At 36.1% G+C, this 144,179-nt stretch overlaps 1 protein-coding gene across 2 annotated transcripts; it reads left to right on the plus strand.

Moving 5' to 3' along the window:
- Window positions 1-2,840: 2,840 nt before the first annotated feature.
- Window positions 2,841-76,551, plus strand: LOC149564604 (Acyl-CoA N-acyltransferases (NAT) superfamily protein). 2 transcript variants are annotated; one of them, XM_089818152.1, is made up of 6 exons: window positions 2,842-3,191; window positions 3,436-3,507; window positions 72,134-72,221; window positions 75,091-75,223; window positions 75,436-75,474; window positions 76,110-76,551. In XM_089818152.1, the coding sequence occupies exons 1-6, from the start codon at window positions 3,008-3,010 to the stop codon at window positions 76,188-76,190; spliced, it is 597 nt and encodes a 198-aa protein (XP_089674278.1). In that variant the 5' UTR covers window positions 2,842-3,007; the 3' UTR covers window positions 76,191-76,551. The 2 variants fall into 2 exon arrangements, with proteins under 2 accessions (XP_089674279.1, XP_089674278.1); XM_089818153.1 differs by lacking the exon at window positions 3,436-3,507 and having other exon boundaries at window positions 2,841-3,191.
- Window positions 76,552-144,179: the final 67,628 nt, after the last annotated feature.

A 144,179-nucleotide genomic window follows, 5' to 3' on the forward strand; every position in this document is an offset into this window, starting at 1 on the left:
AGTAAGCTTTAGGTGGTTTATGGATTTTCATTAATCTTTCATGTTGCAAATTCTAACAATTTTTTGCAGGATCTCTACATTGAGGACTTGGCTATATCCTTTTTATTTACTATGATGTTTTCTTACTTTAGCTTGCATATTCACGTAGTGTCATATTTGAGCTAAAGTGGGGGATAAATGTATCATCTTAAAATGGAAGAACTTCCATCTTGGTAGGTTTAACACCCTCTTTTAGTACATTTATCATGATATATCTACATTTAGGATGCATTCCACACTTGATTCCTTCGTTCTAGGTGAAATTAGGGTTAGGATCTCGAAGCTTCTCCTTAATTTCCCTCCTCTATGGCTCTATTTTCTAGGTAGGACTTATGAATAGGTCCTCCTAGCCTTCATCATATTCATTATAGGATTTTGTGCCTATTATTGGCATTCAATTCTATTCTGATATCATTTTTAGGTTTTCAAGTATCCTTAGGACTTTCTGTTTTCTACTCTAGTTGGGTTTTAACCCCTAGGTCAACCCCAACCTAGGGCAGGGTCGAGGTTGAGGTCAAGGTCATCCTTGAACTTCTTTGGGATTTTATCCCCCTTTTTAGATTTTGGTCCCAAAGGGTCCCAAAATCAATGTCAGGCTTTCAGATTTGGATGTAGAAGGGGTTTAATTTGAGATTCATTTAATTATTTTCCCTCCTTAGTTGTTTATTATGATTGGACCATAATTCGAGGTAAAATTTGAATTATGGGTCCTCACATTACTTTAGGAGTCTGACCTTGAAGCTTCTTTATAAAGACTCTCATTTGCATCTATCTACAACTAGGAGACAACTAGAAGAGAACTAGAAGGACAACTAGAATCAAGAGATGATGCTATGAAGATGCAAGATTGCAAGAGAATGATATAGAAGATCAAACTATTGTGGATATCAAGCATTTTGACACCATTGTGAACATCTATTTGGAGCAAGAGAGATCCAATCTTCCTCGATTTGCCATTATCGTTATTCAAGCATTCAAAGATACAGTCATGGGGTAGCAATTACAAATTATGATTTTGGTACTTTAGCCTTGGGGGCTTGGTGTGCTTTCTTATCTTATTCAAGTTTGTGTATTGCTTTCTCTCTCTCTCTCTCTCTCTCTCTCTCTCACACACACACACACACACACACACACACACAATGTATATACATGTGTGTGTATACACACACACACACACACACACACACACACACACACACACACACACACACATATATGTGTATATATGTATAGATATAATGTATGTGTGTGTGTGTGTGTATTTATGCCAGGGTTTCAATCTGGTAGATTAGATCTTGGTATTACACGTTCAATACACGCACACAAATTCTATTATATCTAGCTATTTGTGAAGGTGGAAATCACCAAAATGAGGGTTTGACTAAGGACTATATAACCACCCCAAAAAACCCATTTTTAGATATATGCAGGTGCATTTTTGAAGATTGGAATACAAATTTGGATACCCTTTTCGACAAACTTTTGAGATTTGCGAACAAAATTTTCATTGGAGCAGTACAGGTCAAGGTTGACTTTTCAGGGCACAAGTGTGCCTCCGGGTGAGATTGTGCCCTGCCGATTGGGTCAAGGTCGACTTGCCTTCAGAAGGATAAATTTTTTCTAGTTTTTCTCTGTCTTGACATTTCTAATCTAGAATAGGTTGCAAATTTTCTAAAAATCACGTATAGGCATCATAAATGATGTATTTCTAGATTGGTGTTATTTTGAGGTATGCATCTTATCTTGTTTAATTTCAAACATTTCTATTACTTATTCCATATAAACTCTAAAGCAATAAATGAATGGTGGTGAATATTATAAGCATTGTTAAAGATCCATTTCTACCCTATTCAGTTATATTGTATTGTATGGGTTGGAAAATCTCCAAGGTTTAATCCTTTGACTAGGATTAGGGTTATAGTTAAGCTTGGGGTTAGCATTGTCAATAAGATTTAGTATAAGATTAATGATTAAGTTAAAGGATTACTTAATGGTTACTACTATGGTTAGGGTTGAGATTTTCATTAGGGCTAGGGTTACGCTTTCGTGAGACTTAGCAATATGGTTAGTTTATGGTCAAAGTTATGGTCTTTATTATTGTTAGAGTTATGATAATGGTGTATGTCTATGTCATGATTAAGCTTTGTGTTATGTCTAAAATTTGGGTTATGAGTTGGTGTAGGACTATGATAATGGCTCTTGGCAATAGATTATGATTATGATTAAATAGTCTTCCAATTTATCTTATTATTTGTACAAATATATACAACATTATATACCAATTTTTTAAAATCTCCAATTCATCTTCAATGTCTCATTAGCATACCTATTCCACCATAAGATGGATTGCTAATTTTATTGTCCAAGTTTAAGACATGCAAGATGATTTAAAATTACCAAATATAAATGAGCCAAAAAAGAAGAATAAGGATAAAAGGCTAAAAATATATATTTTAATTTGGTGATGCAATAATAAATGAAAAAATGGCAGTAAAAACAAATAAAAGATGAAATCTAGATTAAAAGTTTTACACGATTTAAAAAAAAGACAAGTATATAAACTCAATTTTTTGAATGAAATTTACTTGTAAGCAAGCAAAACTTCTACAAATAGTCTATCATCTAAATTAATGTGAATTTTAAATTTTAAAAATATTAAAATTATGAAGTTTTTATAAAAAACCTATTTAGTGGGAAAAAACCAAGACCATATCTTTATTTTATTTTTTTGATTGTTTTCCAAATTTTAATTGTATTATTTTTAATATAAGGGAGGGACTATTTATCAGAAAGAAAGAAAGAAAAAGTTCTTTCACTACGAAATGTCCCATTCGTTATTCGCGTAAAATTCCCGCTACCCACTGCGAACTAGGTCCCCAGACCGTGGGAAAACCATTCGACGGGCTTGAAAATAATTGATTAACCGTTGTTCCTTCAATTACCGTCTGCAGGTAGATTTGTCCATGAAATGAAGATGAAGCAAGTTACCATACTAGGCAAGAAGGTTGTATTGGTACCTTATATGCAGCAGCATGTTCCTACATATCATGAGTGGATGAAGGACCCTGCTCTCCTACAAGCTACTGGATCAGAAGCCCTCACACTTGAAGAAGAATATGCAATGCAAGAAACATGGGTTAAAGACCCAAAAAGTAAGTGATGAGTTTCTTTCCATAGTTATTATGCAGTTTGTTTGTTATGGAATTTGTGCCAATTGGATGCCTTTGTTAATGGGATTTTAAATGTTTTATTTAAACTGAATTTGTGCCAATTGGTATTTTTGTTTATGTAATTCTTACTGTTATGGGATTTCAGTGATGGGTGCTTTCTAATTGAATTTGTGCCAGTTGGACTGCTGGTTGATGAAATTTTTTAGTGTTGAGTGTCTATCTGCAGAATGCACTTTTATTGTGTTGGATAATCAAAGGATAACGGGAGAGTTCAGCCATGGAGAACCTCATGTTGAAGGTTCTCTCTCTCTCTCTCACTCTCACACACACACACACACACACACATTCATGATAGTCATAGTTTTTCTTTCAATTTAAGAAAGTAAGATTATCTTTTGGTTTGATACACCTTGGATCGGGTTAAGGGCAGCTTTTAAGGCAGTGGAAGGTATACTGGACTGGATAATGTAGAATTGTAGCTACAAACATGGGTCATGCTTGAATGCACCCCATAACCATATGATTTGTATGTGTCATGCTAGAATGCACTTCGAAATCATCAGATTCACAAACATGCCGATGCTTTACTGTACTCCAGAATCAGGGCAACGTGCCTTGCCCCCTATCTGTTAGAGTTGTAGGTTGAGCTTGGTGAGGAAAGTTTGAACTTGGGTCAATCTCTTTGTTATTGTGAGTAAGTTAAGCTAGCCGAGCAACTTCCTACATTAGTCTTGCTATGAGGTTTATGCAAAACTTTCCAGATCTTTACAACAGCTACAAAAACTTAACAAAAATAAACATGAATAGCGTGTGTATTAAAACACAATGATTTACGTGGAGAAAACCCTTTCATGAGAAACTCCACTCCAAAAGCCACCCAGTATATTATTGAGAAATTAACAACAGATTAGGGTATATTGCAGAGCAAGCTTCTGATGGGAGTATCACCATTGGAGATGCAAAGGCAACTCAATGCTTTTATACTCTTAGAATACATCTCAATACAAAGCCGTTATAAAATGACCCCACAAAATAGGGTTACCTTTTAGGGGAATCAAAGAACACAAAATATCTATTAGTGACCTAATGGTGAATGGTCAATATTTACAATGCTAAATTATACATAAAATGTGGCTTTTGAGGGTGCTGTACGTACACCCCCTTTGAGATGCACACCCCTAGACCCACAAAGTGGGTACCCCCACTTTTAATCCTCCACGCTCATTTATCAACGATAACTTTTTTTTATGGGTAATAGGCTGAAGCCAAGGTTAGTTATGATTATTTATTGTAATTAATTATTATTATTTGTTAAGCTCGAGTAGAACCAAACCCAGGACCTCCCTAAGAAGAGGCTCACAATTTACCATTGTGTTGTAGGCTTTTGTCTAGCAATAACCTTTTGTTATTACAAGGTAGAGACACAAATTTCTTGATGGTTATTATAATTATATCATTATTTCCTTTTTGTAAAATAAAAGGTTTTAGGTAACTATATAATACAATGATTACAAGGGAAGTTACAAAGAAGTCAACCAGCCAAGGCCGGAACAAGAGGAGAAACAACAATATAGCAGGAAAGTAGAAGGAACGAGCCATCTGCTTAAGCCAGATATAAAGATAACGTTTTTGGAGATTAACTCCTATAATCATTGACTTCATTTTGAGATCTTTTGATGTGCTCTAGTTCAGGGGAAGAGAAGCTTTCATTAATTTTATCAATGCGAAAAATGTTTGCGCGGTTGGAAGGCAGTGCTGATAATAAGCATAGACTCCTCACAAATCTCTCATTTAGTAATTCCATTTTCCTTCTCAGTAGAGTTGTTGGTGGCTATACCTAGGCCAAAGGCCTATTTGAGCTGAGTTACTAGAAGATATGGCAACCCCACATTCTTGAACACTGCGAAGGTTACCCTTAGAAGTTCCATTGAACAAGAGGAAATCTCCATGGCCCATTACAGGAGTAGATCTGTTTTGAAGAGATTCTTTTCGTTTTGACTTTGGAAGAATGCATAGCAGAAGCTCAAAGAAGAGCTTGGAGTTTATAAGCAATAAGCCAAGGAGGAAGTCCATGGTCTCTTAATATTACTTTATCATGAGCCTTGCAAATACCCCAAAATATCTAATGTGGGAGTAGAAGGGAAGAAGTAAGAGGCCAACAATTTTCATTTGAATAGTCTGGATTTGTTCGTGGAATTCCAAAGCCTCGTTGAAGGAGGTGTTGGGAGGTTGGTGCCTCCGTCCCCTCTAGGTAAAGGTACTATTCAGCATAGATTGATGGATTTGTGACATGTGCTTAACCGCCTCCCATGGATCCTTGTCTCTAGCTGTTGTGACGTTCATTGACAGCTCGAGCTTTTGGTGTAATGGCAATAGTGATTCCAACAAGTGGTATTAGAGTGTTGGGTTACGGGTTCAAATCCCTCGAGTTATGCTGAGGGGGGTATTGTTGGGAGGTTGGTGCCTTCGTCCCCTCTAGGTGAAGGTGTTTAGCATAGAGTGGTGGATTTGTGACAGGTGCTTAACCGCCTCCCATGGATCCTTGTCTCTAGCTATTGTGACGTTCATTGACAACTCAAGCTTTTGGTGTAATGGCAACAGTGATTCCAATAGGAGGTTGGAGCATTAACATCAGTAGATAAGATAAGGTAAGATAATTTTATTAATGTCTAACAAGGGACTAGAATGAGGGTCTAAGGGACTGCCAAAACACAACAAGAGAAGCCAACCAACAACGGGAATACCAAATAGTGCCCAGGAAAATTAAAACAAAGCACAAACAAGAGATGAAGGTCGCCGCCAACAACAAGCTAGATACACCATGCTGTGGAGAAGAAATTCCAAACTAAAGGATACAACCTAGGGTGAGAGGCAACCTCATGTTGTCTTTGAGAGCCATTGGAAGTGGAGAGTTGCTATTGTGTGTGAATTTTGCGAGGTCTCATAGACCTGATGTGCATAGAGGTATGGAGACGAAGCGCTCGCTTGGTCCCTCGAGTGGGAGAGACCACCTAGTAGGAGGTGGTGAGCTGATTTGTGGCTTGTCTCGAGGGAGACTGAATCTGTAAGGTGTGGTCTCAAAGCCTTGTGGTCACTTGAAGCTAAAAGGGCTAGGCACCACTTATTAGTGTACTCGAAGAAGGATGAGAGAGATCGACATCCTCTGAATAGACAAGAGAACCTCCCTCTGATCTCATAGTAAAGGAGCAACAATATATAGAGTGCATCTCTGTCTCAGGTCCCACATGTCACAAAGCTAACACATTTGATCCTTCCTATCTATTTGGTGATTTGTCTGAATACGAAGTTGATGAGAGGCCACCTTGAAAGAGCCTAAGGAAATGCAAAGTGCGTGTGTCCAATGCTAAGAGAGGTATGAAGGTCGCACAATGACTCCATCCTATACATCAAGAAATCGCTATGTAGAATGCCATCCACAGTAGTAGCCCCCCTGAGGGGTCGACCCAAGTCATAAAGATATATTGCTTGCAAATGTCCATCCTGATGTGCCCTTTTAACTCTTGACAAAAAGGGAGGAGATGAGTGGGTGCATCCAAGGAGTACTAGAAAGGAGTAAGGTGGTCCATCTTGATCTCCATAGACTTCAACAAAGTAGAAACCTGGGCATACCAACACTGGGCCCGACTAGTGGAGTTAGCACCCACAATCACCTTTGAGGAGCGATAGACCAAGAGTATTTGTGCTGCCTCAGCTGAATTTGCAAGCACTGAAGACAGTGGAGGAACTGACCAGGTCAAAGACAACTCTAAGTCTGAGATGATGTGCCCTAGACTCGACCATAATAAAATTGTGAGTAGTCTGGTAACACTTGATGATAAGTTTGAGAAGGGTTTGGACCCTTTCCATCGAAGCCCAATCTAACTCCAAAAGAGAAGGCCCTTAGACCACGAAACCACAAAGCACGGTTGACCTAATCAAAGTGTCCAAGAGAGCCATCTTGGACGTGGTGTCTTGGAAATGATATTGGAAGCAAGGGTTGCATGGCAGGTCTCATACTGAAACAAGGACCAAAGAACTTGACCCCCAGATTTGTGTAGAAAGAAGACATCTTAACCTCTAAGGCTTGGAAAAAAAGTGGAGATGAGAGGTCTTCAGGCAATTGAAGATTATCACCTGAGTCTTGCCTGAATTAACCGCTAGTTACTGCAAGTCACAGAAAGAAGCTAGATCATCAAGTAATCGTTGAAGACTCTTCGAGGAGGAGGCTAAGAGAACCACATTGTCTACAAAAAAGCATAAGGAAGATTAAGGTTTGGTGTAAGAGGCAACTGTCATCTTGGGGCGAGTTCTTCCGAAGGAAAGCCTCTAGCTCATCAATATATATGTCAAATAAGGTAGGGGGGAGGGTACAACCCTACTTCACCCCAATGGTGCTTTGTATGGAATCCAAAAATCCCTGTTGAGTCCCGAATTTTCCCACCACACTCTCATACAATCTCATGACAGTTGTTAAAAGAATCTCAGAGATCCCCATGTCTCTAAGTCTCTGAAATAAGGTCGCTCAAGGAACAAAATCAAATACTTTGTGAAAATCCATGAAGCAATAATAGTCCTTTGCATTGCAATGCTTAGCCTCCTCAATGATAGCCCATAGAGTTAGAATGTGGACCATAGTTTTAAAAAGTCTGCCCTAAAATCAACCTACCCCCTCACCCTAAGATGGAGTTAGTCAAGCTTCTTGGAAAGAATAGTGTTGCAATAGTGTGCAACACTATAACATATTGTTTGTAAAATGTACGCTTGACCATAATGCTCCTGTAGTTGTTGGTGTCTAAGGCTGACCCGACCTTGTGAATTGGATGAATGATATGTTGCGACCAAGAACGGGGGAAACCTTACACACCACCTTGTTGAAGAGCACTACAAGGGAGGGGCCCTAAACTGTACTGCCAAGCTTGAAAAGTTCCACTTGGAACCCTTCTTCATCCACAACTCTTTTGTTCTTCATGGATTTGACAACCTCACTGATGTTGGAGAAGGTGAACAAATGACAATGCGAAGGGGGGGTGAGGAGGATGCGGGGTTGGTCTAGAATATCATAAAGGGGGGATGTGTGCAAGGCCAGGGAGCTAGGATCCAACGTGGAAGGGTGGGAAGTCAGGGAGAAAGGGTATTGCAAAAGGACTTGGGGGACTGCAAAAGCGAGGTGTGAAGGGATCTACACTAGATTATGATGAACGACTGCTTTTTATGGCCGAGAAAGTGACAAAAGTAGAGACATTTTCCTAAAGAAGCTTCTAGACTTCATAGACAAAGTGACAATGTATAAAGTGGTGGGTCCTATTTTCGTTGTCCTAACAACAGAGAAGGTGCCGGTTGGGTCCGATGAAACCTCTTTGCATGTGGTTATGGTTTTTGTTTAGAAGACAGAGAAAGAAATGAATCTTAGGGATAGCCCCTCTATGTCCCCTCTATGCTAAATATACCTCCACATATTTGAAATAGGAAAACTCCTTTGCAATTTGTAGTCTTTGTGAAGAATATAATTGTGATTATCTTGTAAGCTTTCCCAAATGAGAGCACTCTCAACATAAAGACTGAGTGGGATTTTATTGATCATGAATTGGGAAAAAGTACAGTATGCTTTTCTTTATAAAATTCAAGTGGTGGTTCATATGAGCCCAATCTTTGATTTCATTGAAGCTTTTGAAGTTTGGAGGAGAAATGGAAGCAGACAAGATATTCTATTTGTTGAGGAAACTTGGTGCTTAAATTATCCCATGATTTTGTCTTCTTAAAAATTAATATTATTGCCATTGCTGGAAAATCAAGAAATGTGTGGAGAGATATGAGGGAGGGTGGCTTCCAAATTCCTCCAGATTTGGAATTTCTTACTTGTAGAGGCAGCAACCAATTAGTATTTTTAAACTTGGCAATTGTAATTTTGGGCAAGGAAAGAAGACCATCATTTGTCCTTGAAGATGAACATGTACCAAAGGAGTTTGGCTGCTAAAGTTGTTCAATACTCCTGAATGCGCCAAAAACCAATACCTATTTCTTCTTACTTCTGATTAGTTTATCCCATTTAACAAGATGAAATTTCCTCTGTCACTTTTTCCCCCTTCCCACGTAAGTCTATGGAGGAGTTGTTCATCTTTTCATCATGATACTTTTTGCAGCAATAATGATGCTCATCAGATATATGGTCTAGGCAACCAAAAATTAGTTAATAAGCAGGAGACAGTGTTGATGTTTTGTCCAAAAAATAGTGATAAACAACAATAAATAAATTAGAATAAAGATGCACTAATGACACAAGAGTTTATCCTGGGAAAACCCTTCCACTTGAAGAGAAAAACCCAGCCACACCAAAAAAAATCTCTTTTATTGATCATAAAATATTTGAGTACAATGCTTTCACTTGATACAATACACAAGGTAATCATGTATATATATAGATTTGAAGACCCTTCATTTCACAATTGAAGGTCTTTTCCATTTTCATAAACACTTCTCTTCATATTTCCAAACACATGCCTCTTTGCATGACATGTCTTTACATATTATATCATCTCAAATATTATCATAAATATCTTCTTTAGCTGAAGATGACCATACCGGTCATATTTCTATTTCATAAAATCAAAGATAAAGATCTCCATTGCAGCTACAATTTTCTACACTCCCTCTTAGCAAGAGAGAGATCTTTAGTATGGAAGGCACACATAGCTGCAACCAAAGATTGCAATCACATGAAACATGTTATCTTAGGATAACATAATTTACCACAGTTACTTCATAAGCACATAAAATTAAAGTCATGGAGTCACTCACATGACCTCCACCATGCCTACTCGAAGAGGGTGGTCCACCATACCTACTTGCAAAGGGTGGAATGAGGGCTTTCACCTCATACTTCTCCCTGAGAAGAATGCATTTTCACCATGCCTCATCGAAGAGGGTGGATCCGCCATACCTACTCGCAATGGGTGGAACAAGGAATTTCACCTTGAACTTCTCCCACATAAAACTCATTATCAAGGGAGTGCACCTTGAGCTTTATAGAGAAAAGCTCATTAACAATGGATTGCACCTCAAACTTCTCTCACAGAGAAGAACTCATTAACATGGGTTTGCACCTTGAACTTCTCTCACAGAGAAGAACTTATTAACAAGGGATTGCATCTCAAACTTCTTTCACAATGAAGAACTCATTAACAATGTGTATAGGAATGATTGAGATTCTCTCTCAACAAAGGCTCCCTCTCAGCAAGGACAACTTTTATCACTACAATAAAATAGCTGATGTAACCTCCCTTTGATGCTGAAATATCTCTCTTTGAATATGTATTGTGAAAGCAACATTCTCATCTCATTGCTTCTTGTTGCATCCTGCAACCAAGAGAGATAAAATCAACCTATCATGAAAAGATGTAGAGATTAATGCTAAAACGTATACACTAATCCCAGATATAGAACAAAAGTCCATGGTCTATAGAATACTTTCTTTGTAGTTTAATCTTCTCAAACATGTTCACAAATATGGATCAATAACTAGAATTCATATGCTTATATACCAACACTAGAAGTAATGCATACAATATACTGCACAACTGCTACAAGAAAATATGATAGTAAAAAAATACTATAGATTTTCATGAAGACCCATTAAAGATGACAGAAAGGCTCTAGCCAATGATTACTCAACAAAAATAGTTCCACCCAATTTAAAAGTTTCCTATTAGTTACAGATGACAAATCACAAATATAGAAAATTAACTTAAGCATCTCATAACAAATGAATTCCAAAAACATGCAAGCTTCTTAAGATTAGATTAAATGATAGAAAATACGTAGCTTGTTAAGCGTGCTCATCTTTCGTTACAACTTCTTGACTTTAAGGTAAATAGAACCAAAAAAAATGCAAGAATGAATGCTAGAGCAAGTTTTTCCCTTGATCTAATCACTCTCTTGCAGAAATTGTCATCGCGAAAATAGAAGCCAAGAGAACTTCTACTATTGCAGGTATTCATTATACTTGAATTAATCTTGAACAATCTCCAAAACTTTGCAAGTTCTCGATATGTTTCAGATCAAATATCTTCAGCCTTTGCTTTCACCAAGACCTTCCTATGTCCAAGGCCATCTGAGCGTTTATCTTGAGGGCACCCAGTGCCACATCTTGTAAAGCGGTGGTCTACAACTAATTACAAATAACTGTCATCAAAGGGTCTGACCACATCGTTGGTTAACAGATTGTTCTCCTCAAATACTTTTTTTACTGCCCAAATCACGAAAAACAAATGTTCCCAATAGTTGGGAAGTTAGGTTACACTGCTGAAACTTCCCTCTGATTTGTAAGGTACAGCTCCCTTTTAGTGAATGATAAGCAATGAATATGTTTATGTGTCCTATCTAACAAGGGTATGCTCTTAACCGGAGAGCAGAAGAGGTGATAACTAAGTCTTCCATAGCCATAAATTACTCAGGCATAAATAGCTCTGCAACTGAATTTTACTCCACTCACAACTGTGAATGAGCTGAACTTCAACTTCCTTTCTTCCTATTTCTACATGCAACTAATAACACTTTACATGAATAACTTACATTTGCTCTTAAGAATGCAAAAGAGCGATGAAAGTAAAGGTAACAAAACCGTAGTAGCTCTCAGATTACTTACTGATTATCAAATTCTAAAAAAGCTTCTACTCTGCTAAAGTCTAACAATCACCTAGTTCGATTAATATTCCATCCATCACATGTAAGAAGAAAATTACAACTAACAAACAAAAAATTCTGATAAGATTCTCGAGACTCACTTAGTTGTCTTAGTAACAGGGGGAGAATGCACACCAAAAATTTGCCAATCCTTTCTATTAGATTTCAAAGTAGTACATATAGGCCCTTTAACTTCCGACCATTGTAGAATTATTTCTTTGAGAAGCAAAAAGAGAGGAGAGGGATACTTGTCATTTTCCGATAGAGCAACGAGTACAAAAGATTAGGAAGTGGAAGCGTCAACATTCCCTTTGCTGGTTTTCTTGGCGTTTTCTTGGCATTTTCTTGGCTTTCATAGCTACCAAGATAGCCGCTAGGCCATTGCCGTTGGGAACTAGCACGTTATCTAAACAGATCATCCAGTATCCATGGTATCCTGCCAATTTTTCGAGTCCATTGGATCGTGCTTGCATCTTCTCTGAAGCCTTAGCCAACATCCCATCCAAGGTAGTTAACTTGTGGAGTCCGGACAAGGTAGTTAACTTGTGGAGTCCGGAAACTCTGAAAAGGAAGGATGTACTACTTCATCAATGAAATCTTGGCATGAGGTCTTCACCTGTTCAATGTCAACGACCTCTCTGCTCTTGCTTGTATGAGACTCTGTATGTAGACCACAGAGGTATTTGTAGACCGTTTCCTCCTCCTTTTTCATGGTCTCATACACTTTCCTTTTTGAATTCAAGGGATTGCATCCAATATGTCAAGTATTCTTGGCCTGTCTTTAGTATCCCCACATTGACAACATTCTCAACCTTTAAACTTATGACCTCTTCTAGTAAGGACATGTATCCCTTGTATTTATTGGCATCTACTTTCAATGCTTCGAGGTTAGTAAAGATAGCCTCCCTTAGCTTCAAAGCTTCTTTACAAAGGTTGCTGAGCTTCTCAATTATTGGCAATCCCCTTACTTTCATGTCCTCGACCCATCCTTGCCCAATATGCCCAAAGTGTCTCTCTTCTTGCAACCTGGTGATTAGGGCCTTGTTCTTCTCCAATGATGGGTCGGATGTTTTGGGGGCAGAAGAATCTGCTGGTAGAATGAAGAGTGGTGCTAACAATTGGCCAATGTACTCGGATAGTTCTTGATTGGATATCTTCAAACGGGCCTTCGACAACTTTAGCTCTTCAAACTCTTCCTCCACCTATTGGTTAGTGAATTTCTACATCCCCATCGTGGTGTCATGCCTTAGAGGCCCAACGTCATAAGTTTGGACATTAAAATCTATTGGAGAGAGGCCTGCTATGTCTCCTTCACTCTGAGCCTGGTCTATCTCCATCACCACGTTCCTAGTGTTAACATCCCTGCCTAAGGCAACCAAGGTATGAGCCTTCTTGGTTTTTTGAATAGGGGGAGGGGGATTAACCACTTGAGCAATCAAGTTCTTGGGAGGGGCACTCTCCTCTGCTCTTCTCCTCTTCCTCTCCAGAGTATTCTCCAACCATGACTCAATAGTCAGGACGTTGAGTGAGGACTGGAGGGAGTCCGCATCAAAAAGTTTCCTTGCCACTGGAGGAGTATGCTTCTGTTTTGAAGAAAAAGGAAACACAACTATTTTAGAAGAAGTATCAATAACAGAAGGAGCGTTGCCTTGGTCTTGTGGTGTCTCTTGCGGTTGTGAGTCTCCATCAAGCCCGTCATAGGGCTGGTTCCTGTCAGACGCATCCAAATTGATCACCTCTACGTTCACATCCTTCTCTTTATCTTTCTCTGTGATGTAGAGGGCACAACAAAAGTGTGCTTTATGGGCCTTTCACAAAATTTCGAAGTTGTAGAACCAACTCTTCTCCAACACTCCTCAACCCTTCCTATGTTCATAGACCTAAGAGGCCTAATTAGGCTTGGATTACAAAGAAAGTACCAAGGAATGGGTACATAGAATCAATCCAAAACTTCAAATAAATTATTCCACTCAATGCTTAGGTAGGGATTCACATTTATAATCTTTTCCAACCATTCAAATAAATGCAAGAATGTTGCAACTTTTAAGAATAATTTCTCAACGAGGGCAGAATTTAAAACCCTTAACCAGTCATTTATAAATTTTACAAATGAAATAACTAAATCAATTCCTTTTGTGATATTTAGTAACAGTGAATTACCAACATTTTCTCCAAGTTATTTCCAAATCCAAAAAATGGAAATAAAACCTTTTGCAATTTCCTCAAAACTGTTCATATTATGACAGAATCTGACTAGTCTTGACCAAAACGGCCATAACTTGTTTCAAACGTAATGAAAATCATCCAAACCAAAACCAAATCAAAGATAACTCATATACCTTTCTGAAAATATAAGTTTCAGGTCTATATCATTCAAAATGAGTTCACATCAACCAAAACATCAGATAAATTGCAGGAAAAAATAACTAGAAAACTGAATATACATCAAAATAAGTTTTCTTCCATTCCAAATCCTTCCTCCAACTTTTTCAACTTACAATTTCGTATTTTGGAGACCAAATATATATAATTTGGAAGCACATTAAACTTTCCAACCAACCTAAAACTACCCATTAACATCTTTAAACCAACTTTTAAAAAGTTGTTACCAAGTTGTAAAAGTTGTCATTACAATTTTGGCAACTTTGAACAACTTTTACAATAATTATCCAAATGACTTCAAACTTTCCATAAACCCTTAAAATATGATAGATATGACTTTTAAGACTCCAATTAATCTATTTCCACTCTATTTCGATACATTTGAGTGGTTTTATCACACTTGACATTTTTCAGGACCTTGTAAGTTACTATGCTTTTAATGGCTTTTATAGCCTTACAAAATAGTTTGAATGAACACCAAATGGTATTTAGGTCCTTACATAATATTGAAACCATATTAAAAACAATGTAAAATATGAATTTATCCATGAGATGTCCAATGAATAGGGGCTCCTGCACCATACTCCCCAACTTTGAAATTTTTCCAAGTCCTCTTGGAAATGGGGTTTCAAAGATCTCTTCATCCTCACTTTTTGTCGTTCAATCCTTTTTCTTGAGAATATGAACCTGTTAAGAACAAATTTATGTCCTCTCCAATCTGATTTCTTCATCACCTGCATTGAAATGAGAATGGAAAAAAATTCGATTAGTATCAAAATCAATCACAAAATTTGCATTTTTCTTCTCAAATCTTCCCTTTTACCATCATTCTCATCATAAATCTGATCACTCTCTAGTATTTGGCCATTATTATCCTTTATTTCTGAAAATACGTCAACATAATCATTTTCAGCAATGTCTATCTTCATGGAATCTTCAATTGGTTCAACTTTCTTATTAAATTCAATCAACTCTTCCTCTTTTGTTTCTTCTATCTGTGTTTCTCTTTGTTCTTCCTTAAGTTCATTCTCTTTTTCCACATCTTTTTCAACTCCTTGAACTTCTAAAAAACAAAATTTTTCATCTCCTTCACCATTTTCAATTCGCTGCTCTAGGATTTTAAGAAGTGCCTCCAACTTCTTTGTATTCTCCTTTACTTCTTTTTTCAATCTTTCTATCTCGTCTTGTTTTTTCTTTTTTTCTTCGTTCTTTTGTGAATCCTTATCCTGAAAATTACCATGCATCAATTTCATAAGTAAATCCATTTTCAATCAAGTCTCTTTTATCTTTCTTCTTCTTGTCTTTGATACCTCTTTTTAGGCCTTTCTCCTCTTTTCTATTTGGCCTAGTCTCTCGGTATCTAGGTTCTCTCTTCAACCTGCAAAAGACAAACAAACAACCACAAAATAACTTTTGCCAAAATCTTATGGGTTTTGATACCACTTGATGCATAGGGCACAACAAAAGTGTGCTTTATAGGCCTTCCACAAAATTTCAAAGTTGTAGAACCAACCCTACTCCAACACTCCTTAACCCTTACTATGTTCATAGACCTAATAGGTCTAATTGGGCTTGGATTACAAAGAAAGTACCAAAGAATGGGTACATAGAATCAATCCAAAACTTCAAATATATTATTCCACTCAATGCTCAGGTAGGGATTCACATTTATAATCTTTTCCAACCATTCAAATAAATGCAAGAATGTTGCAACTTTTAAGAATAATTTCTCAACTAGGGCAGAATTTAAAACCCTTAATCGTTCATTTATAAATTTTACAAATGAAATAACTAAATCAATTCCTTTTGTGATATTCAATAACAGTGAATTATCAACATTTTCTCCAAGTTATATCCAAATCCAAAAAAGAAAATAAAAGCTATTGCAATTTCCTCAAAGCTGTTCATATTATGACAGAATCTGACCAGTCTTCACCAAAACGGCCATAACTTGTTTCAAACGTAATGAAAACCATCCAAACCAATACCAAATCAAAGATAACTCATATACCTTTATGAAAATACAAGTTTAGGTCTGTATCATTCAAAATGAGCTTGCATCAACCAAAACATTAGATAAATTGCAAGAAAAAATAACCAAAAAACTGAAATATACAACATCAAAAAAAGTTAAAAACTGAAATAGACAACATCAAAAAAAGTTTTCTTCCATTCCAAATCCTTCCTCCAACTTCTCCAATTTACAATTTTGTGTTTTGGAGACCAGATATATATAAGTTGGAAGCACATTAAACTCTCCAACCAACCTAAAACTACCCATTACCATCATTAAACCAACTTTTAAAAAGTTGTTACTAAATTTTAAAAGTTGTCATTACAATTTTGGCAACTTTTGAACAACTTTTACAATTATTATTATCCAAATGACTTCAAACTTTCTATAAACCCTTAAAATATGATAAATATGACTTTAAGATTCCAATTTATCTATTTCCACTCTATTTTGATGCATTTGACTGGTTTTATCACACTTGACATTTTTCAGGGCCTTGTAAGTCAGTATGCTTTTAATGGCTTTTATAGCCTTACAAAATAATTTGAATGAGCTCCAAATGGTATTTAGGTCCTTACATAACAATGAAACCATATTAAAAACAATGTAAAATATGAATTTATCGATGAGACGTCCAATGAATAGGTGCTCCTGCACCACTCCGCCTCCTCTATTGACTTGATGTTTAGAGCGGAGCCACCTCCACAAGTAGGCTGGATCGGAATGTGTTCCTCTGGAGGTTGGTCTCCTCCGCCAGTAGTTTGTGTGGGGATTGATGAGATGGATGTGGTAACGGTAGTGCTCATAGCAGTAGCGGGGGAAGCCTGAATTGGATTGGAGGCCGAAGGTGAGGTATGTGTTCTTTTCCTTCTTGCCTTGGTCTGTTCCACCCATTTTTCTATCCTCTTCATGATGCTAGTCAATCATCAATTCTTCCAGACTCTAAGCAATAGGTCCCAAAGGTGGTGTGGAATCAACAAGAGTGCCCTTAATCTCCTTTAGATATGTGGATAGTTGCATATGTAGACCATCATCCTCGATACCGTCCAATTCAATATTCACATTTTACAACTTGAGCTGTTGTATAGTTAGTCTTCAGCAAAACCTCTCTACTCTCAATTTCATCAGCACAACCCGCCCAATAGTCTTCTATCATGGGGACATGCCTGAAGCTTGAACCCAATTGTAAATGATCGTTGATATAGTTCACTGGGTCGAATTTTAACTTAATTATCTCGCAGGAGTCCAACTTGCATCTCTTGTTGAATGCCTTCAACATATTTTTCATGTTGGAACACGAAGCACAAGACTAAGCACCTACTGTGATGGGGAAAAGGATACCCACCTTTTGTGCATCTGCACACAGAGGCAGAGTTCTATTAGGATCATTCTATCATTCAGGTACCTTGGCAACTTCCATGGGAATTCGTCAAATCTAGCTATCTTGATATATGTAAATGTAGGGAATTGTATGAAAAATTGCTTGAGTTTTTATTGCATTCAAGTCTATCGGATTCAAGGACATGAAGAATTGCCTCTTGAGTCTTTGCTATCTACAACCATCCAGACAATTGCTCGCTCAGAATTTGAGACCAATCCACATATTCTCCTTCTGCACATACTACTTGCACCATATAATAGTTGTGTTCTACGAAGTTTAGCACATCCTCATCTCGCACCTATGTAGGAGCACCAAAATGTCAATGATTTCCCTTTTCAAATTCGTGACAAAGAGCATTCTTGGTAGCTTGCTCTGGCTGTTCTTGGGTGCTTGGAACCATGTAGCTAGTAGGTCACCCCTCTTGATCGTCTTCTTCTCATTGCAGCTTGCCGCCAAGCACCAAAAATTCATCTCATTGAACTCGTCTCTGGCAAGCAGGCAAAAACAATTCTGTATGGTGTTTTGGTCAATGGTAAGCAACACTTCGTTGTTTTACATTTTGATCTTCTGCTGTCGGGATCGTAGTGAGCTATTCACTCTAGGATCAGCTTGGGGGCTTGAACAATCATTGGGAAACCCGCTGCTTCCACTAAGTTACTCTCCTTCAACTTCTGAGTGATGGGGTGAATGGGGTTAGACTGCAACCTTCTGTGCAGATCACCCAAATCATAGAACTTGAGTTGGGTGTCACTAATATTCTTCCACTTAGAATCAATCCCGTTTAAATTGTCATATCCAAAAAACTTCATTGCCATGGCTGGGATCTTATATTAGGCTTTGAGGAATCTACTTCGCTGCAGAAATCAAAAATGCCCATTTGGAAGCTATGATGAAAACCTTCATGAAATCTGCTCTTATGGATTTGTTGTGTGATCTTAAGCTTTGGATACGCGCCACATGAATGAAGGGTGTCACATTTAATTAGAAATGGCCTTCTTTTGTTAACGACCGAATTTGAAATAAATGTCCAGTTGTTAATTGCTGGAAATGACGTCAGCATGTCCCATCGCCTTTACTTTATTTCTCGAAAGATCAGATTTTCCATTAATTTTCATTTTAAAACTTGGAGCCATGACCTTTCCTGATTCTCACATTTATAACCAGGGTCGGATGATCCTTTCATTAATGGGAAATCTGGGCATGTGCTTTAAATGCCTGTTAAGGGAACTATTTAGCTTTGGCGTAGGCCTTTTCCAACTTTCCGCAAGCTCCAACTTCAACGCTTTTCTTCACTATGGAGATGCAAAGGGGCAACTTCTCCTCCAAGTAGCATGTTTGAGGAATCTTCGGGGGAATAGTCCCAGTCTTTTGTCTTGGCTTCACTAAAGGTACTATATTGCTCTTATTTGCGGAGTAGAAATCACCTTACTATTTTCCCAACTGGAGTAGTATCACAGATGAGGAAACTCTGAAATCGGGACCACTTGTGAAATTTGGCGGACTTGGACTAGTTTCTCATAGGGAGAACATCCTATGACTTGCTCACTTAGACAAGTAAGCTACTAGATATTACCTATGCACATTAGCTTTCGAGGAAACCGGCATAAGACAATTAGAGGAGAAGCCTGAGAAGGGAAAACCCAAAATCGCGCACAACCAAGAGAAGAGCCTGATGAGAAACAACTTGACTCAAGTGTCGAGTTTGGACTTAGACTTGAGTGTTTAAGATACTATAATATGGAAGAGGATAAGGGACCATAATGATCCGACACACATATACAAACAATAAGATGCCATTACTAAGGAGATTTTGTGAAATGCCAAGGGGTGACAGTTATGAGCTTTTACAATGCTACAACGATTAGACTCAAAATGAACTCCCTTGAACCATCGTAGTTAAAATGGTGCTGAGTCATTTATAACAATGCCAAGTCATCATACATGAGCCAATTTGTCATACCATCTGTAATACACCTTTAATCATGATGTATAGATGTAATTCATGCCACATGAACATGAAAGAAGGCATGCAAACAATAACAGCAATGAATCCCAACATCTACTAAACTCGAGTGTCTCTAGTATATAGAAAAACGTGGCCTTCTTTCCCAACATCATGTTCAATGCCATATTTAGAGTTTGATTTGAAGAAGACATGAGTACAGGAATCATATAGTGATCAAAATCTAGAACTCATGATACACAGACATATTACAGACCCAATCACTGATGATTACTGCATAACTGTTCAATGGTAATCATTCTTTTATTTTCTTCATTGAATTGACACTTCAATACGACACATGGAAGACAAAGAGCTCGCTGTTACAGACCACTGACGATAAATGAAGAAACAACCATACAACTCAACACGACCTCCACGATAAGAAACAAGTGATAGAAAATGATGCCATGTCATTGAAGATTGAGCAGTTACAAAAGAGACCAGAGGAGAGAATGAAAGAGAGAACAGTTGCCAGCCAGATAAACTCCCGACATGCTTGACCGCATCATAAGTGTCAGAAATTAGCTATATATGGCCATACTCAATTCCATTGAGGACCATCTTAACAAAGTTCCTGGAGCTGTCCTCGCCAACATAGGTGACGCAAGACCATCATCTACTTGAACTGTGACCTTGGTAATGACATCGTGTACACAACATGGGACCTTGTATTCTCAAATTACTGATTTCCACAATTGACGATGCAGTCTTGGGGCTCCATGAAGTCCAAAAGTGTCAAAATGGTTCAATTCATGAGTGCCCTTTCATTGATTCACACCCAACAATGCTCAAACATCAATATGAAAGATAAGGGGCCCAATCTTGCAAAATTCTTTGTGAGAAACTACACATAAATCTAAGAAGTTTAAAGATCTTTGCAAACTTGTAAATACCCTGAGCGCATATTTGAGTGTGAAAGAAGGTTCTAAAGTTGGAAAATCTTTCGTATGTGTCCAAATGTGCTCATAGTGCTAACCCTGCCCAAGAAAAACACTTTGTGGGATGTGCTCGTATACGCAACACTTCGTGGGATGCCCTCATATGCACCTAGAGCACATTTCCAAGCATGTTGGAGAAATGTTACAAAGTTGTAAAAGTCTGCCACATTAATGATAACAAGAATATCCAAATAATATAGAATGATACAAAATAACTCTTATGATGAAGAACCCATAAAACTGCCGCACATGATCCAGAAGTATTCTCATTGCAACAAGAGAATTTTATCACCGAGCATAGCTGATAAACTCAGAGAAAACTGATGTGATATATGAACGAAGGAGCTCTCTCGAAGCTTCCAAAAGAACATAATAAGAATAATGAATCTCTCGCATAGCTATCATAATCAATAACAATCACGATTGGCATTATACGCTCTCCTTTATTGCTGTTATCAAACCTGGTTCTGATACCATGTTGATATTTTGTCTAGAAAATAGTGATAAACAACAATAAGAAAATCAGAATAAAGATGCACAACCGACACAAGAGTTTATCCTGGGAAAACCCTTCCACTTGAAGGGAAAAAACTCAGCTACACCAGAAAAATATCCCTTTTATTGATCATAAAATATTCAAGTACAATGCTTTCACTTGATACAGTTAACAAGGCAATCATGTACATATATAGATTTGAAAGAGCCTTCATTTCACAACCGAAGGTCTTTTCAATTTCCAAAAACAAATCTCTTCATATTTTCAGATGCATGCCTCTTTGCATGACACGTCTCTACATATAATATTATCTTGAATATTATCATAAATATTTTCTTCAGCTGAGATGATTGTAACGGTCATATTTCTACTTTATAAAATTAGAGATGAAGATCTCTATTGCAGCTACAATCTTCAATAGGCAGGAGGGGTGAGCCAAAAACTAAACCAACTGTTATTTTTAACCTTCATTTTGCAGATATATTTTTCTGTGTGGAATGTCATGGGTTTGGAGAAAAAAGGAGGAATCTCCAAGTAGACTTTTTTTGTTCACGATTAACATTATATTATTTAACCACGAATTTGAGAAGTCTCAGCAGCCTCTTGAAGGGCTTAATGAGAGAAATAGATGGAAGACTTTTGGCTAATAATCTTGCTGCCTGTGGCTTTATGATACACAAAAAGGATAGAGGCTAACTATTTAGGAGTTTGAGTAGTGTTGATCAAATAAATGATATAAATTATAATCAAGAAAGTGGACACGATTTAATTTGTTCCCCCTAGGCAGTAGGGTTTTCTTCAAGTTTCTTTTTCTGTTTTTTTCTACTCCACCCATCTGCCCAAATGATCAATAATGCTGATGTTTTAGAAAGGGGAAGGGGCCATCCTTGTCTTCAACCACAAGACAAATGAAAAAAATGAGTGGGGCTACCATTAGCAAGAGGAGTGATAATAGGGGCTGTTAATGCAAACTTTAATCATTTGATATTGTTAGGATTGTCATCTAGCTTCAACAAAGTGAGATAAACAGTTTTTGATTCAGCTTGTCAAAAGCATCAGCCATGTCAAGCTTGATGGCCCAAATTTTCTTGTTGGCCATTTTACAAGTGTGTATGCATTTTTGGCTCCATCTGTCTACCTAAAAACTCAATAGTGATGATGTATTAGAAAGGGAGGACCTCCCTTGTCTTCAATGAGGAGACAAACACAAAAATTGAGTGGGGCTGCTATTGACAGGAGGAGTTATCCAGGATTGTCAATGCTAGCTTTGAACAAATCAATTAATGAAATTTTTTAATAATGTCCATGAGGCCAAAGTAGCCTATGGGATCCCCTAAGTAGCACACACCCAAGAGCAGGGTGCCAAGTTCTTAGGCACTTAGTAACCTTTTCTTTAGATCTCTTCTTCGACAATGTATTTTGATCCATCTGATACTGTCAGGGTTGACTTCTAACTATACAAAGTGAGATAAAAAAAATTGTGGTTCAATCTGTCAAAAGCATTACCCATGTCTAACTTGATTGCCATAATTATCTTGTTGGTCATCCTATTAGAGCTTATGGCTTCTTGGGTTAGAACAATCCCTTCAGGCTTCAACAATATGCCCATGTGGTGCATGAGCATTTGGGTCAACAAGCAATTTTACATTACCAAATATAGTGGCAACTTTTGTGTCAGTATTTCTGTAATTTTGGCATGTTTGTTTCGTGGTAGCTTCTATCAACTTGCTTTCTTAGAGGGTGCCACAAGAATGGATCAAGTTCATTATACATTTTAGCCTACTTGTAGCTATGCTATAGGCCATCTTCAATTTGTTTCAGGCTTGAACCAAGCTGCTACAAGACATTATTTGACGGTTATGGCAGCTACAAATATGTGACAGGGACTGCATTTGTGTTACAGGATCTTTATTTAGACTGAAAGAGGAATGTGTGTTTTAAAATATCTTTTCTGTGGCAATAGGCCATGAGAGATGACTTAATTTATAAAAGATTGCTTTGAATATTAACGAAGTCAAGTTTTGGTTGGTATACTGTAGGATAATTGATTATTATTGCTTTATGCAATGTAATTTGTATAAAAGATATATTGGAAACTCCTAAATTGCTAGTTGTTGTCTTTGCTAGACAAAAGGGATTTTTGTTTCTCCGATTCATTGCTGTGATCACAATTGCTTTAGCAATTTAATAGTTTTGTAGAGATCTTCAGAGATTTGTGGTAGAGTTTACTACATGCGGCAGATGATTTTGAAGGTCATGGTTTTATTCCTTCTGTTTTGGTGGCTGATCTTTCTTATTCCTTCCATGCTGATTGATTTTTCTGTGTCCATGACATGTTTTCTATTTTGTAGGTTGTTCATTACAATCTTTCCTTTGCTAATTGATTTTCTCTTCATTACATCGAGCTATTGGCTATTCACTTAACATGGCAGCATTTCCTTTGTTGTGAGACATTTTGCCTTGCCAAATCAAAGCTTTGGCTTTACTGTTGGAATTTAGGTGCCATCAACCGTGTAATTAATTATTAATAATGTAGTTTGTAATTTGCATACAAGGGATGGAGGGATTCACCAATACTGGTAATTAATATATTACTGCTATGATAAATATGTTTTAGTAGCCTGGGCAATTGTCTATTTACTGGCAGGGAGTTTCTATGTTGCTTTAACTGGCTATGCATCACGGTAATAGTCAAATGGTAAAGTTGAACTATCTATGCATCCACCTTGGAAATTGATTAATTTGGGATTTTATGACAGCTATGCCACCTGTCATAAGATTCTATGATGACTATGATAGTATATAGGATCTAATCTTTGCCATTTTGGTCTCTAGGTGCCCATGCCTGAAAGATGCCTTATGATAGCTGTAAGAACATATGTAAAAGGTCACAATGAACTGCAAACAAGGTGGGAGGCGCTGGGTATTCAATTTTGGATGGCATTATTTGTGGTTGTATTTGCTGAAGATTGTACCTGCGATAGAGATCTTTATCTCTGATTTTGTTATATATTGAAATTGAGAAAATACCTCTGTATTTCTGTTTTCAGTTGGAGAAGATATTTATGATAATTCTTGAGATAATATTATATGTAGAGACATGTCATGCGAAGAGTTATGCATTTGGAAACATGAAGAGTCTTGTATTTGGAAATTGAAGAGACCTTCAGGGGTAATATGAAGAGTCTCTCATTTCAATTTATATATGTGATTGCTTAGTGTATTGAAAAAGATCATGAAGCAGAAAGCATTGTACTTGAACATTTATTATATCAATAAAAGAGATATTTTTCTGGTGTGGCTAAGTTTTTTCCCAGGATAAACTTGTGCCTTATGTGCCTATTTTGTTTCTCTTTTTGTTTATTGCTGTTTATCATTATTTATGGGCAAAACAACAACAATATTGATGCCATTCTTTGTTTTTGTATCATTTTCCTTTTTAATAGGTGGTTTGTGTTGTCGGTAAAATTATAAAACAGCCGATGGGTAGATTAGCATAAGGTTCTTTAGAATGGTATATGTACAATTTTGGATCATTGTAATCATTATGGGAAGCACTATGTAATCTCTTCGGCATATATGCGAATAATAAAATGAGTACTGCTTTGTTACATGTTCTTGTCTATTGTCTATATGCATTAAACTAGGAAGAGTTAAACTCAGAGGCTAAGTACCTACTTAAGTACGCGGTTCCACCGTACTCTAGTACCTTGGATGACCTACATGCAGACACCTACGCGGGACAAAATTTTGGAGGAGAACACTCAACAGACACAGGTAGCGGAGCTAGTACAGGATGTGGAACTGTCACATAGCGCTATTGAGTATATGGCGGAAGTAGTAGAAAAGGCTGTGGGGCTACAACAGGAACACCTAGTGGCGTCAGAAGCGGTGGAAACATTCTTTGCTGATATAGCCGCTCTAGCGACTCGGGCTCCTCAGGTGGTGGCATTTGCGGAGGCGCAAGCTTTAGACTCAGTGGTGAAGGAGCTGGAGGGAGTGGTATCTTTTATGAGATCAGGATGCCCGACGGCCTTCAGAGTGTGCTTTGAGGAAAGAGGTTGGCCAAGTGTGGAAAATAAAGAAATGTGTTAGGATTGGGCTGCCACGGGGAGTCCGGACTTGGGGAGCCGGATAGAGACATTGACTCAGGAGATTGTGCAGATATAGACGGAGGCATATTACACCCTTCAAAGGAGCCAGGCAGATCAGGCAGTAGTTGAGAGGGCTCAGAAGGAGTCAGTTGCCAAGTTTCGCCTTCTGGGAGTAGCCATTGTGTATTACAATAATAGATAAGACGTCTATTATTAGTTAATGGTTATCTTGTAAATATCTTTAGCTTTAGTTTGCTTTCATTTTTTGCTTTCTCTGGAATAGAATGTTTCTATTCTTTACGATCGTTTCCTAAGGAAACATCGTCTCTTCCTTTTGTATAAATTGACCTTTTGGTCTCTGTTATTAATAAGCAAGTATTTACCAATTACCTTGTAATATGGTATCAGAGCTAAATACTTAAATTTTTTCGGAAAAATTTATAATTTCTTCTTGAAATTATTTGTTTAAATTTTTCCAAAATTATTTCAGCTAATTTCTCCAAAACCCACCTAGGGTTTTTCTGCTTGGAGAAATTCCCGAATTACGGGTCTGCAAATCGCGTGGAAATCGTGGCCATTTTTTGAAGACTCGCGTTTTTGGGGTGAAAATCTGCATGTTTCTGTATCAAATCTTCATGCTCTTAGCCGTCTCAGTCTGTCATCGTGCTCTAGGAAGCAGATTCGACCATTTTTCATCAAGAAATCTGAAGTTTTTTCAAGCTTTTTTCAGCTAGGGCCGTTTTTTTCGAAACCCTAATTTTTGGGGTCGATTTTTTTTGTTTTGTTTCCAAATTCTTGGTGGGTTTTTCGAGAGCTCAACTGGGTTGTCCGTTTTTTCTGGGTGCCTCGATTTTTGTGCCTCGATTTTCGAGCCAGCGGATTCAGAAAACGACAGCAGATTCCTTCTAGGTTTTTCGAGCTCTCTTTTGGGTCATTCTCTGATTCTTTCGGGTCTTCCGTATTTTTGCCTCGAAGAACGTGCCTTCACAGATTTTCACAGTTTTTCATTGAAAAACGTGCCATGGCATCTCTGACAAATATTCTGCTCGAGCATAATTCTAAATTCAATGGTCGCAATTATGGAACCTGGAAGCAGCGCATCATCGCAATCTTCGAATATCGAAACACCGATCAACTTGTTCTGGGTGTTAAGCAGCGTCCGACTTCTCCGGGTCCTGATCAAGATACATGGGATCTGAACAATCGAGAGGCAGTAATGCTTCTCAAACTCTCCGTAGCTGATGACCAGCTTTCTCAGATTCCATGCGGCAAGACAGCGGCCGAAATCTGGACACATCTAAAAGGTCTTCATGAGACTTCCGACAAGAGCAGAGCCTTCTTTTTGAAAAACACTCTGTTTTCTATTGTCATGGATGAGCGCACCTCGCTCTAGGCACACCTGAATCGGATTCAGGAAATTCGTGATCAGTTACTTGCCATCGGTCACAAGATGGAGGAAGAGGATATTGTGGTAATCACTCTTCGGAGTTTACCAAATTCCTATGAGCATTTTATCGAGACTCTCAACATCACATCTATTGGTGTTGATCTAAAGTTCACTGATCTCTGCACCCTGCTACTTCAGCAAGATCGGTGGAAACAACAGTTCGGTAGCAGCTCCAGTTCCACCTCCACTGAGCAAGCCTTTGCTGCAAAATCCTTTTAGAAGGATAAGGGCAAGTTTCAGCAACCATCTCAGCAGAAGTCTTCTGCTCCAGCATCCGATGGTACCAAAAAGAAGAACATTCAATGCAACTATTGCCACAAGTATGGTCACATGAAGGTTGCATGTCGGAAACGCTTAGCTGCCCAGTCTAAGCAATCAGGTTCGCAACCCAAAGCGAACAGTGCAGAGCACACTGAGCAGGTGGAATCTGCCTTTTATGCCTTCATGGCTAAAAGACCCGTAGATCATGTACAGTCATCTACCTGGTACATTGATTCAGGTGCCTCTCGACATTTCACTCACCGCAGAGACTGGTTTACTGACTACCAGCCTTATTCAGATTCTGTTATCTTTGGTGGTGGAGAAGAGTACACGGTTGTTGGTAAAGGCAACATTCAAATGCAGTCTGTTGGGAGGAATCTCATATTCCTTGATGTGTACTATGTTCCAGGGATGGAACTAAATCTACTCTCGGTCAGTCAGTTGCTGCGACATTCTCCACACTTGGCAGTCACCTTCAGTTCACATCAATGAACCATCACTGATCGAGCAACTAAGTCTACTATTGCAGTTGGTCTTGAGGATCATGGTCTTTTCAGACTTACTGATTCTGGTGATTCTCAGGACTTAGCTATGGCTGCTCGGCGATCTTCCATCAGCACACTTTGGCATCAGCGATATGGGCACTTAAATGTGCATTATCTCTCACAACTTGCTCGGGATGAGCTTGTTCTTGGTTTGCCAGAGATTCAAACCCAACACCTTGGAGTTTGTGACGCATGTCAGGCTGGGAAGCAACATCGCACACCTTTCCCCAGTGGCGATTCTTGGCGAGCTTCTCAAGTACTTCAGCTTGTTCATGCTGATATCTGCGGCCCTATGGCCACTCCTTCTGTTCTTGGGTACAGGTATTTTCTGTTGTTTGTAGATGATTTCAGTAGAAAAATGTGGGTGTATTTCCTTAAAAAGAAATCCGATGCATTTATTGTATTTCAGAAGTTTAAACCCTTAGTTGAAAAAGAGTCTGGGAAATCTATTATTACTCTTAGATCAGACAATGGGGGGGAATTTTGTTCTAATGTTTTCTCCAGCTTCTTGGATACACATGGCATCCAACGCCAGTTCACCACACCCCACACGCCACAACAGAACAGTGTAGTTGAACGTCGGAACAGGAAAATCACCGAGATGGCTCGTTCCATGCTCGAACACAGACATGTTCCGAAGCGTTTTTGGGCAGAAGCAGTTAACACTGCAGTTTATCTGTTGAACCGGTCACCCACAGTGGCGGTCAAAGGTAAAACTCCAGAAGAGGCCTAGTCAGGTCGCAAGCCTAGAATCAGTCACCTGAAGGTTTTTGGCTCTCTTGCTTTTGTTTGGATCCCTGATGCTTCACGCACCAAGTTGGATGCCAAGAGTCAGAAACTGATGCTTGCTGGATATAGCAGTCTTCACAAAGCCTACCGCCTTATTGATGTTGAGACATCTCGTCTCATATACAGCCGCAATGTAGTCTTTGATGAGCAGCGAGGACCATTCATGCCTGTTTCTCCTGTTCCTGATCCAGCAGACCAGCCTATGCAGGTTCATGATTTGGGAGTTCGGCTTCCATTAGGTCCACCTGATGGGAGGGCTCCAGTAGCTCCTACAGCTCCAGTCCTGCTAGTGATACCTGTACAGCCACCTTCGGCTTCTCCTGCAAGATCACCTCGTTTTGAAGATGCTTCACCTGAGTTTGATCCAGATTCTTCTGATCAGGATCCTGCTGATCAAGCATCTCCTAGTACTACTGTTGGTCATTCTCCTCTCCGGCCTAAGTGGTGGGCTAAGACACTTGCTGATCTTCATGATGATGAGCTCATTGATGGGAGAACTACTCGGAAAAAGAGCAAAACTATAGATTCTGTTAACTTTGCTCTTATGGCCAACATTCACAGTGTGTTTGAACCTCAAACATATTCCGAGGCTAAAGGAATTCCAGAGTGGGAACAGGCCATGCAATCTGAACACCAGAGCCTATTGAAGAACAACACTTGGGTCCTTTCTGATCTTCCCCCAGGGAAGAAACCCACTAGCTGCAAATGGGTCTACAAAATCAAATACAAATCAGATGGTACTTTGGATAAGTACAAAGCTCGTTTAGTGGCAAAGGGCTTTTCTCAGTGTCAGGGCATTGATTATGAGGAGACCTTTGCTCCTACTGCAAAGATGAGCACCATCAGATTAGTCCTAGCCATGGCAGCGCAGTTTGGCTGGAAGGTCCATTAGATGGACGTAAAGAGTGCTTTCCTGAATGGTGATCTCCATGAAGAGGTCTACATGACGCAGCCTCCTGGTTTCAAGGTTGCTGGTAAAGACCATCAGGTTCTCAGATTGGTAAAAGCTCTCTATGGTTTGAAGCAGGCCCCTCGGGTATGGTACATCAAGATTGATACGTACCTCAGTGATCAAGGCTTCAAGAGGAGTTCTTCAGACTCAAATCTGTACATCAAGACTACTGACAGTGACATCATCCTTCTGGTTATCTATGTGGATGATCTGATCATCACTGGCAGTTCGGCATCTTTGATTCAGGGAATCAAACAACACTTATGCTAGTCTTTTGATATGACTGACCTTGGGCTCATGCATTATTGCTTAGGTGTTGAAGTTTGGCAACAGTCTTCTGGTATATTCATCTCTTAGTCCAAATATGCCAGAGCCTTGTTAGACAAATTCGGAATGCAGGATTGCAAACCTGCATCTACACCTATGGAGAAAGGTCTCAAGTTATCAGCCAAGTCTGATTCTCCTTCCGTTGATGATACTACGTATAGGCAACTAGTAGGCAGCCTCATCTACCTATCTGCTACTAGGCCTGATATCAGCTTCGCAGTCAGCTATATTTCACGCTTTATGATAGCTCCTAAGGCTGATCATTGGATGGCAGCAAAGCGTGTGCTTCGTTATGTGAAGGGCACTTCTGATTATGGACTTCTGTATTCTTGGAGTTCTAATCCTAAACTCAGTGGGTTCACAGATTCAGATTGGGCAGGCTCTGTTGATGATAAAAAGTCAACATCTGGATATGTGTTCAGTTTGGGATCCGGTGCAGTCACATGGACCAGCAAGAAGCAGCAGGCAGTTTCTCTCTCTTCTGCAGAGGCTGAATACAGAGGGACTGTTAAGGCAGGATGTGAAGCTATCTGGCTTCTTCGGATGCTTAGGGATATGCAGATGTCACCAGCAGAACCGACTACTCTGTTTGTTGATAACGAAGGCGTTATCAAGTTAGCACGGAATCCAGTCTTCCATGAACGAACCAAGCATGTGGATGTTCATTGTCATTACATACGACAGTTGGTTGAAGACGGGACTATAGATCTGCAGTATGTTCCTACCTCAGATCAGACTGCAGACATTCTCACCAAACCTCTTGGTCCTGATAAGTTTGTCAAATTCAGAGGACAGCTTGGTGTGTTAGATAGATTAACCATTAAGGGAGGGTATTACAATAATAGATAAGATGTCTATTATTAGTTAATGGTTATCTTGTAAATATCTTTAGCTTTAGTTTGCTTTCGTTTTTTGCTTTCTCTGGAATAGAATGTTTCTATTCTTTACGATCGTTTCCTAAGGAAACATCGTCTCTTCCTTTTGTATAAATTGACCTTTCGGTCTCTGTTATTAATAAGCAAGTATTTACCAATTACCTTGTAATATTGTGAACATTATGTTGAGAGAATCCGTGATAAAGTTTTGTTGTTAACACATATGGGTGTAGCCATTGTATTTATCATGATGACGTGAAAATCTAGAATAATATCACCTTTGCTAAGAGGGAGTTTTAATGTTTGTAGTTGTAGGAGATATTATTCTTACTTGTGATGGACTTGTTGTCTTCATTATTGATTCTTAGTTTAGAATTACTAATCACAATTATCTTTAATTGGTTTCTTGTTTAAGTTCAATCACTTGTTCTCTTTATTGTTCCACTTTAGCCTGTTGTGGAACCTAGTTGACTCATCACTACCAGCTCAAATGCCTTTGTGATTCATCTCACGGTCAATATATGTAAGGCTTTTTATGCTTTTAAGGTGAATTGTCTATTCTTATAATTGTCACCACTCACGTATTGTAAGTCAATGAGTGATTGTCACATAGCATTTATCTTAGGTGAATGTGTTGTGTATGAGTTTCTCTTCATGTTTGTGTACATCATTGGAGGAATTGTAACGTCTCTTTTAATGTATCAACTACCAACTCATTTATGGTAATGGTAAAGATTCTTCATTTGTGAGCTCCTTAGATTGATCCTATGTCTAGTTGGCTCATGATTTTTGAGTAGAGATGTTTTTTGGCATTAGAAAAATAGGATTGCGACTTCAACAGAGAAAAAGGTCAGTATATTGTTGTGACAATGATTGAATTTCTAGGTAAGGCTGACCGTATTACCAAAGAGAACCAACACATCTTAAGAAGCCAAAAAGATAGTGCCTGCATGGTTGAACATTATGAAATGATGATGTATAACAACAAAGTCATATCCTACATTATCAAATATTGCACAAATACTAACTTCATTGGCTTTACTTTCGATCAATACTAGACCATCATAGACCTATCTCCTCCATTTTTCCTTTGAGCTTTCATCAGATCTTGTCATCCATATTCCATCATCATCCATTCAAATATATCGTTAGACTCGGTAGCACCTTATCTAGTCATCTTTTATCCTCATCAAATCAATCTCAAATCAAATCAGTCAAACCTTGATCAAGACCCCATCATAATCTTTAGGTTGAAAGATTGTCCGTATTATCAAAGATCCCCATCTTTGAATCAAAATCCTAGTTAAATTTATTGCTTAAGAACACTATTCGTCTCAAGTGGTTGGTTTAATCAGTTTTATCCTATTTTGCTAGAGAAGTTTGCCTATCTCAAGTAAGAGAACAATAGTATCCACATCAAATCCTTTTGTGCCTTCATAGGATCTTGTCTCACCAAGGTTGTCCTAAGCCCCCATCAAATCAATCAATCCCAAAAATCAAATCCAATTGAATTAAGTTAATATCAATCCAATCTTAATTAGAATCAAACATTAACCCAACCAATCACATCAAGTCAAACATCTTTGAGGTCCTACCCTTACATCAAAAATCCAAATATATTTCTCCTAGTCCTAAGTTCTTTTGACTCCTTCATCCAGCATCAAATCCTATTATCAAAATCAAGCATTGACCAATACATTCCTAGAAATCATCTTTCATCTTCCAAAGGTCATATTTGTATGGTCGTCACTTGTTCACAAGCCAAAAACAAAAGGTCCTCTCAATCAAACAGCAACAAGAACGAGAATCCTTTTGCAAAACATTCTTTGGAGGAACTAAAGTTCCCACTATGGATATTACCAGTGATTCCAAAGAGGTGAAATTTTTTAATCAACCTGATATATCCTCTTGTGTAAATGATTTCTAGAAGGATTGTAACAATCTAGTGATGCTTGAGAAAGCTACCCGATAGAACAAAGTTGAAATCTTCATGAACCTTGTCAAAGATGGAGTTACGATACCTTCTAATTTTGACGACTTCTTGCTTTACAACAATGTCACAAAGGTTCAAATCTCTACCAATACTGCCACAACATATCAAGTGATTACTACATCATCCTAGGACAGGGGAAAGTCTACTTCTAATGGACATTCTACATTGCAACCAACATTAAAATTACAACCCATGCAAACAATTGAATTGACACCCAAAACTATCCAAAAGATTCTTAGTGTCATCCCAAATTTGACCTCACATTGTAGTACTCATTCTACAACTGTAACATCTACTGACCTGGATGCAAGTGTTTTAAACATCGCTTAAACTTCATTTACACTATCCACATATCAATATTCATCACACTTTACAATTCCATGGGCTGTCTTGAAGACATTCATTCCATCCTCATTTCAAGCATATCACTAAAATCCTCCACATACATCATGACTTACATCATTTGGACTTGCATCATCACAACTTGGTGGGGGACAAGATTTCTGACCTACCGTCACTCAACAAAATGATCCTAATTGAGCTCAACAAGTCAATGAGCTCAAGAGCCTAGTTTATAACATGCAAAATGGGGGGAAGGGATTCTCTTTTGATGAAATATGTCCCTACTCATTTGATAAATTGATCAACATGCAACCATTCCCCCCAAACTTTGAATTTCAAAACTTGAAAAGTACAAAGCGGAAACTTGTCCAGTCCAACATCTCAAGGAATTTTATGTTGTATGTCAAGAGGTCTCCTATAACGAGAATTATCTTTAGAGACTTTTCACTAGAAGTCTTGGAGGCTCTACCCTTGTTGGTTTATGAATCTACCTCATGGATTAATATCTACGTTCTTCAATAATGTAGAGAAGTCCCATGCACAATATTCTTACAACATTGAACATCAAGCATCCCTAAGTGATTTGTGGAACACAAAGCAGAGGAATGGTGAAACTTTTGCAAATTTCTTACAAAGGTGGAGACATCTTGCTAATAGAATGCCATGGAAGATACCCAAACAACATCTAATTGGCATCTTTACAATAAACCTTCTCAAATGTCATTCCAAATGAAAATGGCTTCCCTAGATACTTTTGAATTTGTTGTAAAGAAAGGAAAGAACATTGAGGATGGTCTCTTGCATCAAGGCACCATTAAACATTACACATCCTCATCAAATGACAAACCAATGTCTTGAACTAAGAATAAAAATGTTGTTAATTATGGTGTGGCTGACACCAAACATGTCCAAAATGTGTAAGCGTCTAACAATCAAAGCTATCAAACAACAACAACAACAAACAACAAAATCAGAATAATTAGTAAAAAATAATAAAAAACAACTACTATCTCGACAACAACAAAATTACAATTCGTGCAACAATCTCTTCCCTCAACGTAATAACAAGAACAACAACACGAACAATTGCTAACGTCGACAATACACTTCACTCGTAGAACCTTGCATTGTCATCTTCCATCGCTTTGTTGATCAAGAAATGATGGAGCTTTAAAATACTAGACCTCATGATGACAATCAACCTAACCCTAACAGGTATAAGGACAATGAATATTGTGACTATCATCGCATCAAAGGTCATTATACCAAGAAGTGAATGAAATTGAAGAACTTGTCCAAGATCTTATTGACAATGGAAGGACTAGGGTTGAAGGACAAATCCTAATATCATCAAATGCTCAATTGAAGATCTATAACACATCCTTTCCTAAGCATGATCAAAACAATGCCTTGTCATCAAAGATTGTGTTGTTTGATTATACCACCACCATCTTAGTTTGTGATGGCATGTGTAGAAGTTTTGAAGAGAATGACTTTTGTAGATGATTGTTTTGTGGTTGCATTGAAGAATCTGATAACCATGTGAATACTCTCACCCTTAAGGGTCCGTTTGGTTGTTGGAATTAAATAATGTTGGAACTGCCAAATTCTGGTATTTGACAATTCTGGAAGTTCTAAATCCGGAATATGGATTTTGGAATATGGCGGGAACCGTTTGGTTGGTCTGGAATTCATAATGAGTAGATTTATTTTCTATGTTTGGATCCATATTTATGGAATTGGAATACCACTTGAATAATGGCTATAAATTCTATTTGCTGATTTCTCTCCTTTGTCTGGTTCGCTCCTCTATATAGTTCTGGCCTCCTATTGGATGTGCCCTCTACCAATAGTTATATGCTTCTACAAATATGTTGCTATAAACCTAATACAAATGAACCTGTGATTGCCTCCAAATAGTAATGGACTTTGGAATAGGCTTCAAATTATCAACTAATGCCCAGGATTAGAAATCTCAACATTGATTGTACAACACTACAAATAGAATCCTGGAGAATATAAACCTGGAATTGTTTAATAGTAATGATGACCCTAATAATGAGTTTGCCACTGTTATATATATGTATGCCAATGTTGTGGTTTGCAGAAAATGCACAAATTGGTTTCTAGATTCGATTGTGTATGTTTTTTTGTCATCAACGTTTCGGATCACACTTTATGATCCATCATGATGATGAGAGAGAAGTATATGAAAAGAAAGAAATGTATGCAAACTAGCCTCTCCAAAGAGAAATAAAAAGGCCAGAGGAGAAAAAGAAACACGAGGAAAAGAAAGAAGCAAGAAAAAGGGTAAAAACTAAAAAGAAAGAAAATAAATAAACACACAATAAAGTGCAATTAAATGAAAAAAGGCAAAACGAACCCATAACCAAACACTAGAAAACCTACCCAAAGACAACCCAAAAAATGTTGAATAAAGGGGGAGAAAACGAATTAGAAAAATGATAATAGACAAGTTAAAAAAGAAAGAAAGAAAACCCATAAATATAAAAACAATTGATACATATATGCGTAATTAATACATACATCAGGGTAATACATATACCTAAAAAATAATATTATCCATCATTAATTAACTAGTTAAATATTAAAATAAAATATATTGTTGGTGTAAATAAGTGTTTACTATTTACACTTTACTTAAGTTTACTTAGGATAATGCATATTCATATTAGTTGTCATTTAGACACCTAGGAGTTTGCATATTCATATAAGTTGTCATGTTGAAAACACAGTAGTTTGCACTCCAATTGAGCACATGTTGTCTACTACATTTCTTTATGAGATACACCTTTACATTCTTATCCTCTCATTGTTGCACGTACATTCATGCACAATGGAAGATAATCCACTCTTGATGGACATGTGCTTAGTTATGCTTATCTCTTGTATGACTCCTAGACATATCAGTTGCTTTTATATACAAGACACTTTTATGATGTATTCATTGAATTATCTGATCAATCCATTCTCATTTGATCATATCTTGTTTCTCTTGTGTTATCTCTTGAGCTTCTAGATCTTGGCATTTTATTCTTGCCTTAGTAAATTTCTTACGTGGTATTAGAGCTATACCAAATTCTTACATATATAATGCAGATGAAAACTATATATATATATAGTTTTGCAGACAATAGAACAAAGCTAAAAAATAAAGAAAAGCAAGCCAAGAAGAAAGTATACCTAGTGCTTAAATATAAGAGCTAAGTGTACCTAGACCAAAAAACAAAGATCCATAAACAATCTAACAAGAAGAACAATAATAAGAACTAATCAACTACAACTTAATAAATAAAAGAAAAACTAAACAAGAAACTAAAAAAGAAAAGTAAGGTTTGAGTTCGGTGGGTGGGAGGGTGTGTGGTGGGAAGAGTTTGAATTCAGGCACTAGGGTCATAGACAATTTTGGGGATGGAGAAGCAGACCTAACAATGAAGACGATGTGGATGATGAGGATGTTGGGTGGGTGCCTTGCTAGTTCTGCGGGCCTGGGTTTGTTGGATTGTTCCTTACTTGCGGTTTGCACCCTTCTGATGGAGAACGCATATCTAACGTTGGCGTCTCTTGCTGCGTTGGTGTGTGGGCCCTTTCCTACTCTTTGGGCTCGAGAGTCTCTGGAGATGGTGGAGTGGGCGATGGAGGCAGGGAGTGGATGGATGATGATCTAGTTGGTGGGGGACTTGTTGGTGCCGACTCTCCCTTGGCTCAATTCAGTTTTGGGTTTGGAGGTCAATGGGGCCCTAGAAGCTTGTCTGGGGCTGTCCCTCTTGTGATGCCTACATTTTCTCTTCTTCTATGGTGGGAGGTCTAGTTTGCTTGGCACTGGGAGTCTTCTTGATTTCATCAGGATTTGTCCTGTTGACAGAGACGAAGGCATCTTAGGTAGGAAGGAGATGTCCCCCATTTGGCCCTTCGTAGTGCCCCCTTTTGCTGTTTTGGGGGAAGCTTTGTTGTGCCCCCTTCTGCTCTGAGGTTTGTTTGTTTGCTGGGTGATCTGATTCTGGGAGCTCTGCGGTGGTCTCATGATGGACTGTTATGGGTTTGATCATACAACCATTTCTTCAAGCTTAGTCTCCTATTTTGGTATGATTTGCCTCCCCTTTTTTGGGAAGTCTAAGATCAGCTTTGCTGATTAGAAACCCCCCTATTTTGGATGGGCTTTTTGCTATCACTTTGAGGGGATCTGGTGCTATTTTGATGTTATGACTCCTATGATCCTTAACTATTCTTTCTTTTTCATTGTTATGAGAATGGGAAGGCATTTTTTTCAGTTTCAAAAGCGTGGTCTTTTGGTTCTTTTCTAGGTGGATGCTGGAAATTTTCAAGGGCCCTCATTGGTTCCTTGCTGTTTTTGGTTAAGTGGATATGATCATGGGGGGGGTGGGGTTTCCCTCCTACTAGAACCCATGGCTTTTCTGTTTCCATCATTAGATGGACTTTGCATTCCTTTCTGTCTCCTCCCCCTGAGTCTTCTATAGAGACGAAGCTCCATATGCCTTGGGGTGGTTTCAAAAGTGGTTTCTTTTGGGTTTTCCTTCCTTTCCATTTTCCTATTGAGGACTCTTTCTATTGAGGTGGAAGGGTGCTTTGTTGGGAAGATTAGTTTGAAGAACCTTCTCTTCTGATGGGTTTAGCTGGCTCAAGAACGCGTACTTTCAGATGGCTGATCAAGATGTTCTCAAAGAGTACTACTTTATTTTGGGGCTGGGGGTATTCCCCCCCTCCACCCCATGATTTGTTGGACCATTTAGGGTCTTGTTTTTACCCTTTTGGGCTTTTGTGCGCAACCTATGTTCTATTCTTTCCATCTTTCTGCTGCTGTCTTTCTGTTTGCCTATGGCTGGCTTTTGTCTGCTGTTATGTTGACTATCTTTTTGCAGCATTCCATCTACTTTGGGTTTCAAATCCCTGTCAAAATCTGCTTGTAATGGGTTTCAAGGCCCCATCAAAACCTATTATCCCTTGATCAAAAACTAAAAAGGAAAACAATAAACATTGAATAAAGAGAGGGGAAACAAAAAACATAAAGACACTCAAAAAATGAAAAAAGGAAAAAATGATGGACCCAAAAATGTAAGATCAAAAAATGAACATCCTATATGATCAAACTAAATTATATATATATAAAATTGATTAGGTATTTTCATATAAGAAAATTGACATACACATTTTATTTGATTGTGTGTGTGTATACATATGCACACACACAATCAAATAAAATGTGTATGTAAATTTTCTTATATGAAAATACCACACACACAATCAAATAAAATGTGTATGCCAATTTTCTTATATGAAAATAACACACACACAATCAAATAAAATGTGTATGTCAATTTTCTTATATGAAAATACATTATCAAATATGAATGTCCTATATATATATATATATATATATATATAATACAATCAAATAAAAAAAAAAAAAAAAATACCACACATAATCAAATAAAATGTCAATATGAAAATACCACACACACAGTCAAATAAAATGTGTATGCCAATTTTCTTATATACATAGTACATACACACGCGCGCACACACAATCAAATAAAATATGTATGCCAATTTTTTTATATGAAAATACATAATCAAATATGAATGTCCTATATATATACATACATACATACATATATATATATATATATATATATATATATATATATATATACATACATACATATACATCTATATATGTGTGTGTGTGTGTGTATATATATAATCAAATGTGCATGTCAATTTTCTTATATGAAAATACATAATCAAATATGAATGTCCTATATATATACATACATACATACATATATATATGTATGTATGTATATGTATAGGACATATGTATGTATATATATGTATATACAGGACATATATGTATATATATATATATATGTCCTGTATATACATATATATATATATATGTCCTGTATATACATATATATATATATATATATATATATGTCCTGTATATACATATATATACATACATATGTCCTATACATATACATACATACATATATATATGTACATGTATGTATGTATGTATATCTATATATACATACATACATACATACATAGATATATACATACATACATACATGTACATATATATATATGTATATACATACATACATACATATATATATATATATATATATATATATATATATATATATATACATGTACACATATACATACATACATACATATATAAAATCAAATAAAATGTGTGTGACCAAATAAAGTATGCATGTCAATTACTTATCTTTTTGAGTTAAGAGATCATATAAGAGACCGCATTTTGATTGTGAAGGATATGCATGACTTGTGAAAGGCAAATATGATGTGCAGATGCAAAATATGCATTTAGAGATTGTATTGATGTAGAGATATTGTCAGAGCTTCATCGGAATTGTTCAAGCATAGTTGATGCTACCAGTCAGTTTGATAAAGGATAGTAAGTCCAATTTTGTTCTATAATTTGATCAGAGGACCTGCTTGAGGGTCAGATCTATTTTGTACATGAGCAATGAGCTCTAAGCGAGTGCATTCCTAACTCTTTGTACCTATGCCTTTAACAAGGCACTTATTACCGTAGTAGTGAGATTATTGTTGTTACTATCCCTACCGGGATTTTTTCCTTAACCAGGTTTTCCTGGAAAACAAATTATAGTGTTACGAGTTCTTTGATTATCTTTGTGTTGTGTTTCAGTTTACCTTTTATATGCTTTATATGGTATTTGTGCAATCAGTTTGAAGTTAATAACAAAGAAAGAATACTGATTCACGCTCCCCTCTTAGTATTCTTCAATCCTAACAATCAGTATCAAAGCTTTGTGCCTCATAAGAACTTCAACAGCTTCAGGAGAATCCTAAGGGGAACTAGTAGCATTTAAAAGAAGCTCTTGATTGCACTTGAGGACATTGACAAGAATAGAACATTGAGTTGAAGGAAAAGCTTAAGGAAGCTGACAATTTTATCAAACCACTCAGAGATCAGTTGAACTAATCAAGATATAAGAGGAAAAAGCTCACTGGTCAGATGAAATTTGATGGGAGTAATATTATTGAGGTTGACAAATAATCATCAGAACAACTTGAGAAGGTAATGTACAAAAAAGAGGACTTGCAAAATGAGATGGAGATCATTGGTCATAGGTTGACTAAGGAATTGAATGAGGCAAGAAATTCAAGAAAAACTTGAGAATGCCTGAAAGGAGAAATCAGATGAATGTCACAAATTGAACACTCAGATCGGTTAGATGCAACTTGATCTAGATGAAACAAAGCACAATGAGCGAGAACTTGAGAAAGTGATTGAAGTCTTAAGGAATAACTTAGCCAAAGCAAAACAATTCAACGATAGATTCAAATTGAGTATTGAAAATCTTGATGAGCAGCTGGAAAGGGGAAGACTAGTTGGAGATAAGCAAGGATTAGCTTATGAATAAGGAGAATGTTCTAAGGTAGCTGAAGCTAGAGTATATCAGATTGAGAAAGCCAAAGAGATACCTACAAATCATACTAATGAGCAGAAATTCAATGGAAAATGTTCTACATGCAACAAACTTTGTCATAGGGCAAAGGATGTCGGAGCAATTCGAATGTTACACCTTTTACTGGATACTGTTTCATATGCTGGCAATATGGTCACAGATCTATAGAATGCAGATTTAGAGCTAGACTGGAGATTAGACCTACTGCTGATGAAGGAAATCCTACATGTTACAAATGTAACAACTTTGGACTCATTGCAAGGACCTGCACGTTGAGGACTAATCTGAATGATCAAAGGTATATAAATCAAAATATTGTTTGTTGCAAATGCAGTAATTATGGACATATTGCTAAGAATTGCAGATATAGAGAAAATGGAAAAGTGATGAATGATTTAATTAAGAGTCATAATGCAAACAATGATGACAAAGAAAAAAAAATTGATGTAAGTGAAGTTAAGGATGAAATGAAGATGACTTGGGTTAGGAGAGAGCAAATTGACTCTACTGGACAGATCACATCAGCCCATGGTGTGAATTATTCATCGACAACCTGATTAGGTCAAAGACTTATTGAGGATAATATATAGTAGAGAATCTAAAGACCCCTAGAAATGACATCATTTCTTGATGCAATATTGAGTATAGTTGGAGATTGAACCTGCAATGATACATCTTGGTTTGTAGACAAAGTTATTGAGATATGGATGATTGTAGATGATTTATCGATTTATTTGTTTTATCAGCATTTTGGCAGTTAGATTATGAATGTCATTTAATGATCGAATGGATAAAAAGTGGATTGCAAGTTGTAATGACCAACCTTCCTAGCCTTAACTTCTAGTAAATCATTGAACAATCAGTTATTTTACTTATTCACATGTGAGGAGGTAGCTGTTATTATAGATTAACTGAATTCTAGTAAAATGCCTTTACTAATAGAAGGAAAGAAAGATGACTAACTAATTTAAACACTGGATTATTGCTTCCATAGTTTGCAGACTTGCACTCGGAGAGTACTCGGCAAGCCCAAAATTTTCAACTCGGAAAAAACTCGGCATATACTCGACAAAAACTTGGGGAAAACTCGGCAACTCAAAAAGTACTAAAATTTAAAATCTCTTAAAGAAACATATATTTTCTTTGTAGAATACAATTACAAAATGTAATAAATTAGTAATTGACATTTCAATAGAGAAAATGTGTAGTTTTATAGCACTAAAATGATGTGAAAAATGCATCTAGTCCAATGTTTTCCTTGCATCAACATTTTTACCTACAATTTTTTGCATCTATAAATACGTGAGAGTTAAACTTGAGAGTACTCACCTAGCAAAAAAACTTGGGAGTACTCGGCAACTTTGAGAGTACTCGGAGAGTTTGCAAACTATGATTGCTTCTATATAACTGAAAGAAATAAATACATCAGCAATCTAAATATTTACATAATCCAACTGAACTTGAAGAACATGATAGGATATAAGGTACTCGCTAACCAAAATAAGATAAGAATGCAGATCCATTCTGTCTTGAGCAAGTCTTGGCATTTGGTGCGAAGGAGAAGCATTGTTAGAGGCTTAACCTCCCAACTATGGACCTAATATATTCCCCTCTCACTCTCAACTAAGAATGGCCCTACCTTGCATGGGATAAGGCACAGGAACACCATCTTGTCCTGCCACTAAGCATCTTGGTGTTAAGAGTGTCAACTATACAGCTGGGTAGGCTGTGGATTCCTTCCATTAACCTATCCATCTGATTGCAAGCTATCTTGACCTCTAGTGATCACAACAACATCATTTGCCACTAATCCTACTCTGGCCAAGGATTTACATAGACACTATGTGCCCAATCACCCACCGCTCAACTTGACAACAAGACTATACCCTTACTTGCCACAAACTAACTTGGTTATAGATTAAATTCTTTTTTTTTCTTTTAATGCTTATTGTATCACTGATTCATCTTTCTTATTTGTAGGAGATATTCCACAATCCATGGTTTTCAGCCTACATCTCTCATCTCGACCATGCTTAGTCATCCTGGATGATCCTAGGTGTGGTTGTCCACTGTTCATGAATAGTTCAGACTATCTTTACATCTCTGCCCAAATAGGGTATTGTATGGATGCTAAGATAATTTCATAGCTAACAAGAAATTTATCTCAACTCTGTAATGGTACTTCTCTTGTCTTAGAGGCATATAGTGTCACACCTTTGTACAAGAGCATACAGCTTGTGGCTATGTTTAGAGTTCTGGAAAGATGTATTTACAATAAGATCAAGAAAGCATATATAAACTATTGATTTTGGTACAGGCTGAGAATTCTTCTGGCTGAATTTGACATTATAACATATACAATCATGCCATATTTACATCAAGCCGATAATGCTCAAGGATTAGACATTAATAACATATACAATCTGGCCTTATTATCATCAGGCTGGAAATGCTTAAGAAATTATGTAATGAAAACGCTAAGGAAGAAAGAGATACAAGGTACAACTTGGCAATTTGAAATGCAAACTATAAGCGATCAGCTTCGAAATTCGTATAACATTTTTAGACCTCCAATGTGTTTCTTTAAAATATAATGCCATGAATTTTGCTCGTGTCTATACCAAGAACCAAGGGATTGAATGCAAATTTATGCAGCTCTGCTGAAGGTAATGAATGCTGCTGCTGGATCAATGATGGGCATATATGAAAGAATATATCTTATTAGGCTGAGATTCCTAGCCATATTGTTGTCCAAATTACATTCTTGGTGACATGAAAAGGCGACGGCAATTACAATCTTGTATTAAGTTGCAAGGGTCGAAAAATAATAATGAAAGAGATGTAGCCTATAGATCCCATCATAAATTTAATTTGTCACAAGATGGAAATAATAATAAAGTCCTTCCCATGCTCTATAATATTCATACCTATATTAGTCATGTATGTTTGCACATGTTATATACACGTATATATATATATATATATATATATATATATATATATATATATATATATATATATATATATATATATACATATATATATATATATATACACGTATATGTATATATATATATGTATATATGTATATATATACGTATACATTATATTTCAAATATTCATATTTTTAGGTATACATTATATTTTTAATATACATATACATACATATACGTTATATTTGAATATTCATATACATACATATACATGTATGTAACATGTACAAATGTACGTAAATACCATGGGTATCATTATAATAAATCATGTCTAAGTAACAAGAAGGGTTGTAGAGTCTTCCAATACACAATCAAGGTAATGATTGTGTTTAGTTCACTTTAATGTTCAAGTGATTATTTATATATCTTATTAAGCTTGACAACCTAGTCAGCTCATGGTGGACACTTGGTATACCCTTGTTGCCTAGTGTTATTTTTGTGAGGATCGTTGCAAATGTAATTGCACTGCCATGGTTTTGGTAAGTGTTTTTTAAATGCAACTTCCTCTCACATTTATATTGAGCATAGGACAAAAATAGACATGTCCTTTCATGGGACATGTCTATTCGATAATTAGATACTTAATATTAATCATAATATATTAGTTTATTATTTTATATATGCATACATATATATATACAATATATAAAATTATTATATTAATTTCTCTCAAATATAATAATAAACTTACATATATAAATTATATCTAATATATGAACACATATATAAATGATAAAGGCATCCGAATTGACTAAAGCTTTAACACTCCCTCTTAGTCAAGAAGGATAAATACATTTTGATAATCAAAGGTAAAGGACGATCAATATTTTGAATAACCCAAAGATGATTAATAAGGTGACATCTAAGCTTTAGTTATTAAAATACCTAGTATGCTCTTAGTTTTACGCACTTTCCCATGACCAAGGTGGTTTAGGCTCATACTTGATGGCTCAATGGTAGGTTGGTGCCCTCAAGTCTTATTCCCTCTCTAGCAATGCTTCCCCTCCCCCTTTGTCATGCTTTTGCAAGAAGAAATTTATCATGGTAAAAACATATTGACTTAAAAGAAAACTCTAGTCATGGTAGCTAATAACCAATTTGATGATTCATTTCCAAGTCTTATAATAACATAACAACCAACCAACACCTTCTATTTCCTATGAACATAACAAATAACCAATATTCCCATTCATAAGAAATGAAAAATGAGTAACTCATTCGACCAACCATTTCGGGTTAGCTTGAAATGTCAACGATTAGATAATTTTTCAAAATCATAAAATAGGGAATGTAACATACCCTCCCCCTTGTGTTTCATCGTCCTCGATGAATATTGCAATTAAATTCACAAGAAACATCCATATCAAAAGAATAGCTGTCATACAATCTCAAATAGCATAATGTCACAATGTCTCAAAATTACAATATAATACTATCAACCAAAGTTTATGCTCTTGCAAAAAGGTGGAGAAATTTCTGGAAGATCTCATCATAACCTTCCCAGGTAGCATTCTCTTCAACATATTGGTTCCATTGGACCTTGCACCTGATGACATCTCAATTTTGCAAGCGAAGCTTGCGCATCTCAAGTATTCTGAGTGGTTCCATTTCCAACACCCTTGCATCTCGTACCGAGAAGAGATTCCAGTCAGTAACATGTTCATGGCTAGCTATATACTTCTTCAGATAAGATAAGTGAAACACATTATGCATCTGAGCAAGGGCTGGAGGTAGGGCAATTGTGTAGGCTATAGGATTTATGACTTCCAACACTTCAAAGGGTCCCACATATCTTGGGGCTGACTTGACATTTATACCAAACTTGATAGTTCTTTTCTGGGGTTTTACTTTTAGGAGAACTTTTTCTCCCACTATAAATTCTCTAGGAGTCATTTTAGCATCTACATAACTTTCTATTGATCATTTGCGTTGTTTAACCTCTGGCATATTTAAACCACCGGTTCTTCCATCTCTAATAGCATCGTAGGACCAATGATGATCCGATCCTCGATCCTGTTCCAACTAATAGGGCTTCTACACTTACGTCCATATAGAGCCTCAAATGGTGCCATCTTAATCGTAGACTGATAAGAGTTGTAAGAAAATTCTACCAAGGGAAGATACATCTCCCATCGATGTGGCATACAGTATACTTATAATAGATCTTCTAGTACGTGGTTTACCCTTTCTATCTGGTCATCGGTTTCTGGATGGTAGGGCTAAACTAATATTCAGTCTTGTTCCTAGGTACAAAACAAGGTTTCCAAAATCTAGATGTTATCCTAGCATCTCTATCTGATATAATCTTTTTCTGGGACTCCATGAAGTCTGCAAGAATTCTAACCATCTTCTTTGGAGAGCGTTAAGATTGGGATGAGAAAATATGTACCTCAATATGTGATGATCTAATCTGAGTTCAAATGGTTTCCCAATCAGGTATTGTATCCACATCTGTATAGCGTGAATAATGGCTGCCAATTCTAAGTAACAAGGTGCATAATTCTGCTCATAGTTCTTTAACTTCCTAGATTCGTATGCAATGAAGTGGTCCTCTTGCATTAGAACACCCCCAATCCTTCTCCCGACGGATCAGTAATAACTGCAAAGTGACCCTCAGGATCTGGTACTTTGAGTATTGGTGCAGTAGTTAGCTTTTCTTGTAAATATTCAAATGTTGCTTGATATTTTTCCGACCAGACAAACTTCCTTCCCTTTTGTTGTAGGGTAGTGATGTGATGGGCTATTCGAGAGAAGTCTAACAAATTTCCTGTAGAACCCAGCTAAACCCATGAAACTTCTAACTTCTGACACATTCCATTGCCTTGATCTTGGTAGGATATATTGCGATTCCCTTTTATGATCTAATGTGACCTAAATACTGAATCTCCTTTTGATAAAAGGAACACTTAGACAATTTAATGTATAATTTGTGCTCACGCAACCTCTCTAAAACTATCTCGGGGTGTTTTTGGTGCTCCTCATTTCGAGAGTAGATAAGAATATTATCAATGAAAACCAACACAAACTTGTCTAAACAATCCTGAAATATACTATTCATAAGATTCATAAAGTTTGCAGGCGCATTGGTCAACCCAAAAGGAAGAACTGCGAATTCATAGTGTCCGTAACGAGTCCTAAAGGCTTTTTTATGAATTCCTTCCTCAATCTAGAAATGGTGGTAGCTCAATCTAAGATCAATTTTAAGAACACTGAAGCTCCTCTCATTTGATTAAATAAATCATCAATTCGGAGGAGTGGGTATCTATTTTTGATGGTGACCTTGTTGAGTGTCCTATAGTCTATGCATAGCCTCACGATTCCATCCTTTTTTTTAACAAACAAAACTGGGGCTCCCCAAGGAGAGATGCTAGGACGGATGAGCTTTTTATCCAAAAATTCTTGTAACTAAACTTGCAACTCCATCAATTCTATAGTTGTCATTTTGTATGGTGATATTGATATGGGTTCTTCTCTTGGTACCAAGTCTTTGGTAAAATCAAATATCCTAGAAGGGGTAGGCTAGGTAATTCTTGTGGAAACATTTCTTGGCAGTCCCTAAGATAGGGGCACCTCTCCGCAAAGGATTCTTCCATTCCTCCCCCAATCTTATCATCTTCTAGAATGTAATCATCTTGAAATACTTTTTCTTGGATTTGCCTTAGATCTTCTATTCTTACCACATAGATTTCATACCCTTTTCTTCTACATCTCTTAAGTTGCATGGCTGATATTTCACGTGTCTTTACTTCATGTAATATTCCTTGAATGCTTACTGGATTCCTTTGGTCATCTAAGCATTCTACTATCTTCACCAGACAATCCACTTTCACCTTATGTTCACAAAGCCAATTTATCCTTCTGATAATATCACAGAACCCCAGAGGCACTACATACAAATTCAGTAGAGAAGTTTGGAAAGTCTACTTGAGCCTCAAACAAACATTGGTCTACCCAAGCCTTTGACTAGTTTTGTTACATCCCAAATTTTTGACCTAATTAAAAAATAAGTTATAGCCGTTTCAATGATTAGTTAAAGCTATCAAATGTCATGATCATGTGAAAAAGGAAATTATAGTTAACCGTTTATTTCATGTGAAAATGGTTTGTTTAGAAATTGGTTAACTATTTATCATGTTTACTTGTTTATTGATAATGGTAGTTAGCCATTGTTATATCTATCAGTTAATGTATTCTAATGTTTGATCTAAATGGAGGAACCTGTTATTATTGTGGAAATGTTGCACTGGCGGTTGCAGGAGCAGCCAAAGGGGAGAAAGCATTGCTAAACGGGATTCAAGAAATGGGGTACTATTCTAGTCCATCATCCGATCGTCAAGTATGCCCTCTAACTACCTTGATAAGGATCTAGCGACTTCACAATAGAGTACACCATTGGACATTCATGAGCTACTTGGTCAAACATTTAAAATCAGTAAAAATCTAAATTTCTTGTTTAAGAACTATTACCTCTTTGTTGTTCTGTGTCACCGGCAATCTTATCATTAAGAGTTACTATATATGTGTATATATATATATAAATATATGATGTACCATGATACTCAGATGATATCTATAAATCGTACTCATTAGTATATATATATGCGTGCATATACAAAAGGAATATGATGTTAGAAATAAACCATATTTCCTCTAAATTACACACGTATATAGATGTACATATACTTATAGGTACAATTGCAGATATAACAAAATAGCATGATGATACCTTATATTTAAAATTATATAATTAGATATATATAATCTTAAAAGAATAGAAACCTGTGATAAATATAAACTTTATAAATTCTTCTTGTTGAGAGGCGGCCATCTCAAGTTGGCGGCCACCTTTCAAATCGATGACCCTTTTTTAAAAGCTGATGATCTTTTAAAAACTGTTGATCTTGAAATTGTTGACGAGGCAATGAGTGGGGGAGTTACAAGACTTTGTGGCTGCAAATGTATAAGGATGGTATTCCATTGTGCGCATAACATCAAACCAGCTAATACTGAAAACTACCTTCTATTCTTCTCTATTTTTCTCTCACATATTCCACCAGAAATCAGGCCATCAGAACCACACGGTGGTGGCATCATACAGAGCCGGTTTTCAAATGAATCATTGACATATTTTTCTTAGGTTATGTTTTCCCTCCATTCTATGTTTTCCATTTCAATTTTGCTCAGGTTATTTTTTCCCTCCATTCTATGTTTTCCATTTCAGCGTCTTGGCTATTAGAATCTGTTTACGGCTGCAATAAAAACACCTCTATCAAGCATGATATTATATACATCTCTAAGGCTCAATATGTGGAGGGCCTCATACATTTCTTTTTCTATAATCAAATTACCTTCTTTAAGAGACTTCTGTAACAAAATCTGATCTTAAATCATGATATACTGATATACATGCTGGTACTTTTTGTATACCAGTTGTGCAAATTGTTCAAAGAAAACATGTGATAAAGTATGATGTGATAGTCTCCGAGGACTCACCCAAGGCTAGTGAAGCCAATGACAGAGGGTGGAGAGGAGAGGATTCCTGCAAAGGAAAGAAACAATACAATCAAAACTTCCATACACAAACATTAAATTTTTAAGATGGTCATTAAAAATCAAGTCAGCTCATGATTGTCCAATTTTACTCTATTGTCAAGTCGAGCGGTGGTGATCGGGTGTTTGTTGCCCATCTAAATCCTTGGCCAAGGTTGATTAGAGACATGCTTGTCTATTTTTGATCATAAGATGTTGGTGGTGCCAACTATTCAGGCATGCTTGCCTATTGCTGAGCAAACACTCTAAACACTGGTAAGCTCGGGTTGGACTGTAGTGCCCCAAGCCTAACCCAAGGTAGGGAGGGCCTTTTTTGCTAAAAGGTTCTGTGGGGATTTTATAAGGTCTACGGTTGGGAGGTTAAGCCTAAATCAATGCTTCTTCTCTTCTCCGAAAGCTGAGGCTTAATCAACACAACAACAGATACTACAATTACATGTATGAAACCTGATTTCTTATCTAGACCCGTTAATTATCAGCATAGATTTCCTTTCTAGTTCTTTTCAAATTTATAAATGGCTTAGATTAGAAATGTTGCTTTCATTCAAATGATTATAAATATTGAGAATATGATTATCAGAATCATTTTATACATGTGTTAGAATACATTACTTTTAACTGTAGCCTTGTCCTGGTTATCTTTTTTTGATGTAGAATCATGCTCTTTTCTTTATGTGATCATTTAACAGTTATAAGTTCTAGGGCACAAATCTGTTTTATTTATAGTATAAGGTAACATCTTAGGACTTGACTTTGGGTAAAAATCATTTATTTTTAGCATTGGGAAAATTGGTATGTTACAAGTTTGCATACACAGTAGTCCAAGAATTTGCCATGACTCCAGTTCTTTTTGGGAATCTACTAAAAGACTTTGGAGATATACAACATTTAGTGGCTCTAGTGTCAATTAATATAGAAATGAGGTTTCCATATATCTAACCCAGGATTTCTAGGGGGCCCAATTGCTGCTCTCTTGATGGTTGTCCAGGACTACATGTATCCTCTTCTAGAATATAGTTTGCTAAGGTGGTAAGGGTGGATGCGTTTGCTGGTTGGATGTGCCCTTACTAGGCTACTGGGTAGCATAGTGGTCTCTGCCACAAATGAATCAACTTTGATTGGATCAGCAAAAGCGATGCTTGCATCCCTTAAGGATCCAAGTTGTGAAAGATGGGGATGTTAGAAAGTAAAGTCCACCAAGATAATTGAGAGGGGAGGGGGGGGGGGGGGGGGGGGTGAATCAATTATTAGATCAATACAACTTTTACCAACCTTATTAAATCTTAAACATGTAATCAATAACAACAACCATAAGAAGATACATATATACAATAATGCTAGATATGTTAACTATGGAAACCCTTGATCAGAGGGAAAACCCTGATGGGGATGATACCCGCAAAATGATGTACTGATAAATAAGTTCCTTGTAAGAGGATGGACTCTATTAGGAGCCAATGAAATACATTTAGTACATATCAGTCCTTGTTAGGAGACTTTGAATCCCTGTAAGGAGATTCCAACCCTGTTAGGAGTTGTGCCAACTTTATTAGGAGTTGTAGAAGGTAGATGGAACCACTGTCCAAACAACTTCAAGGGCAAGACCACCAAACTTATTGTTCGACTGGCCTCTGTATTATTCCTTTTAGAATAATAGAAATGCAACTGATCTTAGCAACTCAAACTCTTGCTCTGTTCTCTTATTGTGCCTCTATCGCACCAAAACATTTCTCAAATCTCAATACCAGATTTGCAAACTCGCGTCATGATAATCCCTTTGATCACTTACTCGCATTTACCAATCTTTTTCACTTATCGCATATACTTAATCAATTTCATACATTCCATACTTCATCACAAGGGAAATAATTTTCCATTATACCATGTCCTCAAAATAATTCATTGAGTCGGCCTTGAGGCTTTCCCAATTACAATTACAATAGGACCTCATTAAGATACAAGCTACATACTATTAAGATAATATCTTTAATATCTTTATTAAGATATTATCTCCTTAGTTAAATACTTTCTATAATGGTCAAATACTTGTCTGTAGTCCGTCTTTCAGTCTAGATAGGAATGTTTCCTATCCTGTCTCTTTTGTCTTTAGTCCAGATAGGAATGTTTCCCATCCTGTCCTCAGTTTTGTTTCTAATTTCATCTTCAGTCTACATTGTTTCTTTTAGAAACAACATCCTTGTAATTCTTTATACAAAACACATTTGTTTCTCTGTTAATCAATCAATCATCCGGAAATCCGTTAATCTACCAATTCTTGAATCTTGTAACATGGTATTAGAGCCAATGTTTCAATTTTTTTTGAAAAATTTATAATTTCTATTGAAATCATTTCTTAAGATTTTTTGGAATTATTTCTGATCTTTAACAAAAACCTGTCTAAGGTTTTTGTTTTTTGTATCATATGTTTGAATCAAGGGTCTACAAATCGACTCAAAATTGCTATTTTGTTTGGGTTTGTTTTTCAGCTGCCAAAACACGATTTCTGGGCGTGATTTTTGGGTTTGAGTTTCTTCCATACCTGTGGGTTCTCTTTGTGTATGGTCGGCCTATGTTTGCCATTCAATGTCGTCAATAAATTTTCAAAATCCGCACTGCAACTTAACGATTTTTATGCTCGACGTTTGCCGGTTTATGGTCATGTTTTTTGCCCGTTCGTGTGACTTCCAAGCGTTGGTATTTTGATTTTCTTTGCGTTTTTTCCTCCTCCATCTTGGTGTGACCTCCTTCTAGCATCGGTCGACTGTAAAACCATTTTTTTGCTCAATCGACCTTCAAAGCCAACAGCTAGGGTTTTGCCCGAAGTCCTGCTTTTTGGGTCTGGACAAATTTTTTGTTTGCTGATTTGTGGTGGGTTTTTTGAGACCTCATCTGGGTCTTCGTTAGAATTTTTTGGGTACCTCATTTTGTGTGCCTCAATTTTCGGGCCGATGGATTTCCATTGTGATTGCAGATTCCTTCTGGGTTTTTTGAGCTCTCTTGTGGGGCCTTGAAATTCGTGCCTATTGAATTTCAATCTTGAAGTTTTACTTGAATTCTTCGAAATGGCATTTTTGACTAGTTTGATGTTCGAGGGTAGTCTACGATTCAATGGCCACAATTATAACCACTAGAAGCAACACATGTTAACCATCTTCGAGTATCGTTGTTTGGATGAGCTTGTTCTAGGCACAAAGACTTGTTCGACCTCCGACCAAGCAGAAGAGGACAAGTTTGATGATCGCAATCGAGAGGCTGTTATGCTTCTCAAGCTCTCTATTATCAATGATTAGCTACCACAGATTCCTTTCGGCAAGTCAGCTGCAGAAATTTGGAAATATCTAAAGGAGTTGCATGAAACATCTGACAAGAGTCGGGCATTCTTTCTGAAGAATCAACTCTTCTCCATTATGGTGGATGAACGTATGTCCTTACAAGAGCATCTGGCAAAGATAAAGGACATCCGTGATCAGCTCGAAGCTATTGGTTGGAAAATGGAGGAAGAGGATATGGTAGTCATCACTCTGAAAAGTCTACCATCGTCCTATGAGCACTTCATAGAAACACTCGACATTACATCAACTAATGTTGATCTGAAGTTTCCAGAATTATGCACTAAACTTCTGCAGCAAGATCGTTGGAAACAACAATTTGGCAACAGTACTTCTACAGCCTCCTCAGAGCAGGCATTTGCTGCAAAATCCTTTCAACAGAACATCGGCAACTATCAGTCTTCTCAGCCTTTCCAACATCAACCTTCTGCTCAATCCTTGGATGGCTCTACGAAGCAAAATGTACAGTGTAATTACTATCACAAGTTTGGCCATATGAAGTTCGAGTGCCGAAAACATTTGGCTGCCCAAGAAAGGTAAAATGCTTCCCAACCAACAACACAAGTTGTCGAGCTTCCTGATCAAGGTGAAGCTGCATTTTTCGCCTTTTGAATCTATTTCTTTTTTTTCTGGGTTTGTTGATTTTCTCCTTAAAAATCATTTCATGTTGTCTATAATACGCAAGGTTGTGTGAGATTCTAGGTTTTACCTTTTTTCCACAAAAACAAAATTTTGTAATTGCAATCTGTTTTGAGTCATAGCACTCTTCTTGCAAAGCTTCTTGGTTTCAGCATTTTGTAGATCCAGGGAGGGTTTCAGTTATCCCAGAATGTGCTAACATCCGTAAGTTGACCATTAAGGGAGGGTATTAAGATAATATCTTTAATATCTTTATTAAGATATTATCTCCTTAGTTAAATACTTTCTATAATAGTCAGCTACTTGTCTGTAGTCTGTCTTTTAGTCTAGATAAGAATGTTTCCTATCTTGTCTCTTTTGTCTTCAGTCCAGATGAGAATGTTTCCTATCCTATCTTTAGTTTTGTTTCTAATTTCATCTTCAGTCTACGTTGTTTCTAAAAAGAAACAACGTCCTTATAATTCTTTATAAGGAACACATTTGTTCCTTTGTTAATCAATCAATCATTTGGAAATCTGTTAATCTGCCAATTCTTGAATCTTATAACACATACATCTTTTCATAATTACAAAACATTGTCGGCTCATAGTCTTTACAACTTCTCACACATGCAACCTCAGACTTCCCGCACTCTCTGATGTCATCATCATGATGTCTTCTATCTTTGTCTAACTACGCTTAACTATATTCTATCCTTGTTAGGAGATATAATCCAATTACCAAAACCCATTTCTTAGGAACTCTGTCTGCAAATTGTCTTCTATAAATCTCAAATAACTCTCATCAGTCTTCAACTTTCTACACGCCCTCTTAGCCACGTCATTAGGACACACTGTAGAACATGTCCCCAACTGCGCTTGACCTTATCTTCAATACTCGATCTGTATGACCTCAATCTCTATCTACTACTTTGTCAATCTTCTCAGTATGTTGATATCAATGACAAACCAAGTCATGAATGCAACACACAATCATGCTATCAATCTCTCCAATCCTCAAACAATGCTAGGATACTCCCCCATAGGAATATCATTAGCATTCATGCCAACAATCTCCCCCTTTGGCATTGATGGCAACATAAATGAAAAACATCTAAGTTCCAAGAATACCAAACATACTGCTCTGCTATTGCTATTGCTTTCATCTTTTCAAAACTTCTTCATCAATCAAATCTGAAACTCTCAAGAACAACTCTCCCCCATTCTATATGCATATCCTTCCATGCATTCTCTCCATTGAACTCGATCTTTTCTTCATAACTCTCCCCCAATCACAGGAGATACTTCTCTCCCCATTCATAGGATATGTTTTTCATGCACCCACTTCTCCCCCATTGACATTAATGACAAAGGCATCATTATGTCAATTTGCTGCTCAATATCTTCAACCAACTCAAGTTTCCAAAGACATTGTTCAATACTAGCTACCAAGAGTCCGTTATGACTCAGCTCAAATGCAAATATTCCCCCATAGAGGAAGCATCAACATTTAGTCCAGATAAACAATAGTGCTCTATACCATTGGATTGATGCAATTTCTGCATCATCTGCTTAGAAGAAGGCAGGGGCATAAAAAGACTTATTTTCAACTCTATTCTTGAACAACTTAAACTTTTCAAATGCTAGACTTTTCTCTAAGAAATGCTACCCACATCACCCTCGTAAAGTCATCAACAATAATCATGAAGTACCTTTCATTGTAGATCCTTATGTCTTTGTAGGACCACATGAAAGTGTGAACAATCTCCAACTTTGTTGTTATAGTGAACTTCTTGCTAGGAAAAGAGCTTTTCTTTTGCTTAGCCATAACACATTCCTTGCATACAACATTAGTAGGCCTTACAATTTTACGCAAATCCCTAACATCAAATGTACTACTTGCTTTCACAATATTATCAAAATTTATATGACAAAACCTTTTATACCATAACTAGCTGTTATCAACTTTAGCAACCAAACATGTCATCTTTGTAGGATTCAGAACATGTCATCTTTGCAGGATTCAGAACATGTCATCTTTGTAGGTTTCAGCTAAAAAACATTACCTTTAGATCTTTTGCTAGTGCCAATCATCTTACCATTCTTATCCTTGATAATACATGTCTTCTTTGTGAACTATAATTGATATCCATTGTCAACCAACTGTCCAACACTTTGAAGATTATGTTTCTGTCCACCAACAAAATAAACATCATCTGTGTTAGTCTTACCATCAAAAGTAATAGAACCTATTCTCTTGATATGACAAGCCATATTGTTACCAACTCTAACAATTCCCCCATCACAATTATTGAACTCAACAAATTTATTCATATCACCAGTCATATGATGTGAACAACCACTATCTACGATCCAATTGACTTTCTTCTCAACCTGTGACACTAGGGCTTTCTCCTCTCTAATTTCTTTCTCAGGATTTTCTTCCTTTATAACAACAAATCCTAACTCATCATTAATTCCACTATGAACTCTTTCATGTGATTTATCATCATCATTTGCATACAAACATTCTCTGGGCCTTCTAGACATGAAATTCTTTTTGTACTTCTTCACTCTTTTAGGACCTTTAAAAGCATAATGACCAAATTCATTACATGTCCAACATTTAAAGATTTTCTTACCATCCGCTTCTCTTTTCACATGTAGGGCAATTCCTTCTTCAATCTTTCTATCTTCCTTAGATCTTGCTCTACTACTGCTAGCATAATCTCCACTGGTGCTTGCACTTCTTTATAAGGAAGAATGAACACTTAATGCACTAAAGGCAGGCTCCACTCTAGGCAAATCTCCAGACTGTTTCAAACTTACTATTGTTGTTTCCCATTTTCCAAGAAGAGTCTCTCTAGAGAACTTCTCTATACAAGGTATCACTTGTTCAATCATCTCCGCTGTCTGCTTGAATGGTGGTGTCAAGGTTTTTGAGATCTTCCATATGATCTCATCTTCTTCTTTTGTTCCTTTACAAGCTTTGATTCCTGCAACAATTTTTGATATTTTGCCAATATAGCTTCTTACAGATTCATCTTCCATCATCTTAGCTTCTCGAAATAAACATATCCAATTTTGTAGTCTAACTTTTTTAGCATGTCTATCACCTTCATAAATAGGTTCCAAAGCTTTCCAAATTTCACTAGATAATCCCAAAGATTTTATTTGACTATACTCATTTTCAAGAAGAGCTGACAAAAGTGCTTCTTTGGAAAGCATGTTCCACATGAACAAAACTCTTTCAGCTTATGTACATTCTTCAAGTTTTCTTTCCTCCACAATGGTCTTCCCATTCTTTGTGATCAACCAATATCTTCGACCCATGCACAATAGATGTGTCTTTATTTTCTCTTTCTAGTTGTCATAGTTAACTCCCTCAAATTTAGGACTCTTTTATGAAATTCCCTGCCATTGATCTCCTTAAGCTATTTAGCTTTTCCTTCAAGGACTTGATGCTTTGATATCAATTGTTAGAAAGTAAAGTCCACCAAGATAACTGAGAGGGGGGAGAGGGTAGGGGGTGAATCAGTTATCAGATCAATACAATTTTTATCAACCTCATTAAATCTTAAACATGTAATCAATATCAAGAACAACCATAAGAAGATACACATACACAATAACACCATATATGTTAACTAGGGAAGGAAATCCCAATGGGGATGGTACCCACAAAATGATGTACTAATACATAAGTTTTGTAAGAGGATGGACTCTATTAGCAGCCAGTGAAATACATTCAATAAATATCGTTCCTTGTTAGGAGACTTTGAATCCCTGTGAGGAGATTCCAATCCTATTAGGAGTTGTAGAAGGCAGATGGACCCATTGTCCAAAGAACTTCAGGGGTAAGACCACCAAACTCATTGTCCAACTAGCCTTTGTATTATTCTTTTTAGAATAATAGAAATGCAAATGATCTCAGCAATTCAAACTCTTGCTCTGTTCTATTACTGTGTTTCAATACCAGATTTGCAAGATCACACCACAGTGATCCCTTTGATTGTTTACTCACATTTACCAATCTTCTTCACTTATCACATATACTTAATCAATTCTATACATTCCATACTTCATCACAAGGGAAACAACTTTCCTTTATACCATGTCCTCAAATAATCCATTGAGTTGGCCTTGAGGCTTTCTCAATTATAATTTCAATAGGACCTCATTAAGATACATGCTACATACATTTTTCCATAATTACAAAACACTGTCGGCCCATAATCTTAACAATTTCTCACATGTGTGACCTCAAACTTTGCTCACTCGCTGATGTCATCATTAGGATTTTTTCTATCTCTGTCTAACTGTGCTTAACCAAATTCTACCCTTGTTAGGAGATATAATCTAATTACTAGAAACCACTTCTCAGGAACTTTGTTTGCAAGCCGTCTTCTGTAAATCTCAAATAACTCTCACCAGTTTTTGACTTTCTGCACGCGCTCTTAGCCACGTCATCAGGACACTGTAGAACATGTCCCCAACTGCGCTTGACCTTATTTTCAATACTTGATCCATATGACCTCAATCTCTATTTGTTATTTTATTAATCTTCTCACTATGTTGACATCAATGAAAAAATGGTCATGAATGCAACACACAGTCGTGCTATCAATCTCTCCAATGCTCCAACAGTGCTAGAATACTCCCCCATAGGAATATCATCAACATTCATGCTAATAGAGGAACATATCTGGAGAAATTTAATTCAGTTAGGGAACAATTGTATAGAGGCACAAGAAAGAGGAAAGTTGAAAAGATGGTAGAAAATGTTAGTTGTCTTGGATCTTTGCAAATGTACTAAGCACTACTATTTATTTCTGTGTGTTCCAAATGCAAATTTGAAGGTTATATAAATATCCATAGAAGACACATGTCTCTTTGGTAATAAGCTAAAGAATCATTAATTGGACAATATTAATATTAATGTATTCTATATAATATAAATAATATATATAATAATAAATAATATATACTATATATAATAAATATATAAGTACACATAAGTGGGTTTGTCTAATTGATGATTGACCAATAACCAAAGAAGAATTTTCTCTATGTCAATTCAATCCGACTGAAGCTACAACAATAACACTCCCTCTTAGCTAGGGAGGATTTTAATAGAACGCATTACGCTCTCAAGCATATAGAGAGATATCATTTCAATAAGATATTCTTAGAATGACATTTTTAATGATATCAACATATATCCTTCAACTTGGATGTTATCTTTCAATATCATCCGAAGTATCATTCAACAAGAAATATCAATCATATGATATTCATCATACTTATATTCTTTTGGTATGTGCACTAGTGTCAAAGATCCTTGATGACTACTAAAAGAATATGTTATATTCTAGTAGGATATGAGTTGTGATTTCCAGCACCCTGGGACAACAACTTAATGAAGTCGATAAGATAATTACTAATCAACATGTCATGAATTCTATCATGACAAGTATCATGATATCCGACAACAACAACTTAATGTAGTTTAATCATGATACATTTGTTATCATGACTTCTAACACTCCGGGACAACAACTTAATGTTGTTATCATGATAACAAGTTCAACTATTAATAAGATCATCACCTTTCAATAGCTACCCTCTAAATATGTATATCAATGAATGATTGTCACCTTTTATGACATAATCCACATATGCAATATAGTACCCACCATGAACCAAGTCAGAGGGTGGAACAAGGGCTTCACCTCAGACTTCTTTCTCAGAAAGGAGAGAACATTACAAAGAATTTCACTCATCTCACCTTTTGCCACTCGCACAACATGATTACACGAAATGCCTTACGTGTAATTGCATCTCCAAAACCCGTTTTTGACTAAAATTCACTTTTAAAAGGTCAAAAAATGTCATATGCATATTTGCCCATGTATTTTGACTTCACCTTTCTACAAAGACGACTATAAAGTTCACTTTGCATCAAGTTACATTGCATTTCCATCTCTCCATATGCATTCGCACCTTCATGAGTAAATACATGTTTTCGCATCTTTCCATGCTTTCTGCCTCATCCCATTACTTGCACTTACATGTAAAGCGCATCCTCCATCTGCGTTTGCATGTCATCTCACTTTTCATTCCTCATTACATGTTGCATTTATATGTAATCCATTTCTATGCAATGACATCTTGAAAGCCCAAGTCACTTTTTAAAAATTAGCAATCTCCATTTGCATGTATTCCTATGCGCCAAGCACTTTACTTCAAAAAAACGAAGAAGTTAAAGGTGCTGATGCAAAGTTATTCCGAGTTTACATCCAAACATTGTCAAGAAGGTTTTCAAAGTGTTAGGGAATCCAGAATGTGCCAATATAAAAAAGGAGAATACACGACTACTTGAGGAAAGCTTGAACATGTCAAAATTTTCAAATGACAATGGACAATTCATCAAAGAGAGTTAGAGGTTATCAAAGGACGCAAGACCATACTTATCAAGGTGAATGTAGTGGCATAAAATACAGGTTCTCTCAATCCTATGATCATCCGGGATAGCATCGCCAAGTACAAGGCCTTTCAGGACAATCCCTAAGATTGTTTCAATTCTCTTCCGTCTTTCTTCTTCTTCTTTCATGTCTGTAATTCAAAAGGATGTATTAAATGAAGATGTGTAATTATATGTAATGCGAGTTTCATGTGTATGTAAAAGTCGTAATGTGAGTTACATGTGTATGTAAAAGATGTGATGCAAGTTGCATGTGCAGTTGCATGTAGCCAAAGGGGGAGATTTTTTGCAATTTGGCAAAGATAAGTATTGGGATGTTGTCATTTATGGCAACACTATTCATGGATGAGTTCGCTTATATTGAAGATAAAGTTTTGATAGACAAAGTGAAGAATTTGCCTAAGTATGATAGAGGAAAACAGGGTACAGTCATATTGTTTTCATCAGTGAGCTTCACTGGAAGCAGATACAAGGCTTTAATTTGAAATATGATAGAATGGGGAGCATAAATAATGTATCTATGTTTACATATTTTAGTATGGAAATTAGTGTATGTTTTGGATGGATAATCAGTTGACAATTTGTTATCGCAAATGCAGAGCACACAAGATAGAATGGCTATTTTGGTTAAGACATTGAATTGACTTGTGAATTCAAGTACTTAGGAATATAGCTACGACCTCCTAGATGTTAACCCTTAGCAAATTTTAATAATAAGTTTTGGAAACGTGTAAGTTATTCAGGCTGACTAAACAAAGAATTAAAGAAAAGGGTATAAAGGAAGAATTTTTGATTAGTGAAGTTACCAATGAATATGCTATGCTATGTTTATGATATGCAAGCTTTGTTTGTGATTTTATGCGAATGTTTTGATGGTCAGAGCAGAGCAAAGGTATATGGGCATGATCATATGCAAGGAACAACAAAGGACGAACTAGATATTTGAGATATCAGTGTAGTCATCTTTTGGTATTTCTTTATACTAGTAAAGTTGTATATTGTTGTAGAGTTGTGAGCACATTTTGTAATACAACTCCTAACAGGGTTGAGGCCTCTTACAAGGACAGATACACTCTATGCATATAATAGACTACTAACAGGGTCAAAACCTTTCACAAAGTACTTTTGGTTAGTGGATCATTTTGTGGGTACCATCCCCATCGGGGTTTTTCCTTGGCTAGGCTTTTCCTAGTTAACAAAATATGGTGTTATAAGTTTCTTTGTGGTATGCTTGTTACTATTATTCAGTTCATTTCTAAATGCAAGTTTATGGTTTATTTCTGATATTCATAAGTGGGCAAAAAGTGTTGGAATACCGATTCACCACCCCCCTTCTCCCCCTGTTTCTAGTAGGAGGATATGATGCCTTTAGAATCATGTCAGACTTGGGATTTTGTTTGTTTTCCCAAGTGAAGGAAAGCCATTGGTTGTAAGTGGGCATACAAAAAGAAATTTGGAGCAAACGGTCCATTGGAAAATTACAAAGCTAGATGGATAGCTAAGAGTGCCCACCCTTACTGGTAATTGTCTATATACAGGTAGGGAGTTAACAGGTTACTTTCATTGTTCAGCCATCACGATAGTGAAATGATAGAGTTGAATGATCTAGGAGTTCACCTTGAAAATCAACTAATTTGGGATGTTATGACAACTATAACACCTGTTATAAGATTAAGTGATGGCTATGACAACATGATGAAATCTTTGTAATTTTGGTCCCTTGCCACCCATGCATGGAAGATGCCTTATGCTCGCTGTAAGAGCATCTATAAGAGATCTAATGAGTTGCATATTGATGATTACAAGATGGGAGCTTGGGTTTTGAGGACCCTATGTTTTGCGAGCTTGAGTTTATGTTTGGGACATCCCTGCGGACCATTTCCTATGTTCGTATAATGATTGGATTGATCGTGTTAGAGTTAGAGCTCTTTTGGTGGCTGCTGGTAGCATGTTCTTCCTTTGTTGGAGATTGTTTCAGCGATCTTCAATCTGCGTGAGTTATCTTATGCAATATTGGATCTAGACTGTTGGATAGTGAATGGACCTATTTCTAAGGTTGCGTAGGTTTATTTTATCTTATGAGTTAGTTATGATTGTAAACTTGGGGCCTAACCTAAGTTTTTATTTAATGTAATCTACCGGGCCGACTTGTGGCTTGTTTGGTAAAAGTATAGATTCTTTTGATTTCTAGAGTCATCAGTTGTAAGCATGGAGTAGCTAGGAGCATCTTGAGGAATGATAGCTAGGAGATGGATCTTCGTATATGAGGATTGAGTTGTATTCTTCTTTGTAATGGCCATAATCGGGAGGGCCTTACAACCTAACATGTTGGATTTTCTATTGTGTGGTTATTTGTTGGGGGTTAGGTCACCTCCAAGGGGGTATACCCGGCCTTGTACTGCATCGGATGTTATTAGAGCAGATTTCGAGCTTGTGCTAGTTGTGTGGTGGATTGATCGTTTGTGGAGCCCTAGATCTCTTCACTATGAGGTGGTAGATTGTGGTTCTAGCTCGCGATTGTAGAGGACTTGTAGATGGATCGTTTTGGTTATAAAACCTTGATGTGAGAGATGAAGTTTTCCTTGAGTGAATAGATCACCGAGCTGTGGTAGGTTGTGACCATGGAAAGAAGACCACCGAGCTATGGTAGGTTGGGACGATGGAAAGAAGATTACCAAGTATGAGACAGTTGGAGTCTTGCAATCAGATTGCCGATGTGAGGCAACTGCACTTTAAGAGGAACTTGATGGATAAGTTGGATCAGTTTTGGGCTAAATGTAATAACCCCAATAGGGTATAACTTCTTCAAACACCAAAAATCTTTATACTTCAGTGGTTTGACATTTCGTCAAACACTTTGCAAGCAAGCTCTGATACCACTGTAATAACCCTCCTCAAATCTGCCCTCAAAAATATGCTGATGAAAGCTCAAGGAATTTCATCAAACAATTCACATGCAAGGGACGTATGACTGATATAGTATTTCAGCTAGCTTCAAATGACTTTTTCTTCAATTTGCATCAATGAAAATCTTGTGCTAAAAGACTACAACGGACTACACAATGACCTAACATGAGTGTGCTACTAATTTTGACAATATTCAGTGCATATATATGATCTAAGCATGAGAAAAGAACACCTACAGCCAACTGGCAATTTAACAAACAGTTGGTGTGCAAACTAACTAGCTGATAAATAATGATATTGAATTGCTTAAATGACACCAGCAACTATTATCTTCTTAATTTGCTGATATAGTATTTCAGCTAGCTTCAAATGACTTTTTCTTCAATTTGCATCAATGAAAATCTTGTGCTAAAAGACTACAACGGACTACACAATGACCTAACATGAGTGTGCTACTAATTTTGACAATATTCAGTGCATATATATGATCTAAGCATGAGAAAAGAACACCTACAGCCAACTGACAATTTAACAAACAGTTGGTGTGCAAACTAACTAGCTGATAAATAATGATATTGAATTGCTTAAATGACACCAGCAACTATTATCTTCTTAATTTGCAATGAAATTTCTAATGCAATGCTCATGAAATATGGCCAAGACTTTTGGCATTTACATGGATTACAAAATGATAATGCTGGTATAATGCACACTTACAACTGAAACTTATAACACCCTAAAAAAACAATACTAATAAAGGAACCTGGTTGTAGATGGCTGTAATAATTTTCTTCAATGCTGCCCCTTCTGTTTTGCTTTTCCGATTTTCTTTTTCAAACTGCTTTTTCGGATTGCTTTTTCAGCCTGCTTTTTCGGTTCCGCTTTTTTCGGATTGCTTTTTCGGCTTGCTTTTTCAGTTCCGCTTTTTCGGCTTGCTTTTTCAGTTCCGCTTTTTCGGGTTGCTTTTTCGTACCCGCTTTTTTAGCCTGTTTTTTCGATTCCGCTTTTTCGGATTGCTTTTTCGTATCTACTTTTTCGGATTGCTACTATGTTGAATCTCAAGACCATATCTTTCAATGGCGTCAAGATTTCCAGCTTGAAGGGATTTCGTCCTTCAAACTATTGAGACAATCTCTAGAAAATTTCCCAATTTTTTTGATATTTCCAAGCCTGCCTAAAAGAAGCTCTTCCATTTTTTTTATAGTGTTCTTACAAGGGCTCCATCCTTCGTTTTCTCAATGTGGGATAAAACATCACTCCCTTTTATGTAACTTATGTCTCCAATATGTTATAAAATAAAGGGGACTCTTTTAATTTAAATATTTCCCACAAACTATAGTCTATGCATTAATAAAGTTAAATATTTATTTTTTAACTTTATAAAATAGCTTTATCAATGCATAACAAATCTTATCAATGATAAACAAGTCTTCTTGCCGATTTTAAACAATTACCATCGACATACCGCTGCCATTGGATGTCCGACCATATCCAAGATGACTTACTATAAATAGTAAGTATGCCCAAAGTTGCCTCAAAACCCCTCAGAAAGACCTGCAATTGAAACTATCTAGGCCAAATGGCCTCTAAGTCCCTTTAATGTCCTAGTTAGCCTACGGGACCGTGGGGAAATAGGCTAACGACAACATCATGCTATGAATGCTAAAAAGGGGACATTACAGTCCGCCCTTCCCAAAATTGCTTGTCCCCAAGCAATGGTCGAACAACAATCCAATCAATCCACCCGGATCCCAAATGTAGTCATGAACTATACTGTTGTTAGTCAACATAGGCTCCTGCAACAACCTCTGAAAATTAACCAAGAGGAATCCATAATCAAATTGACAATTACAGCGCAACCAAACTCCAAAATCACAACTGCCACAGTTAGAAACCCACGAGACACGAACTCTTAGAACATCAGAACCCAAGTAAAGTGGACAAATCAAGCTGCCAACACAGTAAATACCATCAACGCATCCCACTGGCCTATACGGAATTTGTAATCCAACTATGCAACAATGGTGAACGCTCCTGAATGAAACTGCATCAAGTATGGAGAATCCACACACTGCACAACTCTTGCAGTCAACACAACTCTGCAGATCACCGGCCACTGTCTCATAACCATAACTCCCATGCACCGTTGATGGTGAAAAGACATCACAAGATAAACAACAAGAAATGGAACCCAAACCAAATTTGCCTGCCATCAACTCCTCAACACAAGGATCAAATGCTAACTGATGTACATACTGTGCAGTATAATACTGATAAAAAGAGCCAACCTCAGTCAACAGCTCACCATGAACAAGTGATACAACCCACTGTGACTGATCACCAGTTAAGTCAGGAGATGTAATAGCCAAAGGCGTAGAATCAATAACAACGACCGCTGAAGCATCACTCCCAAACTCCTGCTCTAAGTCATGTACTATCAAGCTGTCAACCGCAGAACCTATTGCCATGTCATGCCCATCACAACTCTCATCCCGAGGCGTCAAACCGTCCCATAACTGATGACAAGCACTAGGAACCAAAGTACATCTCTGTATCATCATCTCATCAACATGGTCATCAAAGGTAAATTGATGAGCATACCTCACAGTGTAATGCCAATAGAATGCGCCAATCTTAGTCAGTGGCTCAGACTGCAATCGATCATTAACCATGTTGGAATGGACTACTACCTCCGAAGACATCACCAAGGGAGTAGTATTACTAGCAGGAACCATGCCAATTGCCGGCTCACCAATATCACACATGATCTTTGATACAACATCTCTAGTCTCCGTGCCATCAGTACTAGAGGCCACCACCATGTCAGGCATACCACAACAATCTGCTGCAACACCCAACTCAACTGATCCTGACTCTAGTGGGAACGAACCCGATATGCCAATGTTAGTATCAAGGATGATGCATTCCGATCTCCACTGTCTTTGACAGTCTCGACCATGGACATCCTCGGATCACTAGACACTACTGCTTGTGACTGTACAGAATCTGGTAAAGACTGCAGTCGCTCTAACTCCACGGTCACCTTAGCCAAATGAAATTGTGACTCCTCGAAAGCCAACTGTGTATTCTCAAGAATCTCAGAAGTCACCTCGAGCTGCTGAGTAAGCTCACTCACCTCATCTTTCTTGGCCAATAATGCTTCGTATGCTGTACTCCCCCACTCCATAAGATAATCTCTGTTGGCTACCAACTGCATATAATTCTGTCTCATAATCCGAATAGCCTCCCATAAAGAGTGGATCTCTGTCAAGGAAAGATAACTGCCTCCCTGCTCATCACTAGTAGGAGAACCCCATCCATAAATTGCTAACAACTGGCAAGCAGCATCAAAATGTTCGCACGCAATAGCAATGTCTTGCTTGCCAACTCTCAGCTGACTAGACACATGATTATGCCGATTGGTCGAACTCCTATACTCTATGCCTAGTACACTGTCCAAAGGAGTAACCTTAGAATAGCTATCATCTGTAATACTTAGATCCTGGGACTCTCCTGTAAACTCTGTCATCTCTGAGAAATCATCAACATGTGACCTGATTGTAAAAGAAAACTGAGTCCCTGCTATATGCGCTAACTCCCGAACTGAGCTCACCTCAAGACAAAGCTTGTCCACATGTCTCTCAGAATCCTGGAGAGCCAACTGAATACACACCAAGGAATTTCGTGTATCCTCGAGCTCATGAGAAAACCGGTCAACCTCCTCCTCCTTCTTCTTCAATGCATCTAAATAGATCCCTGCAAGATTAAGGAGATGATCGCGATCTGAAAGTAGGTGTATGTGACTTACCTTCATTGCCTCCATGCCTTGATCTGCTGTAAGGCGTCACAAGAAGAACCTGTTGTGACTCCTTTCTGTCTCTCCTGCAGTTGAATCATCCAAATGTGATTCTCAATCAATCCATGCATCCTGTCATGATGAGATAAAGCCGCGACAATATCCTTGTCCCCTGTCTTCAGTTGGCTTGCCAAACCAAGTGAAGAGCTACTAGCTTCTATCTCATGTGAAGAAGCATCCAACTGTGCTTGATACTCATTTTCTGCAAAGTCCTGAATGCTCACTTTCTGATCAATTGTACTATCCTCAAACATGACAGTATCCTCAACTGCTGTAACTTCAGCCAGCCCAACTGTACTGGAATCACTATTTGTGTCAATCACACAATCCGGTGTGCCTGTGATATCACCTTCTGATGCAACTGGCTCAACCTGCACAACATCTGAAACCCCTTCTACCTGTGAAGATGATGCAGATAAACCATTACCTGAAGATGTGCTAATGTCTCCCTGTATTGAATCAACATGTCTGTTAAACTCCTCATACAAGTTTCTGCCTGTCATAGGGAAGGTACAATCCTTAGGCCTATCAAAACGTTCAATCAGTCTCTTCGTAAACTCCACATATGAGGTAATGTGTGCATGACCCATAGTGACCATACCATGATGCCACCACTCGTGTGCTAACCCATCCAGGTGAATTGCTGCATACTTAATAGCTTCTTCCTTAGGCATACGGTTCATTTGAAAGTATGTGTCAAGCTTTTGAACCCAAGCTCTTGCTGTAGGCTTCCCCGAGCCATCATAATATGGTAATTGAAGTTTCCCTACTTTCTTCTGTAACTCATAGCTCTGGTTCTTGTCATGTCCACGTGGCATATGCTTCATCCGCACATCTATATACTCCCTAAAGGTGATTGCAGCAATAAAATTTGGACCTCCGGCTTCCCAATCTCTCCTCAGCTGGTCTTGTATATTAGTGATCTAGGCCTCTGGTATGGGCTGCTCTGGAGCTCTAGGAGGAAATATGGGAATCATGGGCCACGAACTCACTGTCCTTAGTTTGCTGGGGTGCATGACCGAAATTGTTCCCAACTTGTTCGCCTCCATTATGTGCCCCATCCTGATTATTACCATTCTGATTATTTCCTCCACCCACATTAGCATTCAACCCCATTTGACAAGCCATCATCTGCATCATAAGCTCAAATTTCTGACTCTGTTCCTGTGCTCTTTGCTCTGCTGATCGCTGTCCTTGTGCTAAGGTGTCTAATAATTGTAAGAATCTTTCCTTTCCCTGATCTGGACCGGCATTCATTTTGTCAAACATTTTTCTCTCAATCTGGTTATCCAAATTCCCTATAAGACCTCCACAGGATGGCAGGACTTATTGCTCTGATACCACTGTAATAACCCCAATAGGGTATAACTTCTTCAAACACCAAAAATCTTTATACTTCAGTGGTTTGACATTTCGTCAAACACTTTGCAAGTAAGCTCTGATACCACTGTAATAACCCTCCTCAAATCTGCCCTCAAAAATATGCTGATGAAAGCTCAAGGAATTTCATCAAACAATTCACATGCAAGGGACGTATGACTGATATAGTATTTCAGCTAGCTTCAAATGACTTTTTCTTCAATTTGCATCAATGAGAATCTTGTGCGAGAAGACTACAATGGACTACACAATGACCTAACATGAGTGTGCTACTAATTTTGACAATATTCAGTGCATATATATGATCTAAGCATGAGAAAAGAACACCTACAGCCAACTGGTATTTTAACAAACAGTTGGTGGGCAAACTAACTAGCTGATAAATAATGATATTGAATTGCTTAAATGACACCAGCAACTATTATCTTCTTAATTTGCAATGAAATTTCTAATACAATGCTCATAAAATATGGCCAAGACTTTTGGCATTTACATGGATTACAAAATGATAATGCTGGTATAATGCACACTTACAGCTGAAACTTATAACACACTAAAAAAACAATACTAATAAAGGAACCTGGTTGTAGATGGCTGTAATAATTTTCTTCAATGCTGCCCCTTCTGTTTTGCTTTTCCGATTTGCTTTTTCGAACTGCTTTTTCGGACTGCTTTTTCGGGCTGCTTTTTCATACCCGCTTTTTCAGCCTGTTTTTTCGATTCCGCTTTTTCGGACTGCTTTTTCGTATCTACTTTTTCGGATTGCTACTATGTTGAATCTCAAGACCATATCTTTCAATGGCGTCAAGATTTCCAGCTTGAATGGATTTCGTCCTTCAAACTATTGAGACATAATCTCCAGAAAATTTCTCAATTTTTTTGATATTTCCAAGCTTGCCTAAAAGAAGCTCTTCCATTTTTTTTATAGTGTTCTCACAAGGGCTCCATCCTTCGTTTTCTCAATGTGGGATAAAACATCACTCCCTTTTATGTAACTTATGTCTCCAATGTGTTATAATATAAAGGGGACTCTTTTAATTTAAATATTTCCCACAAGCTATAGTATATGCATTAATAAAGTTAAATATTTAAATTTAACTTTATAAAATAGCTTTATCAATGCATAACAAATCTTATCAATGATAAACAAGTCTTCTTGCCGATTTTAAACAATTACCATCGACATACCGCTGCCACTGGATGTCCGACCATATCCAAGATGACTTACTATAAATAGTAAGTATGCTCAAAGTTGCCTTAAAACCCCTCAGAAAGACCTGCAACTGAAACTATCTAGGCCAAATGGCCTCTAAGTCCCTTTAATGTCCTAGTTAGCCTACGGGACCATGGGGAAATAGGCTAACGACAACATCATGCTATGAATGCTAAAAAGGGGACATTACACTAAATTCAATTAAAGGATTGAAGAGATGATGAATTCTTGTTTGATTTGGCGTCTACCAATTAGAAAGAGAGTTGTCTGGCCGGTTAGAAGGATTGTTCAAAGAAGAAGACAATTTGCAGATGAGGAAGAGGTAAAGGTTGACTTCATTGAAGATGATGAGGTATCTTTTGGTTTCCATGAGCAGATGGATGGATTTGATATGGAAATTGCAAAGCATCTTATTGTGAGCAATGGTATTGTTGATGATGAGAGTTTCACTTGTGTGGATAAGGAATTACATATTGCTATTAATATGAATATGGTTGGAGATTCTATTATTGCTGATATGGGCATGGATCTATACGTTGGCGATACGGATGTTGCTACTGATGTGGTTGGATTTACATGCTGTTGATGTAGATTCACTTGTTGATGATGTGGATTCGCTTGTGGTTGACATGGTTGAGGATTTACATGTTGCTACTGTTGTGGATTTGGGTCTGGATGATGCTGATTTAGTTTTGGATTTTCATGATGTTGTTGACACGGATTTCATGTTTGAGGATGTTATTATTTCTAGTTGTGATCAGCTATAGGGATCGTTTGTGAAGCCTTATGATGTTCAGTTTGTTACGGTGAATGAGCATATTGATGGGTTAGCTATGGTACAAATTTCTTTGATGTTTGAATGAATGAAGTAGAGATGGTTGAGGTGCAGATTTTTTCTCTTGTCTTAGAGGAAGTGAAATCCTTTGGTGAAGATAAAGTTAAGTGCAAATATTTCTTTTGGCATCAAAATGTGGGACACACTTTTCTATTTATCTTGGGAGTTTGATTGAGGAGCACTGAGCTTGGTTTTTGAGGACCCTATGGTATGCGAGCTTGATGTTATGTTTGGGACATCCTTGTGATCCATTTTCTTTGTTCATATAATCATTGGATTGATTGTGTTTGAGTTAGAGTTCTTTTGGTGGCTGCTGGTAGCGTGTTCTTCCTTTGTTGGACAGATATTGGAGATAGTTTCCACGGTCTTTGATCTGTGCAAGTTATGTGATCTTTGATCTATATTGTTGGATAGTGAGTGGACCTATGTCTAAGGTCGCATAGGTTTATTTTATCTTACGAGTTAGTTATAATTGTAAACTTGGGGCCTATCCTAAGTGTTTATTTAATGTAATATGCTAGGCCAACTTGTGGCTTGTTTGGTATAAGTATAGTTTTGTGATGTCTAGAGTCATTAGTTGTAAGCATGCAGTAGCTAGGAGTATCTCGAGGGATGATAGCTAGGAGATGGATCTTCACATATGAGGATTGAGTTGTATTCTTCATTGTAATGGTCGTAACTGGGAAGGCCTTACAACCCGATATGTTGGATGTAAATCTTATGATTCTATGATGAGAATGTGTGTTATTTTGGATTTGAATGTGTGGTTATTTGTTGGGGGCTAGATCACTTCCAAGGGGGGTACACCCAGCCTTGTATTGCATCATATTAGGTATTCAGTTTTGGATGCCATTCTTTGTGGTTGTATAATTTTCCTATTTAATAGGTGGCTTGGAGTGGTGTTGTATGAAAGTTTTATTCAAGTTGCTTTAATGGGGTTATGTTGTTGGAGGAAAGATTCAAGAGAGTTACAATGATTGTATCGTATCACATATTTGTTGAAAATACAAGCTATTAATCTCTGCATGTCAAATTGTGATATTGCTAATAGGATTTAACTGTGTGGTTTTTGAGTCAAACTCATTTCCTATGTTTCATGAGTACTGGTTCATAAGAACCCATCTCTACGAGAACAAATAGAACACTTAAGCACTCATTGCATCTAGGTGATGCTCATAGAGGTGAAGCATTCTGTCTTCCCTTGAGGTCACTTTTCCCGGTACTAATCCAACTCAAGCGCCCTTAACTATGGGCTTTCCTTCAAGGTTAAGTGCTGAAGGTTTTGCAAATGGGGTTGCAAGCTAAGCAAGCTTAACCTTGGAGGAAACTCAACAGATATGCGTGCTTGAGTTGGAGTAGTGCTAGGATCGGTGACATCTAGAGAAGGCTCATGCTTCACCTCAGTGAGCATCACCTAGATGCCATGAGTACTAAGTACTCCATTGATTCTCAAAAGAGATGGGTTCTTTTGAACCACTAGTCATGAAGCATGGGTCAATGAGTTTGACTCAAAAACTGCACAATTGAATCTTGATAGCAATATACAATTTGACTTGCTGTGAAAAGTACCTCCCACTTATCAATTGATGAGCTAAAGGGGATCTATAGCAAATGGTACATTAGGCACAACGCTTGCTGAAGGTTTTGAAATTGGGGCTTCAAGCGAAATGAGCTTAACCTTGGAGGAAACTCCACAATTATGTGAGCTTGAGTTGTAGTAGTACTGGGGAAGATAACATATTGGGAAAGCCCAATGCTTCACCTTTGTGAACATCACTTAGATGCAACGAGTATTGTGTTTCACTAATATTCATGAGAGACAAGTTCTTGTGAATCACTACCCATGAGACATGGGTCAATGAGTTTGAACCAAAAACTACATAGTTGAATCTTGATAGCAATATCACAATTTGACTTGCTGTGGAAAATATCTCCTACTTATCAATTAATGAGCTAAAGGGGCTCTATAGTGAATGCTACATAAAGCGCAACACTGCTGAAGGTTTTGCAAATGGAGTTGCAAGCTAAGCAGGCTTAACTTTGCAGGAAGCTCCATAGTTACGTGAATTTGAGTTGGAATACTAGTGGGATTGGTGAGCTTCCAAGAAGTTTCAATGCTTTACCTTTGTGAGTATTCTAGATGGAATGAGTGCAAAGTGTACCATTTGTTCTCACGAGAGATGGTTTCTTGTGAACCACCACTAATGAAACATCGTCAATGAGTTTGACTCGAAAGCTGCAGAATTGAATTCTAATAGCAATATCACAAATTGACTTGCTGTAGACAATTTATCCTTCATATCAATCTTTTTGTTTATGTTATTATCTTGGAGTTGCTTTTTGACCTCTTCTTGCTATTTTAGCTAGACACGCTTTTGAGTTCCGTGAAGAGGTTTATGTCACTTGTAGACAGTAATATAATTCATTCTTTCTTCTTTTCTTATTGAGTTAATTATATAATACATGATCAATTCTCTCTATGTATAAGGTCTTTTGGAAATTGGCTTTACTGCTAGAATTCTGAAATTTTCAGGCCAAACTTTTTTATGAAGATAATTTAAAAATCTCAGGTCAAACTTGCCTATGTCACACCTAAGCGGATTACGTGAATAAGTTTTTCGAAATTGATTTGTTTTTCTTTTGTACTGTATTTCGTTTCATCATTCATAAATATCAAAATATGCTTAGGGTCCAGCTGATAAACAAGACTGGTCTTTGGTGTTTAGCCATGGTTGGTGATGTTAATCTTTACATGAATGATCCTGATGATTCACAAACAGCAGAGATTGAAATTATGATTGCAGAGCCCAAAAGGTACATTTACATCTCTTGGACATATTTCCTTACTCTCTAAGCATATGCATGCATTTGGACTAAAATTCCAATATATTCTCTTCTGTATGTGTAATATTGTGTACAGTTTGTGAATTTGTGTTGTGACTGCGACGTTGGGCTTATCCTTAATCTTGTTTGCATTAAAGCTATGACTCAATGCAATTATCACATACAATCTCTTAAAGAAGGTCAAATAGCATATTCTAAGAAAACCAAGAACAAGAACTCAAGGAAATTTAGAACAATAATGAATAAACACCACAATTTACTAATTTAGAAGTCATAGATTTACCCTGGAGAAGTGAATTTTCAGAGGAATTTTAGTAATTTGTGAGGAAAAACATTCACTTTCCATTATTTTTGAAGGGGAATAGAATCTTAAGCCTCTTCTGTATACAAGTGGCATGAAATCACAACCTATTTCAGTACCTGAGATCAATATAACAGCTACTCAAGCCACTCAGCTTTGTTTTGCCTATGATAGTGCTTTTGAATTTATGAACTTAAACTAGAATTCAAACAATTCAATTCAAATTTCAAATCCTCCTATTGCCTCTATGGTTGTTTATGCAGAAGAAAAGTCAGGTATCAATAGAAGTCTCCCGAAATGTACAGGAAAAAGAATTCAAAGTACTGGAAAAAGAATTCAAAGTGTTATAAGACACATTTTGTAATTTTGGTCATGTTACGAGACCACCAGTTTTTGTCATGAAATCACCCCAACAAGTTCAGAACTGCCACTTGCTTGAAGCTAATGGTTTTGCACAGAAACTTGAAATACTCCATTGAAGTCAACCGAACATTTACTGATCATCTGTGTAGAGTCAAAAATTGCTTACTCTGCAATTCATACTATGTCGCGCACTCATTTAGCATCCATTCCTAGAGGCATGTTTTAGGAGTTGATTAACTTGTTTCGGTGATTAAAGCCCTTTGAGAAGGTTACATGATGACCTATACCTCATTCATTATCTGTTTCCTGCCTTATCCTTTTATCTCGGGAAGTTTTGACTACCTAGGCATGAGTGCAATCATGGTAGCATCCTCCCATGAAAGTTAAATGTATAATGACCATAAAGGTGCACCTAATGTTTTTTTACTTTAAAAAATGACTGGTTTGAGCCTCAACCTTATAAAAAATGATTTTGAGATCATTTATCTCTCTTAGCTGCTTTAGTAACACTTGGTTATCTAATATTGCTTCCTTGCTTTTCCCATTCCATAAATATTTGTTGTATAAGCTTTTGGTTGTATCTTCTACTTCAATCCCTTGCCATAGCCAAACCTCATCCCTCTTTTTTTCTCATAGCTTCATGGTAAATATTTAAATCATTACCTTAAGATTCCTTGTCACACAAATCACACAACAAACTGGTAGAAAAGTTCTATAAGATTTCTTTTCTGCACTTGTTGAAACACCTACCACCACCACTCGTGCACTCTATAAAATACACACTCCCAAACTTTCCAATATTCAGTTGAGATTGAAATATACAATTTGGGTGATTGTCTGTAGCAGTCTACATTGCAGAAACTGCTACATTTTTCCCCCTAGTTATGAGCTTCTTGTATTGAAATCTTAGCACAGGTTGGCAGATTGAGATTCCTCAAGCACTGGGACGACTGCAGTTGTGATGGACATCACTGAAAGCTTTGTCAAAATCTGAGCAAATGATGCCTCTGCCTGTTTCAGGTCTCTGCCATGGTTTCTGGGTTGGTTGTGCTGTCTGTACGTTTAGATTTGCAAACTGTAGTTTTCAACCATGGTTTCCAAGTTGTCTCTGATTGTGTTAGTTTTTGGTTCCTATTTCAGGACCATTTCTCTGTTTTCTTCTCTAGGCCTGCAAAAACTGTCAAACTAGGGCAACTTCACCTTCTCCTCTCTCATCATTTCAAATGCTTTAGCTTATAGCAATCTTCAATTCCTAGCTCTAGTATTATTTGGTTAGCACAGATTAGCGTTTATTTTAGTGGTTGATTGCTTCAAAAATGCTTAAAATGAAAGAATGCATTTTCTAACTTAATAACACACAAGTTAGTTAAATTAAAAAATAACACCCTATGGAAGTTTATTTTCACTTGACACTAATATTTCATCAAAATACAGTGTGTGTATCATTGGAGAGGTTTAATTTTCCAATTGGAAGCTGAATTCTAAAGAAGATTGCACTCTGAACAAACTCTCTGATCATTTATGTGCATTAGAGTTGAATGATTAGTTAACGTTCTAATTCAATGTGTACTGTTTTTGTTTAATAAATCTTAGTTGGAGAGTTATTTTACTATAATCATATTGTCAAACAAAATAGTGTTCTTGTGGGAGCACTTGTTTACATTGAAACTATTAAGTAATATTGTAATATTTAGTATATTGGTCATGTAACTTTCTTGGAAGGCTGTTTGTTAGATTTTAGTTTTTTTTTTGTTCTCTGAATTGTTTAGTTTGTTTACTAACTTCCTATTCTGTCTTTAGTTCTCCATGGCATACGTTATGGAAAGATCTTGAAGTTGCTTTTTTAGGGAGCATTTCTTTTCTTTGTTTAACATTGATTTTATCTCATTCAATTATAATTTAAGAAACCTCTAGAATTTTTTTTTTATAAATATCTTTTCATAAATTCTTAAAAAGACAAATAACATTTTAAGGAATAGAGTATAGTTTGAACATGAAAACATTAACTTTTAAGAATGCTGTTTGGCTATCTTGGTAAAGCTAAAATTGAAACTGATAAATAAAACCTGGAAGGTGCACAATGAATATTTGCTTTTCAATTTTAGGCTCATTTACAATATTTCTGATGAAGAAATATATGGCTTATTTTTACTATGGTTTTGACTTTTGAATTAGCCGTGGAAACGGGCTTGGCAAAGAATCTGTGCTGTTGATGATTGCCTTTGCTGTTGAACATCTGGCAATCCATACATTTACTGCCAAAATTGGAGATACAAATTCAACGTCCCTTTGTCTTTTCAGAAGTTTAGTAAGTTTTTGTACAAGAATTTTTTTGATTGGATATGTTTTTGAAGTATACTGCAAATGCCTTTTGTTGGCATTATACATTACTCTCTAATATATAAAAGTGCCTTTCATAAAATAATTTGAGTTTACTATAATATACATAATGCCACAGATAGCCTAGTTTTATTTCCAAGGTTGTCATATCTCATAAGCAATTTGTTCCTTTACGTACAGGGATTCCGAGATGTTGCTTATAGTGAAGTTTTTAAAGAGGTAAGCGCCTGCCTGATTTTTATTACCATTTGCAGATAAGTTGCTTATAGTTTTTTGTGAACACTTTTTGTTTTTAACTTCTTGAATATAGCTGATGGAATTGATGTTAACTCATAATCAAGTATCTAAGGATGCTGAAATGAACCCTGTATGTTTTGCCACGAAATTTTTACTATTTTTTATTGTTCAGTAAATTCCCTTCATGGGTTCACAGTTTTGGTTGTTATGTCTGGAATATGCTTCATCCAATGAATTGGATTTAGTGTTTTAATAATTCTATCCAAATTTACCCAATCATTGTCCCGGGGATCTGAATACAGGGCTCTGCTTTGAAAGGTCCACTATTTTTACCAATTGAGCTCATCCAAATGCTTATTACTATAATCCTTTGGCATATATATTTTTGCAATGTATGAGGTCACATACAGTTATCTGCTTCATATCGTTATGTTGCCATTCTGATCTTTAGAGTTGACACTGTTTCAAAAATTACTAATCAAACATCTTGCAAGACTAAATTCTGAAGCTTTTTGTTTTTAATTTTTAATGTACTTGTTCTTTCAGGAAATCACCCATCCCTACTTAAGTATGACAGTTCTGACTTGATTACTTCACTTCCTGTCATGATTGGTCAGGTGACACTGGAATTGTCAACAGATGATAGTCGGCGCAAGGAAATAGGAAGTCTTGTTGGGGAGTTGAAAGTTCTTACATAATGTCCTCTAATAATTCACTATTTTCAGCATAATACACAATTAGTGACTTGATCACAAAAGATTATATAAAAATGGTAGTCTATTTTCCTTCCAGTGACTGAAAGAATTCCTTCGAGCTTTGCTCTATTAGAGTGGGTTTGCATTAGAATGGCTTACAGCAGAACACCAATTTGTGATTGTAGTATTTTTGGACAAATCAAAGCATATTTTCTTTGAGCAGTTCAAACCCAGTGTTGGGTTATGGATTTAACTGTTTGCTACACTCATTATTGTGTGAAGCATCAAGTGTTATCATATGGATAGGCGACTGTAAGTGGTGTTCATGCTTTAGATCTATGTGGTACGTGATGTTGACGCTTAATTCTTCTTGTGACTTGATTTTGCTACTTTTTTTATTGAAGAAAAACAATTACATTATAAAGAAAACAATAGTAACGCTGCTGTAGCAGCAACTAGAGAAGGAAAAATAACTTGAGTACTGCTGGAGCAGCAACTGTTGAATAAAAAAATGGCATAGTCAATGCACAAGAATTGTATAGAGAAACAATTGGATGTTTTTAATTGCCATGGTTAATAGAGTAGAAATAACCAGTTGTTTTTTTCGTATTGAATAAAGCTTTAAATTATGCAACTGTGTTTCTGGACCAGGATTGTGTAGAAAGTTATTAATCATCAACGTTTCAGATCATACTCCATGATCCATCATCAGGATGACAGAGTGTAAGAATGTCAAAGACGGTGTGTATTACAAAAATGAATAGCAGTCAAGAAGGTGAGTATCCATTAGTCAAGAGCCTACAACACAATGGCAACTTGTGAGCCTCTCATGTGAGAGGTCTTGGGTTAGAGTCTACTCAGCTTAACACAAAAAATAATAATTAATTACAACAAATAATAATAAATAATAATTAATTTTTCTTCATTAATAGACAAAAGCAATGTAAATATATTGTGGAACTCAAATAGTTTACTATTAATGAAAATAAACTACTAAATGTATATTAGGTGCTCTTGGATGGTATTTGTGTACACTAATGTAAAGATTACCTCCTTTTATAATTCTATGCTTACTAATTTTTATTAGATTTATATATATTTTGAGATAGTTCAATGTGCAATTGGTAGTCAAGCAGAGCTTATAAATTGATATTTTATATGGTTGCAATTTGATGCTTTATAGTTATATTCATTTTTTCCATTGCGGAGCCATCAATTAGTAAAAATATGAAAAGTTCTCTCAAATCAAACCCTTTACATTGACAATACAGAAACCAAAATATAACTAAGTATTTAGATTTATTATTCATCTAACTTTTCCATCTAAAACTTCGAAAGTATTAATTGCTCTCTCTATACTTAATGCTTGCTTGATTATTTTAATGATTAGAATGAGTTATTGAATGTTTTTAAATTCTAGCATATAACAACACTAAACACGATTAAATCTAAAACTATTATTAATATAGGTGCAAGTTCACAAGTCACTCTCATAACTATGATGAATGACTTAAAATGGAGCACATGGCAAATGGTTTAATGGAAGTAAGTGAATAAATGTCAAATGAATGGAAGAGTGTGCATGTAAACAAATTACGTAAAATTTAGTATATAAGAATGTATATATAAATTTCTAAAATATTAGAAGACTATTCTAACTTAGGATAGGATCATATCATTCATCATTATATGCTCATTATTTCAAAATACATTAATACAAAATATGAGAATATTATCTTCATGATCATGTATAATATTGAATTAAATGATGAAATCTTGCATATGAAAATAATATGTTTTCTACTGATCAAAGGTATATGGTGGTTCCAAGATAGGCCTACATAAAAAGGGAAAGAATAAGAAAATTACTATAAGATAAAATCATATCATTAACCAACTTATACACTCAACTCAACAAACGTAACAACAGATACAAATTAAGCTTGACATTGGTAAAGATTTTGTAATTGTTTGTCACCTCTAATCTCATGATTTCAATAAAATTATGGACTATAAGATGACAGGGAGAATATATTACTAGTTGATCCAAGCAACTAATTATAGCAGCAAATACATTTGATCTCTCCTTCATCATATTGCAAAACTCTTATTTAATCTCATGGAAATGCCTATTGCAATTAGTATGTTTTTTGTGTCCTTTCTTTAGCTGAACACAAAAAGAAAAATAATAATATTTTACTGCTTATACAAAATATGATTAGCACATACTCTTCGACATCTACTTTTCTATATGTACAATGAAAAATGTTCTTATCCATATACTTTCTGTTCTTTGTTTACAAAATAATAAAAAGATTGCCTTTAATTAAAAAATAACACCTCTCATAATTTCCTTCTTCAAAGTGCACTTCCCAAACTCAATTTAAAAAAAAAAAAAACAAAACCCTTATTGCTAATTGCTCACTAAATTGTAAAATAAAAGTTTATAGCCCATGTAAACTCTCCCTCCATGTAGATTACATTCTCCCCATATGGGTTTTAAAAAAGAAAAAGAACAAAAATTTAAATGAAGTTTCTCCTGAACCAAATCTTAAGAATTTGATTTAGATAGGCAATCAATTTCAGACAAAAATTAACTTATGTCAATTGTATTCATATACAAACCCAAAGCGAAAACCCTAGACCTTGGATTTTGCTGCATAATTAGGTGCTAAGTTGGAGTCCATATTATTTACAAAATATACATTTGGTCTATATTAAATGGGCAGAGACAGAAATAACCTTGCAATATGAAACCTTAAGTGACCATAAAGAAGGAAAGAAATAAGATAAATCAAAGATATTTGTATTAAATTAAAATAACAAGGGCTCTGTAGAGCTCGAGTCCTTGTCTTATGGTACGAAAGAGAAGGAATAAACATTGAAAGAAAATATGCAAACAATTTTTTTAAAGAGAATAAATTTTGATAAATAAAATTATCTATATAATATTATTAAACACAATAGCTTGCATTTTAGATTGAATATTGTCATCTATACATAATGAATTGAATTGAACCCCAAATGAATTGGCATATAATTGACATAGGTATGATTCATTTTTTTTCTAATCTTGCATTTTGGATTGAACCCTATTACAATCTCTGTAGATTTAGACTAATCTGTGGGGCTTCATGACATGTTTAACATCTTGTTCCCGATGGTGATTTATCTCTTCAAGTGGCTTTTGTTCAATAGTTCTCTCCTGATGTAGGCCTGAGCATCCTTGGAGTTTCAGTTGTAACTACCTCAACTTTCTTAGTTAAAGCTTATGTTTATGCCCATTTTAATTCTATTTTAGGCTTGTTTGTATGCCAATCAACCAATTTTGTATTTGTTATGGGCTCTTTTGACAACTCTTCTTCTACATTCTACTAGTGTGTCATCTTTAGGGGCTACCTTTGGTTACATGTAACTAGATTTTGTAATCTCCTATGTTTTGTTTTGTATTTTCCTCACCATACTTGTCATTTTGTTTTCGCCCACAATAGATTATGTACTTCACTCTATTATGCAATAATTTTTTAGTGGCTATTCCACTTCTATAGAAAATTAAAAAAAATCTTGTTACAAATTTCCTCAGAACTTAACAAAGTAGTGCTTACAAAATACAAAATGATGTCACTCAACACTTCACATACAAGTTTTCTTAATTTGAATCTATTTGCAATTAATGTTGTGAACTTAGAACAACTATACCCTAATAGATCTAACTTTGCTTATAAAATACAAATGGATGTCACTCAACACTTCTTGTACAAGTTTCTTAATTTGAATCTATTTGCAATCAATGTTGTAAACTAGTAAAGAACAACTATACCCTAATGCATCTAACTTGCCCATTACTAATATAACTAGTTGGATCACCAATAGCTTACAAGTACATAAACTTTAAATCACATATAATAGTACCATTGGTAAGCACACATCAATTGATTGGTAACCATGCTTTTTCTTGTAGTAATCCCATCTTCGTATGCCTTATTTAAAGGAGTTTGATCTCCATTTAAGTGTTCCATCTATTTCTACAAAAGATGCCATTGAGTGGAGTTTGAAGTTGCGCTATTAAAAGTAATATCCATACAATACTAGCAGAATATCATAGACATCTTTAGTTTCTGATATGCATTCAAAAATCATGTAAAACACATCTTAAAACAATAATTACTTGAAAAACAAACTTAATCAAGTGAGAGCTAGTTTTGTTACATTTTAAATGCCCAGTAAGACATTCATAATCTCCTAAGTGAAACAAGAAGGTTCTACATAATAAGCTCAAAATCAACATTTGGAATTGCAATATCATTTGCATTAGGAATGTGTGTCAGTTGTACTAACATGATGATTCACCAAGAGGGACCTAGCCAAAAATGCCATGCAGGGTATATTTTTCTCTAGATGTGCCCTCATTGTCATCTCTTACAATGCATTTTTGTCACCCATCTGCAACTACCTGCCAATTTTGGAGTATTCTTAAATATTTATAATAAGATTTAATTTAATTTTTAGTTGAGTATGATATACAATTATATGGAATAACATTAGGAGAACTATTTTATTGTACAAGTTTAAGGAAAAATAAAATAAATTGTATCCCACTGGTACTTGATGAACTAGACAAATGGAGAGCCTAGTGTGGCGATGACTCTAATTTATTGCCAATTTACACTTGGAAACCTAGCATATTAGTGCATATTGTACAATATTCAAGACATGGTATTCAACATCCTAGTGCTACCCTTTTTATGTAGATTTGACCATATTGTTAGATTATGGTGACTGATCAGGAAAGTACTGTACATACTTCATAATTAGTGGGGTCGAAATTTTTTTTTGGGTGCTATTCACCATTCTTAAAATTTTTTTTGGTACTATTCGCCATTCGTAGATTCGCCACTAAAGTTATGGCCGACATATGGCCGACATGTTGTAACCCTAAAATGGCATAAAATACTTGTATAAAAGGGTTTAGGGTTAGGTATTTTTTATTATGTTGTGATGCGAAATTGCTTCTTGCGGCGGTATTGAGCTATAAGGGATTACAGATTGTAATCAGGTTGTAATCACTGGATTGTAATAAGATTGGATTTGCTGTTTGGTGGACGTAGCCCAGGGATTGGGTGAACCATGTTAATCTTGGTGCCTTGTGTTCATTTCTGTGTGATCTATTATTTTCTATTATTGGTTATATTTGCATGTAGTTTTATTTCTGTCCATGGTTTATCCTAACAAGTGGTATTAGAGCCTAGTTGTTTTTCAGTTATCTTCTGCAGGAAAGTTTCACAGTTGAGTGGGAGCAATGGCAGATGAGGGTAAGCTGAGGGTTGACAGGTTTAATGGGCAGAACTTCCAGTTATGGAAGATGCAAATGGAAGACTATCTATATCAAAAGGATTTATGGAAGCCGTTGGAAGGCAAAGCCAAGAATCAGGGAACTATGTCAGAGGCTGAATGGGATCTTTTGGACAGAAAGGCACTCGAAAGCATTCGGTTATGCTTGGCACCATCGGTGGCATTTAATATCACAAAAGAAAAGACGACAGAAGATTTGATGAAAACCCTAGCGACACTGTATGAAAAGCCCTCCACTTCAAACAAGGTATTTCTCATGAAGCGTTTATTTAATATGAAAATGGCAGAAGGTGGATTTGTTGCAGATCATTTAAATGAGTTTAATACTATTACTAGTCAGTTATCTTTTGTGGGTATCAATTTTGATGAAGAAATTAGGGCTCTCTTGATTTTGTGTTCTTTGCCTAAAAGCTGGAATGGCTTGGTAATGGCGATGAGTAACTCTGTTCTTAGATCTAGTACCCTAAAATATGATGATGTGATCGGTGTTGTTTTGAGTGAGGAAACTCGCAGAAAATCCTCAAGTGGATCTACATCAAGAAGTGTTTTGAATGCACAAAGCAGGGGCAGAATGACTAAGAGAGGAAGTAACTTTGGAAATCGTGGGAAATCAAGAGGAAAGTCAAAGGGGAGGAGGTTTCAATCGAGAGGACCAAACGATTGCTGGTACTGTGGGAAACCAGGGCATAAAAAGAAAGATTGCTGGAATCGAAAGAAAAATGAAGGAGATAAATCAGATGGAGATAAGGAGACAAACGTGGTAAGTAACAAATCCGAAGAGGATGCTTTGCTTCTCTCTTTAGAAAGTGTTGATGATTCATGGGTTTTAGATTCTGGTGCTTCATTTCATGCTACACCTCATAGAGGTTATTTCACTGATTATGTCCAAGGGGATTTTGGGCTTGTTTATTTGGGGGATAATGAACCCTGTCAAATTGTTGGAAAGGGAAAAATTAAGATTAAGTTGCAGAATGGGAATCATTGGCTACTACATGAGGTAAGACATGTTCCAAGGCTGAGTAGGAATTTAATTTCAACGGGGCAACTCGGTGATGAGGGTTGTGTAGTTACTTTTAATGATAAAAATTGGAAGGTTTCAAAAGATTCCCTTGTAGTAGCAAAAGGTGTGAAAGTAGGCACCTTATATCTTTGTACAGGTCATATTGTTCCTTTGATTGTTTCAGAGAAAAATGAATGTTTAGGAACAATTGTTGCAGTTGAGCAGGGAGAACAAATAGCTGCTGTAGATTCTGATACAGCGCTGTGGCACAACAGACTTGGGCACATGAGTGAGAAAGGTATGAAAGTACTTCATTCAAAGAAAGTTTTACCGGGTCTGAAATTTTTTAATATGGATTTCTGTGAAAGTTGTGTGTATGGAAAACAAAAGAGAGTGAGTTTTGTAAAGACTGGAAAGGAAAACAAAAGCAGAAATTAGAGCTTGTGCATACAGATGTATGGGGACCATCTCAAGTATCTTCCCTTGGTGGCTCTCATTATTATGTTACATTTATTGATGATGCAACTAGAAAAGTATGGGTTTATTTCCTTAGACAAAAATTTGATGTATTTCAAACTTTTAAGAAATGGAAATGCTTGGTTGAAAATGAGATTGGTAAGAAATTAAAATGTCTCAGATCTAATAATGGTGGTGAGTATTGCAGTTATGAATTTGAAGATTATTGCTCCACTAATGGTATTCGTAGACAAAAAATTGTTCCAAGGACTCCATAGGAAAATTGAGTGGCCGAACGCATGAACAGGACTATAATGGAGTGCGCAAGGAGCATGAGGTTGCATGCTGGATTGCCCTTACACATGTGGGCGGAGGCTGTCAATACTGCACTATATTTGATCAATAGAGGTCCCTCTACTCCTTTGGGCTGTGGTATTCCAGAGGAGGCATGGACTGGTAAGAAGGTGAGTTATTCTTTTCTCAAGACCTTCGGTTGTGAAGCTTTTGCTCATATAGACTCTGAAAATAGAACCAAGCTAGAAGCTAAATCAAAGAAATGTGTCTTTGTTGGATATGGAATTAATGAATTTGGTTATAGGCTTTGGGATTTTGAAAATTATAAAATTGTTAGAAGTCGAGATGTCATATTCAATGAGAAAGTGTTGTACAAAGATCTGTTGTAGCAACATGAGAACAAATAAGATGATTATGTAGTGCTGGATGATACTCCAAAAGCTGATGTTCCAGCCATTCTTCATGATGTGCAACAACTGCAACACCAAATACCACACACACTGGTGAATGTTAGACGGTCAATGAGGCAAATTAGACCTCCACAAAGATTTTCTCCCTCTTTGTATTCTATTTTACTTATTGATGCTGGTGAACCTAAAAGTTATGATGAAGCTGTGCAGGTGGATACTAAGATTCAGTGGGAGTCTGCAATGCAAGATGAAATGGACTCTTTGCTGAAGAATAAGACATGGGATTTGTGCAAGTTGCCTGCAGGTAAAAAGGCTTTATAGAATAAGTGGGTTTACAGTTTGAAAGAAGAGGAAGGAGGTCAGAAAACATTTAAGGCCAGGTTAGTTGTAAAAGGATTTGCACAGAAAAAGGGAATTGATTTTGATGAGATATTTTCTCCTGTTGTTAAAATGACTTCTATCTGTACTGTTTTAAGTGTTGTGGCTACTGAAGATTTTCATTTAGAGCAACTGGATGTTAAAACAACCTTCCTTCATGGTGATTTGGATGAAGAAATCTATATGGCTCAGCCACAGGGATTTGAGGTCAAAGGTAAGGAGAACTTAGTGTGCAAATTGAAAAAAAGTTTATGTGGCTTGAAGCAAGCACCTTGGCAATGGTATCTGAAATTTGACAGGTTTATGCATGAGCATGACTATAACAGGTGGCATTCAGATTATTTTGTTTATTTTAAGAGGTTGGATGATGATAGCTAAATTATTTTATGTTTATATGTTGATGATATGCTTGTAGCTGGGTCTAACATGGATCATATTAAGGGGCTGAAATGCCAGTTAGCACATGCATTTGCTATGAAGGATTTGGGGGTAGAAAAACAAATCCTTGGTATGAAGATTTGCAAAGATAGGAAGAACAAAACATTGACGCTATTTGAGGCTGATTATGTTGAGAAGGTGTTGCAACGTTTCTCTATGGAGAATGCTAAAGATGTCATCACACCTTTACCTGGTCATTTGAAATTGACTAAGTATACACTAGGCCAGATATTGCCCTTGAAGTGGGAGTCGTTAGCAGGTATATGAGTCATCCAAGATTTGAGCATTGGAATGCTGTCAAGTGGATTCTCAGATATTTGAGAGGAACATCCAATAAGTGTTTACACTTTGGGGGCTCTACTACTGATTTACAAGGCTATGTTGACACAGATTTGGTAGGGGATATTGATACCAGGCAGAGTACTACAGGTTATGTCTTTATTGTTGGTGGGGCAGCTGTGAGCTGGGTTTCTAGGTTACAGAAGATTAATGCTCTATCCACTACAGAGGCAGAGTATGTTGCTGCTACAGAGCCAACCAAGGAGATGATATGGCTTCAGTTCTTCTTGGAAGAATTGGGACATCCTTAGAAGGATAATTATTTGTTTACAGATAGTCAGAGTGCCATTCATCTTGCAAAGAATTCAGCTCTGCATTCTAAGACCAAACACATACAGTTGCGGTACCATTTCATTCGGCCAGTTTTGGAGGATGGACAATTAAAGCTAGAGAAGATACATACCAATGACAATCCAGTAGATATGTTGACAAAGATTGTAACCAGGGAGAAGCTGAACTCATCTTTAGCTTCGGTTGGTCTTTTAGATTGAACATGAATAAAAGCACAGCAGAGTCCAAGGTGGTTTGATCCAGTGGGAGCCCCATGTGGTAGTGGTATTGCTACAAGATCAGTCTCCAAGTGGGAGATTGTTGTTTAGTGTGGAGCTTGATTAGTCCCCAAGTGGGAGATTGTTAGATTATAGTGACTGATCAGGAAAGTACTGTACATACTTCATAATTATTGGTACTATTTTCCATTCATAGAATTTTTTTTGGTACTATTCGCCATTCATAGATTCGCCACTAAAGTTATGGCCGACATATGGCCGACATGTTGTAACCCTAAAACGACATAAAATACTTGTATAAAAGGGTTATGGTTAGGTATTTTTTATTATGTTGTGATGCAAAATTGCTTCTTGCGGTGGTATTGAGCTGTAAGGGATTACAGATTGTAATCAAGTTGTAATCACTGGATTGTAATAAGATTTGATTCGCTGTTGGTGGACGTAGCCTAGGGATTGGGTGAACCATGTTAAATCTTGGTGCCTTGTGTTCATTTCTGTGTGATCTATTATTTTCTGTTATTGGTTATATTTGCATGTAGTTTTATTTCTGTCCGTGGTTTATCCTAACACATATGATTTTGAATGTTCATATTTGACAGTCTAGTCTTGAATTTCTATTAACATCCTTGTTTATTTCCTACTAGATTTTCATGGTAAAGATAAAACATAAACATATAAAAATAACAAGCTAGTCAAGTTCTTTCTACAAATGACTGTTCAAAACATCATATGTAGATTGGCCTTACCTACACCCATTAAGACTCATAGCATGCATAAATGGTATTAGGCAACCTAGTCACAACAAACTGATATCCAGCTAGCACGATTCCATTGTCATTGTTGTCACATTTTTGGATTGAAAAAAATCCAAAAGCACATTCTAAATCATTTTATAATTATAAATTTCTTTGCACTAAATTAACATGGGAGTGAATTTTTTTTCTCTGTATTTAATTTGACTTCTTGGGAAATTGGAAGTATCCTCAAAGGTTTCTCAAACACAAACCTATTGAAAATGTTTAGGGCTTTGTATAAAAAGAGTAGTTCAATCAAAACCCACACAACAAATGAGTCACTGAAAGGGTTTTATAAATAGGTTTTGTCTTGCACTAAATTAACATGGAAGTGGACACTTTTTCTCTGTATTTGATTTGACTTCTTGGGAAATTGGAAGCATACCCAAAGGTTTCTCAAACACAAACCTACTGAAAATGTTTAGGGCCCTGTATAAAAAGAGTAGTTTAATCAAAACCCACACAACAAATTAGTCACTAAAAGGGTTTTATAAATAGGTTTTGTTAGGGTATATGTGATAATTAGAAACTTTATTTTCTTTTTCTTGTATGATTGTAGATCCTTAATGTGAAGATTAAGTACCTTTTTGTATACAAAAACATGTCTTGATAAAATTATCAGGGAACATCCTTCTACTAAAGCACCTCATGGTTTACTCTAAGGGACTTAATTTGCTTTGCCCTCGATTATTGAACAAAATGAAACCTTTTGTGTTGATTTTATCCTACTTATCAAGCATTATGAAGCTTCAGTCCTACTTATCAAGCATACATTTGGTTTTACAAATAACTTCTAGTTGCCATAATTAGAAATGTCCATAACCCATATACCATGTCTCCACTAATATGAAAAATTTCATAGTAGTACAAAAAACATGGACTAAGTTATTTCATATTTAAATATTAATGGCTTTGAAAAAGAGCACACAACAAAAAAAATTTACTGATAAAAAACTTAGCCAAAATAAACATGAAGCTCCATGAACTTTGAAACATGAAATGATATGCAAAGCCTAAAAATACCAATAATTTTGGTTATGTATCAATTAAAAGGCTGAAAATTTGCACATGCCCCTTTTGAGAAGTTTGCGAATGTCAACATGTATAGTACTTGTAGACACCAAAAAATTGGCAAAGATCTAAATCACGCAATTCTAATCAATTAAGTCCAAATTAAAGAGAAAATCAGAAGAAACACAACAAACTTTCAAATAAAAAATCACATCAGATCATTAATCACCTATCAAATCGACAAGACCTAAATCAACTTTAAAAGAGGAAGAAAACAATTCAAATTCATAAAATGAAATCCAAAAAGGGAGGAAGAAAAAGAAAAAATGTTGAAAATAAATCATTTATTAAATCAATAAAATCATTTATCCTCACAAGATTGAAAGTATCCCTTTTACCATTTAAAATAATTTGAAAAATCCTCATATTATCCTCAAAACCAAGTCTGTTGGACTCTTCCTCCTGGCCTCTTATGAGATATTTTCAGTTTCACTTTCACCCCTAGTCAAAAGTGAAAATCTTGATTCTTACCCCAACCCCTTCCGAAATCCTATAAATAGGAGGGAAATCTAAGAGGCAAGGAACCCAATTTTTTATGCATCTACATATAGGCATATTTAGACTCATTATTTTAGCATTTTCATTGTAGCAAGTTTATAGCATTTTTAGTATCATTTTGTATCATTTAGCATCATTTATTGCATACTAGTTCATGACATGATCATTTTAAGAGCATTTCTAGGAGTTTTATTTCACATATAATCTGCATTTTAGTAATAGATCTTGCATGTTTTCATTGTAGATATGCATTTTTAGCACGATCCCATTCTAGAACTATCACTAAGATGCTATTCTGAGAGCTATTTCAGTAGTTGTAGTTAAGGAAATGTGAGACACTTGTAGATATTACATTCTGATGATGATTTCTTGGGTCTAGTATAGTTCGTCATCAGTCCATTTCCATTCTACACTAAAGTTTCATGAATACGCATTCATACCATGTACAAAATGGTGCCCACCGTGGGGCCAATGCTAAAAGCCCCTTTATTTTCAAGTTTTTCAGTCTAATCTTTTGTTTCTAGTATAGATCTGTATTTTTTTTGCTATTCTCTTTTGCAGATATGATCAAATACAGGTTCTATTGCATTCAAGAGACCTCATATCAACAAGAACAACATTCCAAAGTCTTCCTCGAGCATGGAAGGGCTGAATCCCAATTTTTTGACTCTTTTGCACTCTGTTTCAATGCTTCCAAGAGATATTCTAACACTTATGGACTCTGTTTTAATGCATTTAATTTTTCTATAGCGCATTTGCATAGTCCTGTAATGCATTTGCACATTCCTGTAACACATTTGCACCTTTTTATAGCACTTTTGAGGAGTTCTGTAACACATTTAATCATTTCTGTAGAGCATATGAAGCATCTTATAGCACATCTAATTTTATTATAACCCATTTGCATGATAAAATAGCACATATGAGGTTTACTGTAATGCATATGAGCATTTATGTAGCTCATCTAGTAAAAATGCAGTTTTCTAAATCTAACTTCCAGATCCAAATATCTTTTTCTTACAGGTCCCTTTTGCGTTAACAAAAAAGCCTTCAGATTGTAGACATCGTGCAATAGGAACGAAGACCCTCATAAATGCGCCTAGCCTTTTCTAGCTTTGAATTAGGTAGGTGGACCTTGACTCTCGTTAATTAAAAGTGTGGCATTTCTAAGTTTTCAAACATAGCTTAATAAGAACGTTCAATCTCACTGATATGATAAAGAAGTAGGCCTATGGTCTCAACTCCTTTGAGTTGACCAAAATGCTTGACCTTCTGTAAAGATCGATCACAATTGAACGAGGAAAGAACCCACACATAATCTAATTAGGAGCCCCCTAGTCTTCAGTAGTATAAGGGCTGAGAATTAAACCTTTGTGTTTGTTGTGTTTGGGGAGCCAAACTAGTAGTGATATGCTCTCACTCTTCCTGAGTGATCAGATTCCCAGACCTATTTGTGACTTCCATTTCTCGCTTTTCACTAGGTAGGATCATCTAGCCATAGAAGGGCTACCTCTCGATTTGCCTTAGTAGGGCCAGTGAGAGAGATTGCCCCCCAATCTTTCATTCCTAATTGAATGCAAGCCATTTATGTTTAGAACATAGCCTTCCATTAGTAATCCTGCAAGGGGTTGTGTCAAACCTCCCTGGCATTGGTGGGAAACTCTCTATCATAGGAGAGGTAAATTTGAACATAGTTTGAACACTAAAACCCACTAGTCACTAGCCCTAGATAACCTTGATAGGAAGCCATTTTTTTCTTCCATTTTCTAGGTGTGTGCAATTTTTTTCATTTTGTTTTGATCTCACTACTATTGTGCTTGGAAGTGCTTTAAAACTTAATAATGAACACCAGTGCAGATCACAAACCTTCCAAAAAGACAAACCTCAAATCAGTATCGAGAAACCAAGTCTAAGACGAAGACCTTCTTGAACAATCCTTAAAATAATGCATATATTGCATAGAACAATGCTTCTGAACATTCCTGTAACGCTTTTGATCTCTATTATGATGCATACACCTATAGAACAACACATCTGAGACTTAAAACAACACATCTGATTCAGGAAACAATGCATATGAAAGTTAAAATAGTGCATTTGAGCATTTAAATAGTGCATATGAACAGTTAAACAACACATTTGATTATTGAAACAACACATCTGACCATTCTTGTGACGCATCTGAGCAAAAACATAAAATAGAGGCTATCTGCGTGCATGATAATCATGAACAAACAATAAATTTGGATACCCTTTTCCTTGCTGGTATTTTATAAAACCTGAGAATTTATGTGTCTAACCAAAGAAATCTTTTCAAACAAGTAAAACTACATCATCATCAACCCAACAGTTACCACTACCTCACTTTGCACATCAAGCCAGGAACGTTTGGAGACACACATCCGTTCCTTTACCTAAATTTGCAAAAGTGAACCTTATCCTATCAACATTGGCAAACACCATGTCCAATCTAGCTTGTTGCTACAAACAAACCACAGTCAATGAAAACTTTCACTTTTTGAAAAATGCCTAAAAACTAAAAGAATCCAATTCACCTTTCATGCCACCATGCAAAATAGGTATACCAACAAAACCGAAACGGTCACCCATACGAGTGAGTGCTAGGATAGAAAGTAGAACCATCAAATGCTCAAAACTTCTAAACCTCCTCAAATCTACTACAACAATGGATTGCGCCTAGAACAAAGTTACTCTCGAATCACCCTTATTCGATTGAAATTTAGAATCCCTAGCCACAATGGGTTCATCTCATGCATGAGATGACAGAAGTATTGAATCTAAAATAAAAAAATTTCACTAAAATCTTGAACTTGTCGATATCATGGACAAGATACTGGAAAAATACAAAGAACGCTACGTACTCACATTAGCACACCAAGGTGCAAAATTTCCATTTGACTTTGATGTGACCAATCTAAAATGAGATGAAGAAGAGTCACCTTTAGATGTAGTCACACAAAAATTGCAAGACTTACAACTAGAAATGGAAAAGATGAAAAGAAAAAAAACACAACCCACAGAGTTTAGCCTCAAAAAGGTGTGTCCCCTACCATTCGATAAAAGCATTACCTTCACACCTTTTCCTCCAAATGTGTAGATACCAAAATATAATGAATATTTTGGTACATCGGATCCACAAGATCACCTTAGGCAATTCTACATGCTAAGTATGGAGTTTTCCCATGACACAATGTACCTAATGCATCTATTCCCTAGGAGCCTCGGGGGGCAAGCCATGGAGTGGTTCTCCAAATTACCCTCCAATATTAAAACTTTCGATCAATTGGCCTCTATTTTTATCACTCAATATTCTTATAACATTGAAAGAGAAGTTACAATGATTGATCTCTGTAATACAAAACAACTCCTAGGTGAATCATTCAAAGCCTTCCTACAATGGTGGAGGCACATGTTTTCCAAATATCATAGACATACCGAATAAAGAGAAGAAAAATATCTTCATCAATAGTCTCTCAAAGCCAATGAATTATTGGCTCCAACTCCAAGGGCCTAAAGATTTTTAAACTACCTTAGAAAATGCCGTTAAGGTGGAAGAAACCTTGGTAAGCAATGGAATAATTAAATTATCTAAAGATGGTAAAGGTTTCTCCAACAATTCCACATAGATGCACAATTCCTCTAATCGGTCAACTAACAAACAAAAATTGTGGTGGAGAAACAATAACAAAAACATCACAAATGGTGGGGGTAGTTGAAGCCAATCATGTCAAAACTCAAACTCAATCCCCTTTAAATCAATTGGGTCCCATTGTTGCACCTAAAAAAAAAATGCTTGACTATTTTATCGACATAACACAAAGAATTCCTCTATGTCTAATCAACAAGTCGCTTACAATCAAGCTCCTCCCCCATGAAGATATTAGTCTTCTGATATACCTAAGGAGTATACACCCATAGGGGTGTCCTATGAGAGTGCTTTGCAAACACTCTTGGCTGATGACCCCATCGTGTTACCCTAGGCTAAACCATATGAACCCCAAGTCAAGCCAAAATGGTGGAGCAAGAAACACATTTGTACCTATCATCAAAATTGGGAGCACTTAACAAACAATTGTTTCACCCTCAAGGGGGTCATTTAAAAATTAATAAATGATGGAACCATTGAAGTAAACAATCTCAGCAATAATGAAGACCATACGACCTTCAAGAACCCCTTCATGAGTCATGAAAAGGGGGAGTCTTCCAATGCCAATCAAAATGCACCTTCGCACACCAAGGTTAGTTATGCACATCACTACGATAACACCAGTGGCATGATTTGCAGATTTGATGACACTACAAATGTCATCATAATTAAAGATAAAAATAAAAAATAGTCCTCAAACGCCGTTACTTGAGGTCAAGCCTCCAAAATTATCCTACTAGGACCTGTGACAAATCCTGACTAAGCAGCTCCAAGTTCCTCCATGCCCAAGTACAACCTGGTTAACCAATTACTCAAGACTCTGACCCACATCTCAATTTTCAAACTATTGCAAATCTCCCTAGAGCATAAAGAGATACTCACCAAAACCTTAGTGCCAAATGACCTAGATGTGAGTAGATTTTAGAACATGGTCAACAATCTAGTTGCCCCTCATTGCGTGTCTTTTTCAGCTCAAGATGACATGTCTATCATCTAGCCACAGAATTCTCCTTTGCACATTGAAGTATTCATCCATAGGAACTGAGTTAAGAGAGCATTGGTCGATGGTGAGGCTGGTCTCAATATTTGCACACTCAATTTAGTGAAAACCCTTGGGTACATAGAGGATGTTGTTGACCCAAGAAAAGAGATTACTATCAAGGCTTATGACGGTGAAGAAAGATCCTCCAAAGGCATGGTCATATTACCAATCAGAGTAGGACCAGTTGTGAAAGAAACTGTCTGTTAGGTCTTAGACCTACAATTAACTTATAACATCCTATTGGGAAGACTATGGATTCATGACATGCAAACCATTCCCTCCACCTACTACCAATGCCTTAAATTTCCTTACATGGGTCAAGAGGTGACCATACTCAGAGATCAACACTTTGCCCAGTATTGTAACTCACTTGTCCCTCATAACAGAGAAGAAGTTGACACATCGACATATAACATCATCCAGTCCACAGCTACATGCACTTCACACTCTACTAACCAAACGATAAACCACTCATCAACATTGACTAAGGGTAAAGAGAAAGTGGTTTGTTTAGGTCCTTCCACTCCTTCACCATTGTCATCATCAAAAGATCCTAAGCAACTACACTATGAAGAAATGGATAAATTGATGAAAGAATTTGATAGAAAGTGTAAGTTACACCGTAAAGGGGTAGGCAAGTACTCAGTCTCCCTATTTGATCCTTCACTTTCTCTAAGGTCTCATGGAAAACCGTCACCCACTAAGCCATATCATACACATTTTATCAAAGCAAGTGGCATACCTCCAAACTTAGTGGAAGACATTAGTCAACAGAACATTGACATCTCCTCCCACCTACACGGGAAAGGCTTTGACTTGATGAAAAAGATGAGATAAATGGGAGATGGTCCCTTAGGCAAAAGGATAGGCATCATCCAACCTCTAATGACATAGTTTAGGTCCAATAAGTCTAAAATTGGGGTAGGGTATGATGGACAAGACAAGGCGCAAACCTCTTTCGAAGCTTGCCCAAAGCATAATGATCCTTCCTCTTCTACCTTGGTTTGGGTACCCAAACAAAAGGACAATTATACCCCGAAAACAATTGATATCATAAATGTGAATTTGTCCCTCTTAAATTCACATTCCATTAAAAAACCATCCATAAATACCTCCAATAATGTAGATGATGATGATTCCGCTAAATGGGAATTTGAGTCACTATCTAAGGAATCTCTCCACGATAAAGAATGTGATGTTGTCTACATACCCACCCTTGATAGTTTGGCTATACAAAGAACAACTCATAGTTCAAGATCCACTTCACCAAGAAACATAGTACATCAGAGTGGCTTAGAAGATGATGAACACATTGAAAGGTTTCAATTTCAAACCTTATTCCCTGAATTCTTTCTAGTAGAAGTCAAAGAGGATTACTACAAGCCTCTCGTAAGCTCTACTTTCCTCAACACTCTAGAAGAAGTCCTGTCATAGATCCGATGGATAGAACGTATGAGCCATCCATTGAAGTTATGTCTTTAAACCCTGCTGAACCCTTCCCATGCTATGAATCGCTTTCCCTCATCCATCCCAAACTCATTAACTGGGATACAACAGAGACTCATCACCTCCCTCATTTTGACACTGACTGTGAAGTTTTCATCTACCTTAATGCAGTTGAACCATCCCATCAACAAAGAATGGAAGAAGAGAATATGGTCGGGTCAAGTATCAATCACCTTAGTCACACTAGAGTAGGGAAAACATCTCGCAACCTTAGTGACCACCACCAAGTTGTGGCTAATCTTGACAAAAAAATTGAAATAAATAGAAGTGACACATCCCAAGGTGAAAACCCAATCGTGGCACCCACAGATGGGGTAATTGATACCTTACCCCAACATTTCGAGGAGAGATCTTCTATTTTGATTTAGCTGACAGAACTAGTCGATATTGGCATAGAACAAGAATCTAAGGTCATTTATTTGGCACAGTCCTTGAGCACAGAAGAAAGGAAGACATTTATTGAATTCTTCAAAGAAAGACATATAAACTTTGCATGGTCTTATGTGGACATGCTTGGCTTAGAACCAACCTTAATCCTCCATCATCTTAACATTTCTCTAGAGGTCAAGCCAGTAAAACAAAAACTTAGAAAGATGCATCCCCATATAGCCTTGTTAGGAAAAGAAAAATTGGAAAATTTAATCAGCACCAATTTCATCTGACCCCTAGCGTATGCATCATGGATATCCAACATTGTCCCCATATCAAAGAAGAATGGCAACATACACATCTACATCAATTTTTGAGATCTAAACAAAGCATGTCCCAAATATGATTTCCCCCTCCCCAACATCGACACCATTGTCAATCTAATAGTGGGACATTCCATGTTTTCACTCATGGATGGGTTTTTAGGGTATAATCAAATCAGAATAGCACTAGAAGATCAAGAGAAAATAACTTTTACTTGTGCATGGGGCACATTTTGTTGGAATCTAATGCCCTTTGGGTTAAAGAATGTTGGGGCTACCTATCAATGGGCCATGACCACTATCTTTCATGATATCATGCATATCTTCATGGAAGATTATATGGATGACGTTCTTTCCAAATCTCATAGTTGAGAAGAACATCTTCCCATATTGGCCAAAATATTCACCTACTGAGAAGCGTACAAGGTCAGGCTCAATCCCAAGAAATGCGCTTTTGGCATCAAATCAGGCAAGCTCCTAGGATACATTATCTTCGCCAAAGGGATAAAAGTTGACCCTAAGAAGGTACAAGCCATAATTAGTATGCAACCTCCAAAGAACCTAAATCAATTATGCTCTCTTCAAGGTAGGCTTCAATTAGTTCACCGGTTCATTTCTTAGTTGGCAGAAAAGTGTATACATTTCACACACTTGCTACATAAAGACATAAATTTTAAGTGGGATGATCAGTGTCAGAAGGCTTTTGAAACACTTAAAACCTACTTGATGAATCCACCTATGTTGCTACCTTCGGTATCACACAAATCATTACTATTATATATTTTTGTAATGGATAAATCAATTGGAGCCCTCCCGGTGCAAGAAAATGACCAAGGAAAAGAATGAGCCATTTACTACATTAGTCGTACCTTTGTCAACTATGAGCTTAATTACTCTTTCATTGAAAAGGATTGCCTAGTTGTAGTTTTTGCTTCCCAAAAACTACGACATTATCTCATGACACACAAAGTCAACCTCATTTTCAAAATTGATTCTCTAAAATAACTTCTCAACAAGATAGCATTAATGGGTAGACTCGCTAAATGGGTGATGATCCTAAGTGAATTTGACATTGAGTATTTTGATAGGAAGGCGATAAAAGGATAGGCCATTGGTGATCAATTGGCAGATGCACCTATAGAGAGTTCCAATTGTATCTTAGTTGACTTCCTTGATATGCATATTCTTTAGACATAGCTAGTAACATGGAAATTTTATTTTGATGGTTCCTACACACACCATGGGTCATGCACTGGTATTTTGTTCATTACGCCACTTGGTGTTACCATCCCTAAATCTTACAAACTACTCTTCCCTTGCACCAACAACATGGCTGAATATGAAGCTTTGATCTTGGGTCTCAAACTAGCTTTGGAATAGAAATTGACATCCCTAGAGGTTTATGGAGACTCCTAGTTAATCATCAATCAAGTTACGAACACTTATCAGACTAAGGATGATTTTTTTTTTGCCTTTTAAACACATAATCAATACACTCAAGGCATGTTTTGTTCACATTACTTCTGAACAAATTCTCGGAGAAAGGAACAGAGCAACAGATGCTATGGCCAACTTGGCCTCCATACTTCAGCTACCGAAACAACACGAGCGGTATGAGTTCCTAGTGGAAGAGGTGGTTCAACCTACATTTTCTCAACCCAATTCCCTTATTGTTTGCCACCTAAACACTCCCAATTCTGTTTGGTATAGCCCCCTTATCACTTACCTCCATGATAACACCATTTCATCTGACCTCTCACAAAACCAAAAACAAAATTTCATTCGACAAGCCTCTTGTTACACCTTGGTGGTTGATACGTTGTATAGGAAAGGTCTTGATGGTACTTTATTTAGATGTCTTGAAAAGGATGAGTCTAGAGTCACTCTGTAAGAAGTCCATGCAGGGATTTGCAGGTCACACTCTAATGGGTTCACATTAGCAAAGAAGATTCTTAGAATGGGCTATTTTTGGCCAACCATGGAAAAGGATTCTATTGATTATGTCAAAGCCTACGAAAAATGTCAAATCCATGGTAACCTTGTTCACGCACCAGCCCAAGAGCTAAACCTTTAGCCACACCATGGCCTTTTTATTAGTGGGGTTTGATTTGATTGGAGCCATCCATCCACCCTCCTCCGGTGGGCATAAATGGATTATCACTGCCACCAGATATTTCACCAAGTGGGTCGAAGCGGCACCACTTGTTGACTCTACGAGAAAACATATCTCCTCTTTTATTCTCAACCATATCATTTGTCGATTTGGCATACCTCATGCCATTCTCACAATAATGCCTTGTACTTTAAAAATCAAATAATTGATGAATTATGTCAAAAATTTCAAATTATACATTATTCTTCATCAATTTATTATGCCCAAGGCAATGGCCAAGCAGAGGCTACCAATAAAACCATTATCAACATCCTCAAAAGAACCGTCAATGATATTGGTAGGGATTGGTATTTATAGTTGAACCCCACCCTTTGGGCCTATAGGATGAGTGTTAGGATGCCTATAGGCATGACACCTTTCTCCTTGGTTTATGGCTATGAAGCTATTCTCCCTTTAGAGTTTGAGATCCCATCCTTGAGAGTTACTCGTCAAGATGTCCTATCAGGTGAGGATTATAGAATGGCCCATCTAGAATAGTTAGAGTTGTAAGAAGAACATTAGTGCACAACACATGAACATTTGAAAGTGTATCAGAATAGATTATCAAGACATTACAACAAAAATGTCAAACCCTGTGTCTATCAGATTGGTGACCTAGTGCTTAGAGAAAACCCTAAGAACCAAGCATCAAGGGAAAAGAAAGGGAAATAGGAGGTCAACTGGATTGGTCCTTACCTTATCATAGAATCCTTTGGGATGGGTACTTACCAACTTTAAAATTGTGATGGTACAGAATTAGCAGAACCTATCAATACCATCCATCTCAAACAGTTTTATGTCTAAAAGCTTTGAGAAAAAGCATCAAAACTACTAAAAAAATTTAAAAAATAAAAAATACCAATTTTTTTCCAAGAAACATAAAAAATACAAAATAAAAAAAAATGGTACAAAAGAAGTGAGAATGCCACCTTTGGTTTGAAAAGGGGTGAGAGATAGCACTTTTGGACTTCCTTAAACAACACAAGTCCTTCAATGCTGAAAAACAGTCAAGACAACCCTCAAACAACTGTCTCTAAACATATTTTGCTTGTTTCAAGTACCGTCGACTTCATTTCACACATACCCAATTGAGAAACACTCGTGGGTTACAGTTCTAAGATCTTTTGGCATCAAATGTGGTTCATAGTAGTAGAAATAGTCAGTATGACAGCAACAGTAGAGCGAGGGAAACAAAGCTCATAATAGCAATAACAATAACAAAAACAAGAGCAAATCAAAGCCCTTTTCCTTGATTGAATGTACACCCACAACTTTTTTATGTTCATGCAACAACCCCTATTCGTACCATGAAGCAAAGACTGAACTAGAACTAGAAGTGAGAGTAGTAGGATTCAAGAAACACTTGTGGCTTACAATTCCATGGTTCTTTGGCATCAAATGTAGTTCACAATAGTGGAGATAGCTAGTATGACATCAACAACAAGGAGCACAACAAATTCAGCAAAACAAGGAGTCTGATTATGTATTGAGATACCATAGACATGAATTGCAGGAAAATCAATGCACATCTCCACTATCCATCTTGGCCAATGATCTCCAATATTTATTTTACCAGTTAGTCAACCCATTTGACATCATAAGCTCCCTTCATTGCCTCTTTAGGTACCCCACATGGTCCTGGTTACCCCCATATTCCACCAAATCTCCCTCACATCCTCTGTTTCACCCCCATAGACCCAAAAGTCATCCAAAATTACCCAAAAGATTCAAAAATCATCCAAAATTGTAAGAATTTGGTATAGCTCTGATACCATGTAAGAATTTTCCTAAGGGAAAAATTCACCCAGGAACTAAGAGCTCAAACACAAGCACACAGTAGACCAAAAATGACTATGATCAATTACTTAGAGTATGTCCAAATACATTACTCTGTTCAGTATATGATATGATATCCATTTTTGGTCTACTGTGTCCTTGTGTTTGAGTTCTTAGTTCCTGGGTGAATTTTTGCCTAAGGAAAATTCTTACATGGTATCAGAGCTATACCAAATTCTTACATGGTATCAGAGTAACTTGGAGATTTTCTCATTACATAGCCATTTTGAGACCACACTTGCTTCATCACCTTAGCCCGAATCTAGAGTGCTGCAAAAATTTGGAGCATTTAGAGCCAGATCTGACCTCACCATTACATCTGGAACATTAAACCAATGAAAATTGACTATAAACTTGGCTACCTTGGTCCAAAGTCAATTTTGAGGCAATTGATTTTTTCAAACCAAACCTTGGAGGCCCCAATTTGCACAATGGGTATGGTTGTCTTTTGCAGATTTAATTAATTTATTTGATCTACATTTTTCTCTATTTTTTTTGAATTTATTTTTTGGTAGAGAAATTTTTTTTAGCACACAGGGAATTTTTTTTTTTAGTGCACAGTGTAGGGCCCTACACGCTAGATATTCCATAGAGAATATTCCATTTTTATAGGTGGGCACTTTCCTCTACCATCTGAGAGGGAATATTCTTCATTCACCAGTCGATTGAATCAATCCAACTGGTGGCCTCCTCACCTAGCGGCCTCTCTTTGCTAAACATGCTGCAGGTTTGTGTTTATAAATAGCGTAGAGTGCTTTAACACAACAAATGTGGTATTAATATCCCATTTCTGGCCATTGTTCAAAGGTTTTTCTGACAGACTCGAAACTTTTGGACTTGCAGAGTGTTAAATTCTGGTAGTGCGATTGAAATTTTTTGGCAGACTTGATGATTTTTAGCATCATTGGAAAATTCTCGACACGTGTTTCCTTTACAGGTGATTGGCACTGTTTCTTAGCAACCTCACAGAGTTAATAGTCTGGCCTCCTCAAACCTCTAGCGAAGACTTTATTTTTTGGCAGGCATCCCTCACATTCACTATTTCTTGGCTCCAACTTGTGGTTCAACTTGCACCACGTGGAACTATTCTTATCATCCACAGAGTTCTCACCCATGATTTTAACTATATACGGTGCTACCTTTGAAAATTTTGGGTAGGTTTTAACGTTTCTTAGTGTCTGCATTTCCGTCATCATAGGTTCTTTCTTGCTCGTAGAGCATACTTGTCTGTGCAACATACCTGTCTGACACGTGGACCGAACACTATCCAACCACTTGCCTGTTCTATGCCACGCGAAAAACTTGGTCATCCACACATGACTCTTTTGGGCATTGTGCTTTTCCTACACTGCCCTGCTCATTTTGACTAGACATGTGGACTGTCTTTATTTCACCACGTGGGCAGCATTGCCACATCATTTAGTCATGTACTTAGTATTTATGATAGAAAATATTTGCCACATCATCATATGGAATCTTTTCCATGTGTATGGTCCATACATTCCATATGGTACAAATGCCAACTTAGCTTGCCACGTCAGCTCGAGTGCTGATTTTTTTGCTTGTGTCAACAATTCAGTGTCTTAAGATTGACAGCCATCTGACTGTCAAAACCAGGCATTTTACAACTGCTTTGACGACCATTTGACCATCAAATTTAAACTCACAATTTTTTCTCCAGACCCCTCTCTAGATTGCATTTCAATTTGGCAGCCTAATTTTGCGAGCCCATAACTTGGACATCCAGACTTTGATTCAGGTGCAATTTTTTTTTGAAATTAGGTAGAATTTCTTGAATTTTCTAATGGTGGTTTTTTTGGTTTTGGTGCATAGATTTTGTAGAAATTACATTTTTTGGTGACTGTACCTGCGTAATCTTACATTTTGCAACTTCAAATGCTCCATACAAGCACATCTGGTCACTTTTTTAGGTTCCATTTTTTTGAAAGTGCATATTTTTTGTCTACTTTCTAGATCTAAAGTCAGATTCTAGGGTTGTGTGGACCAATTTCTCACTTTTAGAATTAGACATTTTTCGACATTGTAAAGCTTTGATTCTTTTTTAGAATTGTTGTAAATCTGAGCTATAGTGCTTAAGTGATAGATTTAAACCTTATAAGGTAGTTGTAAAAGGAAAATTAGAAAGTCCACTTTGTTCATTTTGACAAGTGGCCCATTGTAAACACACTACTTATAAAGTGCCAACAACATCTTTTTTGGGGGGGTCTTTTGATTGAGTGAAATGGGGGGGGGGGGGTGTACTATGTTTTTTGTGTCTCTCTATTTTTCTGTTTTCATTTTTGCATCATGGATTTTAAATGTCCTCCTCTAACTTCATGCAACTATTCTACATGGAAAGATATTACATGGAGTAGATTAATGAAAAAAGGATATAGTCTTTATGTTGATGGTACAATTACTAAACCTACTAATGCTAAAGAACTTATTGATTAGAAAAATCAAGACCGATAGGCTTTAGGAGTTATCAGGAGTTGTGTACATGGGGATCTTCTCTTTCACATTAAAAATTGTTCAAACTCTAAAGAAGCTTGGGATAAACTTGAACAGTTGTATGGAAAGATGGATAAAGAAAAGGGATTTTAGATTGAGGATGATCTACTTCTCTTGGATCCTAAGAATTTTGACATAATTCAGGATTACATCATCAAAGTCAATGAGTATAGGGCACTTCTTAAAGATTATGAAAATCCCATGAAGGATGACAGGTTGATTCATCACATCCTGAAGAGGCTACCTTCTGAGTACGCTAACTTTGTTTCAAGTTTTAGTACTCATAGGTTGACCATGGGATCTTCTTACCACAAGCCTTCATTTGATTCATTTTCAGAGATGTTGATTGTTGAAAAATCTCACTTGATGGATTTTGGACTTCTCAAGTCATCAAAGACCAAAGCCTTGGTGGCTAGTGATGAGCACAAATCAAGTTAAGGAGGGAAAAGCAACAAGAAGAAGAAGCTGTGGAAGTAGAAAACACAATCTGAGACACAACAATCCTCCTCTCAATAAGGCAATTCTTCTTCCAAGAAGAAGGGAAGTAATGAAAAGAAGGACAAACTCTTTTGTGCATACTGCAAAAAGCAAAATCATGACAAGCATCATTGCAAGACAAAAAGAATCGATGAGTTAGAAAATCTACTCAAGAAGAACAAGATTCAAGTGCTAGGTACTTCCAAGGATTCTACTCCAACCTCTTCAAAGGGTAAAAGGCAAGCACTTATGGCAAACACAAGTTCTTCTTCGAAATTTATAATTGACTCAGGTGCCTCTTACCATATGGGTTCTTTAAAGGAAGACTTTTCTTCATTGAAGTAGTCTAAGGTACCAGACATCTTTGTGGGAGATGATACTAAAATGGAAGTTGAAGGGAAAGGACATGTGGAAATGGAAAATGGGGAATTCAAAGATGTTCTCTACATTCCAAACCTTAGCTCCAATCTCCTATTAGTTTACCAAATCACTCACCTTGGAGATGGTCACAAAGTTGAGTTCCTTCTAGATTCAGTGATGGTAAGAAGTCTTAAAGATGATTCATTGGTTGTAGTGAGGAAAGCTAATGATGACAAGAGGCTTTATTCCATCTCCCACTTTTTGCATAAGAGTTCTTCTCAAGCCTTGTTGACTTACTCTACTTTAAACATAAACTTATCGCATAAGCGGTTTGGTCACCTTGACTTTCTCTCTCTTCAGCAACTTTTCTCTAAACATATGGTCAAAGGTCTACATAATATCAAATTTTCTAAGGGAGAATGTTCATCTTTTTCAGTGGATATGAATCTCAAGGATAAGTATGATAAAGGGAAGTCTTCTCGAGCTCCAGTTGTTCTTCAATTAGTTCACATGGTTTTAGCATGACCCTTTGCAGTGACCTCAGTCAGCCAAGGCTGCTACATCCTCACATTTGTTGATGAGTTTTCAAGATTTGCTTGGATCTTCTTCCTTCATCATAAGAATGAATTGGTTCATAAGCTTCAATATTTCAAGACTCATGTTGAACACAAGTCAAGGAAAGCCATCAAGATACTAAGGGTGGACAATGAGAATAGATATGTAGACAAAATACTTAAGAACTTTTGCAGAATTGAGGGGATTGATCTTCAGAACTCACCACAATTAGTCCACACTAGACAGATGTTGCAGTTATGAGGATTAGGACTCTCAAGGCCATGGCAAGTTGCATGATAAAGGCCAAGTCTCTCGATCCTACACTTGAAGTTGAAGCCATTAGTAGTGCTACTCACATACTTAATAGGTCTCCTCATAATACCTTAGACAAGAAGACTCCTTTTGAGGCATGGTGCTGTAGAAAACCACTTGTGAGTCACCTTAGATTCTTTGGTTGTCTAGCCTAGGCAAACCTATCTTCTAGGAGTTGCAAGGCACCAGCACCTAGGCCTTGTACCTTCATTGATTATGAAGACAATGTGAAGGCTTATAGACTTATGGATCCTAAGACACATGAGATTTTTGTGGAGAAGGATGTTCATTTTGAGGAAAGTTCACCCAACTTATCCTCTATTCCTCTCTGCACATCATACACAATGGAAATTGATAGTGACACCAGCGATAGTGCTTCAATAGGTTCAGACACATGGGGTTCTGTCGATAGTTGCAGTGAGAGGTCACATCAGTCTAGTTCACATGCTTATATTGCCACAGTGAAAGGTCCATCAAAACATGGTACATCTCATCTTCCAGCTTCAACTTCAATTGACTTGGAAGATGTGTGGTACCTTAGATTGTTTCAATGAAGAAAAGTCTTCATTTGAAGAATCCATATGATAAGAGTCACCTGAGTCAAGTATCCATTCTAAAGAAGAACTTGTGTTTTCCATAAGTGCTTGCCCTTTACCCTTTGAAGAGGTTGGAGTAGAATCCTTAGAAGTACCTGGCACTTGAATCTTGTTATTCTTGAGTAGATTTTATAACTCATCGATTCTTTTTGTCTTGCAATGATGCTCATCATGATTTGGCTTTTTGTAGTATGCACAAAAGAGTTTGTCCTTCTTTTCATTACTTCCCTTCCTATTGGAAGAATAATTGCTTTGTTGAGAGGAGGATTGTTGTGTCTCAGATTGTGTTTTTGGCTTCCACAGCTTCTTCTTGCTATTTATTTTCCCTCCTTGACTTGATTTGTGCTCATTACTAGCCACCAAGGCTTTGGTCTTTGATGACACGAGAAGTCCAAAATCCATCAAGTGAGATTATTCAATAATCAACATCTCTACAAATGCATCAAAGGAAGGCTTGTGGTAAGAAGATCCCATGGTCAACCTATGAGTATTGAAATTTGAAACAAAGTTGTTGTACTCAAAAGGTAGTCGCTTTAGGATATGATGAATCAACCTATCATCCTTCATGGGATTCCCACAATCTTTAACAAGTGCCTTATACTCATTGACTTTGATGATATAATCCTGAATTAAGTCAAAATTCTTAGGATCAGAGAGAAGTAGATCATCACCTTCAATCTGAAATCCCTTTTCTTCATCCACCTTACCATACAATTGTTCAAGTTTATCCCAAGCTTCTTTGGATTCTAAACAATTTTTAATGTAAAAGAGAAGATCCCCATGTACACAACTCCTAATAACTTCTAAAGCCTGTTAGTATTGATTTTTCCAATCAATGAGTTCTTTAGCATAAGTAAGTTTGGTAATTGTACCATCAACATAAAGACTATATCCTTTTTCCATTAATCTACTCCATGTAATATCTTTCCATGTAGAATAGTTGCATGAAGTTAGAGGAGGACATTTAAAACCCATGATGTAGAAATGAAAAGAGCACAATAGAGAGACACAAAAAACATAGTACACACCCCCCTTTTCACTCAATCAAAATCCCCCCCCCCCCCCCCGCCCCAAAAAAAAAAAGATGTTGTTGGCACTTTGTAAGTAGTGCATTTACAATGGGCCACTTGTCAAAATGAACAAAGTGGACTTTCTAATTTTTCTTTTACAACTGCCTTATAAGGCTTAAATCTATCACTCAAGCACTGTAGTTGAGATTTACAACAATTTTGAAAAAGAATCAAAGCTTTATAATGCCAAAAAAGGCCTAATTATGAAAGTGATATTTTGGCCCACACAACCCTAGAATTTGACTTTAGATCTAGAAAGTAGACAAAAAGATACAGTTTCAAAAAAAAAAGAACCTGAAAGTGTGACTAGATGTGCCCATATGAAGCGTTTAAAGTTGAAAAATGCAAGATTATTCAAGTACAGTCGCCAAAAAATGCAATTGTGCACCAAAAAAAAAAAAAAAACCACCACTAGAAAATTTAGGAAATTCTACCCAATTTCAAAAAAATTGTACCGAATCAGAGTTCGGATGTCCAAGTTATGGGCTCGCAAAGTCAGGTTACCAAACTGAAAAGCTATCTAAAGAGGGGTCTGGAGCAAAAAATGCTAGTCTAAATTTGATAGTCAAACAACCATCACTACAGTTGTAAATCTCCTAGGTTTGATGGTTTGACAGTCGTCAAACTTAACACAGTGTACTGCTGATGTCAGCAAAAAATTTGGGCCCCCTACTGACATGGATTTCCATACACTATGTGGAAAATGACATGGTACCATATGCTTATGTGGCAAAGAATGACTATCATGGATGCTAAGTACACAAGTGGATGATGTGGCAATGCTGCCCACGTGGAAAAATAAAGATAGTTCACGTGTCCAGTCGAAATGAGCAGGGCGGTGTAGGAAAGCACAATGCCCAAAAGAGCCATGTGGGGCTGACCAAGTGTTCCACATGGCACAAAACAAGTGGGTTCTTGGATAGTGTGTGGTCCACATGTTAGACAGGTATGCTACACAGATAGGTACACTCTGTAGGCAGGAAAGAACCTACTATAATGAAAATGCAGACAATGAAAAACATTAAAACTCACCAAAAAATTTCAAATGTAGCACCATAGATAGTTAAAACTGTGGGTGGGAACTCTGTGGATGATAAGAATAGTTCCACATGGCATGAGGTGAACCACAGGTCGGAGCCAATAAACAACGAATGTGGGGGATGCTTGCCAAAAAATAAAGTTGCCGCCGGATGTTTGAGGATGCCAGACTGTTAAGTCTGTAAGGTTGCCAGGAAATAGTGCTAGTCACCTGTAAAGGGACCACATGTCAAGAATTTTCCCATGACATCAAAAATCATCAAGTCTTCCAGAAACTTTGAATTGTGCTGCCAGAATTTAACACTCTGCGGGGCCAAAAGTTCTGAGTCTGTTTGAAAAACCTTTGAATGATGGCCAAAAATGGGATATTAATCCCACATTTTTTGTGTTAAAGCACTTTGCACTATTTATAAAAACAAACCCTTAGCATGCTTAGCAAAGAGAGGTCACTGGGTGAGGAGGCCACCGGTTGGATTGATTCAATCGGCTGACGAATGAAGAATATTCCCTCTCGGATGGTAGAGGAAAGTGCCTGCCTATAAAAATAGAATATTCTCTATGGCATATCTAGCGTATAGGGTTGTGCCCTATGTGCTAAAAATATTCAAAAATCATCTAAAAATAGAAAAAAATCCACAACTAACTCGAAGCATTCAAAAAGGGGTCAATAATTGCTAAACATGGCCGTGAAAGCTCAAAATATTAACACCCCAAAATTCTTGTCAATTCTTGCCTCACTTTAGCTTAATTAAGGTATACAATAGGACATGAGATATTTGAACCCAAAATGCCTTGGTGATATTAAGAAGTAGTGTAGTAATGTCCTGAAACATTTTGCGAGACTTTGGACAATTTGACACAACGTGGATAGCGCAAGAGGTGTTCTCGTTTCCCTCCTCTTATCAAGAGCCACAATTCGCCATGGATTGTTAGTCTTATATAAGTTGCAGTGGCCACGACTAGTCTAGCTCCCTTCAACAAATATGTTAGTGCTATCTCAAAAGCCCATATATACATCAGACTCTTTCATCCTCACTCAACCAAAGGCACATAATAAGCAAGCGTAAGCATGCGAGCTTGGCTTCCCCCTTTAGCACCTTTTTAGGCCCCTCTAGTGCCTTTTTCAAGGCCCACACATCCTTTTTGGACCCCTCCAACACCTTTCTAGACCTAAAATGCCCATTTAGGCCCCTCTAGCAACTTTTTCAAGGCCCACGCGGACCCCCCAACACCTTTTTAGGCCCCTCTAGCACCTTTTTCAAGGCCCACACATCCTTTTCAGACCCCTCCAACACCTTTTTAGGCCCAAAGCACCTTTTAGGCCCCTCTAGCACCTTTTTCAAGGCCCACACATCCTTTTTGGAAACCCCAACACCTTTTTAGGCCCCTTTAGTGCCTTTTTCAAGGACCATGTGTCCTTTTCGAGCCCCTCCAGTGCCTTTTTAGGCCTCTCTAGCACCTTTTTCAAGGCCCACATGTCCTTTTCAGAGCCCCCCAACGCCTTTTTAGGCCCAAAGTGCCTTTTTATGCTCCTCTAGTGCCTTTTTCAAGGCCCACACGTCCTTTTTGGACCCCTCCATTACCTTTTTAGGCCCCTCTAGTGCCTTTTTTCAGGCCCACGTGTCCTTTTTGGACCACTCTTGCACCTTTTTCAAGCCCTTCAAGCGCCTTTTTCAATGCCCAAGTGTCCTTTTTGGACCCCTTCAGCACCTTTTTAGGCCCAAAGTGCCTTTTTTAGGCCCTTCAAATGCCTTTCTAGGCCCCTCAAATGACTTTTCCGGCCCAAGTGTCTTTTTATAAGCCCCCTTTTTCCATTTTCCAAGACCCTCAATCTCTTTTGGGCCCCCAACATGCCTTTCTTGAGTGAAAGCACCTTTTTACAACCCTATTTTGCCTACTTGAGACCCAAGTGTTCTCTTTTGGGTCCCAAATGCCTTTTCATAAGCCTCGAGCATGTCTGTCTTGTCGCACACCTAGTGAAACATCCCCACATTGGCCTTATTATTATCTGTAATGGTTCTTAATATACACACATACATTCTTGCTTAACAATCATGGTTATCTTCACTCTACAGATGGTATTGTTCCCATTTTACAAGAGTCAAACTATTCCAACATTTATCACAAAAATACAAAAACATTCAAATATTTACCAAACATCTCCAAAAACATTTAAATATTAGACAAAACCATAAAAAACATCAAAATATATTTTGAAAGTACGAAACATACACATGAAAATTCATTACAATCAACATCAATTATCTCTTTGATTGCTACAACAACAAGCCCAAACTTTTTATTCTCCTATGATGACAATGACAACATTACATCCCAACAATGTCTAGTAGATTATTTACTTTGGCCTCCTAGGGGAGGTGACAAAACAGGGTGTTCGATCAATCGTGTTTCTTATGGCCTAGCTCTAGACAAAGAAGCTCTTGGTTTCAACCCCCTACGTGTCCACACCGCATCCATAGGAATTGGAAACTTGCTACCGTGTAATTATGTGTTTAACAAATGTGTAAATTCTCTATCTATAAACTACATCTCTCATCAATCCTCATTCAGGAATGCCTGATAATAACATCCCATCTAATAAGAAGTTTCTTAGTGTACCTTTTCTTTCTAGTGCATTTTCATGAACACATTCTCCACCAACTTGCTTACCTTGTGTAGTGATCGCTCATTGGGGTGCATCCTGCTCTTGTTGCATTTGATTAGTCATCACTTGCCAATGCTCCATGTCCACTTTTGCCTCGCCCAAACACTGCTACAGTTGCCTCACCTTTCCCTCACTTAATGCTAACTACTACTTCAACTTCAATGGTAAGGAGTTCACCTTTGCAATCACTTCCCTAAACAAATCAGACTGTGATTGCAATAACACTAGCTCATTTTGTGTGCTCTCTAAACCCACCTATGCCATCTTCATCGATTCTTGCAACCATTGAGCCCTTGATCATTTGGCATGCATTCCTGCATTGCTCCCCTCTACTCGTGCATGTTCCACATGCAACTCCATCTCTAGTGATTGTACCTATGCCCGCTTTGCATCTACCACTTCCTACAATTATTTTTCCTCCATTTGTGCTCATCCTCCTAAGCCTTCTCCATCAATCTTAGCAAAAATGTGACCTCCTATTCTACATTCTCCACTTGTACTCTCTCTATAGCTAATAGTTTCTATAATCCTTCCACGTCCTGTGATGATTGATCTCTGTCTCCCACCTCTAGTTGTGGCTCCCCCACATTCACACCGCTCATTTCTCCTTCTGTTGAACCTTGTCCTGGTGTCTTGAGGCTAATCCACTGAAGCATCGCACTCATCACTTCACCACTACTAACAACTCTCACAAAATTTTTAGCATATTTTATTTCTCCCACTTCCTCCTCTGCTCCTGACATACTCTTCCTCTTCTCAGAAAAACTATCCTCCACATGCGTCATTGGCCTATCATCTGCTGCCACTTACAATGCCTATTGTGCTATAGTCACAGATATCATCATTAAAGCTGACAAGGGAATTTCTTTCACCTCCATTCCCAGCTCTTTGGGTTGCACTGGCCCTTGTCCTAGCTAACTTGTCTCACTTGAACCTAAAGCTAACACTTGGAGTTCTGATCGATCCACCCACTCCTCGAAAGTTTGCCTACATGTTTTGCTCTCTGCCCTTGCCTCATACATCTTCCCTGGCTAGCATCACCCTCTCGCTATGAATAATTTGGTGAACCTAACATACTTTTCCTTGCATGATTCCCACAACTTCTCACTATCTCCAATAATCACATTCTACTCCTCACTTCACCTTGATTCATTACCATACTATTCACCTCCTTATAGCCATCATTCACCCAAGCCTCATTCTGTACTAGTCTTCCATGTATCCACTCTTTGTATCTTGCTGCACTGGTACCTGGTACACTTCACCCTCAACTTTCACATTCAACCACCTAAATTTTTGCCGATGCCCACCGACCACTGGATTTTGCTGTTAAATCACCGCTGACACATCCCATGCCTTCCCATTTTCCTAGTACAACAAGTTACTCCTTGGTAGACCTGAAAAAAATAACTCGATACTATTGCACACAACTGGAAGCACGCCTAGTTCACACATAATGGTTTTCTATGCTATCATGCACTTTTAGTACCTCAATGATGTGTTTGACTAGAGGTACTAAGATGAAGTCATGATATTTTTATTGGTTTTTCACTATTTAACTCCTATGATCCTTTGGTTTTTCACATTACTGGTGTCCACTTATAAGAGCCTCCTCTCAGATGGAACACCATGTGTACCTCGACCAATTTTGAGTGCTACCTTAGGTGAGGTCTTTTATCTGACATGTGATTGGTTGGCCTGCCTATTTTTATTATCCTGTGACTATAGCTTCTGATTCTTAGTGGTTGTCATATTTTCTTGTACATTGTTCCTCTTTTCTAGTACTTCTTGGCGTGACATAGTATTCATATCACTATAGCTGAGCTAATGGTGGTTGTACTTAGTCATTTTTATCACAGGCTCTATGATGACAATTAATTTACATCTCTTTAAAAAAAAGTGATAGTTAGTTGCACTCATCTATTTTGCATTTTCATCTTGGGTTCCTTGCAAAATAAATGGTTGGCACATAAATTAGGATATAATTCACCAACATTAATCAACAACTTCACGACTAGTTATTACCAAAATGGATAACGACATCAACATCAACCTCAAAGTGAGCTTATGAGCACTCAACTATCATGGACTTTGTTTCTTCATCTCATTCATGTCAACATTACACTTCATGAATTCACCACTTCATTCCCCTCATTGCATTATGTGGCCTTTGACTCTCTGACACTTATCGTCACTATCAGACTACACCACCTCATCTGCTACCTTGGATGGCTTTTGAATCATAAACAATCTCATCTAACCACCTTTCATTTCATCTAATTCATTGCATCACCTTTTCCCATCTTCCATCTCCTTCATTTCACCATTTCATCCATTCATTTTGTGGCTTTTGAATCTCAAAAGTTCAAACTCCACCTCAACACCTAAAAATCTCAAACAATTTCATTTCCTTCCATCTTTCACCTTCACTCACAGCTCATGTGTCACGTCCCTTTTCATCATGTTTCTATTTATCTTTTCATCCCCCTTCATCCCACCCTCACGCTTTGACGTTTCTTTCCATTTCATCATTCCATGTCATACTATCATATGTCATTTTGTTCCTTCAACATTTCATTACTTTTTTTCATTTCATCATTTATCATTTTGCTCCTTGGACACTCCATTCCCTTTAACTGCCCATCTCATTGCATTACATGTCATGTCATTTCATTTTCATCCTGTTACCTATTTCACTCCATTGCATATCACATTTCATTTCATTTCCATTTTGTTCCCTATTTCAATCCATTACTTCCCCACTTATCATTTCATTTCATTTCATATCATATCATTTCGCTTCATTACATTTCATATCATATCATTTCAGTTCATTACATTTTCACTTATCATTCCATTTCATTACATTTCATATCATTTCATTCCATTTTTATTTTATTTCATTTCATCACATATTCCATTTCATTTCATTCCATTACATAGTCCATTTCATTTCAATTCATTACTCATCTAATTTCATTTCATTACATAATCCATTTCATTTTCATTTCATATTCCATATCATTTCATTTTCATTTCATATTCCATGTCATTTCATTTTCATTTCATATTCCATGTAATTTCATTTTCATTCCATATTCCATCTCGTTTCATTTCATTATTTATCTCATTTCATATTCCATTTCATTCCTCATCTCATTTAATTTCATTACATAGTCCATTTCATTTTATTTTCATTTCATATTCCATATCATTCCATTTCATTCCATATTCCATCTCGTTTCATTTTGTTACCTATCTTATGTCATTTCATTTTATGGTATATTACATTTCATTTCACTTCATTTCATTTCATTACATATTACATTTCAATTCACCTCATTACTCATTTCATTGCATTTTTATTACATTCCCCATTTCATGTTATTAAATCACGTTGTATTTCATCATATATCATTTCTTTTCCTCACATTTTATCACATTTCATTCCATTACCATGGCATTCGATTACATTGCATCACAAATCATTTTCATTACCTCATGTTATATTTCATTATACCACATTCTATTTTTTCATTTCATTCAATTTCATTACATCCCATTTCACTATTCATTTCATTGCATTACATTACATATCATGTTATCACATCTCATTTCATTACATTCATATTACCACATCAAACTTTCATTACATCATTAGTAACTTACCATATATTCTAAATCATGATCTATCTACATTAATCATTCACATATATATACACATCCGCATCCACTGCCACCATAATCATCAAATCAAATAATCACATGTCAGCATAAGTCCATGATATAACAAGTGCACACATCTAAAACATCAATAAGCTTAGATATCTCATAAAGCAACATGACAATCAGACAATCCATTAAAATGCTAAAATCACATGAACAATAGATAAAATTCATCAACACACACATCACATGATCATATAACATGAAATTACATAAATCAAGGATCAACTAAGTACATCAACATAAATGTCTAGTGAACATCACACGAATAATCATACATAATGAAGAATGAGGCCACAGTACAATAATATACACTCATCCTTGTTGTCGTGCTTGATCTGATAGTCCCTGCTCACTAGGGGAACTTGTATCCTCTTGTCATGTCTGCTCTATTGCATCTATCAATGCTGAAACCGGTCCAATCATAGCCATCTAACTCGATGATGCCCCATCTGTCCTTGGTGGTGGTGGTGGTGGTGGTGGTCCTGGTGACATCACCACTATGAATGATTATAAGGTACTCAACACCTCACCCATCCAAGCATCTATGGCACTCATTTGAGCCTCCAAATCAATCGATTCTTTAGACAGTGGCTGTGCCTCTGGTGGTACTTGCTGCTACACCTATAGTTGTGCACCTGGTGGATCTCTAATAGGAATATGCACTTGTGGCCTCTGTTGGTGGATAAATTGTACATCCTTTGGAAATCTCGCCCTTAACTACTCTGCTCCATCACACTAACCAACCATCCCTCCTCTCACCCATGCACCACCTCGGCCAGAGGTACCTCTAACCCTCCCTACACCAACTGGTCCCTACACTGGGCCTCATACCACTCCCCTCGGTGGTATCACCATGGCTACTCAACTTTGTCTCCCTCATGCTCTGACCTTGGCTCGTCATCTCCCTCTGCCTCTCCCTGGACCACCCTCATCATTACATCCTCTCCCACACTTGATGGCTCATCAATCCCTAGCATCAACTCTATCAAATCTATGTATCTAGGGAAGGGATGATCCTAAAACCACCTTGCATAATCCCCCTCTATCCCCAGTTTGCTACCCCATCTCATAAGGCCCAAGGTTGTGGTGTGTCTATCATCTATAAAATGGCCTCTAGAAAAGCCTCATACTCTAGCATCAGCCCCCACACTGCTCTCTCTGACTGAACCCATGCATAATGTGCAGTCCCATGTAACATGCCCTGCCATCGACCAAACTGCCTCACCACTCGCTTGAAGCAAAACTGCTCTATCACAAAAGGAATCTAACCAAGAAAATACCTAAGGCTAAATAAATACACCATCTCATCATCATCCTCTACCCATGGCTTTGTAAACCTGTAAGGTCTCCATATGACCTCATCAATATCATCCAAAATTTGGAGGTAGTACTCTATCTTGCCCAAATGGGGTTGCATGATCAGACCAAAATAAGTATACATATATGGCATGCCCTGTGGCTGCAATCATACACACACTAGATGTGTAATGGGTAGATGCTCCCATGTCCATACTTGTAACAAAATGACCCCTAATAATAACAATGAGGGCCTAGAATATAAAACCTAGTGTAAATCATGATACAAATGAGCCAAAATATAGCTACCTCATGCAAATCTTTGTGGCTCATCGATCATCTCCTGAATCAGTCAATCCCATCCAATTGGACACCCTCACCCTCGGCGATCTAGCAACATAAACCCTCCTATGAATCCTTCCAATACTACTGGTAATGCATCATACTGCAACATCTAAAACTAGGACACACTATCATCACCAAAACTATCATCTTCAAACAAATCTTTGAATACTGCCCCATTAGTAGTCTAATCATAATAAGCCAAATACCCTATGGTCAAGATCCAAAAAATCCTATATACATCCTTGAGAGTCACTGTCATCCCCCCCATCGGCAAATGGAATGTGTTGTGGTCCAAGTACCACTGCTCAACCACCACTGTCAGTAATCCCCTATTTACTCGAAATTGGGGCATCTATAATAAATATGTGAAGCCACACCTCTAATGACCATGGATAGAGTCCTTGTACCATGAGCTTTCACCCACACACCTATTATTCATCAAACAAATACAATGCATTAGTTTTTCATCAAAAAGTGATCATCAAACATCAATCTCATAACTACATCTAGCTATCTAGCTCTTGGTTCTATCTTGAACCTATTGCTCATTTTTTTGTATCCTGAGTCAGACTAGCTTGTCTTCCCTATTCTGAATCCTGAGTTGGGGCATCACCTATCTATTATCAGATCAATCCTACAAACATCACTTCACGAATACCTAACTACTGATGATTACTTGTTATGCCCATCCCTAGTTGACAAACCAAGAATCTAATCTTTTGCATTATCTTTCACTCGACCGAGGACCTACTCCCAATTTTTGCCCTTCGATAACCTTTTGCACCATTTCCAAAGCCATATGTGCCCACATATCCGTTGAATGTGCCACAATATGCAAATGCACTATGAGAACATTCAAAAGCACTATTTTAAACCTCATATGTGCTATACAAGATATATGCACACATAAAATATGCATAAGCACTATTCAAGGGATCGAAAGTGCTATTGTCTCCAAATGCGTTGACATAAAGTGCAGCTACACCATACAACAACTCATATGTGCTATACTTATATATGCACTCATAAAATATTCATATGTGTTGTTTTATCCCTTAGATGTACTATTATATTCAAATGTGCTAAAACATTGTGTGTATGCACTATAGAATTATTCGCACACATTGTTTGGTTCATATGTGCTATTATATTCCTCATATGTGCTACAAGCCTATCACATTCGCTACTGTACCTAAAATCTAGGGTTTTTTAATGCCTTAAAATGTCCCATGAATGTGCTATAACAATATTTTAATGTGGTAAAATATTTTGTATGTGCTGAAAGAACTTTCAAATGCACTAAATCCCTACATTTACCCTACAAATTTGTGCAAAACTCCAAAACATAGGTAAAAATGCTAAATCTCAAACATAGAGGATCTTGATGACTTATCGAGGCATTGTGGTCTACTGGACACTCATACTGATGACCCCTCTCAAATCTATGCTCGTGTGATGGAAACACCATCCTCGCTGAATCAAAGCTCCAAATCACCAAATGCACAAGGAAAAAGTGAAAATGAAAAGGGTAAAAGGTCTTTTTGACCTATTTAAACCCCGCAAGTGGCATTTATATCACCTTTTCAAATTATTTACCCCTTATGGGCATCTTTTTGCTCACCACAACTGACTTGGGTATTGTACCAAACCAATCTCGCTTTCTTTTTCACCAATATCCCATCATTTCAGAAATAAAATTGGAACCCACTCAAATTTTGTGCTTCCATATTTTCTTCCAATTTTATTTCTGAGGGGGCAGTATATTTGTATTAAATCGGGGTATCCAAGCTGGGGCGTTAAAATTTTTTGAAACATAAAAAATGTCCTACCCTAGCCAAAAAATTTCAAACATCAAGCCTACCAAAACCAAGGTATCCAAACAAAACTATTCCAACACCAAATCAGCATTGGAATAAAATCATCAAATGAATGACAATTAAAACATCAAATCATCAATGATCAGACATCAAACCATCAATAGATAGAGTCCACGACAATGACAAAATGTCAGAATATCATCAAACAGACATCCAATGATCAGAATTTGGCCTAAAATCAAAAAATCAAGATAGTCTTTGAACTAAAATGCTTCGCATATTAGCTCAAAGAGGGGCATTTGTAGACACCCAAAAATTGGCAAAGATCTAAATCATGCAATTTCGATCAATCAAGTCCAAATTAAAGAAAAAATAAGAAGAAACACAACAAACTTTCAAATCAAAAATCACATAGATTATTAATCACCTATCAAATCGACAAGACCTAAATCAACTTTAAAAGAGGAAGAAAACAATTCAAATTCATAAAATAAAATTCAAAAAGGGAGGAAGAAAAAGACAAAATGTTGAAAATAAATCATTTATTAATTCAATAAAATTATTTATCCTCACAAGATTGAAAATTTCCCTTTTACCATTTAAAAGAATTTGAAAAATCCTCATATTATCCTCAAAACCAAGTGTGTTGGACTCTTGCTCCTGGCCTCTTATGAGATATTTTCAGTTTCACTTTCACCCTTAGTCAAAAGTGAAAATCCTAATTCTTACCCCAACCCCTTCCGAAATCCTATAAATAGGAGGGAAATCTAAGAGGTAAGGAACCCAAGTTTTTATGCATCTACACTATAGGCATATTTAGGTTCATTATTTTAGCATTTTCATTGTAGCAAGTTCATAGCATTTTTAGCATCATTTTGTATCATTTAGCATCATTTATTGCATTTTAGTTCATGGCATGATCATTTCAAGAGCATTTCTAGGAGTTGGATTTCACATAGAGTCTGCATTTTAGTCATAGATCTTGCATGTTTTAATTGAAGATCTACATTTTTAGCATGATAATTGTCACTAAGATGCTGGTCTGAGAGCTATTTTAGCAGTTGTAGTTAGGGAAACATGAGACGCTTGTAGAGATTACATTCTGATGATGATATCTTGGGTCTAGTATAGTTCGTCATCAGTCCATTTGCATTCGATGCTAAAGTTTCATGAATACATGTTCATACAGTGTACAATACTGATTCAACAAACTGATTCATCGTGTAATTTTTTTGGTCTACCATAAATCGTAGTACTCAATACATGGTTATGATATAAATAGTAGGCTTGAAGTAGGTTGTTAATTTTAATTATTATGATACAAAAGTATGCAATGTATTTTAGAATTGTATTTCACCTGACTATGGTAAGATCCTCCATTTAATGTGCATTCTTTTGAAGCTAAACTTTTTTATTTTGGCAACACCATAGTTTTTATTATTCTTTTTAATTGAAAAATGTTCTAGTAAAGTTTTTAATCATTTTAATGATTATAATTAATCCATGTTAAACTACAAGCAACACCATAGTTTAACAACTTTCAATAAATTAATGTCTCGCTATCTAATCTTTTGAAATGGCCAATGTTTTATTGACTTTTTGCAATCTACTTAAAAAAGAAAAATTAGGGAGTATGAAGTATTTAGAATAGTGAGAACTTATACAAATCACCTTTACCAAATATCTTTCTCATCCTAAAATTAATATAATTAGGTAAATATCAAGAAACCAACCAAGGAGTTGAGTTACCAAGGAAAAATGAGCCTAAGCATTAGGCTAACATAAGCGTATAATGTGCTCATGATATAAGATAGAGCCATTTTCAGAGCTATTAAAATTTGAATTAGCATTTGATTAACCTAGCACATGATTGTAAAATCTTATGTTAGCAAATTATAACCAAAATTTGAGCACATTAAAAGTCTATTCACAGTAAATAGGAAAAGTTCTTACAATTCTAGATTTCACTTTATTCATTTTTTCTTTGATAAAAGAAAGAGTATAATATTCAAAGGTATATAAATAGAGTAAATTGAAACAATTACATATAAAGAAAAAATTAAGACTGAAAAAAATTATGCTATTTTTACTATTTAACACTTTTAATCTAGAAATTAATCATTAGTATGTAATGTTTACAATCATAAATATAATTACTTCTATATTTCCTTTGATCCAAATCTAAAACATCCAACCTTGATTAGCAAGCACACAGATTAATAGATTAATGAACTCCAAAATTGCAAAATATTGTGCACAACATTGTGATATCTAAACTTAAGGAGAATTAAAGCATGGAAAGAAGAAATGTAAATGAGTATCTCTCACATTTAATCACTCTCATAGAATAATTTCATGAAAAATAAACTTGGTACCCAACACCTTGTAAAATAAACCCTCTACTACTTGTTATCGTTGGATGACAACTAAATTTTATAATAAAAGATAGCCTTCGAGATATTCTGGTTGGAAAAAAAATTACACTTGACTACGTTTTTAAATCTTTTTTATTATTATTATTGAAACAAAGCAAATTTACAAAGAATAACAGCTACAAGAGGTAGCTGGAAGAGAGATTCAACATATAAAACAAATCACTACAAAACAACTGGCATTACATTGAAAGGACATGATGAAACACTTTGCAAAGGTCCATATGGCAGTTACAATTTAGTAAGAAGAATTCCTCTTGTTGCGGGAGAGGTTGTGATCAATTTAGTAGAGAGAAAAGCTATAAAAACTAAACTTTAGAAAGTATCTAAAACATTTTAAAATTTGTGAAGATAGACATTGCACTTGACCCAACACTCCATTTTTGCTATAGCTCTTCCAAAACTACTTATTGTTGATGAATGTCCTTACTTGGGTTCATAAAACTAGAACCTATAGCTAACACATTGGTTGGTATGTGATAGCATAACAATATTCCACAACAGAGAAATTGACAACACAAACACCAACATAGCTTAGAGAAGGTGAAGTGTTGGGGAATACATTTTGTAATATTTGGATGGAAAAAGAAAAATATTACCAGAGAAAATGTGAACAAGAAATAAGAAAAAAAGAGGCATTAAATTTTAATATCAATTTAATTCCAAAAGTTCTACAAGACTATAGAATTTGGCAAGATTTTTGTACATGACACTGTTACAAGGACCAAACTAATGCTTAAAAATCTATTGAAAACTATAGTCTCCTACATTAACAACATGGAATAATAATAAATATTAGCAAGGTTTATCAATTCTTATTAATACATTTAGTCATGGATGTAATTGTGTTATGACATTTCAAATTCTTGTAGTTCAATCATTTTATATATTTACTTTTTTTGGATTGGTAAAAGATTGAAGTTTTTAAATTATCTTTATTATTTTCAATAATAATATATGAAACTTCTTTATTAAGAAATTGAAAATTACACTTTCAATATCTTTTTGAACTGTGGATGTGAGGCTATGAGTCTTCATTCATATATCCAATTTTACTATTATTATACATGACATATATCCATGTTACTTATTTTACTTGACCAATAACTACTTTTTACATTCACTCAATTTTCAATGCCTTGGTAGATCCTTTTCCCTAACCTTATTTGGTATCTCAATCATTTTTTTCTTCTTTTTACCTCCTTGGGCCCATGTTGAGCTTTTTGGTTGCTCCTCTTCCTAATCAACCTCAAGCAAAATATCCTTCTCAGGAGAGCTAGCCTCCAGTCTATCTCTCACTTCTAGAGGCACTTGGGATATTATTTCTTGATAATTTTGGATGCATTTTTTTGTACCTATCCAAATATTTTTCCTCATGTTAAAACCCTTAAATGAAAGGTAATTTATTTTCATCTCTTCTTCAATGGCCATGATTTCCCTCAATTTCATAGTTATGTCTCTACATTCTTCTATTTCCAAATAGTCAATGATGACATCCTCCTTCCATATTTGTTTTTGTAGGGGCAAATTAAATCCCCTCATCTGTCTCAAGGCTATCCTGAAAATATCATTGGGATCATATGTTCTTCCAAGCCCAGTTGGAAACTTAAATTCTCTAATGAATGGATCCAATTCTTCAATCACATCTTTGCCAATATTGAGATCTCCTACCTTGAAATTTCTACAAAAGAAGTCCCCTTTTAGATAATGGGCCCTAAATATTCCCTATTCATCAAATCAGTTGCCAAAAAAATTCAATGATATCCAATCTTTGAAGGATATATTTGGGTAGAAGATGTGGTTGTGTGCATCCATAAACCCTTATTATAGAATAATTTTCAAATAAACATATGCTTCCCCAATCATGTCCCAGTTTCCTATCCTCATCATACATCTAGATGGTTTAAGAAATTTTTTTACAACCCTTGGGACCCTCTCAATCGCATCACCCAACATATTAAAGATGAAAGATATACAAAATCGTTGTAAAAATAAAGAGAATTTAATTCAGTACCCCCGTCCAACATTGCACTAGTAGTTTTCCTCCCATCTCCTCTATTTCCTCAATGAAAATTGGGTTTATATTGTTGGAAATATAGAATAGTAACTGAGAGGGGAGGGGTGAATCAGTTATCACAAAAAAAATAAAAATTGTCCCTTAGATGTCAATACAAACTTCCACAAATTATGCAATACCTTAGCTCGATTAACAATAGTAATATTAAGATTATTAATCTATTTTAACCTTTAATAATGGTGCAGGATCACCTTAATATACTTATAGGATTTCTCGAAGGTCCTAGAAATCATTAGGTCATGTTGGGAATAAAGGTTATTCATTTGACACACATTGTAAGACCTAGTTCCAAGATTGAAATATTATAAGCCCTTGGTCAACTATTGGTCAAAGGTGTCCAATAACCTTAGGTTTTAGGATAATTTCATGATTTCTTATTTTTTATCCATCTTGTATCATTTGGTTAAGTATTGACCATGATTTGGTCAATAATTGCAAAAGTTGCATAATTGTTGCAAAGTTGCTAAAAAGTTGTCAAGCAACTTTTAGCAAGAAGTTGCAAAATTTGTAATTTCACTTCTTAATGGCCAAATTTGAATTAAAATTTTATTATGATCATTTGGGATGCCTATATATCCATTTTAGGTAGGTGGTAGGATCAATCAATTATGTAACTTTTTCTTTGAATCAATAAAATACAAAGATTTTTCCATAATTTTGATGCTACAACTGGTTGTATGGAAACATAATGATAATTTAGGTTGACTGGGAAAAATATTTCAATTACTTGATGAACCATATTTATAATGCTTTTGATTTGAGGTTTTGAATCAATTTCTAACTCCAGAGATTTGAGTTTTTGTAAATACTATCACAGTTTGTTACCTAGACCTAGGGTTCCATATTCAATCAGTTATAACTTGGGATTTCACCATGGATAAATTATGGCCTCTAATGAATCCAAGTATTGACTATATTATTTAAGATGTACTTGGTCTTAGATGTTAACTTGCAAGAGGCAGGAAGAAAATTGATGCCCTAGGCATGCAAGACCCATGTGCATGTCTACACCGTGGAACACCAACTCCCATAACTTGTAACATAGAAGTCACCAAGACTTGAAATATCATTTCTATAAGGTTTAATTTGTGTACCCCTTTATGTTCCAATTGTTAATTTTGGGTTTTTTCAAGGAGAGATTACACTTCCTTTGTAAATGGAGGCCTAATAGGGCCAGTTGTCCACAAGAAAAAGTGCAGAATGCCTGACTTGCCTGCACCTTAAAGTCCTAGAGCTTAGGTATATTTTACAAAAAGGGTATTAAAATTAATTAATATTCATATGGTTTTTGTGGAGTTTTCTTACTTTAGGCTTGTTTTGCAACTTTGAAGGGCTACAAGCCTAGGATTGGGATTGTGAAGTAACCATCGAAACAAAGTTGCATAATATGGATTTATCCATCATACCATATTGTTTATGGCTTAAATAGACTAGATGTCCATCATAGAGTCACCCATCATCCTATATTATGTTTTGGGGGTGTTTGTGTCAAAAGTAGTCATTATGCATAGTAAGTAATTAGTGATTAGTTACCTTAGAAATTTGGGTTGTCCTATTGATTAGGATTTCCTTGTTTGGGTTGGGTTGCGAGAACCTTGAACCATCCTTTTTAACACTTGTAATAGGTGTTTGGGAACATTAGCTTGGAATATACACTTTTCTTACTTGATCCTTTAGTGAAGAGGATCTTGAGGACCAACTTCATTCTTTGAAGGCTTTGGATTGGGCTTCATTGCATAAAGTAACTTAGTTGTAGAAACATAAAGCATAAGAAAATACAATGAACACATATGACACCAAAATTTAACATGGAAACCCAATTTGGGAAAAAACTACCTTGCAACTAGTCACAATAATTTTTACTTTTCTAAAGTGAGCCCTGTTAGGAGCCAACCCAGCTAAAGGCTATGAAACATATTGCTAAGTATGACTCTATTAGAAGATTTAGATCACCCTATTAGGAGTTGCCTAGTTAGAGTTCTTCAAACACCTTAATATTGAAATTTCATCTTATTAGAGGATTTACAAAATGACTATTAAGTCAACTCTATTAAGAGATTTCTTTACTGCTACAATGGTTAGAAAGCAACAACAATTTGACCTAATTTATGAAGCAACTTCCTTTGCAGATTCAAATCTCTATTATGGCTTAACCTCTAGATCCTTCTTAATCAGATGTTCTTTTGCAACTTATCTTCCACACTTTCCTTCTCTAGCTTTCCTTCACTCATGTATTCATCTTATATCATATTCCACTTCTACCTTTTATCTTCATAACTTGACCTTTCTTATATATCATAAGATTAGGAAAATTTAGCTTGAATACCCTTTCAAAATATTAAAAAATATCCAAATAGTTGGCCTTAAACAATTAAAAATTTTGACAATTACATTTTGATGTTACTCGATCAATACTAGGATTGATCACTTGGTTGACATTGTGACTTCTTCAATGCCTGACCGCTTGGTCAATACTACACTCCTTTTGATGCTCAACCACTCAGTCAATACTACAAGCAAGAATCCTCTTATTAACCAATTCCTCATTTAATACTGGAAAGTCTTCTTTACCTAATTGCTCTGTTAATACTAAGATATACAAGGTTAATATTGCAAACTCTAGATTGCTCAATTAATACTGATATTTGTTTAAACATCAATGACAATATACAATTGAATAATTATTTTCAACAAAATCCATCTTTAGCATTGATGAAAATACATGTCAACATATACTGATAGAAGTATGAGAAATTGAATAATATCTTTAGTTTCATTATGATTTAATATAGGAGCATCCTTGGTTGGCCAACAATCATTCATGTTGGTGTGGTTTGACCTTGGAGTTGGAGGACTCAGTCAAAGAATGAAGTGTGACTTGATTGATATTGAGTTCATTTGGTTGTTGTGTCAATTGTGTGACTTGGTTACTGAAGATATTCAATGATTCTTAGGGCACTTGGTAGATACAGGGAGCTTGGTTTACACTAGGATCTCGGCAATAATGTTCCCAAGTAGCTCAATCAATGAAGGGGATTAGTTGCTTCTAGAGGACTTAACACATACTGGTGCTCGATTAGTAAAGGAATTTAGTTATGTTTAGTGGAATGTTGACACTCGGTATGGTTTTCTCTGACACTTGGTCTGGTCTCGGTTCTGGTGGTGATCAAGTTGTCAATGAGCCAACTTTTGTTATTTAATTTGTGTTGTAGCCAACTTTTGGCTTATGAAAAAATTTAATGTAAGGGTTTATTTTAATTTTTCATGGGCTAGGCCAACTTGTGGATTAGTTGGGAATAAGGAGGGGGTCTTTTGGAGTTTTTAGTCATATTCATCCAGCTTGGAAAAGAGGATGAAGTGTAGGAGTGAAATTTAAAGGGCTAGTAGTGGAGGCTTGGTGATCTAGGAGATTGCTTGGAGGGCTTGCGAGCACAAGTTGATATTTCTTTTGGGTTTTCGACTAGAGTGTGGATCTGGACTCACTAGGAATAGGATTGTGAGCTAGATCTTGTGGGATCTTGAGGAACTATTTTTTATTTATTGTTGTATTTTGCCCTAACCTAGAAGGCCTTACAACCAAGCATATTGGATGTAAACAATTATATTTATGACTAAAGCGTTGTGATTTAGTATCAAATCTTTCTTTTTTGTTGTGTTTCTGTGGTGTGGTTATTTGCAAGAATCCAATTTACCTCTAGTAGGGGTACCCTCAGATTCTCGTTACATCAGGTGGTATTAGAGCACACTTGTTCTTGAGTGTGTAGATAGATCACTAAAGTTGAGATAGTTTTCACTAAGACTTGGGTGAAGGAAGAAAAGGTTGATCTTGTGGAGCCGACTAATCTTCTGGATTTATGGATTTATTACTTTCAGTTTGTAGAGGATCTTGGAAGATGCCTCCAAAAAGATTGGACCCTAGGGAAATTGATGATCTTAGTGATGTTGTAGAGGAAATGATCTCAGAGAAGGTTAAAAAAAATTTTAGATCTAAAATGGAGGAGAATAAAGTCAGTTTTAGATCTAAGATGGCATTGATGAAGAGTGACATGATTCCTGAAATTGTGAGTGCTATAGGTGGTGTACCTCAACATTTGGGTATTGAAGATGGTTATGAGGAAATTGTTGAAGACTTTGATGTTGCTACATCAAGTGGTGAGGATAGAACTAATTGTGTAGAGAGACTTATTGGAACTAGGGCTAGTCAGTTTGCTAGGTCTAGATCTTAGTTGAAGTTGAAGTATAAGATGGAGGTTTCTAATTTCTTAGGTACCTTGACTGTTGAAGACATGATTGATTAGATTGGTGAATTGGAAGACTACTTTGATCTTGAGGCTATTGGGGATCCACTTAGAGTAAGGTTGGCACAAAATAAGTTGAAAGGACATGCTTCTCTTTGGTGGAAAGAACTACAAATAGACATAGAGGAGGAAGGTGAAGCGAAGATCACTAGATGGAGGTTGATGGTAACTAAGTTGAAGGCTAAGTTCATTCCTATTTATTATGAACTTGAGTTGTTCAAAAGGTTGTAGAATTTAAAATAGAAAGATACGACTATGAAAGACTATACCGAGGAGTTCTACAAGTTGACTATTCAGTCTGGGCATAGAGAATTGTCAAAGGAGAAGGTAGTTTTGTACATTAATGGTTTGAGATTAAATATCCAAGATGAGGTTGGTATGTTGAAGATTGATTTGGTTGAGGATACTTATCATATGCCATAAAGGAAAAACATAAGTTGAAGAGGAAAATTCAAGGTAATTCTAGAGCGAAGGAGAAGTAGGATAGCTCGACAAAAGCTAAATCGAGTGATGAAGATAAACCAAAACCTCTTGATCAGAAGAGAAGGACATTTAGAGGTGAGTTTAAGGGTACTTGCTACAAATGTGGAGAAGTAGGCCTTATATTTTATGAATTTTCTAAGGCTAGTGATAGAAGAGATTATTTTGTGAATAAGGTTGAAGTCTAAGACAATCAACCTTAGCAAGGAGAGATTTTACTAGATCGACAAGTGCTAGTTGGTTAGAGAAAAATGGAATCTTGTCAGAGGACTAATTTTTTAGGACTTGTATGTTGGTAGTAAAGTCTACAATATGATTGTGGATGGTGGTAGTACTAATGACCTTTTTTTTTGAGGAGATGGTTCAAAAACATGGTTTGAGGAGAATGAGACATATTTATCCTTATAAGATTGGTTGGTTGCAAGGTGAGCATGCTTTGGAAGTGACGGACGATTGAGTGTTGTGTGATATTTTGGACATGAAAAAGTGTCATGTGTTTCTTGGTAGGCCTTGGTAGTATGATTGTAGGGTTTTGGATGACTGTGTCAAGAATGTGTTTACAATCGTGAAAAGTGGTAGGAAGCATTCCTTGATTCCTTTTCAGAATGAAGGAGGAACCTAAGTATTGGTAACAAAGTTGAGTTGAATGATTCTAAGAGGGTTAGAGATTAGTGTGGAAGGAAAACCTATAGCACATTGAAGATAGATGTGAAGAAGAAGAAGAAGAAGAAGAAGAGAAAGGGAAAGAGTGTACAAGTTGAGGAGTTGGAAGATATGTATGTGAAGAACCAATTTTGGATTTATGTGCTAAATCCCAGAAGATGTTCTTCCATCTTTTAAGAAAATATTTTCAAACTAAGGGTGTCTAATGTAGGAGAATCCTTGGTTAGCTAGCAATCTTGCATGTTGGTGTGGTTTGACCTTGGAGTTGGAGGATTTGGTCAAAGTTTGAAGTGTGACTCGGCTGGCACTGAGTTGGTTTGGTTGATGTGTTAACCAAGTGACTCAATTAATGAAGATGTTTGGTGATGCTTGGGGCACTCGATAGATACTGGGAGCTTGGTTTGCACTGGGAGCTTGATAGTAGTGTTTCTCGAGTAGCTCAGTCAATGAAGGGGCTTGATTGCTTCTATAGTACTCACCACATATTGGTGCTTGGTTAGTGAAGGAACTTAGTTATATTTGGTGGAATGATAACACTCGACATGGTTTTCTCTAACACTCAATTTGGTCTTGGTTCCTGTGGTGCCCAAGTTGTCAGTGAGCCAACTTTTGGTATTTAATTTTTGTTGGATCCAACTTGTGGCTTATACAAACATTTAATGTAATGGTTTATCTTAATTTGTGATGGGCTAGGCTAAATTGTGGCTTAGTTGGGTATAAATAGGGGATCTTATGGAGTCTTTAGTTATATTCATCCAGCTTGAAAAAGAGGATGAAGTGTAGGAGAGAACATTGAAGGGATAGTTTTTGAGGCTTGGTGAACCAGGAGATTGCTTAGAGGGCTTGTGAGAACAAGTTGATATTTCCTTGGGGTTTTCTACAAGAGTGAGGATCTAAACTAGCTAGGATTAGGATTATGAGTTGGATCTTGTGAGATGTTGTAGTATTATTTTGTAATTGTAGTTGTATTTGGCCCTAACTCGGAAGGCCTTACAACTGGGCATATTGCATGTCAATAGTAATATTTAAGATTAAACTATTATCACTACAATATTTGGGGTAAAGGTACAATGACAATTTGTAATGGCAGTGTAATTTGTGTTGATTTTCATGTTTTTTTTTGTAATTGTCCTCGACGCAATCACAATACCAATGCTGGCATCATAATTGTGATGCCCCCATGAGTATAAGCAAAAAAATAAAACATGACTTGAATCATTCCCCATTTTTTTTGATGGTGGAGAGCTGCATGGAAAAGAGGTTTGAGAGCTCTGAATGAGGGTGGAGAGTTGTGAACCCTTATGATTTTTGTATTTCATTATTGTAATCTCTGCATTTCATTTTCCTGCCCTTGCTCTCTGATTTGGTTTCCATGCCCTTGCTCTATGATTTTGTTGCCATGTTGTGCCCTTGTGATCTCTGTGCCCTTGCTCTACAAATTCATTTCAATGTCGTGCTCTTGCTCTACAATTTCATTACCATGCCCTAGCTCTACCAATTTATTCAAGGGCTATGTAAATGTTTGCTTCTTGTCCTTCTAAACATGTATCTCTTTATATCCCCTTCTAAACATGTATATTTAGAGATCTTTTTAAAGGTGTTTATTACATATTCACACAACAAAAAAATTGATCTAGCTACATACATATTCTAGAATCCAGATAATAAAACAATAAAACTCACTCAAGCTGTGCTAAGTGACTTACCTCAAGATCCTCCACAAAACTAATGTAGACTAGGTAAAAAGGGTAGAGTTTGCAAGAAATTTTACAAAAACATATCATAGCTTATACCTTTAGAAAGAAACTAGCCATAACCCAGTAAATTGGGTCTAGTTGTTGATTAGCTAGGTTGATTAAAAATTCCTATAGAAATGTCATTGGATTAGGTACAATAAAATGAACAATCAACTGTTCTGATCTAGTAGGATCAAAAACAGTTTTCCATGGTGATAAGATTGCATATGTAGATGCATCACTTGAATGCCAGGCATGAGTGCATTCCCTAATTTATAAAAAATGGTTGGAAATAAAGGTTCCATATGCTGGCCCAACAATGGAAGCCAAGGATGTAACCATGCATGTATTGGCACGCTCTCTCTATGAGGATCCCAAGTATCCATAGCTTCTATTAATTTGGGCATCACTATATGATCCAAAATTTTATGAAGTACTAAAGCCAATAGTAACTTCTCCCATGTCTCTAGAAAACATAGCATAGGTTTAGGGTCCCTTGGCTCCTAGGAATTTGTTGTCTATTCTCACTGTTGGAAGAATAACTTCAATGAAGAGTTGAGTGTAAGGAGTTGAAGAAGAAAGTTCTACTTTTGTATAAATACTCTAATCACAAGGCTCATTCCCTTGGAGAAGCCTCTTCCATAATGATATTACCTTTAAACCATGCTAAGGATGTTGAAGTGGTTCCCAACCTTGAAACACTCTTATAAGAATTTGATACTTAGGATCATTGCAAGGAGACTATGCCAATACTTGAAACACTCCTATAAGCATTTTATTTTTGGATTGTAAATTATTAGAGACTTGCAAGTGATTCCAATGTCATAGTACCTACTGCAATACTTTTCTAGATTCTATCCAGTGGCTCCCATAATATCCTCAGTGTTGTCTAGATGTTGTTTCTTCTATGCAATCTCTTTCTAAAGACACTCCTTCCCCTTCGTTCTCGTGCCTTAAATTTTGATTATCAAACTTCTGAATATCTACTTCTACCTTATCTAAAATCAACTTCACATTGTGTTGCAACTTTGGCATAGGTGTTTCATTGTAAATAACTTTATTTTAGCATTCAAGTTTGCATGATTGATCAACACCCTCACTTGCGGGCCTCCCATGTCAAGCACTTTCTATACTATTTCAACACCACGTTCTTGCTTTTGAGCTAACAATTCTTTAGGTGTATTTTCTTGTAAAACATTAATTTTGTTGAACAATTATAAACTCATAGAAAGTGTATTATTGTTTTCATGTATGTATGTATATATAATATTGAATAATAATAATAATATTTTCATGTATGTCAAACTAATAACTAACATTACTGTTGGATCATATAATAATGAAGTTATCAACCCAGTTAATCAACAACTAGACCAATTTAATTGGTGTTTCCAGTATCATAGTACCTACCCCAACACTTTCCTAGATTCTATTTAGTGGTTACCATAATATCCTCTATATTCTCTAGCTATTGTTTTTGTCATGTAAACTCTTTCTAAAGTTTCTCCTTGTCCTTCTCCTCCTTCTCTAGAGTATAGTTGCTCCTTCTCCTTCTCCTTCTCTTTCTCTTTTTGTTTTAACATTTTATTCCTTGCAAGAAGACTAGTGATGTTTTTCATGTGGCAAAGTTTTTTTTCAAAGAAGTGGTGAGACTACATGGTTTTCCAAAGAGTATAGTTTTAGATTGAGATACCAACTTTGTTAGGTATTTCTGGTGTACATTGTAGAAGAAGTTGAAGAAAATAAAAGAGAATAGGAAGAGCATCAAGATGGAAAGATTTGTGAGCTCAAAGTAGATGAAGATCATTTGAAGACTGCAACAATGAAGGAAGAGTAGTGTGCCTTAGTTGGAGATCAAGAAAGTGAAGTAGTTACTTGCCTTGTTGAAGCCATGCAAGAAGAAATCAAAGATGAAAGTGTGGAAGAGAATTTTTATGAATCATGGGATGCTAAATTTGAAAGATATTGATGATGCTTTACATGAGGATCTTGTTAGTGATATCTGGTAAGAAGAGAAAGATTAGTATGGTGTTGTTGAGTTTAATACTGGTGTGTTTAATTCAACAAGATTGGAGGAGGACGAGAGTTATACTTGGATAGAGTTCATTGCAAAGGAGTATTTTTAGCAGTAGATACTTGTTTCAGCTAGGTGTTGGAAAAGAAGAAAGAAGGAAATATATTGACATTGGATACTTTTTCCAATGAGGTGTTGGAAGAGCAGAAAAAAGGTGCTTGCAATGGCTATGTCATTTTGTGAATCCATATTCACAAAATTTTTCCTACCATGGGTGTCTAATGCAGGAGCATCTTGCATCAAAAATAAAGGGGGCATGTTGAAAGTAAAATTATAAGAAAAAACCAGAGGAGAGAGAAAGTGACAAAAATTAAAGGAAAAATAAAAATAAAAATAAAAAATAGAAAAAAAAGGAGAAGAGGAATTTCTATTTTCAAGGTGCATAGGTGGCATAAATTGAAAAATAAGATAAATGGTTGTCATTTCATTTATCGAGGTGTGAAGGTGGGATCTTAGAAGTTTGTAGAAAGTTTGTTAAATCATGCATTTAATATTTTTTGTGATCCACAAAGGAAATATTATATTCTATTTGAGCCACATGGTGGTGCTTAGATGTATTTGGGTGGGAATTAATTGTTTTAAGGTATTTGTATTTACCTTTTATCCCACATTGGTTGTGTTTGTAACATTTTTGATGGTAAGTGCCTATTTAAGAAAGGCTTATTATCATTTGTAATCAAGCTCTTCAAGTGTAAGCTCTTGTAGTGAAGCTCTCAAGGTGTGATCTCTTCTTGTATAGAAGCTTTGGAGGTGAAGGATCTTAGTGTATAAGATCTTGGGTTGGAGGTTCTTTTTGGTGAAACTCTTTGGATGTAAGCTCTTTTTGTAGAAGCTCTTAGTGTGCAAGCTAGTTGGAAGCTCTTGGTTTGGAAGCATTCTTTTTGGAAGCTCTCTCACATTGTAGGAATTTGGAGTTCTCCCATTTGCAGAATATTGTAAATATTTTCAAGTATAATAAAAGCATGCTTTGTGAAGCATTTTATCTTCTGTTTGTCTCCATGTTGTTGTGTTTTTGGTTGTGAATTGGTAAGGGTGGTGTGGCCCTTCATCACTATTCCTTCTCCTTTTCTTTCATGCCTTAAATTTTGATTATCAAAGTTCTGAATATTTGCCTCTAGCATAGATGTTTGATCATTGATATGTTTTATTTCAGCATTCAAGTTTTCAAGATTGGTCAACACCCTCACTTGAAGACTTCTCATGTTAAGCAATTTTTGTACAGTTTCAACAACATTTTCTTGTAAAACATTAATTTTGTTGAACAATTGTAAAGTCTTAGAAAGTGCATTTTTTATGTATGTATATACATAAATATACATATGTATATGTATAGATATGTGTATACATACATACATACACACACATATCTATGTGTCTATGTATGTATGTATGTATGTATGTATATATATATATATATATATATATATCTTGTGAATTGTGGATTATGGATTGTAAACAAAAAAAAAAAAGATAACATGAAATTAATCATTCCCCATTTGTTTTGATTGATTATGGAAAGCTGCACATGAAAGAGGGTAGAGAGCTCTGAACATTGGTGGAGATCAGTAGAGATCTAGATTTTTTTGTTGTTCTCTTGTGATCGTTACATTTCATTGTCGTGTTGTGCCCTTGTGATCTTTGTGCTCTTGTTCATATATAATAGCTTTGGCTAGATTCAAGGATAACTAATTATGATGATTGTATGCCTATGTGCATGTATGTATGTATATCAGTTCACTATGTGAACTACTTTACATGTATACATACACACTTGCATAGTACTTGTGCTAAATTAAATTAATCATTCATGTCTTGAATTCAAAGAAGCAATTATCCTTTCATTCAATCAAAACTATTCCTACCAAAATAAGTATGTAGAAACATGTACTCACAGATTATATTATCTCTTGGTGAATGAGTACAAATTTAGTGCCTAATATCGTCTAGGTAATGATCAGATGCATTCACATAAGTCATAATAGGATCGAGAAAATGATCCATTTATGTTACGTCATACTTGTTTTATTGAATATTTTCTTACTTCATTAAAATGAGGACTAGAACAAAGCCAATGATCACTGCATTTCATTGTCATGCCCTTGTGATCTCTGCATCTTGTTGTTGTGCCCTTGTGATCTCTATATATGTATGTATGTATATACATATATATACATATGTATATACATATATATACATATGTATATGTATATATATGTGTGTGTGTGTGTGTGTGTATGTATGTATGTATATAAATAGAGAGATATTGGAACAACAAAAAAATAATATAACTCACTCAACAGGTGGCATGGCCATAGATGCAATGGCAACACCTATTGGTAAGTAGATTCCTCTTTTTCTCTCTCATTTTTCACTATTATTTCTTAGGGGGCATTTTGTTATATTGGATTCATTTTATGTAGGAGGCGATGAGTATATTCCTAGATGTACCCATGTGGTGAATTGCTTGTGAGCAATGAAGACGGACTTCCTTTGAGAGTAGCATGAGGTGATGAGCAAATTCCAAGTATTGTAAAGATTGATCTCATGAAATTATAGGTAACTTACCATTCTTATACACATATGGATGTTCAGGTAATCAACCCTACATTTAATAGAAGGAATATGTGCTTTTAAACAAGCTTTTTTCACATTTATTTTTGTCACAAGATTTTAAACATAACTATATAAGGAGTGAGTTAGGACATATATAGGTTAACCTTAAATTAACTATAAACTAAAACACAAAGGTTGCACCAAGGTATTAAACTATTGCAATTATAGGAAATTGCCCAATTTGCTCGAATGGGTGTATTATAGAAAAGAGTTGTATTAGGTGAGTAAACCTCACCAGTGGTTATAGGAATACAACTAATCAAAACAATTAGAAACCAAAACACATATTCATTAGAGTGAGTAGTTAAAGGGTCTTGATCCCATAAATATGGGTATGTAGGTAGCCTAGTAGGTGGAGTATGCCTCCATTATGCAAATGCCTTGGACATAGTTAGGTAGAACTTAACTATTTTAATACATTATATATTAACTCACGAAGCTCATTCCCTTCTAGAAGCCTCAATCACAATGACATTACCTCTAAACAATGACATTATATGTATGTATGTATGTATGTATAACAAAGGTCAAACTCACTTGTTTGCCTCACATACTTGGAATACAAAAATAGTCCTAGTTTCCAAAAATGGAACATCTCCTATTTGATATAATACCCTCAACTGGGTTATGTCTAACTAAGTTATGTGTATACAACACAAATAAGATTAATTAAATGGCTCTTGAATACTAATTCAATGTCAGTTTTACTAAAGTAATTTTTATTTCACCAAGACTATTGTTGCTTATTCAATATGAGTTTGGTTTTATGAAGGCTTTAGTAACAACATTGTCACAAGAGTGAGAATCATCATTGCTACCTACATTTTCACTTTTTGTAACAACTTACAAGTAACAAATAGTTTGACACGAAACCTTGACAAATTTACTATTTCCTTTTAGATATATTCTAATCCACCATGAACCAACAAGAAGTTAACTTTGAATAACTTAAGAAATAGTACTACCAAAAAATGAGTGGCCCATACACTTTTCAAATAGAATTTATCCCTACATGATGCATTTAAGGTAAAAATGAAGTTTCAAGTGAAGTACCTTGTTGATATTAATCAAACAACTTTCTAATATTCTTCAAAATGGTGAGCCCATAAATATTCTTTGGTCAATTTACAAATAGAAATCTATTTTGAAATATAGAAAAAATCAAATCTTGTAATTACCAAATTCTAATATATATCCCACCTTACTAGATTATAAGTCAATGGAAAACTAAAATATAAAACCTTTTACTTCTTAGTAACATGTCTACAGAAAGAGAAAATAAATCTCATACCATGTACATACTAAATTGTACAAAATAATATCTCAAGGAGCTTATAGGCTCATGCAAACATTCTCTGACTATTATATTTTTATAATTATTGACTTAACAATCATATTTATTATTGTCTTCCTTATGCTTTTTACCTCTAAATGCACATATCAATGTCATAATTTACACTCATATTTTTTCTCACCTCCTGTTAGGGTTTTGGGAATCTCTCTCATCAAAATTAGTCCTACAAACATTCCCACCACTCTCTTCTTCATATCTTCTTGTGCTATGACAAGAAGTTCAAGGTCTAACCCACATGCCTATAGTCTATACTAGAATGCCACCTATCACCCTCAACATCTCTACCCCAATTACTTCTTTCTCCCATTGTCTACTTCTATGTATATATGTATGTATATATATGTATATATACATACACACACACACACACACACACACACACACAGATCAAGAAAAATGGGCAGAGTTAATGTTAATGTTAATGGGCATTATATTTCCCCTACGTACATACATTATATCTATACATATTGCCCATTGAATCTACATTATTTGTGTGCAAGATTTTGAGGTAAGTCACTTAGCATAGGTTGAGTGAGTTTTATTGTTTTATTATTTGGATTATGGAATATTTATACAACTAGATCAATTTTTCTATTGTGCTAAGATGTAATATGCACCTTAAAAAGATCTCTCTATATATATACATGCATACAATGATATTCATTGAGACATTAAAGAGAGTGCTTTCCTAAAAAATCTGTCTAAAATTCAACTTTGGTTATGAACATTATCAGGAGACTGCAACAATCTTACCCATATAATTGGTTTTCCTATTATTTGTATCTTTTGGGAGAGACCAGATGGTTCTTGTGATTATCAAATCCTGCCCATTATCGGGAGGATTAAAGACTAATGGAAAAAAGTTATCCATGTCACATTCAAGCCTAACATTTCTAAAGTGATCCTCTAAAAGACCAAAAACCTATCAAAGACAATAAACAAAAATGTGAAAGGTTATTTCAATATAGATAATACAAAGATTAACAACAAAAAACTATAATAAGTTGAGCACACACACACACACACACACACACACACACACACACACACACACACACAAAGCTTTTCTTGAGATCATATAGTACCTGGAGTCTAGCATATGCAATTTCGCAAATATTGTTGGAATTAAATTCAGCTCAATGATAGTTGTGGAATATTTTATAGAACTTCCATGTAGCTTTAGTAGATGTAAAACTCACAAATGCATAGCCCAAATTACATATATTTCTTGAAAACCACAACCAAATTAGTCTTTTTATTAACTACACATATTTAAAACTTAATAATTTAATACAAAACTCAATGAAAATTTAATATACTTGAGATCCATTAGCAAGAATATGAAATCATATTCAAAGAGAGTTTCATTAGCCTCTATTATATGCTCATTGCACTACATACAATGCCTATCAAGCAATTCTAGTATCATGTATAGGCCACAAACAAATTCAATGCAAGAACCTTCACATGGTTGGCTCTAGTTAGTAGAGACTATTAAACTATTCTTGAAAACAAGTGAAGCTCAATATTAACCTATGATTGCATGGCAACTGATTGAGTGAATCTATTTTGAGTTATGAGAGCATCATAGCTATTCAACTTTTTCTGCCAATTATTATTTTTATTAATACAAGCCGTCGATTCCATATAATTGTTGTCACAAATCCATTGCTATGGTGATGGATAGGTTTGATGGCTAGCTGTCAGTTTGACAACATTGTTATTGCACGTGCAATGACGTCTCTAATGGATAGCCATCACAATTATGATGATGTATTACCTTGTCTAGCTTCAATTCACAACAACTTTACCCATCACAATTGTGACAGAAGCCCTTGCCATCAAAATTTTGCGATGGAAAAGATCTAAAGTTTGTTAGATGGGAGCCAATTCCTATTGGTGTCACTTGGGTGATGGGTGACCCTCATAATTGTGATGGTCTACCATTGTAATTCTGGCCCAAATATAGTAGAGTGTGATTTGGTATTAGATCTTTCATTTTTGTTGTGTTTCTGCTATGTGGTTATTTGTACAGATCCAGTTTACCTCCAGTAGGGGTACCCTCAAATTCTCACTGCATCATGATTCTCATCCATACTAACTCCCTCTAAGACTCTATTTGGATTTGTCTGTATTGCTTTCTTATCTGCAATTTCCTCCCTCTTAGCTATACATTCCATTATCTGAATATCAAGAGTCTCCCTCTTTCTCATTAATAATGAACTTTCTTCAATCTTCCATGTTGACACTAAATTGACACATTCTCACTTTTTGACATCAATTTCCAAAGGATACAACTTGAAGTTTCAATGTACCTGTGTACTGATTCATATGCAATATGCTATGCATTTCACAATTGAAGTGTGACACTCTACATCAACTTGATAGATCTTCAGTGGAGGTTAGTTGACACCTCACTATCTTTTTCTTTAGTGAGCATTAGACAGGGGAATAGTTCCCAGTTTACCTCTTAGATACATAAATGTATCCTTAGGTAAAGCTTTAGTAAATATATCTTTTATCTGCTCCTTGGTGTTCACATATTCCAATCTCACCTCTTTGTCTTGAACCAATTCCCATAAGAAATAATATTTGATTGCACTGTATTTTGTCTTTATGTGCATCATGGTATTTTTGGATATATTGATTGCACTTGTGTTATCATAATAGATAACCACTAGCTCCTTGATTTCTTCCTTCATTCCTAACATCAATTGCATAATCCATATTATGTTAGAACAATTAACTACTATGAAAACATACTCTTCCTTTATTGTGGATTGAGAAATACAATTCTTCTTCTTGCTTTTCCAAGACATTGACCTCTTTCTAAGAAAGAATGCTCCTCCAGTAGTACTTTTCTTGTCATCAATGCTTCCTTCCCAATATACATTAGTAAAAGCTCTCAACTCAATATTTCCTCCTTTCTTATACCATAAACCATATTCTTCAATTCATTTTAGATATCTCAAGATTATTTTGACTTCCATCATGTGCTCTTCTTTAGGATTAGCAAAAATTCTTGCAACTATGCTAACTACCAGTGCAATATCAGGTTTGGTGGGATCCAGATACTCAAGTTTCCTACTCATTGATCTATAAATAGTTTGATTAATTACTTTTGAATCATCATTCTTTGAGAGTTTATGTCTAGTAGACATAGGTGTCCCAACTGCTTTGGAATCTTCTATTCCAACTACTTTCAATGTTTCCCTAATTTATTTTTATTGAGTGATGTATATGCCATCATTCATTTGATAAACTTGTAGACCCACAAAGAATTTAACCTCTTCAAACATAGACATTTCAAATTCTTTCCTCATTGCTTCAGAAAATTCTTTTCATAACATTTTATGTCCACCAAATATGATATCATCTACAAATATTTTTGCAAGCAACATCTTGTCATGTGGTCCTTCCTTAATATACAAATTGCTATTATCATTTGTCTTTTCAAAATTTTTTTTTACCAGATATCCATGTAGTCTTTTAGACCATGCTCTAGGAGCTTTCTTTAATCCATACAAAGCCTTATGAAGTTTACATACCATGTTTCTTTGGCTTGGATCAATGAAACCTTCAAGCTGTTGAATATAGACTTCTTCTTCTAAGACTCCATTCAAGAAAGTTGAGTTAACATCCATTTGATATACTTTGAATCCCTTTTGTGTTGCATATGCTAGAAGTATTATGACTCCTTCAAGTCTTACAATAGGGGAAAATGTTTCTGTTGTCAATCAAGATTGTGCCTATAGCAAGATATAGAATCTAGCTATCTTGTTAAAACATGAAAACTCTCTCAGGTGGTGGGTTGTCCTAAAATGAGAGATTAATCTCCAGAAGCTAGGTCAGTTCCTAAATAATGATCAACTAGAACCTAAATTGTATGCGAGATAAGGGATGCGAAGTGAATGACAAATAATGAATACTAACATAAATGAGGTGATACACCGATGTTTTTATATGTAACTTTAATCAAATCAACACAAATTATCCATAACACAAATGATTCACAATACTTAGAAAAACATGAAACTACAAAAGTGATTCTATGAAAGGACTCATAATATTATGCTTTGAAAGGAAAATGTAGGTTTTACCTATTTTCTGCAAAAAGAATGAGGGCACAAACAAAGACCTGCAATCACACATATCAAGATTCTAACATGCAATAAGAAATATAACTTTACTGAAGGATGAACGCAACATAAAAATAAAGGATCCATAATATTGCACAAGAATCAATGAGAAAGAACCATTGAATCTATATAACCAATGCTAAAAAATCTCTACTACAAAGTGCTCTTACAATTAGCTCAAAATTTGCAATGTGCAAAAAACTTGAGCCTAAAAGAAGATGATCCTCATAATGAGATGAATGTACAATAAATAGAGCCCAAAAACCCTAATTTGGATATCAAAAATATGCATAGAAAAAAAAAGTCAAAATTGACCCAAACTATGAAGAAGCCCCTAAAAACTACTCTCAACCACCTGTCCAACTGATAGATAACTAGAAAACTGCCTCTAACTCCTCAAAATCATGCATAAAACCCTAACTCAAATTTCAAAATCAACCCAAAAATATAGCATGTGAAACTCATCAAAATTATGCAAAAAATGCATAAAATAGGCTCCCATAATGAACTTCATGCAAAACTAGCCTTAACTGTCCCATATTTTGCCAAAAATAGATCTAAAGTGCTCCATCACTATATGGAAAACTCAAACTACCCTTAACTGAGAATGAACCTTACGTAATGTTTAGTTAACTCAAACAATCTATCTTTGCTAAAAATAGAACTCTTTGCCTTTATTGAAAACTTTATTGAAAATCACTTCAGATCTTAAAATAGACTCCCAATTTCATAGTTATCTTATTGTTTGTGACACCAATATCTTCTTTTCCCCTTGTATAATAATTAAAAATTAACAAGGGCTTTATAATTACAACCATTTGATATATTAATTTTACAAGATCTATAAAAATATTCTTCTTTTATTATATTTATCAATATTAATCTGTTTAATAAATATTAATAATCAATATAATTTTTTTTACTACATTTCATAAAGCATTTTATAAATAAATAAATATATATATAATGATAAAAATAGAAATCTTCATTTAATATGTATAAAAATTTATAAAATGTTTTATACACTTGCTTTATGTATGGAGCCAAAATATTATTCAATGTGTTGAAGGAATGAATAAAATGTAAAAGGTAAAGTCTTTTTGGGCATTTGAATGCTTTGGGAGTTAAAATATGAGAGGAAGAAATAGATAAAGGTTTTCAAACCCTAGCCACCATGAATCTACTACTATTTTGAGAGCTCCATTTCTTCTCCTTACATGGATTTCTTCATAGGATTTTCCATTTTACAAACGTCATTTCTGCTGGTATATTTAGATGCCATGACTTCTTCTCCATTTTGTGGCTTTAATAGTTAATTTATTATGTGGCTCTATTTCTGCTACTTGTGAGATGGGTTCTCTATTCTCATGGCTCCATTTTGATTTTAAAAGAGGGGAAATCAGCTACAGCCGTGAGTGCTTGGAAATGGGTTGCTTATTCTCCCTCATGCTAGGCTTATAGTATGTGAGCTTCATGCTTGATGTTGTGATTTGTATTCTCTGCTCCCTAATTACATGTTATTGTGATTTCATGGGTTTCCTACATTTCTTTCTTGGCTCCATTTTTCTTAGTCATGAGTTGGAGACTGTTGTGAGTTGCTTCCATGGGCGATTTTCTATGATGGACATTTGGTTATAGCCATGAGTGGCTTTCTTCCCTTTTTTCATGGCTCTATTCCCATTTTCCATAAATGCTTGGAAATTTTCTTCATTTCTTTGAGGGTTTAAGGATTACTGTACTGTAAGTTCTTTTGAATGTGATGGTTTTACTGGTATTTCTTTTCATGGTTGTGAATTACTTAGAGATGAATGCTTATGTATTTGATGTTGTAGCTACTGTAGTTGAATATTTTTCATGGCATGAATATTTACATCTTGCTATTCTCTATGCTAGAAATCACTATTTTCTTGTAGCATCTTTTAAATCTGTTATGATCTCCTCCATCCAGTCCTCAAACCATGCAATAGCAACAACCAAGTCTTGCAATCTATCATTATCTATTTTTTTTGAACTTGATAGTTGAGAAGTCTTTTGCATCTTGTGCCATGTTTTGTTGATGTATATGCCTTTAGTATCTATTGTTATATATGTTGTGATTACTTAAATTACTTGCTTATTCTAAATTTGAAAAGGAAATATGGAAGTTACATCTTCTTGCCTCTGTTTCATGCTTGCTATGAGATCATCATGATCTATTGTTATCTTTTCCTCTCATGTTGATTGTCAATAAAGTCTTCTATCTTTGATGTAAAAAACTTAGGCCTACATTTTTTTTAACCAACAATTATCTACAAGAAATATTTTGGTTATTGGGGGTTAAAAGATAGAAAATTCATCTTCAATTCTATTTATTAGCACTAACACATATGCACTTGAGTGTCTTGACTCCATGCCATTTCCTTTACTCAGATTTGATTTTCTTATTTTATTGACAACACTACATATGAAATTTATCTCATTGATTCCTAATGACATTCTGATTTTGAATTGTATAATTCTCACTTTTCCATCCTCAACTCCTCCTATAGCTTTCAATTTGTTTTCATTACATATCTTGATATTTGCCATAAAATCTAAGATTTGATACATCTTTTTCTTACTTCTATTCATGCTTGAAAACTTTATCCTTGATTGTGCACTTGTAGACTTCTACTCCCTCCATGATTTGACTAAAAGGTTTCATACTTTTAATATATGTATGTCCCTTTGATAATCTCCTCATTCTTTCAATCTTCTACTATGGTTCTATTAGAAGATTCCATACTTGTAATTTATGTATGCCCCCTCAACAGTCTCCCCATGTCTTTAGTCTTCACATGATTTGACCAGAAGGTTTCATGCTTGTAGTTTATGTGTGTCCCTTCGATAGTCTCCTTAGTTCTTCAGTCTTGGCCTCTACAAATCTCATTTGAAAGGCTTCATGTGTGTAACTTATGCAAGATCCTTCAACAACCTCAAACTTCATACCTATATCTACACATGAAATAAACTTATTAGCATAGAACCTTCTCTCCTTTCAAATATCTCTCTTGCCTTCACATCTTTTAATCCAGTTATTTGAATAATTATGTTGTAGGAACACTAAGTAGTGTAGAGATAATTGGAATGTTTTCCATTGCTCAATTTCTATGAGCTGACCCTCCTCTTTTATATTTTTGTAGGTCTATTCCCAAATGGAGATGCGGGCTCAAACCTTCTTCAATGTTTAGATCAACAATCCTTCCATTTAGGAAATGGAGGCCTTTCCCCTTATCTTTTTAGTACTTTTCTATTTATGTAGTGTGTTTATTCAGATATTATATTAGGAGCTCAGAATGCTTGTGTGGTATCTGAATGCATTGTATTAAGTGCTATTTAAAAAAAAATGAACATATTGTACCTTATCAAAACAATTATGAAATATATTTCAATAAAGTGTACTATTTTGGTACTTGTATTGTATCTTGAATAAAAATGATCAATTTCTCTTGTTTATTAAATTTTTTACTTTACATTTTGCATCTAAACCATTATGTAATATGTATGCTCAACAACTTAAAACACCTAGCGCAATATATAGGCAAGCATAATATAGCAATTTAGGAGGTAGGCTAAATTGGTAACAATTTCCCCATAATCAATACCTTCTTCTTGAGCATAACCTTTGCATACAAGCCTTTCCTTGTTCCTTGTTCTCCTTTCTCATTCAACTTATTTCTGAATATCCATTTTGTACCAATCACATTCTTATCGTTAGGTATTGAAAAAAGTGACCAAGTTTTATTCTTTTCTATTTGCTCAATCTCTTTATTTTATTGGTTCTATCCAAATTTCATTTTCTAAAGCATTTTTGACAAATCTAGGCTCAAATTCACTAAGAAAACATATACCTTTTAGTTTGTTCCTTGTTAGTATGCCTTCGGTCCTCCAATTATTTTTTCAGGTGCATGATGCTTTTTGATATTTTTTGCAAGTCCTTGATCTTTCTTACTTGATTTTGAACTTGGTTCACCTAGTTCTTCAAGATCTTCATCTTTTTTCTTGGGTTCCTTTGATTGATCTCGTTGTAACTTGGGTTGCACTTCCTAAGGATGCAACTTGGGTTGAACTATCTATGACTTGGGTGCCTTTTTCTATGACTCAGGATGAACTACCAAAGACTCTCTAGGTACACTTGGTAATGGATTGGATTCAACCTTTTGAGGTAAAGTTTCAAGTTCCTCATAATATAAAAACTTTCTATAATCTTTAGGCTCTTTGTTGCTCTTTTCTTCATGTCTTTTAGCAAACTCATCAATATTTACATGGGAACTTTCAGTGACTTTGTGACTAGTAAGATTTAAACATTTGTATGCCTTGCTTCTATTTGAGTACCCTATGAATATCCCTTAATTAATCTTTCCATCAAGCTTACCTTTCCTTACATCTTTTATGATATAAAAATTTCTTCCAAATACTCCGAGATAAAAAAACATTGGTTTTGTAGCCATACCATAATTCATAAGGTGTTTTGTCTGTACCTTTCTTTAGTTAAACTTGGTTCAGTGTATGAACTATTGTGTTGATTGCCTCTCTCCAGTATGTTGGTGTAACATTATTCTCTATCATGAGTGTTCTTGCACATTCCATGATAGTTTTGTTTCTTCTTTTTTCTATTCCATTTTTCTCTAGAGTTCTAGGTGTTGATACATGTCTTTTGATTCCTCTTTCATTGCATAACTCATTGAATTCATTTAAGATGAATTCTCCTCCTCTATCCTATCTTAGGCATTTCAGTTTCTTCCCTATTTCTTTCTCAACTCTACCCAATGCCATTTGAACTTTTAAAAATGTCAAACTTATCCTTTAAAGACATTACAGTCATCATCTTAGAATAACCATCAATAAATAAAATGAAATATATATCTCCACAGTAGCATTCCACACCTATTGGCCCACATAGATCTATGTGAACAAGTTCCAAAACCTCTTTAGAGTTGTAGAACTTACTTTTGAAACTTCTTTTACTCATTTTACCAATTTGACATTGTTTACACATGCTCATCTTAGGTTTCTTCAGATAAGGTATGCCTTGTACTCTTTTGTTTTTTCTTATGGTGATCAAGTTATCAAAGTTAACATGACACATTCTTTTATGCCATGGTCAACTTTCTTCTATTCAAGCTAGTAAGCATTTAATTTTAGTGAGATCTCGGTAAAATAAATTTCCTTTTGTCTGATTGCCAGTTCTAACTAGTTTTCCTTTTCCATCCAACAATTTAGCTTTTTCATTCATGAATTCAACTTTGCATCCTATATTGTTCAACTAGGCCACATTGAGTAGATTATGTTTTAATCCTTCAACCCAATAGGCATTCTCACATTTGATTCCATTAGTTGATGCTATGATTCCTTTTCCTTTTATATAACATGGTTCATTGTTTCCAAATCTAACACTTCCAGCATCATAGTGTTTCAAATGTTTGAATTTAGTTTTATTACCAGTCATGTGATGAGAAAAACCACTATCTATGATCCATGTATCACTTTTTCTAACATTAGAGATAAGTGTCATGTTTTCATTTTCCTCATCATCAAATTCATCTTTAACAACAATATAAACTACTTCATCTTTGTAATTATCACTATCAAAATCTTTTGCAATGTAACATGATTTCTTACCTTTGCCTTTGTAGTCCTTGTAGCTTTTGAAGTCTTTCTTGCCTTTGAACTTGTTGAATCTTTTCTCATCTTTATCTTCCTTGTTTGGACACCTTGTAACAATGTGATCAACTTCTTCAAATGAGAATAAAATAAATGGAATTTTACCTTTGAATTTTCCTTTTACTCTTGTTGTTCTTTTTGCTAGAAGAGCTTCAACAACTTCAAGATCTTCATTGATTCTTCTTCTTCACTATCAACTTTCTTGCCTTTTGAGTTTCCTCCTTCTCTACCAAGGGTTAATTTTTCTTTGAACACAAATTCAAGATTGTTAGAAGGAGTGTATTTATAAAAGTTATCCAATTCAAAAGTAGTCAATCTTCCCACAAGAGTATTTAGGGCTAAATCATGTACTCGATTGCATCTCATCTCTTGAATAGCTGAAACTCTAATTACATAAATAAGAAGAAGAGTTCTTAGTACCTTGTTGATTACTATTTCATCATTAATTTTTTCTCCTGTAGTTTTGATTTCACTTACACATTCTTTGACCCTTTCACTGTATTGGGTAATGTTCTCACCTTGGTCAAATTTACCTCGTAAAATTTCCGCCTTTGATCTTTGCACTTTTTTGTCACCTCCAAAGAATTTCTTCATTTTTGCCCACATGTCAAATGCAGTAGCAAAACTTTGACTTCATTAAATTCAAATTAGTTTAAAGAGGATGCAATATCAATCATCATAATATTGTGGTCCTTTTCCTCTTTTATTTTCTCCACAATCATATGTTTGGGTGGTGGAACATATTTTTTCTCCAAGTAGAACACACCAACATCATTATTTATTGATATATGTAGCTTCATCAACTACTTCCATGCTTAGAAAAATTCTCTAGTTAGCTTGGGGGTCTCCCTTCTAAAAGATATTATGATCTTTAGCTTAGGTCTTTAAAACCTTTTCCTCCAAGCACCAACTTCTCAGATACTGATTGTTGAAAATGTGGAAGAGTAACTAAGAGGGGAGGGGTGAATCAGTTACCACAAAAAAAATCATTATCCCTCAGATGTCAATGCAAACTTCCACAAATCATGCAATATTGACTAGCTCGGTTAACATTAGCAATCTTAAGATTATTAATCCATTTTAACCTTTAGCAACTTAGCTGAAGAAACATAAAGCATAAGAAAATAGCATGAGCATAGATGACACTAAGATTTAATGTGGAAACCCAATTTTGGAAAAAAGAACCTTGCAAGTAGTCATAAACTTTTTCACTCTTTTGAAGTGAGCCTTGTTAGGAGG

This window comes from Cupressus sempervirens, chromosome 3 (assembly GCF_028749045.1).
Source record: "Cupressus sempervirens isolate cs-2001-9-10 chromosome 3, ASM2874904v1, whole genome shotgun sequence".
Taxonomy (NCBI): domain Eukaryota; kingdom Viridiplantae; phylum Streptophyta; class Pinopsida; order Cupressales; family Cupressaceae; genus Cupressus; species Cupressus sempervirens.

What these genes read in the sequence shown, in the direction of transcription:
- LOC149564604 (XM_089818152.1), top strand. Translation starts at nt 3,008, where the DNA reads ATGAAGATGAAGCAAGTTACCATACTAGGCAAGAAGGTTGTATTGGTA. An exon ending in ATGGGTTAAAGACCCAAAAA is followed by an intron (nt 3,192 to 3,435) that starts GTAAGTGATGAG and finishes GTCTATCTGCAG; the next exon opens with AATGCACTTTTATTGTGTTG. An exon ending in ATGATTGCAGAGCCCAAAAG is followed by an intron (nt 72,222 to 75,090) that starts GTACATTTACAT and finishes CTTTTGAATTAG; the next exon opens with CCGTGGAAACGGGCTTGGCA.